Here is a 132,846-nt window from a genome sequence, read left to right as displayed (position 1 = left end):
AGGAAGTGGTGTAGGACATTGAGACAGGGCTGAGTGAATGGTCCTGTGAAAATATATAAACTCAGCAAAAAAAAGAAACGTCCCTTTTTCAGGACCCTGTTTTTCAAAGATAATTCGTAAAAATCCAAATAACTTTGCAGATCTTCGTTGTAAAGGATTTAAACACTGTTTCCCATGAATGAACCATAAACAATTAATGAACATGCACCTGTGGAATGGTCGTTAAGACACTACAGATGGTAGGCAATTAAGGTCACAGTTATGAAAACTTAGAACACTAAAGAGGCCTTTCTACTGACTCTGAAAAACACCAAACGAAAGTTCCCCAGGGTCTCTGCTCATCTGCGTGAATGTGCCTTAGGCATGCTGGAAGGAGGCATGAGGACTGCAGATGTGGCCAGGGCAATAAATTTCAATGTCCGTACTGTGAGACGCCTAAGACAGCGCTACATGGAGACAGGAAGGACAGCTGATCGTCCTCGCAGTGGCAGACCACGTGTAACAACACCTGCATAGGATCGGAACATCAGAACATCACACCTGCGGGACAGGTACAGGATGGGGACAACAACTGTCCAAGTTACACCAGGAACGCACAATCCCTCCATCAGTGCTCAGACTGTCCCAATAGGCTGAGAGAGACTGGACTGAGGGCTTGTAGGCCTGTTATAAGGCAGGTCCTCACCAGACATCACCGGCAACAACGTCACCTATAGGCACAAACCTACGGTTTTGTCTCGCCAGGGGTGATGGTCGAATGCTTCAAAGGAATGAGCGTTACACGAGGCCTGTAATCTGGAGCGGGATCGATTTGGAGGGGGAGGGTCCGTCATGGTCTGGGGCCGTGTGTCACAGCATCATCTGACTGAGCTTGTTGTCATTGCAGGCAATCTCAACGCTGTGCATTACAGGTAAGACATTCTCCTCCCTCCTCCCCTTCCTGCAGGCTCATCCTGACATGACCCTCCAGCATGCAATACCACCAGCCATACTGCTCGTTCTGTGTGTGATTTCTTGCAAGACAGGAAGGTCAGTGTTCTGCCATGGCTGGTGAAGAGTCCGAATCTCAATCCCATTGAGCACGTCTGGGACCGGTTGGATAAGAGGGTGAAGGCTAGGGCCATTCCCCCCAGAAATGTCTGGGAACTTGCAGGTGCCTTGGTGGAAGAGTGGGGTAACATCTCACAGCAAGAGGCAAATCTGGTGCAGTCCATGAGGGGATGCACTGCAGTACTTAATGCAGCTGGTGGCCACACCAGATACTGACTGTTACTTTTGATTTTGACCACCCCTCCCCCTTTTGTTCAGGGACACATTATATATTATATTTGTTTTCTTGAGTAAGGCAGCTCCAAAATGCAGTTGTTTCAGCCCAGCTCAGTGCTTTCTGTGGTGGTGGGGTAAGCCAGCAGACAATACGGAGCATTGCGCTGTGATTGGCTCAGTGTTCTGTCACTTATAGGGACATTAAATCACTGCCAAGTCTAAGGGTAGAGCTAGAAAATTCTAGCCCCTTGGGTGCTGCCATAGAGTTATATTAGAAGTGCCCATCCAAGAACGCTCAAGGTCATTGGCCACAGATAAAATTACGTCAAATCAAATCTCTTTTATATCTACAGTAGCTTTGATTGGATTGATCATGTCAACATCATACTTAGCTAGCAGTCATCATCATGAATCAAGTCGACAATCTACTGGCAAATCCTTTTAATCCTTGTCATATGAAGAGAAATAATAGATAAAACATATCGGTTCTCATCTGCCATTGGACGTAAACATTACACAAGTTGGAAATCTCAAAATTCAGCAATGAGTGGTTTGAAAGGAATCAGTGGCTAACTGCAAGCACTGCAAAGCAATCATTAGCCTGCTATTCAGTGGAGAGTGGCTGTGTGGTCCCAAGTCTAAGATTAAGGGACTATTATCCTAGTTTAAAATGATAAACATTCAACATTGGCCATATTGTCAATGAAGCATGATTTGTGCCTTGCTCAAAACAACTTAACTCGGAACTGCAAAATCTGACTTTAGTGAGTTCAACATAACTGTGGACTCGGGATAAATGAGCTACGGCTGGGAAAATACGCTTTGAACTTATCAAATCGGGAACTCGGACTTCTCTAGAGCTACAACCTGAAGATCACTGACGTCATCATGATTCAACCCCCCTCCCCTCCCAGTTGTCTTGAAAGCACCATAAATCCAGAGAATGTCAGACTTTGATGACAAAATTTGCCAAGCTTAGCACGGGGTGAGTCCAAAAATGTATTGTATGCTGCTGCATAAATGATGTAATATGCCAGGGAGATATATATACTGTAGCTAAGTAATACTAAGTGTATGTTGTGTGGTAAGATGTTAATAGCCCATGTGCCTCACCCTAATAATTTGGTCTATTTTCACCTATTAATTTCGCCTACTGTTCTGACTCGGTCGTGCACATGTTGTCTATAACCTGGTTTTAGAGAAATGTAGTCATTGAATATTGTAAGAGCTTTCATTGTCTGCCTATATGCCGCCTTTAGTTATCCTACAGTTCTGACTTGGTGTACAGGCAGAACACTGTAAGAACGACCCATGTTCTAAATTCTGTCTCTGTACAAAAGTGCAGAACAAATAGTATTATTGACTACGTCCATCCGAGCTCGCTTATTAATGTCTTAACCAACATTACGGATTGCCTCTTATCTGCTTGTCATCCCCTTATGCCATAGTTAGTACATCTCAATTGTCAGTAGAAACCACACGTTTAAGCAAGTCAGCCATATCAGCTATGTTTTTTTTTTAAAGGCTGAATTAACTTTCTCGTTGACACACAAGGCTCCGCTGATAGCCAGGTGTAGCAGTGGTAAAGTGTTGGGACTCTGCTGTTGGGACTCTGGTATTGGGACAGCTTTATGTAGGCCCTAACAGTTTGTGGGCACCGTTTGTCACCGATATAGTGCAGTTCATGTATTGTTTATTGTTGTGTATTGGCCTATTTTCAGTTTTTCACAACTCAGTTTTTCCTGACATTTAATCCTAGTAAATTAAACATGTAATCCTGTTGTAGGTATATTAAGATCACCACTTTATTTTAAGAATGTGAAATGTCAGCATAATAGTGGAGAGAATGATTTATGTAAGGTTTTATTTCTTTCATCACATTCCCAGTGGGTCAGAAGTTTACATACACTCAATTAGTATTTGGTAGCATTGCCTTTAAATTGTTTAACTTGGGTCAAATGTTTCAGGTAGCCTTCTACAAGATTCCCACAATAAGTTGGGTGAATTTTGGCCCATTCCTCCTGACAGAGCTGGTGTAACTGAGTCAGGTTTGTAGGCCTCACTCACGCTTTTTCAGTTCTGCCCACACATTCTCTATGGGATTGAGGTCAGAGATTTCTGATGGCCATTCCAATACCTTGACCTTGTTGTCCTTGTCAGGATTTGGCCAGGATTGTTCAGGTTTTGGTCACTAGATGCCCCCATTGTGCTTTTTTGACCCTTTTGTTTTCCCTTGTTCTAGTTATTAGTTGCACCTGTGCCTCATTTCCCTTGATTGTATTTAAACCCTTAGTGTTCCTCAGTTCTTTGCTCTGTGTTTGTATATTAGCACCCAGCCATGCTGTGAACTTTTGTTTCGCTAGTTGGATTTTCTTGAGGTACTCTGGTTTTGCTCTTGTTTATTTTTGATTATTCTTTTGAGGTTTGTTTTTTCCCAGCTGTTCTTACCACTTTGTGGATTTATATTTTTGCCTGAAGATCTTCTCCTTTTCTCTTTATTAAATACACCGTCTTAAGTACTGCTGTGTCTGCCTCATCTTCTGGGTTCTGCCGACTATTAGTGGCTCAGTTTACTAAGTGACTGTTTCTCACACAGGAGACCCGAGTTGGTAACCGGGTCCTGACAGTCCTTAAGCCATTTTGCCACAACTTTGGAAGTATGCTTGGGGTCATTGTCCATTTGGAAGACCCATTTGCGACCAAGCTTTAACTTCCTGACTGATGTCTTGTGATGTTGCTTCAATGTATCCATATAATTTTCCTCGCATCATAGGGCTTTTGGTTCCTCACATCTATTTTGTGAAGTGCACCAGTCCCTCCTGCAGCAAAGCACCCCCACAACAGGATGCTGGCACCCCCGTGATTCACGGTTGGGATGGTGTTCTTCGGCTTGCAAACCTCCCTATTTTTCTTCCAAACATAACGATGGCTTCATTTTATGGTAACGATTGCCCAGTCAATAGCCACGTCCAAGTGAATAGACATTGGTTGGAAATGATGAACCAACCCCTTTTCTCAAATAAAAGCCTTAGTTCCAAATACAGTGAGGAGTCACGTTTAAAAAGGGCTAATTCTAATTTCAACTGTACAGGCCAGAAAATGTGAGAGCTTGCACCACACGTAAAATGGTATGAAATCTAAACTATTGATCACTCAAAAAGAAGTGAGTCCTAGTAAGAACATTGACCGACGCAGAAAACCGTACATCTCACCTCCACAATGGGAAGAATCTACAAAGGACAATGGCAACCTCGACAGGGCAAACAGAGCCTCACACCACCAGCTCAACTATCGAAGCTAAGCTTCACGTAAATACAGTGCATTACCTTTCTCAGAACGAGTGATCGTTAGTGGCATATGTATTTATGTGAGAATAGCTTCCCATGCCCGATAGAGACCCATTCCTTAGTCTTGCTTCCTTCCAACCCCCCCTCTAAATCTATCGTGTTATAACCAAACTGTTTTTGTTTAGTCCACTAGGGACCATATTTATTGTATAATGTTATGCATTTTATATTCTATAATTGTTTAATTAGTTAGTAAAAAAATTATTGAGCCAATTGGTGTATGGGTGATTCATAGTAAAGACGTTCAGATGAGACTGATATTAGGTAAAGAATAATGAATGACTGATTGACTGCTATTGATATATAAAATATCTTCAGATCTTTAAGAGTGGATTTGGGAGATAGCCGCTCTATATAAACTAACTCTTCCGTGGTGCCCCAGGTTATTAACAAGTTAATTGTTGAATGGTTTCATTCAAATCACGTAATCAATCAAATGTTAGGCAAATCGATTTGACAAAATAGCTTGTCATCACATTAATGAAGTCAGAGACACGACACGATGTATGCTTGGAATCAGCATAAAAGGGCTATTGACAACAACTCATCAATGTTAGAAGTCATAAATGAGGCCCGGAAAAAGAAAGTGGAGGAAAACTGTACTTACATTAAAACAATTGCAGATCTCCTATTAACTGCCACTCAAAATATAGCGCAGAGGTCATCGAGAGTCTGTTGACCCTCCTAACAAGTTTTTGTAAAAAAAATTTTTTACAATCTTAGAAGAATTACAGTGCCTTGCGAAAGTATTCGGCCCCCTTGAACTTTGCGACCTTTTGCCACATTTAAGGGGGCTGAATAATTTTGCACGCCCAATTTTTCAGTTTTTGATTTGTTAAAAAAGTTTGAAATATCCAATAAATGTCGTTCCACTTCATGACTGTGTCCCACTTGTTGTTGATTCTTCACAAAAAAATGCAGTTTTATATCTTTATGTTTGAATCCTGAAATGTGGCAAAAGGTCGCAAAGTTCAAGGGGGCCGAATACTTTCGCAAGGCACTGTAGCAAAGCATGACCCTCTCATAGTGAAAAAGATGAATGAATGTGGTAATGCTAAGTAGACAAGCCACCAAATCAAGAAGGAAGTTCTTGAGGGGTCTAGCTAAGATGGTACAAAGTGAACTAATAAGAGAAGTAAAAGCAAGTGAAGTTTTTAGTGTAATTGAAACCAATGTCTTTAGTTGTGAGGTACTATTACAACAGAGTTTTTTTTTTACACTTTTCATTAATCCTTGAAAAATGTGGTCTGGACTACAGAAATAATCTGGTGGGGCAAGGCTGTGACGGTGCATCCGTCACGAGAGGAAATCATTCTGGTGTGTCTGCGCGGATTAAAAACAGTGCAAGATTTGCATTTTTATGTGCACTGTAATGCACATTGTTTGAATTCGGTTCTTGTCGATGCTGTAAAATCAGAGCCTGAGGCAGTTAACGTTTTTGCTCTCCTGCAGAAGCTTTATAACTTTGTATCTGGCTCGTACGTTCATCTCAAGTGGCTTGCAGTTCAGAAAGAGCTGTATCCACAGCAGCAGCCCAGGGAACTACGGAGACTTACGGATGTAAGGTGGGCCTGCAGATACATGGCATGCCGTAATCTGCCGTGATCTGAGGGACAGGCAGTTCTGAGAGTGCTACAGGATATCACACTTGAAAAGAGTGGTGATAGATCCGTGGAGGCATGGGGCCTTCTTTCTCAGATATATTTACATTTCATAAGGGCTTTTGGTTACCTTCTGTAAAGTGCTTGGTGATGCCAAATGTCTTTATGAAAATGTTCCATTCAAGCTCTCTTGACCTAGCAAGAGCTGTGGATCTAGTAGATGCCCTTACAGACACATTACCGGACTACAGAAGTGAGGGTTACTATGGAGAACTATATGGGAAGAGGTTGAAGAGATTGCAGAGCACTGGGAAATAAGAATACAAACAGTGTGTTAAAGACAGCATAAAACAAGCTTATGATTTCACGACTCATCGATGATGAACACTGTAGAACAGAAAGATAGTGACCAAAGTGATGGTGAGAGCTTCCAAAGAGCTATCTTTTATCAGGTGCTTGACAGTCTCACAGCTGTGCTGCAGAGGTGTTTTTCCAAAGAAGAATTGTGAGATAATGCATGGGGTCCAGTCTCTCAACCCAGAGAGGACAACATTCTTGAATGAGGAGCCTCTGTTTGCCTTTGCTCAGACCTTTGAGTCAGATTTAGACCAGGCGGCTTCTTGATAGGAGAGAGAAAAGTGGAAGGGACAGACCGTCTCCTCTCTACTTTGTTGTGTTTCTAGCACCTTTATAAAGAGGTCTTCCATGAGCTATTTCGACTTTGTAAGATTTCTGTTGCTACACCAGTCAGCAGTGCTTCTTGCGAGAGAAGCTTCTCAGCTTTAAAATGGATTAAAACCCGTCTTAGGACAACAATGTTTGACGACAGGTTAAGTCAGCTCAGAATTCACAGTGTTGAGTCAAGGAGGGCACGCTCCCTCAACATGGATGAGTTTGTGGAACATTTTGCCAGTTCTCAAGAGAACTATGCTGTTTTAAATCTACCTAAAAATAATTTGGCACTTATGAGCTTTCCCTCTGGTAATGATTAACACCTGTACTAGCTAGTACACAGACATCTTAAAATTATAAATCCAAAGGGTATCATGTCACACAGATTTAGTTTGGTCTTAAATAAAGGCCAATTCCAAAACTTTTCTTTGCTATTAGTTAACATAATACAAATGAGTATAAATATGATACTGTAAATTTGTAATATTGACGGGCGCCCAAATTATATCGATTTTTCAAGTCCATTTCTGCTTGATACCTGGTATGTCAAATTGCATTTTTTTGTTGTTGTAAATAAACTATACAATTTATCTTATTTCCTTGGTGCTTGAGCTTTATTTTCTGAAAGTATTTTGGGATGTTCAACACTTATAAACCCAGATTAAATATTTATAAAAACAGAGTGACCTAAGTCTCTCCCGTGTGTGTGTGTGTGTGTGTGTGTGTGTGTGTGTGTGTGTGTGTGTGTGTGTGTGTGTGTGTGTGTGTGTGTGTGTGTGTGTGTGTGTGTGTGTGTGTGTGTGTAAGAAATGGAGCTGCAGTTCCGAGGTAGAGACACTGACTATTCATAGTATGTTAAAGAACTCTACTGAAGTAACCCTTATGGACCTCACATTGAATTCTAGTGTAGTAACCCTTATGGACCTCACATTGAATTCTAGTGTAGTAACCCTAATGGACCTCACATTGAATTCTAGTGTAGTAACCCTTATGGACCTCACATTGAATTCTAGTGTAGTAACCCTTATGGACCTCACATTGAATTCTAGTGTAGTAACCCTAATGGACCTCACATTGAATTCTAGTGTAGTAACCCTTATGGACCTCACATTGAATTCTAGTGTAGTAACCCTTGTGGACCTCACATTGAATTCTAGTGAAGTAACCGTTATGGACCTCACATTGAATTCTAGTGTAGTAACCCTTATGGACCTCACATTGAATTCTAGTGTAGTAACCCTTGTGGACCTCACATTGAATTCTAGTGTAGTAACCCTTATGGACCTCACATTGAATTCTAGTGTAGTAACCCTTATGGACCTCACTATCTGTCACATTGAATTCTAGTGTAGTAACCCTTATGGACCTCACATTGAATTCTAGTGTAGTAACCCTTATGGACCTCACTATCTGTCACATTGAATTCTAGTGTAGTAACCCTTATGGACCTCACATTGAATTCTAGTGTAGTAACCCTTATGGACCTCACATTGAATTCTAGTGTAGTAACCCTTATGGACCTCACATTGAGTTGTAGTGTAGTAACCCTTATGGACCTCACATTACATTATAGTGTAGTAACCCTTATGGACCTCACATTGAATTCTAGTGTAGTAACCCTTATGGACCTCACTATCTGTCACATTGAATTCTAGTGTAGTAACCCTTATGGACCTCACATTGAATTCTAGTGTAGTAACCCTAATGGACCTCACATTGAATTCTAGTGTAGTAACCCTTATGGACCTCACATTGAATTCTAGTGTAGTAACCCTTATGGACCTCACATTGAATTATAGTGTAGGAACCCTAATGGACCTCACATTGAATTCTAGTGTAGTAACCCTTATGGACCTCACATTGAATTCTAGTGTAGGAACCCTAATGGACCTCACATTGAATTCTAGTGTAGCCCTAATGGACCTCACATTGAATTCTAGTGTAGTAACCCTTATGGACCTCACATTGAATTCTAGTGTAGTAACCCTTATGGACCTCACATTGAATTCTAGTGTAGTAACCCTTATGGACCTCACATTGAATTATAGTGTAGTAACCCTTATGGGCCTCACTATCTGGCGCATTGAAGAACTCCGGGTTCAGTGAATTATCACTTCTACCTCTAATCAGCAATCATAGGATTAATTCATGCTCCTTAGATGCCAGGTTAGGGTTACACACACATTTTCTATCATGGTCTATGGAGCCCCTGAAGTAGCCCTGGCCACCCCATGTAGAAAACTAGTTCCACCACTGCTTCCTAGGTTCCGGCCTTTCTAGGGAGTTTTTCCTAGCCACCGTGCTTCTACACCTGCATTGCTTACTGTTTGTTTTTTTTGGCTGGGTTTCTGTACAGCACTTTGTGACATCAGCTGATGTAAAAAGGGTTTTTATAAATACATTTGATTTGACTGAGATACCAACATAAAAAAATGGTAGGTGCGTGGGGTCAGAAAACCAATCAGTGTCGGGTGTGACCACCATTTAGCCAGCAGCATACCACCCTGAAGCTAAGCAGGGTTGGTCCTGGTCAGTTCCTGGATGGGAGACCTGCTGCTGGGAGTGGTGTTGGAGGGCCAGTAGGAGGCACTCTTTCCTCTGGTCTCGAAAATATACCAATACCCAAGGGTAGTGATTGGGGACACTACCCTGGGTAGGGTGCCGTCTTTCGGATGGGATGTTAAACGGGTGTCCAGACTCCCTGAGGTCTTTAACGATCCCATGGCACTTATTGTAAGAGTAGGGGTGTTAACCCTGGTGTCCTGGCTAAATTCCCAATCTGGCCCTCAAACCATCATGGTCACCTAATAATCCCCAGTTGCTTGGCTCATTCATCCCCTGTAACTATTCCCCAGGTTGTTGCTGTAAATGAGAATGTGTTCTCAGTCAAGTTACCCTGGTGTCCTGGCTAAATTCCCAATCTGGCCCCTCAAACCATCATGGTCACCTAATAATCTGGCTGTAAATAAAATAAATGTTATACATTTTGCCTCATGCAGCGCGACTTCTCCGTTGCATAAAGTTGATCAGGCTGTTAACTGTGGACTGTTGTCCCACTCCTTTTCAATGGTTGTGTGAAGTTGCTGGACTTTGGGGGAAACTGGAACACCATGTCGTACACGTTGATTCAGAATACTCAAAACATGCTCAATGGGTGACATGTCTGGTGAGTATGCAGGCCATGGAAGAACTGGGACATGTTCAGCTTCCAGGAATTGTGAACAGATCCTTGCAACATGGGGCCGTTCATTATCATGCTGAAACATGAGGTGATGGCGGCGGATGAATGGCACGACAATGGACCTCAGGATCACATCACAGTATCTCTGTGTACTCAAATTTCCAACTATAAAATGCAATTGTGTTCGTTGTTCGTAGCTTATGCCTGCCCATACCCTCGCCCCACCACGCGGCACTCTGTTCACAACGTTGACATCAGCAAACCCGCTCACCCACACAAAGCCATACACGCTGTCTGCCATCAGGCCGGTACAGTTAAAACCCGGGATTCATCCGTGAAGAGCACACTTCTCCAGCGTGCCAGTGGCCATCTAAGGTGAGTATTTACCCACTGAGGTCAGTTACGACACCGAACTGCAGTCTGGTCAAGACCCTGGTCAGGACGACAAGCATGTAGGTAACTGAGGGATACAATATTGAAAGAATGATGTGCTTCTACACAGGAAGTTGCAGACACTTGTAGAATCTATGCTAAAGCGCATTGAAGCTTTTCTGGCAGCTCAATTAAGATCCAATCAAATTGTATTGGTCACATGCGCCAAATACAACAGGTGTAGACCTCACAGTGAAATGCTTACTTACAAACACTTAACCAACAATACAGTTTAACAAAAAAATTATGGTAAAAATAAGAAATCAAAGTTAAACAAGTAATTAAAGAGCAGTAAAAATAACAATAGCGAGACTATATACAAGTGGTGTACTGGTACAGAGTCAATGTGCGGGGACACCGGTTATTTGAGTTAATATGTACATGTAGGTAGAGTTATTAAAGTGACTATGATGATAACAACAGAGAGTAGCAGCGGTGTAAAAATGGGGGGGAGGGCAATGCAAATAGTCTTGGTAGCCATTTGATTTGGTGTTCAGGAGTCTTATGGCTTGGGGGTAAACGCTGTTTAAGAAGCCTCTTGGACCTAGACTTGGCGTTCCGGTACCGCTTGCCTTGCGGTAGCAAAGAGAACAGTCTATGAGTAGGGTGGATTGAGTCTTGATAATTTTTAGGGCCTTCCTCTGACACCGCCTGGTATAGAGGTTCTGGATGGCAGGAAGCTGGGCCCCAGTGATGTACTGGGTCGTACGCACTACCCTCTGTAGTGCCTTGCAGTCAGAGGCCGAGCAGTTGCCATACCAGGCAGTGATACAACCATGCTCTCGATGGTGCAGCTGTAGAACCTTTTGAGGATCTGAGGACCCATGCCAAATCTTTTCAGTCTCCTGAGGGGGAATAGGCTTTGTCGTGCCCTCTTCACAACTGTCTTGGTGTTTTTGGACCATTATAGTTTGTTGGTGATGTGGACAGCTCTCAACCTGCTCCACTGCAGCCCCGTCGATGAGAATGGGGGCGTGCTCGGTCCTCCTTTTCCTGTAGTCCACAATCAGCTCCTTTGTCTTGATCACATTGAGGGAGAGGTTGTTGTCCTGGCACCACACGGCCAGGTCTCTGACCTTCTCCCTAAGACACTTTCACTTGGTGTTTCCTTTATTTTGGCTGTTACCTGTAGCAGCAGGCTACACAGAGAATGGAACAGCTGTATAGGGGAAACCGCTTGAGTCGCGCAAAAGGGAATATAACATTGCAGATAAAGTTTTGAATGAGACAATTAGTGTGTACAACATCTAAAGGTCTGCATCACTATACTGAGAGCTTTGGTGTTTGTCCGATGGGCATTATGATCTGGTTGCATGCAGCTGTGCACTGTTTATGATTTCTTGGGTTCTGCCAGCTGTGGCCATGTGGTCAGGATTAACCCCAAGGTAAACAATTACTGTACCCTTCATTCTGTGATGTCAGAGATTAAACCCAAGGTAAAACAGCTACTGTATGGTACCCTTCATTCTGTGATGTATAATTTTTCCTCATCATCTCACCCCCAATGAGGGCCTGATTTTACAAATTACAATACTGATTTACACTATATAGGTGGGTGATTTTAACACTAAAATAACCATGTTTCCCCTCTAATCAGGGACTGATATGGGACGATTCCCCTAATCCATTTTCTAAATGAAAAGTAGGGACTTTTTAGGGGACAGGTGGGTGATTCCCCTCTAATCAGGGACTGTCCTGGGACAAACTCTAACTCTGGACCTCACACCAGGTGGATCCACTCTAATCGGGACTGATTTTGACCTTGGGTGATTCCCCTCAATCAGGGCCTGATTTAGACCTGGGACACCAGGTGGGTGATTCCCCTCTAATCAGGGACTGATTTAGACCTGGGACACCAGGTGGGTGATTCCCCTCTAATCAGGGACTGATTTTGACCTGGGACACCAGGTGGGTGATTCCCCTCTAATCAGGGACTGATTTTGACCTGGGACACCAGGTGGGTGATTCCCCTCTAATTAGGGACTGATTTAGACCTGGGACACTAGGTGGGTGATTCCCCTCTAATCAGGGACTGATTTAGACCTGGGACACCAGGTGGGTGATTCCCCTCTAATCAGGGACTGATTTAGACCTGGGATATCAGGTGGGTGATTCCCCTCTAATCAGGGACTGATTTTGACCTGGGACACCAGGTGGGTGATTCCCCTCTAATTAGGGACTGATTTAGACCTGGGATACCCCCTCTAGGGACTGATTTAGACCTGTGATTCCCCTCTAATCAGGGACTGATTTAGACCTGGGACACCAGGTGGGTGCAATGAATTATCAGGTAAAACAGAAAACCAGCAGTCTCCGGGCCTCGTAGGGTTGAATTCCCCTGCTGTAGGGTAGGGCTCTCCAAACCTGTTCCTGGAGAGCTACCCTGCATGTTTTCACTCAACCCCAGTTGTAACTAACCTGATTCAGCTTATCAACCAGCTAATTATTAAAATCAGGTGTAGTAGAGTGTTGGAGTGAAGAGCTACCATCCTGTAGGTTTCAAAGAACAGGGTTGGAACCCAGCTGGTTGAGGGGTTAGTTAGGGATGTCCCAAACCAGGATTCCACAAATGACGGCCTGAGCACTAACTTTTGGTGAATCACTACCACATACATGTAATCTCTCTTTGCATAATCCTAGCTCCCTTTCCTCCTCTCCTTAGCTTTCCTAGAACCATTTCCTCATATCCTTGTGTAACAGTATAACCTTAGACCGTCCCTCTCCCATACCCGGGCGCGAACCAGGGACCCTCCTCACACATCAACAACAGTCACCCACAAAGCATCGTTTACCCATCGCTCCACAAAAGCTGCAGCTCTTGCAGAGCAAGGGGAACCACTACTTCAAGGTCTCAGAGCAAGTGAGTCACCGATTTAAACACTATTTAGCGTGCACCACCGCTAACTAGCTAGCCGTTTCACATCCGTTACACTTGGCCTTCCTAGCTCGTGTTCTTATCTTAATTTCTAGCCTCCTTTCTTTTATCCCTTCCCCCCCATCCTACCCTTTGCTCCAAGCTCTAATTTTTTCTAACACCCTTTCCTTTCCTCCTATTCTAGTTTCCTTTCCTTCTTCACTTCCCTAACTGTATTTTCTCTTCTCCTTCCCTTTCCTAGATCTCAATTCAAGATTGACTTAAAAGGAAAAAATTATATTAAAAAAATAGTGTTGATGCAGAGATTGAAGTCAATCATAGGAACGTGGGCGTATGGATAATATAATATTCAGAAATACATATATATCACACAAAATCACTAGATGCAAAGGTTTGTTTGAAACAGAATCAATATTTGACAGCGTCTTCTATGAGCACTTCCGGTTAAAAACAAATCAGTGAGATCAGTCTCCCGATTGGTCGAATTTAAAAATGAGACCGGGACAGTTTCGGACGACAACAGAAGACGGAATTTCGTTGCGAAACAAGAAAAAGATCTGTCACGTAAGTAGACATTAAAAACCCTAATATCATTTTTTCCCCTAATGATTAGAATATATTTGGGTAAGTTAGTGGTTTGCATGTCTCATCATTATGTAAAAAAAAAAAAAGTTAACACAGCTACCTCGTTAAGTTAACTGTGTTGCCGTGGCAATAGTGGTTTAGCCAACGTTAACTAGCTGTCAGTGTAGTTACCAATTTGTTTCGTTCAAGCCGACAAAACATGTTCTACTCCGCCTGTTTTAGTGCTGTGATCTGCTTACGGTTTATTAATGTCGAAGGTGATTTGTTAGCTAGCGAGTTGCTAATGTGCGTTGGTAACTAACTAACTATAGCCAGTGTTTTTGCTCAACACCCTGTTTCTTTGTCCCCACCACATTATATGACACCAGGATGATAGAATCAGGTTGTCACAGCACATTGGAAAACGCAGAGGAGAGAGAAATTAACGTCGACGACCTGAGGAAAGACCTTTTATCAGAGTTTCACTCACAGGAGTCGTGCCTAGGAGAGAACGAGCACTTGCAGGTGTACCTCCGCATTCGACCGTTCGCATCAATTGAAAGAGAAAATGGCGAATCGCAGGTAATTTGAACACACTGTTCTGGCTTGAAATAGTTTTTTCACAAGAAGCACACACATCAGGTAACAAGAGCCTTTGATAATAACTGTTGACCAAAAGTTTTTTTTAAATTGACCATTGACTTGTTGACCTTTGCTGTACAAATTCAAGGACTGCGTTTCCATTGAGCCCCAGACAAGGTGCTCCTCAAGGCTCCAAGGACTTCCCTCTCAGCAAGGCTTAGTGACAAATCAGTCCCTCAGACAGCTCAACGGTTCCAGTTCTCACAGGTCATTCAGCAGGGCCTGTCAGTGCCATCCAGGGACTATATATATATATATATATATATATTTTATATTTATTTATTTATTATTGCCTGCCAACTAAACCTGACACATTTACAGTAATGTTGATTTTAATGTGTACTGTCCCTGTATAAAACACATTTTAACAAAGTAGAACAAAAACACACAAGAAAATAAATAAATAACCACAATCCTTATAAGGAACAGAAGATGGATCTATCAAACAACACTGTTAATTTATTTTGGTCCTCAGGTGTTGGGGCCAGAAACCTCTCAGAGGGAGATGTTTGATGGCACAGTGAGAAGTCTGGTCAAGGATGTTTTGGAAGGTGGAAATTCTCTGGTTTTCACATATGGAGTCACAAATGCCGGAAAGACATTCACATTTCTAGGTTAGATTTTTCTTTTCTTGCCTTGCAGCTGTTTGTCCTAACATCCTACTTGTACACAAGGACTGGCCTGAGTTCGCTGTTGCACAGATTCACTGTTTGAATGACACTGAAACTCAGTCCTTTTTAAAGTCAAATCATATGTTGACCCTTCAACCCCTGCTCTTTATGGCCAACTCCCAAAAATACACACTAAGACGACATGATTCACACATTAACAAATCTTCAACACCTGTTGTTTTTTAGGTCCAGAGACCAACGCAGGGATCCTCCCCAGGTCTTTGAATGTCATCTTCAACAGCATTGAGGGCCATGTTTACAACCAGATGACCATCAAGCCACAGCGATGCAGAGAGTTCATCAGGCTCACTAAAGACCAGCAGAGTGAAGAGGCCACTAACAAGAGAAATCTCTTCAGGCTCCTCAAGGAGGTACAGGGTTGATTTATTAACCCAAATTCATTTTTTAAGCCATTGCATTACTTAACAAGTTTTTCTTTGTTTTATAATTTATATTATATCATTGCTCTTCCCCCAAAGAGTGATAACCCGACAAGCTCCACCAGCCAGACAAGCTCCACCAGCCAGACAAGCAAGACAACCCTGCAAGGCAAGGAGATTCATCATTTATGTGGTGTTACATCACCATGCATGTTCATGTTTTGCATTTATACATGATTGTCACGTTGCGCGCTCTCTCTCTCTGGTAGTTTGGTGCATCGTTTGTCATCACAATAGACCTCTATCCCAACAAGAGGGTTTGTAAACAGGCTAACCGCGCCACTTGTTTCTCTGACAGGGTCCGCACTAAGTGACATTGAGAGGACTGTGACTGAAGACGCTTTCAGTCTGGTTGTTGACGCACACATCAAGTTCTCAGTCTGGGTGTCCTTCTGTGAAATCTACAACGAGAATATTCACGACTTGCTGGAGCCCGTACCGATCGGGGCCCTGAAGAGATCCACGCTGCGGCTATCACAGGATGTCAAAGGCAACTCCTTTGTAAAAGGTAACAGATGCTTTGGAGTGTAAAACACATATATATAAATATATTGCTGTATAACATGTTCTTTATATATCTGTCCCGGGAATCGGACCCACAATCCTGTTGGAGAAGCACCATGCTCTACCAACTGAGCTGCAAAGGACCAAATGTTCCTGCGTGTAATTTCAGATCTGAAGTGGATACAAGTGAACAATGCGGAGGAAGCCTACAAGGTGATGAAGCTAGGGAAGAAGAACCAGAGCTTTGCCAGCACGAAGCTCAACCTCCTCTCGAGCAGGAGGTATGATCATTTAAAGCACGTCCATTTCCTTTTATCAATTAGTAATTTGAGTGTTTCTTTGAGCTGTTAGTCACTTGCGTGAGCCAAGAAGAACCAGAGCTTTGCCAGCACAAAGCTCAACCTCCTCTCGAGCAGGAGGTATGATCATTTAAAGCACGTCCATTTCCTTTTATCAATTAGTAATTTGAGTGTTTCTTTGAGCCGTTAGTCACTTGCGTGAGCCAAGTTCACACAGTAGAGTAGATTGACCGCTGAGCTCTTGTAAAAAAAAAATAATCTGTTCCGTTCCTATGCTCAGCCACAGCATATTTTCTGTTCGTATCCTGCGGATTGAAGATGCTCGGATTCCTCGCGTTAACTCTGTCAGCGAGTAAGTGAAATGCACATTTCATTCATTCATTTTAAAAAAAAAAAAAATTTTGCACACAATAAATATCTTTTTAAATGAGTCCCGTGCAGTACTTGTGGGTGTCTAAAGGCAAGGCTGTTTTTGTCTTTCTGTTCAGGCTGTCCCTGTGTGACCTGGCTGGGTCAGAGCGGTGTGCTAAAACGCAGAATAAAGGGGAGCGTTTGAAAGAGGCCGGCAACATCAACACTTCGCTGATGACTCTGGGCAAGTGCATCAACGCCTTACGTCAAAGCCAGCAATCCAAGTGAGCCTTGTCTGCATTTTGACATGTGTAAAAGAGTCTACAAAACATTAGGAACGCCTTCCTAATATGGGGGGGGGGTATACGTAATCTTTTAGCTGAATCTTCAACTCATTTCTCAGTGCTCTGAGAAGTGTGTTTTTGTTGTACATCGTCCCTGTCCAAACGTAATAAATACAATTTATTTTCTGACCGGCCCCTTGTTGCTAGGCTACCACAGCACATCCCTTTCAGGGAGAGCAAGCTCACCCACTACCTGCAGGGCTTCTTCTGTGGGCGGGGCAAAGCCTGCATGGTCGTCAACGTCAACCAGTGTGCTTCCATGTACGACGAGACGCTCAGCGTGCTCAAGTTCTCCGCCGTGGCTCAGAAGGTGGTGGTGCTGACCACCAAGACCGTCCCCCATCTCGCCGCCAAGACGTCGGCCCGGGAACTGTCCATGATCGTCGACCACGCAGACAGGAAGAACCTGTTGGGTCGGCGGAGAAGGAGCTCCCTGGTTGGCTGGGAGACCAGTCTGGAGGATGTGCAGGAGGACGTTGGTGACATGGAAGAGGAGAGCAAGGCAGAGGACAGCGTGATTGAGGAGACCATGCAAGGAGTGGACGATGACAAGTTTCTCATCGATAGAGATGCTTATGAGGTAAGGCTCTCCCCCCTAGCTACGAGAGCTGGGTGTTGCCAGTGGTGTCATTACACCAGGCCTCTCGACACCATATTGAGGGATCTCATTACACCAGGCCTCATTACACCATATTGAGGGGCCTCATTACACCAGGCCTCTCGACACCATATTGAGGGATCTCATTACACCAGGCCTCTCGACACCATATTGAGGGATCTCTTACCCCAGGCCTCTCGACACCATATTGAGGGATCTCATTACCCCAGGCACCATTACCCCAGGCCTCACTACACCATATTGAGGGATCTCATTACACCAGGCCTCATTACGCCATATTGAGGGATCTCATTACACCAGGCCTCATTACACCATATTGAGGGATCTCATTACCCCAGGCACCATTACCCCAGGCCTCACTACACCATATTGAGGGATCTCATTACCCCAGGCACCATTACCCCAGGCCTCATTACACCATATTGAGGGATCTCATTACGCCAGACCGAGGGGCCTCATTACGCTATACCTCATAACACCATACTGAGAGACCTCACCGTAACATATTATCACCATACTGAGGTGCCATTACAATATGTATTGCGATTTGGTACTGTTGTTTTCTTGCGTTCTGAACATATTGCTCACCACACGTCTGCTGCAGAGGGACAAGAGTCACGATAACTAGTTTTGATCCGTTGTGGAAATAAGTGCTGAAAACAAATTGGCTCCCTATTTTTAAAAGGTGGAGAACAAGCTATGAAGGAAAAAATATTTTTTGTGCAGGGACAGCCAACTAGCGCAAAAATGTTTTAAATATTTTATTTCACCTTTATTTAACCAGGTAGGCTAGTTGAGAACAAGTTCTCATTTGCAACTGCGACCTGGCCAAGATAAAGCATAGCAGTGTGAACAGACAACACAGAGTTACACATGGAGTAAACAATTAACAAGTCAATAACACAGTAGAAGAAAAAGGGGAGTCTATATACATTGTGTGCAAAAGGCATGAGGAGGTAGGCGAATAATTACAATATTGCAGATTAACACTGGAGTGATAAATGATCAGATGGTCATGTACAGGTAGAGATATTGGTGTGCAAAAGAGCAGAAAAGTAAATAAATAAAAACAGTATGGGGATGAGGTAGGTGAAAATGGGTGGGCTATTTACCAGTAGACTATGTAATAGCGAGATTGTCAAAAAGACCCCAATATATTGTCAAAAATAATATCCGGCTATGTAACCAGATTGATTTGTTCCCCCATCACTACTAACCTCTGTTTCGTAGTCGCCTACATTACCAGGCCGTGATTTGGTTGTTCTGAAATTCGAGGAAGATTCAGGCCTGCTAATAGTCTCGTAAAGAGACCAGAGTTTTGCCTGATCAGGTCACATTGTCAAAACTCTGGTCCCTTTTTATGAATGTAAAGTTCACCCAGAACTAAAGTCTTGTGTAATTTGGTCAGATGCTTTATTTAAAAAAAAAAATATGTGTGTGTGAAGTAAGTATTTTAATGTCTTGTTAACCCTTTCAGAGCCAACTCCTCCAGATGAAGGAGCTCCGGGAACAGCTCCAGAAAGAGCGGTCTGAAAACCTGGCTCTGGAATCCCGGATCCGTGACGAGATCACAAAGGAGTTCTCGGAGCTCTTCTCTGAAATGCAGACCGACTACAAGTGAGCTCTTCGCTGCCTGTTTTGTTTTAAGTAATATTTTTTGTAGGGCTGCTTTTTTAAAATAGTAATAGATTGGATTTATATATTGCTTTTCTATCAAAGGAGGTACTCAAAGCTTTACATTAGTAAGGGGGATTTAAAGGTAAATGTTTTTAAATGCATAAAACTGAACAAGCTGTAGCTATAATAACTTGATTTCTTTGTCTTTTTGAAGGGAACGTCTGGCCAAAGAGAAGGAGATTGTCGAGGAGAGAGCGGAGAGGCGTCTAGAGATCCTGAAGAATCTAGTGAACAAGAACACCAGTCAAGAGGAGCTGGAAAGAACCGATGAAGAACTGGACAGAGCAGAACGAGCCACGGTAATACGGCCAAACTAGACACGTTGGCCGTCAAACAGTGTCAACCTCCATCATATATAGCCTTGTCACTGACTTTGCTAATAACTACTCTATTGAGGAATCACGTACTGACTATGACATGTGCTCTCACCTAGCTATCGTAAGATGAATGTACTGTAAGTCCCTCTGGATAAGAGCTTCTGCTGAATTACTAAACATGTGTATTGTCTCGTGTAGAAGGACAGCTCGTCGTTGGGAGGCATGTTTGACTCCATGTGCAGCGACCTGGCAGGCATAAAGATGGCGGCCGAGACGGCCAAGAAATGTCTGGTGGTCGCCCACCCAAGTAGCGACACCGTCTCCAACCTCTCAGAGCAGCTGCCTGTCAAAACCAATGGTAACCAACTGGCCGGTTGTTTCATTTTAGCACGACACAATGGAATCCATTAAACAAAGACTTGATGATGATGATTTTTGAATGGGGTGTGTAATGTTAAAAACCAAGATGTTACACCCTTTTGGGTCCTCGGGACCAGGATTATTAAACACTGGTGCACTCTATCACATTCACCTTTCAGTAGAACTCAGCAATTACCTGTTAATCAGCAGTTTTCACTAGCCATCAATGACGGAGGCAGACCGGTTAACCTCATTTTACATTTTTTTTCAGTGTCTGTGATGGAACATGCTAGGTTTCCTTCTAGTTGATTAGTCCGTTGTCTTCCGTTGATTTTCAGAACTGGAAAATTATTGCAGACGAGCACCGCAATCAAACGAACAGCTTGACGAGGTACTGTCAAATGCATTTTTTATTTTGGATGGGGTATTTCACAGCAATGTGACTTATTTTGGTTCTTCCTAGTCAATCGTGGACAGACTACGTATACCACATGATGCTGCAGTTCAGGTCTGTGTTAACTGAGAGTTGTACCGACAAACCTTCTTCTTTTTGTGTGTTTTCTCTTGTAGACTCTGGAGTCTCAGGAGCTGAAGTTCTTCGACCTCGTGGAGTTGTGTCATGAGAAGGACGAGATGATCTCCTCGCTTCAGAACACCGTGGACCAGCAGGTCAAAGACACTATCGAGGATGTAAGTTCATTTTAAATGACAAGCTATCAGCCTGTTTCATAGTCCAGTGATTCTCAAGTCTTTTTTTGGGGGGGGGGGACCCCTTTTGTGATCGAAAATTCATCAGGGACCACCCTCATCACATCAAATGTTATTGGTCACATGCACGTGGTTATCTGATGTTATTGGTCACATGCACGTGGTTATCTGATGTTATTGGTCACATGCACGTGGTTAGCTGATGTTATTGGTCACATGCACGTGGTTAGCTGATGTTATTGGTCACATGCACGTGGTTAGCTGATGTTATTGGTCACATGCACGTGGTTAGCTGATGTTATTGGTCACATGCACGTGGTTAGCTGATGTTATTGGTCACATGCACGTGGTTAGCTGATGTTATTGGTCACATGCACGTGGTTAGCTGATGTTATTGGTCACATGCACGTGGTTAGCTGATGTTATTGGTCACATGCACGTGGTTAGCTGATGTTATTGGTCACATGCACGTGGTTAGCTGATGTTATTGGTCACATGCACGTGGTTAGCTGATGTTATTGCGAGTGTAGGGAAATTCTTGTGCTTCTAGTTCTGACAGTGCAGTAATATCTAACAATTCCACCACAACTACCTAAAACACACATCTAGGTAAAGGAATGGAATAAGAATATATAAATATATCGATGAGCAATGTAGAGCGAGATGCAATAGATGGTATGTAATGTACAGTTGAAGTTGAAAGTTTACATACATCTTAGCCAAATACATTTAAACTCGGTTTTTCACAATTCCTGACTTTTAATCCTAGTAACAATTCCTGTTTTAGGTCACTTAGATCACCACTTTGAAATGTCAAAATAATAGTAGAGAATTTATTTATTTCAGCTTTTATTTCTTTCATCACATTCCCTGTGGCTCAGAAGTTTACATACACTCAATTAGCATTGCCTTTAAATTTTTTAACTTGGGTCAAATGTTTTGGGTAGCCTTCAACAAGCTTTCCACAATAAGTTGGGTGAATTTTGGCCCATTCCTCCGAACAGAGCTGGTGTAACTGAGTCAGGTTTGTAGGCCTCCTTGCTCGCACACAATCTTTCAGTTCTGCCCATACATTTTCTATGGGATTGAGGTCAGGGCTTTATGATGGCCACTCCAATACCTTGACTTTGTTGTCCTTAAGCCATTTTGCCACAACTTTGGAAGTATGCTTGGGGTCATTGTCCATTTGGAAGACCCATTTACGACCAAGCTTTAACTTCTTGACTGATGTCTTGAGATGTTGCTTTAATATATCCACATAATTTTCCTGCCTCATGATGCCATCTATTTTGTTGAAGTGCACCAGTCTCTCCTGCAGCAAAGCACCCCCACAACATGATGCTTCCACCCCCGTGCTTCACGGTTGGGATGGTGTTCTTCGGCTTGCAAGCCTCCCCCTTTTTCTCCAAACAAAACGATGGTCATTATGGCCAAACAGTCCTATTTACCTCATCAGACCAGAGTACATTTGTCCAAAATGTACGATCTTTGTCCCCATGTGCAGTTGCAAACCGTAGTCCGGCTTTTTAATGGCGGTTTTGGAGCAGTGGCTTTTTCCTTGCTGAGCGGCCTTTCAGGTTATGTCGATATAGGACTCGTTTTACTGTGGATACAGATACCTTTGTACCTGTTTCCTCCAGCATCTTCACAAGGTCCTTTGCTGTTGTTCTGGGATTGATTTGCACTTTTCGCACAAAAGTCCGTTCATCTCTAGGAGACAGAACACGTCTCCTTCCTGAGCGGTATGACGGCTGCGTGGTCCCATGGTGTTTATACTTGCGAACTATTGTTTGTACAGATGAACGTGGAACCTTCAGGTGTTTAGAAATTGGAAATTACCAGACTTCTGGAAGGTCTACAATGTTTTTCTGGGGTCTTGACAGATTTCTTTTGATTTTCCCCATGAGGTCAAGCAAAGAGGCACTGAGTTTGAAGGTAGGCCTTGAAATACATCCACAGGTACACCTCCAATTAACGCAGGCTAATTGACATTATTTATCAGAAGCTTCTGAAGCCATGACATTTTATGGAATTTTCCAAGCTGGTTAATGGTACAGTCATCTTAGTGTATGTAAACTTCTGACCTACTGGAATTGTGATACAGTGAAATAATCTTTCTGTAAACATTTGTTGGAAAAATGACGTGTCATGCACAGAGTAGATGTCCTAACTGACTTGCCAAAACTATAGTTTGGTAATAAGACATTTGTGGAGTGGTTGAAAAACGAGTGTTAATGACTCCAACCTAAGTGTATGTAAACTTCCCGCTTCAACTGTACATATGAGATGAGTAATGCAAGCTATGTAAATATTGAAGTGACTAACGATCCATTTATTGAAGTGGCCAATGATTTCAAGTTGGTATGTAGGCAGCAGCCTCTTTGTGTTCGTGATGAACATAATTGCATATGAGTTCTGCTATGACTTTTTGCAGTGCATCATGGCTGGACGAACCAAGTCTGACCTTGGGAAGCAACATTTTAAAAGCCCATGTCTTGGCATCTGAGAAATATTGCAATACGACACATTTTGTCACGGGGCACGGAGTTCTAAAAATGTACTGTGGATATCCCTGTGAGCTGCCCAGGCCTGTGTCACTCAGGGTTAAGAATATACATTGTAAATTAATAATATTGTATTATAACCTCTTAACCTGTTCCACGGATGTGTTGTCTAAAACTGTGTTTAATCTCTTAGTAGTAGTCATTAACGATGTATTGTATTTTGAAATCTGACCACCTGCGGTACCTAGCCGACCCCACTATGAGTACCCCTGGCACACTCTGTATTTGACAATACCTCTCCCATTCTTTTTAAATAGCTCACTGGTGCCAATTTACCATCCAAATGTCACCTTTTTTTTTTAAATAAATGCTCATATCCAGAACGTGACCCATTTTTTAATTTTTTTTTATTCCAGCTTGAGTTGGCCATGTTAGATGTTTTAACACTGTTGTTGGGGGTTTCCTTGTCAGAAGACTACATTCGACAGCATCAAGGACGAGCTCTGGCGTCTGAAGAGCAGCTGCACTTGCTCCGGAGGGGAGAAGCGCAGCTCTCGCACAGAGAGCCGCAAACGGCTGGTGGACCTACAGCCGGACCTGGAGGAACAGCCCCCTCGCAAGAAAGGTATGGGTTCGGCTCCGAGCACTGCCGGGATGTCCCTCCCACCGTTTGTTGGGGGGGGGGGTGTAATGCCGGAGGTCGCAAAAACATCCGCTCTAAAAGGCGACTGTCTGCGCTCAAGAAATACTGCTGCCTCAGACTTCCTTATGTATAAATGCTTCTATTCGCCGTGGTTGTCGTTTTCTGTACTCAGACATTAAATAACGATAATAATAACAACTGTGGAAGGTATTATTGAGGTGTCACATTAGAGACACCATGTTCTGAGAAATTATCTTCACTAAGATGGGCTTAGAAATGTTTATTTTTCCTTATCAATTGCTGACCAAAATTGCAATGTGTCCAGTTGTTTGCTGTTTAGCAAACCTCTAGCCCTAATCCCATTCCACTGGCTGAAGCTTAAGGACAGAACACCAGATTCATTCAGTTATATACTGTTAAGCATTCCATTAACCTAAACTAACTTCCCACCATACAGCCGACGATTCTATTATAATATACTTTGTTTGCAATGCCTTTTTTAAATATTTTTTTTTAGAAATGACTCATCAGATGTCCTGTTCTTTGTTAGGATTCCATGGGGAGGGTAGTGGAGAGGAAGAGGAGAAGATGGACAGCTTGCGCTGGGAGCAGGAAGTGAAATCCTCAGGAGTGGCGCGACTAGTAGAGACTCTGCCGCTTGATCAGGTAGCACACGGAGAGGGTGACTGGAAAGTGCAGGAGAAGAATATCTCCTGTATGGAGGAACATGAGCTGAAAGCTGAGCTGGAGGCGCAGACGCGTGCTCGCGAGGAGGCCCTGTCCGCGGTGGTGGAGGAGGCGGAGGCGTGGAGGGAGAATGCCAGGCTGCTCCAGGAACAGGGAGACTTGCAGCGGGAGATGAGCATACTCCGAGGGGAATCCCAGGATCTAACTGGGAAGCTGCAGGCCATGGAGAGGGAGGTCAATCTGCAGACAGCCAGAGCAGAAAAAGCTGCAGAGGACCGACAGGCCACGCATGACCACGAGCTCAGAGAGAGAACTGCCCTCATTGACTCCCTGAAACAGGAAGTGGCACGCCTAGGACAGGAAGTCGTGGCCTCTCAAGCTGCGTCGGGAGTACAAAGGGACAGCAGGCTTCTCAGAGACAAGATGGCGGAACTGAAGAGGGAATGTTCAGAGGCCCTGGAGGAGAGGCTCCTGCTGAAAGAGAAACTGGCCCAACAGCAGATCTCAGAACAGGAGTTGGGGGAGCTGAAAGAGAAACTGGCCCAACAGCAGATCATAGAACAGGAGCTTAAAGAGAAACTGGCCCAACAGCAGATCATAGAACAGGAGCTGAAAGAGAAACTGGCCCAACAGCAGAAAGAGAAACTGGCCCAACAGCAGATCTCAGAACAGGAGTTGGGGGAGCTGAAAGAGAAACTGGCCCAACAGCAGATCTCAGAACAGGAGTTGGGGGAACTGAAAGAGAAACTGGCCCAACAGCAGATCTCAGAACAGGAGTTGGGGGAACTGAAAGAGAAACTGGCCCAACAGCAGATCTCAGAACAGGAGTTGGGGGAGCTGAAAGAGAAACTGGCCCAACAGCAGAAAGAGAAACTGGCCCAACAGCAGATCTCAGAACAGGAGTTGGGGGAGCTGAAAGAGAAACTGGCCCAACAGCAGAAAGAGAAACTGGCCCAACAGCAGATCTCAGACCAGGAGTTGGGGGAGCTGAAAGAGAAACTGGCCCAACAGCAGATCTCAGAACAGGAGTTGGGGGAGCTGAAAGAGAAACTGGCCCAACAGCAGATCTCAGACCAGGAGTTGGGGGAACTGAAAGAGAAACTGGCCCAACAGCAGATCTCAGAACAGGAGTTGGGGGAACTGAAAGAGAAACTGGCCCAACAGCAGATCTCAGAACAGGAGTTGGGGGAACTGAAAGAGAAACTGGCCCAACAGCAGATCTCAGAACAGGAGTTGGGGGAGCTGAAAGAGAAACTGGCCCAACAGCAGATCATAGAACAGGAGCTGAAAGAGAAACTGGCCCAACAGGAACTGACCTTGGAGCAGCTTAAGGTGGAAATGGAGGCTAAAGAAGAGGCCCACATTGACAGCAAAAACTCTGTAGCTGAGGGGCTGAGGAAACTAAACTCTGATCTGGAGGTTGAGGTTGCGACCTTGAAGGGAAAGATGGCCTATCTGGAGGAAGAGGAGCGCACCCGCCAAACCGAGAGGGAGGTGGCTGTAACCGTGTCCCAAACGGAGAGAGTGACAGAGTTGGAGAAGATACTGTTCGACAAGGAGGCGGAGGTGTCGGGCCTGCAGAGGAGCCTGAGGGAGGCACAGGAGAGGTTGGAGGATGAGGAGACCGCTGCGGTGCAGGAGGCTCGTAGGAGGGAGGTGGAGAGGAGGAGGGAGCTGCTGGCTGTGGCTGAAGAGGCCATCGCTCAGAAGGACGCTGAGCTGAAGAAGAGAGCCCAGGACATCACCAGGTTAGTGGGCTGGCTGGCATCATTCACTCTGACTAGTGGGGAGGCCTACGGGCCAATCCCAAATCATCCTCTAAACCCTATGCACGTGTGGAGATCTGAGAGGATATGATTGGTGTAGGCTAGGTGGAACTGTCACAGTACCGCCAATCAGAGGGCAAGGTGCAGCTATTCCAAGATTGATTACACGTGTCTTCTCAGATCTCTACAAGTGTACAGGGCACCGGGTTTAGGGGTTGTTTTGATTTCTTTATTTTCCCTGCTCATCCCGACTGCTAAACCTCTCTCTCTAATATAGCGGTGTTTTTAAATTAATCTCATGTGTTTGTGACCACAGATTGAAGGAGACCATTAAACTTGACTCGGACAAAGTGAAGAGTTTGAGCCTGGACCTTGAGAGGAAAGACGAAGACGTTTCTGATCTCAAAGAGAAGCTGTCCGACTCTAAAAAACAGATACAGCAAGTTCAAAAGGAGGTAAAGGCTGTAAAGAGTTATATTTACATTGTGGCGGCAGCGTAGCCTAGTGGCTAGAGCGTAGAGGCGGCAGCGTGGCCTAGTGGCTAGAGCGTGGAGGCGGCAGCGTGGCCTAGTGGCTAGAGCGTGGAGGCGGCGGCGTGGCCTAGTGGCTAGAGCGTGGAGGCGGCGGCGTAGCCTAGTGGCTAGAGCGTGGAGGCGGCAGCGTAGCCCAGTGGCCAGAGCGTGGAGGCGGCAGCGTAGCCCAGTGGCCAGAGCGTGGGGGCGGCAGCGTAGCCCAGTGGCCAGAGCGTGGGGGCGGCAGCGTAGCCCAGTGGCCAGAGCGTGGGGGCGGCAGCGTGGCCCAGTGGCCAGAGCGTGGGGGCGGCAGCGTGGCCCAGTGGCCAGAGCGTGGGGGCGGCAGCGTAGCCCAGTGGCCAGAGCGTGGGGGCGGCAGCGTAGCCCAGTGGCCAGAGCGTGGGGGCGGCAGCGTAGCCCAGTGGCCAGAGCGTGGGGGCGGCAGCGTAGCCCAGTGGCCAGAGCGTGGGGGCGGCAGCGTAGCCCAGTGGCTAGAGCGTGGGGGCGGCAGCGTAGCCCAGTGGCTAGAGCATTGGACTAGTAACCGAAAGGTTGCAAGTTCAAACCCCTGAGCTGACAAGGTACAAAATCTGTCGTTCTGCCCCTGAACAGGCAGTTAACCCACTGTTCCTTGGCCGTCATTGAAAATAAGAATTTGTTCTTAACTGACTTGCCTAGTTAAATAAAGATAAAATAAATAAAAAACGAGTGAGCAATATACAGTATATACACACACAAGTATGTGGACACCTGCTCGTCAAACATCTCATTCCAAAATCACGGCCATTCAATATGGAGTTGCCCCCCCCCCCCCTCCTTGCTGCTATAACAGCCTCCACTCTTTTGGGAAGGCTTTCCATTAGATGTTGGAACATTGCTGCTATAACAGCCTCCACTCTTTTGGGAAGGCTTTCCATTAGATGTTGGAACATTGCTGCTATAACAGCCTCCACTCTTTTGGGAAGGCTTTCCACTAGATGTTGGAACATTGCTGCTATAACAGCCTCCACTCTTCTGGGAAGGCTTTCCACTAGATGTTGGAACATTGCTGCTATAACAGCCTCCACTCTTTTGGGAAGGCTTTCCACTAGATGTTGGAACATTGCTGCAGGGACTCGCGTCCTTTCAGCCACAAGCATTCATGAGGTCAGGCACTGATGTTGGGCGGTTAGACCTGGCTTGCAGTCGGGTCTAGATCAGGGTTGAGATCAGGGCTCTGCAGGCCAGTCAAGTTATTCCACATCGAACTTGACAAACTATTTCTGTATGGACCTTGCTTTGTGTTTGGGGGCATTGTCTTGATGAACCAGGAAAGAGCCTTCCCCAAACTGCTGCCACGTAGTTGGAGGCACAGAATCATCTAGAATGTCATGGCATGTTGTAGCGTTAAGATTTCCCTTTTATTGGAACTAAATGGGCCTGAACTTTGAAAAAACAGCCCCAGACCATCATTCCTCATCCACCAAACTTTACAGTTGGCACTATGCATTCGGGCAGGTACTGTTCTCCTGGTTACCTCCAAACCCAGATTTGTCCATCAGACTGCCAGATGGTGAAGCGTGATTCATCACTCCAGAGAATGCCTTTCCACTGCTCCAGAGTCCAATGGTGGTGAGCTTTATACCACTTCAGCCAACGCTTGGCATTGCGCATGGTGATCTTAGGCTTGTGTGCCGCTGCTAGGCCATGGAAACCCATTTCATGAAGCTCCCGACGAACGGTTCTTGTGCTGACGTTGCTTCTAGAAGTAGTTTGAAACTCGGTAGTGAGGTTTGCAACCGAGGGCAGACTTTTTTTTTTAACGTTTTACGCGCCTCAGCACTCTGTGTTCCCGTTTCTGTGAGCTTGTGTGGCCTACCACTTCTTGACTGAGCCGTTGTTGCTCCTAGACGTTGTCACTTCATAATAACAGCACTTTAAAAAAAAGTTCTTAGGTTCTAATTCTGAGTAACACTCAACAGACATTATGAAAGCTTAACCATGTTTAATTCTGCCCAGAGTGTCAATACAGCTACATTAGACAAGGACATTTTCACACTTATTTTTAACCAAGGACATTTTCACACTGATATTTAACCAATTACATTTTCACACTGATATTTAACCCTTCCTCATAGTCCCTCCTTCACATCTGTACAAACATCATTCCTTATTGCTAGGCAGGACACTAAGTGATACGGGCCATGAACTTTTATTTCTCCCTTTAGATGACCTGACCTAACCCCCCCCCTCCATCACTAATCCATGGCTCTCTCCCCTAATCAATGTCTGCCACATTTAATCAATCCACTGCACTCAACTCATTCCAAGTTTAATTGCACACACTTATATACCTTCCTCCTATAACCATTCTGGTGTAGACCCTCTAAACCTCGGCCCCCTCCCTCAGTGACATGAAGAAGTACATTGCTTTTTCTCAGAACCCAACACAGTTGACCGGGGGCAGCTCGAGCAGGGCAGAAATTTGACAAACTGACTTGTTGGCAAGGTGGCATCCTATGACGGTGCTGTGTTGAAAGTCACTGAGCTCTTCAGTAAGGCCATTCTACTGCCAATGTTTGTCTATGGAGATTGCATGGTTGTGTGCTTGATTTTTTTTAAATTATTTTTTTATACACTTGTCAGCAATGAGTGTGGCTGAAATGGCAAAAATCCACTCATTTGAACGGGTGTCCACATACTTTTGTAATGTAGTTGGTGAATAATTCTACACACAGTCACTATTTTAATAACATATTAAACACTAGTAATACAATGTGAATAACGCATTAAACACTTAATAAGGTATTGAAGACTTGATAACGTGTGTGCCCATTTTGTTATCCCTACCCAAGATCATCTTGGAGAAATCTCTCAAACTGAAACTGCTGGACTTGGAGAAAGTGAGGAAACAGCAGCAGGCAGAATTGGCCAACAAAGACCGGACCATACAACAACTGAAATCTGTATGTTGTGTACTCTCTGGGTTATTTTCATTCTAACAAAGAGAAATATATATTTTTATATATATGCCCTTGTTGTTGACCAGCTCTTCCTCTATCCAGGAACGTTCTGCTGACTCGAAGTCTGAGGAGAACCTAAAGCTGTATCAGAACGCCTGCAAAGGTACCCATTGCTCCGTACTGTTCTACCCTGTGTGTCTGTCTTCCATACATCAGTCTGTGTTTCTGTGTTCTGTCTTCCTCTACTACTTAGTAAAACAGTGGATTAATCACACTATAGACACTTTAGAACACACTGTTCTAAAAAATGTATTCCGTTTAGCAGCAAATATCAACATATGAGACTCGCGCATACTGGGGACGCGGCGCCACTCGCGCATACTGGGGACGCGGCGCCACTCGCGCATACTGGGGACGCGGCGCCACTCGCGCATACTGGGGACGCGGCGCCACTCGCGCATACTGGGGACAGGGCGCCACTCGCGCATACTGGGGACGCGGCGCCGCTCGCGCATACTGGGGACGCGGCGCCACTCGCGCATACTGGGGACGCGGCGCCACTCGCGCATACTGGGGATAGGGCGCCACTCGCGCATACTGGGACGCGGCGCCACTATACTGGGGACAGGGCGCCACTCGCGCATACTGGGGACAGGGCGCCACTCGCGCATACTGGGGACAGGGCGCCACTCGCGCATACTGGGGACGGGCGCCGCTCGCGCATACTGGGGACGCGGCGCCACTCGCGCATACTGGGGATAGGGCGCCACTCGCGCATACTGGGGACGCGGCGCCACTCGCGCATACTGGGGACAGGGCGCCACTCGCGCATACTGGGGACAGGGCGCCACTCGCGCATACTGGGGACAGGGCGCCACTCGCGCATACTGGGGACAGGGCGCCACTCGCGGGGACGCGGCGCCACTCGCGCATACTGGGGACAGGGCGCCACTCGCGCATACTGGGGACAGGGCGCCACTCGCGCATACTGGGGACAGGGCGCCACTCGCGCATACTGGGGACGCGGCGCCACTCGCGCATACTGGGGACGCGGCGCCACTCGCGCATACTGGGGACGCGGCGCCACTCGCGCATACTGGGGACAGGGCGCCACTCGCGCATACTGGGGACAGGGCGCCACTCGCGCATACTGGGGACGCGGCGCCACTCGCGCATACTGGGGACAGGGCGCCACTCGCGCATACTGGGGACAGGGCGCCACTCGCGCATACTGGGGACAGGGCGCCACTCGCGCATACTGGGGACGTACTGGGGACAGGGCGCCACTTGGGGACAGGGCGCCACTGCGCATACTGGGGACGCGGCGCCACTCGCGCATACTGGGGACAGGGCGCCACTAAAAGGGCGCCACTGTACTGGGGACAGGGCGCCACTCGCGCATACTGGGGACGCGGCGCCGCTCGCGCATACTGGGGACAGGGCGCCACTCGCGCATACTGGGGACAGGGCGCCACTCGCGCATACTGGGGACAGGGCGCCACTCGCGCATACTGGGGACGCGGCGCGCTCGCGCATACTGGGGACAGGGCGCCACTTACTGGGGACAGGGCGCCACTCGCGCATACTGAGGACGCGGCGCCACTCGCGCATACTGGGGACGCGGCGCCACTCGCGCATACTGGGGACGCGGCGCCACTCGCGCATACTGGGGACGTGGCATTTAATGCAGTGTGTCGTCGTCCCCCCGGACAAACTCGCCTGATTCATCTCATTGAGGGCTTGATGATGATTAGTTGACAAATTGAATCAGGTGTGTCTATCCGGGGTTAGAATAAAATGTGTACTGTTTGGGAGTACTGGAGTTGGGAAACACTGATTTATTGTGCAGTTGCGTGTTTTCCTGTCGTTTGTTTTTGGTACAGACGTTCCCCTTTTCTGATTATTAGACACACATGGATCTGAAAAGGTGCTCTTCCTCCATTAGCATCCGTTAGCATCCAGAGAATTATATCCGTTAGCATCCAGAGAATTATATTACTGTAGATGATGTCAAAATGAGTTTGACATCCTGGCATTTTTAAAGCATTACTTTCTAAGTTTCAAAATTGCACATACTAGAGAACGTTCTATTTCCACATAACCAAAATGGCCATTCTTTAGAATGCAAGTACAAGTATTGGAACACGGTCATAGTGTTGACAACACACGGTAGTTCAGGTATTGTGACACAGCCGTAGTGTTTTGACAGTACATACGGTAGTCTATTCCCATATGCTCTTCTCTGTGTGTCTCTGTCTTGTATTCATGGGGTTCGTTGTGCTTCCTCAGACCTTCAGGCTAAGGAGCGATTGATTGAGGACATGCGTCTGGCTCTGACTGAGCAGGAGGACACCCAGACCCAACAGGAGCAGGTGCTGGAGGCCAAACTGGAAGAGATTGACGCCCTCACAGAAGGTGGGATTATCAAATCACTATTTAAAGTGCATTTAAACACGTGTCAATACACTTAACAAAACAAATATATATATTAAAAATGAATAATGACAATCTAATATTTAAATATAGCTGAAAACACAAGCAGCAATGAACGGGGTTCACAGGATGACAAAGGAAACAAGATCAGTCTTTATGTGTTATCAATGAAAGCATTGCCATATTAATAACAAATGTAATGAGTAAATACAAAATCTGGAGTGTATCTGAAGTTCATGAGGAGAAACTGATTGTAGCTGATTTTGAGAACTAATGATACATTGTGCAAAGAATAAGTTGTTAGACATTTCCTGTGTTCAGTGTAGTTTATTTTAGGGATGTCCGTGATAGCAATGACGTGTTTTCAAATTGATAGGCCACTGGAGTGGATTTACAGTGGTTTAAAATGGACACTTAAAATCTGATTTTTATTTATCAGTAACTCAGCCATCTTTTGACCAATCCCTTAGCATTTCTCTGAACCATGGGCCAACATTCCAAATTTGGTGTCTGAAGATTTGAAGTATTTTTAGCATATTAGCTAATATGCATCTACTTGTATTGTGTGCCAATCTTTGAATGCATCAGTTATTTTCGCAAACTCTTTCGGGAGTATTGTTAGGAGTGAATTTAACTTCTTCTTTTTTTTTTTTTTTTGTCCATGAGAAGATTTTTTTTTTAAATGTATTTTTTTGCAGTAGAGTTGCATAGTCAAATGTAAATAGTTTCCTAAAGATATCAATGGCAAACTTAACACTGAACAGTTTCATAGGCCATTGTTGAGTGGTACAAAGGATTTAAATGGACACGTAAAATCAAATTTCCTGATATATATATATATATATATTTTTTTTTTTGTATCAGTAACTCGGCCATCTCTTAACCAATCCCTTAGTTTGAGAAAAGCTAAGTTAAGAGACGTACAATGAGCCTACATACCGAGATGTCCAAGGTGGAGGAAAACAACCTATCCTGATGGACCTTATGGGCCCTTGAGACACATTTGTTCAGTGTGAGGAAAGACGTTAACATACAAAGTTTCAAGTCGCTAGGTCAAATGGTGGCGGAGATATAAGCATTTAATAAGTGAGACCCCTTATAACATCGTCACCTATACTGGCCAATCAGTGCCATTATTTTGACCTCCTGACCTCTTTGTTTGTTTACAGGTTGGCTGTGAACCCCTAAAAAAATACGTATTTTTCCATTTCAGATTTCTTTTATATTTGGTGACAGACAGTACTCAAGTGTTTGTTGTTGTCATTTTCAGAGGTGGAGAAAGTGAAAGGGCTGTTACGCTACCAGGACAATAGAAAAGACACTGCGGCCCTGAGAGACGGCCAATCGGACGAAGCCGAATTAGCCAAACAGGAAGCCGTTCAGGCTCAAGTGACCTTGAAGGTGGGCGTCTACATATTTAGTTGATAATGCACGTTCTGTCCCGTCTTTTGTTTTAGATTGGATTAATCGTAATGTTTTGTACGTGTTTTTCCTCCAAGTAATCATATGAGTTAGCGCTGGGATTGTAAAAACTAAAAAATGGACCGTGACGACTGAACATACCTGTTATCGAGGACGTCTTTACTGATCTCGATAATTACGATAAATAGTCGACAGCCTTCGAAATGTGATGTTTGACGTGAAATAAGTCTGCTAGTGTGGCTGGGTGGTAACGGGACAAATGCTAAAACGTTCAAACTAGAAGTAGGAGTTTTTAAGGGTCATGTAAAAAGTAATTGAGCGGCACGTTGTTAGAAATGAATCATTATTGCGTATTTGTGTGTGTGTGTGTGTGTGTGTGTGTTTCTAGCTGTGCACTGAGAAGCACCAGGCTGACAGGAGGAAGTGGCTCGAGGAGAAGATGGTTCTGATCCGGCAGGCCAAGGAGGCCGAGGACAAGAGGAACCAGGAGATGAGGAAGTTCGCAGACGGCCGTGAGCGACACGCCAAACAGCAAACCCAAGTGGTAATAGAACTTCCTGTAGAAATGACCCCTTAGAACCTCACCTCTGGGGACGACCCCCCCGCCTTCCCGTGGATTTGAACTATTCCACAACATTTACACCTGATTTCAACTTGTCAGCTAATCATCGAGCACTTAAATAGGTGAATCAAGTGGGCTTCAACAAAATGGTGAAACGTCTAGGGGTCCCCGAGGAGAGGTTTTAAAACCACTACCCTTGAGTTCAGTCGTTTGTTAACGGCGCCTGCTAAGAAACCCCTCTGTCTGCCTGTCTGTCTGTCTGTCTGACCCTGTAGGAAGATCTCGTGGCCCAGCTCGGTGAGAAGGAGCAGGACCTAGTGAAGTGGAGGAAAGAGAGGGACTCCCTGGTGACCGCTCTGGAAGTCCAGCTAACCAAACTCCTCTCCAACATCGCAGACAAGGATGAACAGATAGCCAGTCTCCGCGGCAACGCCACCTCTCAGCCAGCAGGGGTCAGTTCAAGCACACGCATGATGGGACTGTTAGGTTGGTTGGGGCTGTCGGAGAATGTTCTCATTTGGGATGGTACATATTAGCACTATTAAGGTTGAATGCAGGGTTGTTGGTCATTTTCCATTTTAACTTTGCATACAGAAGAAGTGATTTGGAGTTTAGAAAACCCTTTTTATTTATTTTTTAAATAGTTGGCACTGATTTTTATGCACATTGAGTGTGGAAAAAGCTCTCTACAAAGGTATTGTTACTGTAGGTTAATTTATTATCTATCATTTTGAAATGGAATTGTTTCAAACTCTGGATGGGGCACAGTTCACATTCCATTACGTTTTGTGGTACCTTAACAGCACGAAAATGAACACAACTTTGTACCACGAGGCTGAATGGGAGTTAATTGGTCCATTATATCCTAATGGGTGGTTGTGTTGGTGGTGTTTGTCCTTCCTCAGAGGCACCATGGCCAGGTGGAGGTAGAGGAGCTGCAGAGCATTCTGTCTGAGAGAGACGCTGAGATCCTGAAGCTGAAGGAACAACTGAAAGCTGTAGCCAAAGCAAGTGGCAACGTCTCATCCGCGCCTCCCACTAAGCCCAGAGAGACCGCCACTCTGGTGAGAGAGCCGTCTCCTTTATGACAAATACAAGTGTATGGGTCACGTGTACAGGATTCAGGGTGTAAAATGCTTTACTTGCGAGCTCTCTACAGTACACATTGAATAAAGTTATATTTATGCTAATCTCCCATCTATATTTTGTAAGTTGGTCTTGTTGATACAAAGGATCTCTCTGTCTCTCTCTGTCTCTGTCTGTCTCTCTCTGTCTCTCTCTGTCTCACTCACACTCACAGACTAAAGCAGAGGAGTGCCCTCCCAAAGTCAGTGAGAGAACTCTCCACGACGACAACAGTGAACTAGTACATGGAGTGAAGACTGAGAAGAGGACCAGTCAGGTAAACGGTTGTCTCTCTAGACATGAGGGTTTCCTCCCCACAGTGTTTCCCTCAACACGTCTGTCTGTACGTAACAGAAGGTCAGTTTGGCATAGAGGGCGGATTAGAGGAAGTACGTTATCGCCTTATCTGGCCTGTTGCCCACCCCACCCCACCCCAGAATGGTAGTTATCAAGATGAAGAGATCACTGAAGAGTGCATTTCTCAAGTTTAGTCTAGCTTGCATCAACTATCTTCACTAAAAACCAGTGCGACGGTTTAGCCTGCAAAAATTTTCTTTTTTTTTTTCTCTCGACTCGCTATGTTTTGTCATGTCTGCCTTGTGATTGGTTGGGAGTAGCTGCAGTTGTCTTGGGTCAGGTTTCCGGAGGTAATCGTGGACATCAGACAGAGCAGACAGCCAGAGATGGTGCTGAGGTGAAGGTTAACGAATGGACACAAGGTTATGTGAGCTATTGAATCAATCCAATATGGTAGGCCAGGAGACACTCCGAGTAAAAGCTTTTCAGTTCTAAAACATATTCTCTAAAGATATTGGCCTCATTCTGGTCCACGCTCATTTTCTGAAGTGTGTTTTCTTCTATTTTTCATGTGTCAATTTTAAACACTTCTGGACGAAGAGCTGTTTCGGAGCCAAATTAACCTCTCTTTTAGGTGAACGGAGCCAAATGATGATGCTCACCAAAAAGCCTTGGCGAGTCCATGGCTAGTTCCACAGCTACGGTAGTCATGGGAGAGTGCAGTGATTTTTAAGAACCATCTTCACTCCGATGGAGAAAAATGTACACTGCTCAAAAAAATAAAGGGAACACTAAAATAACACATCCTAGATCTGAATGAATGAAATATTCTTATTAAATACTTTTTTCTTTGCATAGTTGTGCTGACAACAAAATCACACAAATGATCAGTGGAAATCAAATTTATCAACCCATGGAGGTCTGGATTTGGAGTCACACTCAAAATTAAAGTGGAAAACCACACTACAGGCTGATCCAACTTTGATGTAGTGTCCTTAAAACAAGTCAAAATGAGGCTCAGTAGTGTGTGTGGCCTCCACGTGCCTGTATGACCTCCCTACAACGCCTGGGCATGCTCATGATGAGGTGGCGGATGGTCTCCAGAGGGATCTCCTCCCAGACCTGGACTAAAGCATCCGCCAACTCCTGGACAGTCTGTGGTGCAACGTGGCGTTGGTGGATGGAGCGAGACATGACTTTCCAGATGTGCTCAATTGGATTCAGGTCTGGGGAACGGGTGGGCCAGTCCATAGCATCAATGCCTTCACCTTGCAGGAACTGCTGACACGCTCCAGCCACATGATGTCTAGCATTGTCTTGCATTAGGAGGAACCCAGGGCCAACCGCAACAGCATATGGTCTCACAAGGAGTCTGAGGATCTCATCTCGGCGTCTCCAGACTGTCACGTCTGTCACTTGTGCTCAGTGTGAACCTGCTTTCATCTGTGAAGAGCACAGGGCGCCAGTGGCGAATTTGCCAATCTTGGTGTTCTCTGGCAAATGCCAAACGTCCTGCACGGTGTTGGGCTGTAAGCACAACCCCCACCTGTGGACGTCGGGCCCTCATACCACCCTCATGGAGTCTGTTTCTGTCTGTTTCTGACTGTTTGAGCAGACACATGCACATTTGTGGCCTGCTGGAGGTAATTTTGCAGGGCTCTGGCAGTGCTCCTCCTGCTCCTCCTTGCACAAAGGCGGAGGTAGCGGTCCTGCTGCTAGGTTGTTGCCCTCGTACGGCCTCCTCCACATCTCCTGATGTACTGGCCTGTCTCCTGGTAGCGCCTCCATGCTCTGGACACTATGCTGACAGACAGAGCAAACCTTCTTGCCACAGCTCGCATTGATGTGCCATCCTGGATGAGCTGCACTACCTGAGCCACTTGTGTGGGTTGTAGACTCCGTCTCATGCTACCACTAGAGTGAAAGCACCGCCAGCATTCAAAAGTGACCAAAACATCAGCCAGGAAGTATAGGAACTGAGAAGTGGTCTGTGGTTACCACCTGCAGAACCACTCCTTTATTGGGGGGGTCTTGCTAATTGCCTATAATTTCCACCTGTTGTCTATTTCATTTGCACAACAGCATGTGAAATGTATTGTCAATCAGTGTTGCTTCCTAAGTGGACAGTTTGATTTCACAGAAGTGTGATTGACTTGGAGTTACATTGTGTTGTTTAAGTGTTCCCTTTATGTTTTTGAGCAGTGTATTTAAAAAAAAATAGTTCCATGATTTTGTAGTAGAGATGGCTTCTGGCAACGAGTGTCGCTTTAGAATCTGTCAGAACATCATGCTGAAGGATAACCCAACTGACTAGTAGGTTAACCCAACTGACTAGTAGGTTAACCCAACTGACTAGTAGGTTAACCCAACTGACTAGTAGGTTAACCCAACTGACTAGTAGGATAACCCAACTGACTAGTAGGATAACCCAACTGACTAGTAGGTTAACCCAACTGACTAGTTAACCCAACTGACTTAACCCAACTGACTAGTAGGATAACCCAACTGACTAGTAGGTTAACCCAACTGACTAGTAGGTTAACCCAACTGACTAGTAGGTTAACCCAACTGACTAGTAGGTTAACCCAACTGACTAGACGCTCCTGAAGGTTAAAGTAATCCTTCTCACCCCCCCCCCCCCTTAAATGATTTAGATGCATTATTGTAAAGTGGCTGTTCCACTGGATGTCAGAAGGTGAATTCACCAATTTGTAAGTCGCTCTGGATAAGAGCGTCTGCTAAATGACTAAAATGTTAAATGTAAGGTTAACCCAACTGACTAGACGCTCCTGAAGGATAACCCAACTGACTAGACGGTTAACCCAACTGACCTAGGTGCTCCTGAATGTTAACCAACCCTCACTGCCATAGTGTGTACCCTTGTCTTTAGGGGTCTGGGGGCTACCCGTCGGTGCTCGACTCCTCAGAGATCATAACGGAGGGAGGCAGGACCAGCCGCTTCCCCAGGCCTGAGCTCGAGATCTCCTTCAGCCCGCTGCAGCCCAACAGGATGGCCCTGAAACGCCAGGGAGAGGACGTGATCAACGTCAAAATCACCCGCAAGAGGAAGAGCTCTGAGATTGACAAGGTAGACCGTGTTAAAGGGATAGTTTCCCCCCCCCCTCCCCCAAATTACCGAATGACACTTTTTAGTTTCCTTTACCCAGTAAGAGCTGTTTGGATTTGAGCATGCTATTGCTCCCATGACTTGAATGGGATTTGTGCCACAAATGCTAAAACGTTAGCGTTTGCAAACCGTGCCAGTGTAACTAAACCAAAACATGGGTTGCTGCCACACCTTGTCCATACACTGCTTCCAGGGTATGCAAACCAATGTCATTTAGGTGAACTGTCCCGTGTTTTTAAAACTTTCAGCGAGGGATTGGATGTTCAGTCCGGGGTACAACTGTGTGGTCCTCCTGCCACAGCACGCCTGTAGCTTGGTGGGGCACTCCACTGAGATGCAGACCCTGTCTATCTTAACATTCAGGTGGTGGGCGTGTCTCTCTCCTGTCAGTCATCTTAAAAACATGCCCCCGGAACTTATGGCGACGAAGTTAATTTTATTTATTTTTAAACCTCCCCCTTTTGGGCTGGATGTGTCAATGTGTAGTTCATATATGCATATGAACCGTTTTATGAAGTGTTTTTAATAATTAGGTCCTACTTAAGAGAAAGTCCAACATATATTAATAGGTTATTGCCCTTGTCTTACGTTATGCGTTGAAAATGGAAAAAGCGTGTGTTTCCATGACGTAGGAGTGAGTGAAGGCTGTGGGGCAGTGACGTAGGAGCGAGTGAAGGCTGTGGGGCAGTATGGGTCTCTACTGCAGTGACGTAGGAGTGGGTGAAGGCTGTGGGGCAGTGCCGTAGGAGTGAGTGAAGGCTCCTCAATAAAAGGGAAATCTTAACGCTGCAACATGCCATGACATTCTAGATGATTCTGTGCCTCCAACTACGTGGCAGCAGTTTGGGGAAGGCTCTTTCCTGGTTCATCAAGACAATGCCCCCAAACACAAAGCAAGGTCCATACAGAAATAGTTTGTCTGTTCGGGGAATAACTTGACTGGCCTGCAGAGCCCTGATCTCAAACCTGATCTAGACCCGACTGCAAGCCAGGTCTAACCGCCCAACATCAGTGCCTGACCTCATGAATGCTTGTGGCTGAAAGGATGGGTCTCTGCAGCAATGTTCCAACATCTAGTGGAAAGCCTTCCCAGAAGAGTGGAGGCTGTTATAGCAGCAATGTTCCAACATCTAGTGGAAAGCCTTCCCAGAAGAGTGGAGGCTGTTATGCAGCAAAGTCTCTAACTCCAGTTGAATGGCCGTGGTTTTGGAATGAGATGTGAGTGAGCAGGTGTCCACATGTTGTGTGTGTATATACTGTATATTGCTCACTCGTTTTTTATTTATTTTGACTTTAGGCAGTGACGTAGGAGTGAGTGAAGGCTATGTGGCAGTGACGTAGGAGTGAGTGAAGGCTGTGGGGCAGTATTGCCTCCATATAGGAGGAGTATTTCTGGGGTTTAAACCTCTGCAGTTAGAGACTCCAGTAATTCACTAATGACTTCCCTGCTGACTGTCCCAGTTGAATGATAGAGAGGGGAGGAGAGTGAGACTCGGGGTGAATGTCAATTGTATTTCCTTGATTCCTCACATCCTTACCTCCCTCTCAAAATGCATTGGGGGAGGAACCTCCTATCTTCTACTCCAATGTGCTTTGAGAATGAAAGTGGGAGAGGCTGTGGGAGAGATTCAACAGAGGACTTGGTCTATCTCCTCAGTCCACCCTGGACAGGACACTATTCTATCTCCTCAGTACACCCTCTGGACAGGACACTAGTCTATCTCCTGTTTCTGTAGTGAGACAGCTTGATGTACCAGGACACCCTGTGGGGCAGGACACTAGTCTAGCTCCTCAGTACACCCTCTGGATAGGACACTAGTCTATCTCCTCAGTACACCCCTGGACAGGACACTAGTCTAGCTCCTCAGTACACCCTCTGGATAGGACACTATTCTATCTCCTCAGTACACCCTCTGGACAGGACACTAGTCTATCTCCTGTTTCTGTAGTGAGACAGCTTGATGTACCAGGACACCCTCTGGACAGGACACTAGTCTAGCTCCTCAGTACACCCTCTGGATAGGACACTAGTCTATCTCCTCAGTACACCCCCTGGACAGGACACTAGTCTATCCCCTCAGTCCACCCCCTGGATAGGACACCAGTCTATCTCCTCAGTACACCCCCTGGATAGGACACTAGTCTAGCTCCTCAGTACACCCCCTGGACAGGACACTAGTCTATCTCCTGTTTCTGTAGTGAGACAGCTTGATGTACCAGGACACCCTCTGGACAGGACACTAGTCTAGCTCCTCAGTACACCCTCTGGATAGACACTAGTCTAGCTCCTCAGTACACCCTCTGGACAGGACACTAGTCTATCCCCTCAGTCCACCCCCTGGACAGGACACTAGCATCCCCTCAGTCCACCCCCTGGATAGGACACCTCCTATCTCCTCTACTCCCCTGGACATGTCTAGCTCCTCAGTACACCCCTGGATAGGACACTAGTCTAGCTCCTCAGTACACCCCCTGGACAGGACACTAGTCTATCTCCTCAGTACACCCCCTGGATAGGACTAGTCTAGCTCCTCAGTACACCCCATAGGACACTAGTCTAGCTCCTCAGTACACCCCCTGGATAGGACACCAGTCTAGCTCCTCAGTACACCCCCTGGACAGGACACTAGTCTATCTCCTCAGTACACCCCATAGGACACTAGTCTAGCTCCTCAGTACACCCCTGGACAGGACACTAGTCTAGCTCCTCAGTACACCCCTTAGGACACTAGTCTAGCTCCTCAGTACACCCCCTGGACAGGACACTACTATCTCCTCAGTACACCCCCTGGATAGGACTAGTCTAGCTCCTCAGTACACCCCTGGATAGGACACTAGTCTATCTCCTCAGTACACCCCTGGATAGGACACCAGTCTAGCTCCTCAGTACACCCCCTGGACAGGACACTAGTCTATCTCCTCAGTACACCCCCTGGATAGGACACTAGTCTAGCTCCTCAGTACACCCCCTGGATAGGACACCAGTCTAGCTCCTCAGTACACCCCCTGGACAGGACACTAGTCTAGCTCCTCAGTACACCCCCTGGATAGGACACCAGTCTAGCTCCTCAGTACACCCCCTGGACAGGACACTAGTCTAGCTCCTCAGTCCACCCCCTGGACAGGACACTAGTCTATCTCCTCAGTACACCCCCTGGACAGGACACCAGTCTAGCTCCTCAGTCCACCCCCTGGACAGGACACTAGTCTATCTCCTCAGTACACCCCCTGGACAGGACACCAGTCTAGCTCCTCAGTCCACCCCCTGGACAGGACACTAGTCTATCACCTCAGTACACCCCCTGGACAGGACACTATTCTATCACCTCAGTACACCCCCTGGACAGGACACTAGTCTATCTCCTCAGTACACCCCCTGGACAGGACACTATTCTATCACCTCAGTACACCCCCTGGACAGGACACTATTCTATCACCTCAGTACACCCCCTGGATAGGACACTAGTCTAGCTCCTCAGTACACCCCCTGGATAGGACACTAGTCTATCTCCTCAGTACACCCCCTGGACAGGACACTAGTCTATCTCCTCAGTACACCCCCTGGACAGGACACTAGTCTATTGCAGGGTCTTACCTCCAATCTATCTCCTTAATGCTGAGTGCCAAGCAGTCCCATTTTTTTCCTAGTCCTATTTTCTGTTATTCAGCCCCTCTGTTATGACTCATTCACCTTTTTTTGGGGAAACAAAAACAAGAGTCTTCCTTGTGTCTTATCACATTTGACTCCCCATTGCTGGGAATAAAATCACAGCATGTTGTTTGTTGAGGAGGGCGGGCGCACAGAGAAACCTGACCAGTGAGAGTCCAGACCCGGGTAACTGCCAAAATAAAGGAAACACCAACATGGCGCTTTTAATAGGCCGTTGGTCGACCACGAGCCGCCAGAACAACTTCGGTGTTCCTTATCAGATGGTCTGGAACTCTGTTGGAGGGATGTGAGAGATTCCATCATTTGGTGTTTTGATGGCGGTGGTGGAAAACACTGTCCTCAGTTGGGTTGAGATCTGGTGACCTGGAGACCCCTCCCTTTTCTTTTTTTTTTTTATCACTGAGATCTCTGCTAGCCATGGTAGCCAAAATAATGTACAAAATAATGTGCATTTTGAAACATGACCCTAAGCATGATGGATGGGATGTTTAATTGTTTTAGTAAACTCCAGAACCTGTGTGGAAGCACCTGCTTTCAATATACTTTTGTATTTAGTGTTTCCTTTTTATTGTTGACGGTTACCTGTGTCTTTAACAACATTCTCTATTTAGTCAGACACTTTTTATTGTTGACGGTTACCTGTGTCTTTAACAACATTCTCTACTTAGTCAGACACTTTTTATTGACCTAACAGTTTGTTTTTCTTCTCTCTGTCAGACGTTTTTTTTCTTCTCTCTGACAATGTTTTTCTACGGTTCACAACAAACACACGTCAACAGGGTAATGGGTTTTAGTATTAAGGATGAATGGATCTGAAGCACACGAGCCTTCGGTGTAGACGACTCGGGTTATTCTGATTCCTGGTGGAAGTCTTGGTTGTTTTCTGACTAAACACGTCTCTGTCTAAATGTTGTTGTTCATCCTCCCTGCCAACTGTTTCTCAGTTACTTCAGAAGAGGTTTCTTATTGTTTCCCGCCACTTCTAACACGTCTTCTCTTTTCTCTAAAGAAGAAAGGTTGGCACAGTAGGGCTAAACAGAGAGCGACACGTGAGCTCTCATCTCAGGTATTCAACCCAGTCAGACCCGTGTCTGTACTCATCAGTCCCATCGTACCATTTCAGACATCTTGGGGGTTCCATTTCTACCCTTCTTCATTACATGTTTTGTGATCATGCATGTTACTCCATCCATCGCCATTCTTCTCCATGTTTGTTGTTTGTTTTACTTTGTTCAGGAATGTTTTGGTTGGCGTAAATGGCAAAACTATGTAAGTTCTCTGAGAGACGATATGGAAGGAATGGTTGTGATTTTGAAATGACAAGTGTTTTCAGCGCTGGGTATTTCCTGCTTTTGTGGTAATTTCTATAAATAATATGTACCCTATCGAGTTCTTGATGACTTGTAACTTATAAAATGCAGAAACACAAACTCCAGAGATTGTGGATAGTTTGAAACAAACTCAATGATTTTAATATCTTTTATGTAAAAGAAACCTAAATCAAATTTAGCACCCGTTTATAGCAGATGTTATCGCTGGTGACGCGAAATGCTTGTACTTCTAGCTCCATCAGTGCAGTAATATATCTAACCATACACACAATCTAAAATAAAGGAATGGAATTTAAGAATATATACATAAATATATGGACGAGCAATGTCCAAGTGGCATAGACGAAGATGCAGTAGAGTGCCTATACATATGAGATGATTAATGCCAAATATGTAAACATTTTTTTAAATTAAAGTGGCCAGTAATTTCAAGTCTGTCAATGCTGATACAATGTTGGACAGTTGTTACCAATTAACTTATTGAAGATACTTTTATTTTGGAATACACATTTAGTTAGGGTTAGTTTTTTTTTTAGATTTGGTTAACTTTTGCCATGAGTTTCCGAACATTTCAAGGCATTTCAATTTAACAAGGCATTTGTTAATCTACATCAATAATTGGAATCCTACTAACTTATTTCATCTGCTATTGCATGAGACTCTTGAAATGTTTGGCATTTCTTAATTGTATTTATTCAATTGATCTTTTGAAATGTATACATTCATGAAATTAAATGAATATGTCCTATCTAATCCCGATCATTAGAAGGGGGAAACTCCCAAGGCTGTTGTTGCCTACATGTTCGATTGAATTTGACTTTGTTTTTGGCTCATACTTATGTAGCGTAATGTAGCTTTAAAAAACCCACAGCATATGCATTTAAAATTTCTCTCCCTGGTCTGTCTCATCTCTCTCCCTCTCCCGACATGTGCTGGTGTTTCTCAGGATGAGGTGAACAACGAGAACCGAAGGACCACCAGAACCCGGATGCATTCTAAACTGGCTGTACATCAAGAGGAGGTGAGGGAGACACTTTTATTATTTTTTGACTGCCAACCCCCCCAAAAAAAACTTGTTTTAAACACGGCCTATGTGGCATCTCTAAAGATGCATTGGCATGGTGCTTGCAACGCCAAGATTGTTAGTTCGGGCTCCCGTGGGTCAACCATACATCACATTTGGTGTTTTGTTAGGATCCCCGCTGGCTGTTGGTGTATCTTGGTGTGTTGTTAGGATCCCTGCTGGCTGTTGGTGTATCTTGGTGTTTTGTTAGGATCCCCGCTGGCTGTTGGTGTATCTTGGTGTTTTTGTTAGGATCCCCGCTGGCTGTTGGTGTATCTTGGTGTTTTTGTTAGGATCCCCGCTGGCTGTTGGTGTATCTTGGTGTTTTTGTTAGGATCCCCGCTGGCTGTTGGTGTATCTTGGTGTGTTGTTAGGATCCCCGCTGGCTGTTGGTGTATCTTGGTGTTTTGTTAGGATCCCCGCTGGCTGTTGGTGTATCTTGGTGTTTTGTTAGGATCCCCGTTCAGCTACTCTTCCTGGGGTCCACATGAAACATGACATAATACAGAGCATGAATAGACAAGAACAGCTCAAGGACAGAGCATTTTTTATTTTATTTTCTTCAGGCACACGGAGCCTACACATCGATACATGCACACAAACTATCGAGGTCGAACAGGGGGAGAGGCGTTGTGCCGTGAGGTGTGGCTTCATCTGGTTTTCGAAACCAGGTTTGTTGTTTATTTGAGCGATATGAGATGGAAGGAAGTTCCATGCAGTAAGGGCTCTATATAATACTGTACGCTTTGTGGAATTTGTCCTGGATTTGGGGACTGAAAATACCCCGTGTGTGTGTCTGTGTGGTGTGTAGTTGTTCCTCCTTTTTTAAAAGTTGTGTGCTTACACCGCGGGACTCAGGTACCCAGCGTCACGGCTTCATTACTCCAGACCACCACAAGGGGGAGTTAGAGCGCTCATTATGCATTTGGGTCCCAGGGTTTTTATTTGACCAATCGTATCGAGTGGTTCCAGTGACTAATTTGACGGGGCCAACCGTCCCTGTTAACTTCAGCAAAGATGGCTGACAAAACTTTACGGGGAAACCGATGTAATAATATAACGTCATAACGAGTCAAGCAAAAACATGTATAATTGAGAGGAATATGTTAGTTAATAATGTAGAGACAAATTGATTGTACATATATATTTTTTTTGTGTGTCATAAAGTACATTTTACGAAAATCTCCTATTTAGCAAGGCTTTTTTTTCAGCCACATCCAATACCAGGTTTATCAAACTCACTCATTATCCACTTCAACAGTGTTTACCTCTGCTGCTCCTGGGACATCAGTGATTTACACATTGTAACTACGCAATAGGCTAGAAACATAATTTAAGTAAAGGCTGATTTTGAAATTCATAGATATATATAGAGAATAAAGAGAACAGTTCATCCTGCCAGCACGCCCACAAGAGAGCCACTCAGGCAGAGAATGACGTGTGGAGAGGAGCGAGATGAGAATAACAATCCAGGCTATTTGCTCTGAGACCGGCATAATAATGGAATGAGCAGGTTTCAAACCCTCAATATTCTAGCCCGAGGTCTAGCATGCTTATCGACTGTGTCCAAATGTATTAATTGGGGTTGGGGACGATTCTGTGGCTAAAAACATTTTTAGCAATTGGAAGTTGGGCTAGAATTCCAACAAATCATTTTCAGGACTACTGTGTCTAGAAAAAGCAGCAATAGATTTCTAAGAAGATGGTATTCTAAATAGATGGTATTCTAAATAGATGGTATTTCTAAATAGATGGTATTTCTAAGTAGATGGTATTTCTAAGTAGATGGTATTTCTAAGTAGATGGTATTTCTAAGTAGATGGTATTCTAAATAGATGGTATTTCTAAGTAGATGGTATTCTCCACAATGTATGGATGAAGCTCTTAATTTGGCGTTGGGGAAAACCCGAGATGAACAGCCAGCCACGAAAAGATATCAGCCAGGCTCTCTTACTCCCTCTATCAAATGGTAGCATGAAGGCAGAGGATGCGCACTATGCAACAAGATGATGAAGTGTGAACATTTCTGCCACCCACATACAGGAAAACGCTTCCAAATAAATGACATTATTACGTGTTCCAACACCCATGTTATCTACATGATTAAAATGTCCATGCGGGCTCTGCTATGTAGGTAAACACCTCTCGTTCTCTCAAACAGAGAATCAGTGAACGTAAAAGTTCAATCAGGAGAAACGACAGGGATGATCCAGTCGCTGTACATTTTAATGACCTGAAGCAGGACATATCCACCTTTTTAGATGTTGTGGCGTAGAGAAAGTTAAGAAATCAGACAGGGGAGGTGATATCAATAATACTCTGAGTTAAAGGGAATGTTTTGGGAATTTTCACCCTCCAGACATTATTTCCTAAAGTACTTAATGATGAAATGCCGATGTATGTTATGTTGTAAATTTGAACATGAATTATGCCCCAATTTCAGATTACTCACAAAAGCTCTGACGAAGGCCTTGAGGCCGATACGTAAAGCTCATTAAAGATCAGTGATACGATCAAGAGAAATGTGCGGACTCCTCCTTCGTTTTCCTCCTCTTATCCGGCTGTTGCCGTGCACCTGCAAAAAAAGAGCTCAGATGTGTGCGTGCCTTTTTTGAATTTACAAACAACGAGGGCTTAATTGGAGTCCGTCTTCAGAGCCTAGGCCTATATAAAATAACTGAACTGGCTGTGGTAGGCGATGAGGCTTAACAGCCTAATAGAAGGATTTGTTTTTATTAGGCCTACTTACAATTGCACCTGATCAAAAATGTAGCATCTTACATAAAACATTAATTTCCTGAAAAATAGTCTGCACTTTCGAACTAAAACAATGTAACTAAAAAAATAATGTGTGTGTTAATTAGGCAAGAATTAGACAATTAGGGTGTAGAAATGTTATGCTCTTAGGGTAACCTTTTTATTTAACTAGTCAAATCGGTTAAGAATAAATTCTTATTTAGGAGAGCCTACTCCCTCCTCATAAATAGCCCAGTACTGTACTGGCGACCGTCATTTCCCGTCCCAGTCAAAAGTTTGGACACCTACTCATTCCAGGATTTCTGTATTTTTACAATTTTCCACATTGTAGAAATAATAGTGAAGACATCACAACTATGAAATAACACACATGGAATCAGTTAAGAAAAAAATCATATTTACAAGGACAGCGTACTCCTTCCTCTCCAACGGGGATTTGAAACCCGGTCTCCTGCGTGCCCCGCATTCTGTATTACAGATGGCCTGCTCTCCCTTCTGTAAGGAATTAGGCACTTTCACATGTTTACTACAGTATGTATTGTAGACTGCACAGAAATATCTGATTTACAGAAATATTGGAACAAAGTTGTCAAATGAAGACAAACAATTTAGAATCCTCCAATCCTGTAGCCTACTGTCACGTTGTACAGCGCCATATTTTCCATTCCATCCGTTTTTCTCTGAATAGAAACACCATAATATTAAGCCCATATACTGTGTTATTACAAAAAAAGGTTTTAATGGTAATGCCAATACAGAATACTATCAAATGCTTCTCAAAGATGCCCTCTGGTGGTCGAACTAGAAATAACTTGCAGTAACAGAAAAAATGGCTGACAGTTAGATAACGTGCCACAGAATGCTGCAGCAGCACGCAGGGTGTACCGCAGTATGGCGCAACTTTTAAAGGAGCCACCACTAAGTTGACTATGCAAACAATTTGGGATTTTCAACACATTCATGTTTCTTGTATAAAAAAAAAGTGATGTTGTCAATCTCTCCTCAACTCTTAGCCAAGAGACTGGCAGCATAGTATTTATATCAGACCTCTGATTACAATGAAGAGCAAAACGTGCCGTTCTGTTCTCGCAGTCGGCGTTTCCATTTCATCCCAAAGGTGTTCGTTGAGGTCAGGTCTCTGTGCAGGCCAGTCAAGTTTTTCCTCACCGATCTCGACAAACCGTTTCTGTATGGACCTCGCTTTGTGCACGGGGGGCGTTGTCATGCTGAAACAGGAAAGAGCCTTCCCCAAACTGTTTTCTACTTCCACAAAGTTGGAAGTATAGAATCGTCTTGAATGTCATTGCATGGGGCGGCAGGGTAGCCTAGTGGTTAGAGCGTTGGACTAGTAACCGAAAGGTTGCAAGTTCGAATCCCCGAACTGACAAGGTACAAATCTGTCATTCTGCCCCTGAACAGGCAGTTAACCCACTGTTCCCAGGCCGTCATTGAAAATAAGAATTTGTTCTTAACTGACTTGTCTAGTAAAATAAAGGTAAAAAAAAAAAATGCTGTAGTGTTAAGATTTCTCTTCAATGAAACCTCGCCGGAACCATGAATAACAGCCCCGGACCGTTATTCCTCCTCCACCAAACTTTACAGTTGGCACTATGCTTTGGGTCAGGTAGCATTCTCCTGGCATCCGCCAAACCAAGATTTGTCTGTTGGACTGCCAGATGGTGCAGTGGGATTCATCACACCAGAGAACGTGTTTCCAGAGTCCAATGGTGGCGAGCTTTACACGACTCCAGCCGACGCTTGGCATTGCGCATGGTGATCTTAGGCTTGTGTGCGGCTGCTCGACCATGGACAACAATTTCATGAAACTCCCGACGATCAGTTCTTGTGCTGACTTTGCTTCCTGAGGCAGTTTGGAACTCGGTAATGAATGTTGCAGCTGATTTTTACGTGAGTCCGCACTCGTCTGTCCCGTTCTGTGAACGTGTGTGGCCTACCACTTCGCGGCTGAGCCGTTGTTGCTCCTAGGCCTTTGACCAACCGACTCATTTGTCTTATGTAGCAAAATTTGAATTTTTTTTTATTTTACATTGGATAGTAGACTCAGAGCTACAACATGGTATATCATATACTACAGTTGAGGAACAATGGGAAAGTAATTCTGCTTTTCAAAGTAGATAATTATCTTGTAACCTCACTTTTGAGAAAAGGGCCTTTGAATGTTTTGGTATCTACTGAAGAGCTCTCCTGTCTACACCCATACAGCATTGTTCCCACCCACTTAAGCTTTAGCCCCACCCATCTCTTGTGCGGTCATGTGCTAAACAGTGAGTTGTGTAGTATAGTTTAAGACTAAAAGTAGTAGTAGCCTACATTAAGGACATTTTTTTTTTCAAGAAAACAAAGTGTCCAGATAAAAATATGTTCTACATTTTAGATGACTCTTACCCAGACACACTTGTCTAAATTGATGGGTCATGTGAAATAAGTTTTCCGCTTCACAATAACAGCACTTGCAATTGACCGGGGAAGCTCGAGCAGGGCAGACATTTTACAAACTGGTTTGTTTTAAAGGTGACATCCTATGACGGTGCCACGTTGAATGTCACTGAGCTCTTCATTACGGGCCATTCTCCTGCCAGTGTTTGTCTATGGAGATTGCATGGCTGTGTGCTCGAATTCAGCAACGGTTGTTTTGAAGGAGTGTACACATACTTATTATTATTATTATAAACTGTCTGGTTTGAGCCCTGCATGCTGATTGGCTGAAAGCCATGGTGTATACCACGGATATGACAAAACCATTTTATTTTTACTGCTCTAATTACGTTGGTAACCAGTTTTTTTTTTTTTTTACAATAAGGCACCTCTGGTTTGTTTATATGGCCAGTATACCGCGGCTAAGGGCTGCGTCAGCGTTGTGTCGTGCCTAAGAACAGTCCTTAGCCGCGGTATATTGGCCATTATACCACACCACCCTCGGGCCTTATTACTTCATTATATTCATGGTTTCGTAGACCTCTCCGGCGAGGGGCAGTAAAGACCCGGACTCCCAGTCCAGCCTCCGGAGCAGGAAAGAAGGAACGATGCAGAAGATCGGCGACTTCCTCCAGAGGTCCCCAACGTTTTTCGGGAGCAAGGGTAAGAGTTGACACTAACGGAAGCACAGAATGTGCTGGATCCTCAATAGCTAGATTACATCATCAGACCAAAGAGCCAGAAACACAGAAACCACACTGGAGCCAAAGTACCATTTGTACCACAGTCTCTCTATCTGTCCGTCCGCAGTCTCTATCTGTCTGTCTGTCCGCAGTCTCTATCTGTCTGTCCGTCCCATCAGTCTCTATCTGTCTGTCCATCCGCAGTCTCTATCTGTCTGTCCGTCCACAGTCTCTATCTGTCTGTCCATCCACAGTCTCTGTCTGTCCATCCACAGTCTCTATCTGTCTGTCCGTCCGCAGTCTCTATCTGTCTTTCCGTCCGCAGTCTCTGTCTGTCTGTCCGTCCGCAGTCTCTGTCTGTCTGTCCGTCCGCAGTCTCTGTCTGTCTGTCCGTCCGCAGTCTCTGTCTGTCTGTCCGTCCGCAGTCTCTGTCTGTCTGTCCGTCCGCAGTCTCTGTCTGTCTGTCCGTCCGCAGTCTCTGTCTGTCTGTCCGTCCGCAGTCTCTGTCTGTCCGTCCGCAGTCTGTCTGTCTGTCCGTCCGCAGTCTCTGTCTGTCTGTCCGTCCGCAGTCTCTGTCTGTCTGTCCGTCCGCAGTCTCTGTCTGTCTGTCCGTCCGCAGTCTCTGTCTGTCTGTCCGTCCGCAGTCTCTGTCTGTCTGTCCGTCCGCAGTCTCTCTCTGTCTGTCCGTCCGCAGCAGTCTCTCTCTGTCTGTCCGTCCGCAGTCTCTGTCTGTCTGTCCGTCCGCAGTCTCTGTCTGTCTGTCCGTCCGCAGTCTCTGTCTGTCTGTCCGTCCGCAGTCTCTGTCTGTCTGTCCGTCCGCAGTCTCTGTCTGTCTGTCCGTCCGCAGTCTCTGTCTGTCTGTCCGTCCGCAGTCTCTGTCTGTCTGTCCGTCCGCAGTCTCTGTCTGTCCGTCCGCAGTCTCTGTCTGTCTGTCCGTCCGCAGTCTCTGTCTGTCTGTCCGTCCGCAGTGTCCGTCTGTCTGTCCGTCCGCAGTGTCCGTCTGTCTGTCCGTCCGCAGTCTCCGTCTGTCTGTCCGTCCGCAGTCTCCGTCTGTCTGTCCGTCCGCAGTCTCCGTCTGTCTGTCCGTCCGCGCAGTCTCCGTCTGTCTGTCCGTCCGCAGCAGTCTCCGTCTGTCTGTCCGTCCGCAGTCTCCGTCCTGTCTGTCCGTCCGCAGTCTCCGTCTGTCTGTCCGTCCGCAGTCTCCGTCTGTCTGTCCGTCCGCAGTCTCCGTCTGTCTGTCCGTCCGCAGTCTCCGTCTGTCTGTCCGTCCGCAGTCTCCGTCTGTCTGTCCGTCCGCAGTCTCCGTCTGTCTGTCCGTCCGCAGTCTCTGTCTGTCTGTCCGTCCGCAGTCTGTCTGTCTCTGTCTGTCTGTCCGTCCGCAGTCTCTGTCTGTCTGTCCGTCCGCAGTCTCTGTCTGTCTGTCCGTCCGCAGTCTCTGTCTGTCTGTCCGTCCCGCAGTCTCTGTCTGTCTGTCCGTCCGCAGTGTCCGTCTGTCTGTCCGTCCGCAGTCTCCGTCTGTCTGTCCGTCCGCAGTCTCCGTCTGTCTGTCCGTCCGCAGTCTCCGTCTGTCTGTCCGTCCGCAGTCTCCGTCTGTCTGTCCGTCCGCAGTCTCCGTCTGTCTGTCCGTCCGCAGTCTCCGTCTGTCTGTCCGTCCGCAGTCTCCGTCTGTCTGTCCGTCCGCAGTCTCTGTCTGTCTGTCCGTCCGCAGTCTCTGTCTGTCTGTCCGTCCGCAGTCTCTGTCTGTCTGTCCGTCCTGCAGTGTCCGTCTGTCTGTCCGTCCGCAGTCTCCGTCTGTCTGTCCGTCCGCAGTCTCCGTCTGTCTGTCCGTCCGCAGTCTCCGTCTGTCTGTCCGTCCGCAGTCTCCGTCTGTCTGTCCGTCCGCCCAGTCTCCGTCTGTCTGTCCGTCCGCAGTCTCTATCTGTCTGTCCGTCCGCAGTCTCTATCTGTCTGTCCGTCCGCAGTCTCTGTCTGTCTGTCCGTCCGCAGTCTCTGTCTGTCCGTCCGCACTCTGTCTGTCTGTCTGTCTGTCCGTCCGCAGTCTCTCTCTCTCTGTCCGTCCGCAGTCTCTATCTGTCTGTCCGTCCGCAGTCTCTATCTGTCTGTCCGTCCGCAGTCTCTATCTGTCTGTCCGTCCGCAGTCTCTATCTGTCTGTCCGCAGTCTGTCTGTCTGTCCGTCCGCAGTCTGTCTGTCTGTCTGTCCGTCCGTCCGCAGTCTGTCTGTCTGTCCGTCCGCAGTCTGTCTGTCTGTCCGTCCGCAGTCTGTCTGTCTGTCCGTCCGCAGTCTGTCTGTCTGTCCGTCCGCAGTCTGTCTGTCTGTCCGTCCGCAGTCTCTATCTGTCTGTCCGTCCGCAGTCTCTATCTGTCTGTCCGTCCGCAGTCTCTATCTGTCTGTCCGCAGTCTGTCTGTCTGTCCGTCCGCAGTCTGTCTGTCTGTCCGTCCGCAGTCTGTCTGTCTGTCCGTCCGCAGTCTCTATCTGTCTGTCCGTCCGCAGTCTCTGTCTGTCTGTCCGTCCGCACTCTGTCTGTCTGTCTGTCCGTCCGCAGTCTCTCTCTATCTGTCCGTCCGCAGTCTCTATCTGTCTGTCCGTCCGCAGTCTCTATCTGTCTGTCCGTCCGCAGTCTCTATCTGTCTGTCCGTCCGCAGTCTCTATCTGTCTGTCCGTCCGCAGTCTCTATCTGTCTGTCCGCAGTCTGTCTGTCTGTCCGTCCGCAGTCTCTGTCTGTCTGTCCATCCGCAGTCTGTCTGTCTGTCTGTCCGTCCGCAGTCTGTCTGTCTGTCTGTCCGTCCGCAGTCTGTCTGTCTGTCTGTCCGTCCGCAGTCTGTCTGTCTGTCCGTCCGCAGTCTGTCTGTCCGTCCGCAGTCTGTCTGTCCGTCCGCAGTCTGTCTGTCTGTCCGTCCGCAGTCTCTGTCTGTCCGTCCGCAGTCTCTGTCTGTCTGTCTGTCCGTCCGCAGTCTCTGTCCGCAGTCTCTGTCTGTCTGTCTGTCCGTCCGCAGTCTCTGTCTGTCCGTCCGCAGTCTGTCTGTCTGGCCTCGCCTGGCCCCAGAGCTCTTTGTGCTTTTACCTACTCCATAGTCCTTGTCAAGCATGGCAATCCCATAATAAGCTTGCAATAGAAGGGAAACAGACTGGAATCCCAGGCGTATTGTTTTTGGCCCACAGTAATGGCTTTCTCTGGCTTGACCCTTTTCGTGGCCTATGCTGCTCAGCTTTTTTAAAAAGCCCTTACGTCCCTCTTTCTCTTTGCAGCTAAAAAGATAATGGGATTGGTGAGTGGGAAATCCCCAGAGACGGAGGAGGGCGGGGCCCCCTCCATGAACGTCAGGCCCAAGAAGTCCAAGAGGAAGCTTTACAGACCAGAGACCTCCTCTCCCGTGGACTTCCCCTCCCACCCGGTGAGAACCCACCTCCAGCTGCCATCCGTATGATTGGGCTTGGGCGACATGGCCACAACATAATAGCACAATGTTTATCATTTTAATATAATATAAAAAAAAAAAAATCTGAATACTATACTTTTTTTTTTTACACAAATGTTTTATCGGTAGTGCAGGACGTTAGGATGGCTACAAATGTATTCTAAGTGGTTTTAATAGGCTTTATCTATTCTGCTTGTTTATACTCAACCAAAACTTGACAGAGAAGTAGTCCAATTTGTTTAACTTTTCATTTATGTACCACTGGATCAACAAATCGTTGTCGAAGGTATTGTAATAAATCCCCAGCTGGATGTGTATCCATCCATACGATATGTGGCTGCTCCAAACCTGGGCCAACACTGATTTATTGGGACAGTAGGGCTTCCTGTTTTAGAGTTATTCACCACCCAGGTTGCTTGATCAAAGTATTTCATTTTGGTTATGTTTTATCCCAGTGTAGCAGGTGTGTGACCACATAGGAAGGTACCGACAACCCAATCAGTTCAGGTCTGATGCTGGGCAGCCTTGCTCTATGGGTAATGATTCCCATTTATAATGTGGGTGTCATGCAAGACATACGTGTTGATTATTTAAAAAATAACTTCAGTTGTAAATAATGTAATGAAACAGGCAGGGAGCAGGTCTCGACCTTCTAGTCCGAAGTCCAGCGCGCTATCGACTGTGCCGTAAAAGCTCGTGCGGGACGCCCGAAAATGATGCACAATTTTTGTACAACGTCGTCCGTTTCGTATGAAATGTTAATCGATCGTTCATTCACTGCTCAAGAATGTAGTGAAGAACGGGTCAATTCAAGAGGGTCAACGTCGAAACCTAGTTTTTAAAATGTGCCCTGTGTCATTATGAGTCGCATTCAATTAATCATTTCGATTGTTCTCTGCAATATTACAACTTTAACACACTTTTGTAGTTGACCGTGTTGATGAAATAAGAACGTTAATTTGTAGTTTAGACTGCGCTGCTCTTGGCGGTCTCTCTTCCTTATTTCGGCGTTATGAGGTGGGTAACATTATTAGGGGGCATTTCTGCGCTTTGGACCAATCAAAATCAGCTTGATTACCCTCGTCCATGTTCATCTCCAGATCCGTGGCTTTTTGTTTCTCTATCCCCGGTCAATCGATGTTGATGGGCCGTTACCATGGCGATTCACAATGGAAAATAGGAACCACTTTCTGACCATGATGACGTTCTCGTCTCTTTAATCATGCTAAATTCTGAGTAAATCGTCTTAACTTTTGAAATATGTGTGTGTGTGTGTGTACTGCTCAAAAAAATAAAGGGAACACTTAAACAACACAATGTAACTCCTAGTCAATCACACTTCTGTGAAATCAAACTGTCCACTTAGGAAGCAACACTGATTGACAATAAATTTCACATGCTGTTGTGCAAATGGAATAGACAACAGGTGGAAATTATAGGCATTTAGCAAGACCCCCCCCAAAAAAGGAGTGGTTCTGCAGGTGGGGACCACAGACCACTTCTCAGTTCCTATGCTTCCTGGCTGATGTTTTGGTCACTTTTGAATGCTGGTGGTGCTTTCACTCTAGTGGTAGCATGAGACTGAGTCTACAACCCACACAAGTGGCTCAGGTAGTGCAGCTCATCCAGGATGGCACATCAATGCGAGCTGTGGCAAGAGGTTTGCTGTGTCTGTCACAAGAAGGTTTGCTGTGTCTGTCAGCGTAGTGTCCAGAGCATGGAGGCGCTACCAGGAGACAGGCCAGTACATCAGGAGACGTGGAGGAGGCCGTAGGAGGGCAGCAACCCAGCAGCAGGACCGCTACCTCCACCTTTATGCAAGGAGGAGCAGGAGGAGCACTGCCAGAGCCCTGCAAAATGACTTCCAGCAGGCCACAAATGTGCATGTGTCTGCTCAAACGGTCAGAAACAGACTCTATGAGGGCCCGACGTCCACAGGTGGGGGTTGTGCTTACAGCCCAACACCGTGCAGGATGTTTGGCATTTGCCAGAGAACACCAAGATTGGCAAATTGGCAAATGCTCTTCACAGATGAAAGCAGGTTCACACTGAGCACATGTGACAGACGTGACAGAGTCTGGAGACGCCGTGGAACACGTTCTGCTGCCTGCAACATCCTCCAGCATGACTGTTTTAGCAGTGGGTCAGTCATGGTGTGGGGTGACATTTCTTTGATTAGGACCTGCGCTTCCTGTGTGAGGGCGCACAGTCCTCCATGTGCTCGCCAGAGGTAGCCTGACTGCCATTAGGTACTGATGATGAGATCCTCAGTCCTCTTGTGAGACCATATGCTGGTGCGGTTGGCCCTAGGTTCCTCCTAATGCTAGACTTCATGTGGCTGGAGCGTGTCAGCAGTTCCTGCAAGAGGAAGGCATTGATGCTATGGACTGGCCCGCCCGTTCCCAGACCTGAATCCAATTGAGCACATCTGGGACATCATGTCTCGCTCCATCCACCAACGCCACGTTGCACCACAGACTGTCCAGGAGTTGGCGGATGCTTTAGTCCAGGTCTGGGAGGAGATCCCTCAGGAGACCATCCGCCACCTCATCAGGAGCATGCCCAGGCATTGTAGGGAGGTCATACAGGCACGTGGAGGCCACACACACTACTGAGCCTCATTTTGACTTGTTTTAAGGACATTACATCAAAGTTGGATCAGCCTGTAGTGTGGTTTTCCACTTTAATTTTGAGTGGGTGGACTCCAAATCCAGACCACCATGGGTTGATAAATTTGATTTCCATTGATCATTTTTGTGATTTTTGTTGTAACCCTAACCCTAACCCATTCAACTATGTAAAGAAAAAAGTATTTAATAAGAATATTTCATTCATTCAGATCTAGGATGTGTTATTTTAGTGTTCCCTTTATTTTTTTGAGCTGTGTGTGTGTGTGTGTGTGTGTCATTCTCAACTTTTGGCCACGACTGTGTATATAGATAAATAGATAGATGTGTGTTTTGGATTATTGTTTTTCTGATGCATTTCTCTATTGAATGAACATATTGTCATAACCTTATTGAATTACATAATTTTTATCGTTATATATTACATCCTTTAAAATACCACACACACACACACACACACACACACACACACTGTAATTGTTATGTCAGATATGTGTAAGTGCTTAAGATGCCGTTCATTCTCCTGAACTGTTGACCTCTTGTCTCAGATCATCAGTGGAAGTCCAGACGAGAGAGAGGGGGACCATCTCATCATCAAGAGAAAACTCCGGACGAGGACGGCTAAATGAGTTCTCTGTTCCACAGCGAGGATGTCATCCATGCTGCTCTTGTGGTAACAGGGAAACGAAATCATCGATTTTGTTGGTGTAATGAAGGATATGAGTTAAAAAAACAGCTTAATATCGGTTAGGTAGTTATCCAGTTTTTGTTTTCATATAGCCTTCATTTATCACTTTAATTTATATTTTATTTTATTTCTATATATTTTATGTTGCACATAGTGGGATTATTTCTTTCATTTGTGTGATTTAACACTATCATTTATGGACCCGGTATGTTTTATTCTCAGTCCAGAACATTTTGGTAATGTACTCCTCTGAAGATGTACACGTCAACGATATGTCAAAATAAACACCAGATGGTTTTTGTTGTTGTGCATAATGAATGTCTTACTGAGGACAACCACTACGGATTCCTATTTTGTTGGTGAACGTGTTGATTAATATTAATGCCATGGTGTAACACAGAGCCCCTGTTTCCATCTGCGTCCTGTCTGGGCTCAGACAGAACATCATTACCAACTGCTTTTTAGGTTTCACGCTGTAAACATTTTAATTACTCAATTTAATCTAAATACACTAAATGTTTATCCCAGAATCTACCATTTTTGATTTAACCGAACCCGTTGACTGCTATTTATATATATATATAATAATACTGTACTGCTAACATATCCACTGTGACTTAATAAAAAAAACACTACTATTCCTCCAAATTATTCCAATGTCTTGAGGATAACTTCAGTAACAAACGATATTCTAACCACGTCATCAAGTATTGTCACCATCTGTATTTATACTCTGAAATCACCACAGCAGTCACTGCATTGCCTTTTCACTTACTCCTAGAATATGAGGGGGGGGGGGGGGGCTTGTGACACCCAGAGCTCTGTTCTGGAACGGACATCACCTTTTATGGCCGTTTAACAAGCAGGGACTAGGTGTTCTTATGCTTTTTACTTTCTCTGCAAACATTTTTTTTGTGTGTGTGTGTGTGTGTGTGGAAGTGATATAAGGAGGCTGACAATCATGGTCTTCACTGTGTTTTTTTTTTTAATGATGAAGAATTCTGGGTTTGTCAGTTGGCATCGGCTCAGAACTAGAGGATATAGTCCTCAGTCAGCAAGTGATGTACTACAGCACAGGCGACTACTATCTTAACCGGCAGATTTTCTGAGTGCTTCGTGACCCAGGAGAGGAGGACAGGGGTGTAAAGGGATCGTTCACCCAAATTTACATTTTGGCATCCTGGTACCCACTTAAAGATAAATCCAAAGGCCTCATTAAAGATAAGACGACAAGCAATGGCGACGTACAGCACTGTAAAGATAAGACCGACAAGCTACACCACTGTAGAGGTAAAGATGACAGGCAGGCAGGCTACAGGGCTGTGGAGGTAAAGATGACAGGCAGGCAGGCTACAGGGCTGTGGAGGTAAAGACGACAGGCAGGCAGGCTACAGGGCTGTAGAGGTAAAGACGACAGGCAGGCAGGCTACAGGGCTGTAGAGGTAAAGGCTACGACAGGCAGGCAGGCTACAGGGCTGTAGAGGTAAAGACGACAGGCAGGCAGGCTACAGGGCTGTAGAGGTAAAGACGACAGGCAGGCAGGCTACAGGGCTGTAGAGGTAAAGACGACAGGCAGGCAGGCTACAGGGCTGTAGAGGTAAAGACGACAGGCAGGCAGGCTACAGGGCTGTAGAGGTAAAGACGGCAGGCTACAGGGCTGTAGAGGTAAAGACGGCAGGCTACAGGGCTGTAGAGGTAAAGACGACAGGCAGGCAGGCTGTAGAGGTAAAGACAGGGGCTGTGTAGAGGTAAAGACGACAGGCAGGCAGGCTACAGGGCTGTAGAGGTAAAGACGACAGGCAGGCAGGCTACAGGGCTGTTGGGGTTAAAGACGACAGTGGAGACGCAGCTTCTGCTGATAGTACAAAAGATAATCGGGGCAAAGAGCGAGGAAGTCCACAATTCGCCAAAAGAAAGATGCCCAGGGTCCCTGCTCATCTGCATGAACGTGCCTTAGCCATGCTGAAAGGAGGCATGAGGACTGCAGATGTGGCCAGGGCAATAAATTGCAATGTCTGTACTGTGAGACGCCTAAGACAGCGCTACAGGGAGACAGGACAGATGGCTGATGGTTCTCGCAGTGGCAGATCACCTGCACAGGATCGGTACATCCGAACATCACACCTGCGGGACAGGTACAGGATGGCATCAACAATTGCTCGAGTTACACCAGGAACGAACAATCCCTCCATCAGTGCTCAGACTGTCCGCAATAGGCTGAGATAGGCTGGATTGAGGGCTTGTAGGCCTGTTGTAAGGCAGGTCCTCACCAGACAACACCGGCAACAACGTCGCCTATGGGCACAAACCCACCGTCGCTGGACCAGACAGGACTGGCAAAAAGTGCTCTTCACTGACGAGTCGCGGTTTTGTCTCACCAGGGGTTATGATCGGATTCCCGTTTATCGTCGATGGAGTGAGTGTTACACCGAGGCCTGTACTCTGGAGCGGGATTGATTTGGAGGTGGAGGGTCCGTCATGGTGTTGGGCGGTGTGTCACAGCATCATCGGACTGAGCTTGTTGTCATTGCAGGCAATCTCAACGCTGTGCGTTACAGGGAAGACATCCTCCTCCCTCCTCCCCTTCCTGCAGGCTCATCCTGACATGACCCTCCAACATGACAATGGCACCAGCCATACTGCTCGTTCTGTGCGTGATTTCCTGCAAGACAGGACTGTCAGTATTCTGCCATGGCCAGCGAAAATGCCGGATCTCAATCCCATTGAGCACTTCTGGGACCTGTTGGATCGAACCGGTAAATCTGGTGCAGTCCATGAGGAGGAGATGCACTGCAGTACTTAATGCAGCTGGTGGCCACACCAGATACTGACTGTTACTTTAGATTTTGACCCCCTCCTCCCTTTGTTCAGGGACACATTATTCCATTTCTGTTAGTCACATGTCTGTGGAACTTGTTCAGTTTGTCTGTGGTTGAATCTTATGTTCATACAAATATTTACATGTTAAGTTTGCTGAAAATAAACGCAGTTGTCAGTGAGAGGACATTTTCTTTTTTTTTTGCTAAGTATCTATGTTATGTTACATTTGGTATTAAGGCAAAAACTAAAGTAGGATGGGTAGGTGTATAATGTCTGGCAATGTGTTCGAATCTCATCACGGACATCTTCCTTATTTTCGCAACTTTGCGACTACTTGGCATGTTAGCTAACCCCCTTTAAACCCCTGTAGGCTGGGTTTCTGTACAGCACTTTGAGATATCAGCTGATGTACGAAGGGCTATATAAATACATTTGATTTAATCTAATTCCTAACTTTAACCCCGAGCTGGGCATTGTGTCAAGAAGCAGTGCGGCTTGACGGGGTTGTATTTCGGAGGACGCGCGGCTCTCAACCTTCGCCTCTCCCGAGTCCGTACGGGAGCTGCAGCGATGGGACAAGACTGTAGCTACCAAATGGATACCACGAAATTTTGGAGATTTGGTATAACAGTTACAAAAAAAAAAGGTGAAATATCACACTAATTTCAGATTCACAGATTTCCATTTACTATGTTACGTCTACCCCTGAGTCCAGGTTGGTTGAATCAGATTGAGTGCCTTCATGGTTCAAAGCCCCTGCAGGAAGGTGACATTCAGGCACATTAAGCAGGAAAAAGAGATGTCAGATTCGCTTTTCTCCTCCACTTGTTTCAGAGGAAACCACAGCTGTTTGTTCCCATCTTTTCAGAAACATGCCTTTACCCCTTTTACACCCCAAAAAAAAAACGTATTTCTCTTCATTTTTGTGAACAAATTTGTTTACATCCCTGTTAGTGAGCATTTAACCTTTGCCAAGATAATCCATCCACCTGACAGGGGTGGCAAATCAAGAAGCTGATTAAACAGCATGGTCTTTCCACGGGTGCACCTTGTGCTGGAGACAAAAGGCCACTAAAATGTGCAGCTTAATCACACAACACAATGTCACAGATGTCTGAAGTTTTGAGGAAGCGAGCAATTGGCATGGTGACTGCAGGAATGTCCACCATAGCTGTTCCCAGAGAACTTAATGTTCATTTCTCTACCATAAGCCGCCGCTTTCATTTTAGATAATCTGGCAGTACGTCCAACCGACCTCACAACCGCAGATCATGTGTATGGCGTCATGTGGGCGAGCGGTTTGCTGATGTCAACGTTGTGAACAGAGTGCCCTGTGGTGGCGGTGGGGTTATGGTATGGGCAGGTACAAACTACGGACAACAAACACAATTGCATTTTATTGATGGCAATTTTAATGGACCAAAATGCTGTGACCAGATCCTGACACCCATTGTTTTAAATATCTGTATTCCCAGTTAAGGGAAATCCATAGATTAAGGCTGAATGACTGTATTTCAATTGACTGATTTCCTCATATGAACTGTAACTCTGTAAAATCAAAGAAATTGTTGCATGTTGCGTTTTTATATGCCCAGCTAGCTCATAACGTTCTGAGAACCATACTGTGTGTTTCTTAGAGCTTGGTGAGCGCGTGGTTGTCCTAATGGTTATTTTGCATACAACCTTCCCACAACCTTCTGGGAATGGTTTAGGATAGTTGCTTGGTTTGGGAACAGTCTCAGCACATTTAAGGTATTGGTATTTTAAATACTTTAACAGAACGTTTCCTAAATGTTCAAACATGGTTACATTTCATTTACATTTTGGTAATGCTCTATTAATGTTGTCCAACTGGTTTGGCATGGGCAACGTTCTCAAATAGTTCAGAGAACGTTTTTCTGTGGGAATTTCAGTACTTCAGCATAACGTTTCCTACAGGTTTTCTCATGGTTCTATTTATAGTCATGTGTTGATGCCATGCTGTGTTGACTTAGGTCTCTCTCTATGTAGTGTTGTGGTGTCTCTTGTCGTGGTGTGTTTTATCCTATATTTTTATTTTTTAAATCCCAGCCCCCGTACCTGCAGGAGGCCTTTTGCCTTTTGGGAGGCCGTCATTGTAAATTTGTACAAATTTGTTCTTAACTGATTTACCTAGTTAAGTTATGGTTAAATTAAAAATAAATTAAAAACATTGTTTTGAGAACGTTAAGAAAACGTTCTAATAAAAACCACAAGTAAACTTTAACATTCAGAGAACATCTACAGAATGTTATTTAAAAACATTCTCAGCACGCCAACAAAACTCTTCTCTATCTTGTTTGGTGTCTTCGGTTGTCTTGGCAGAGCCACTAATTGGTTAATTAATGAATTACACACCTGATCTTAATGAGTGTTTGTTTACTTTGAAATGGGGTCTGTTTGAATAGACTAAAATCAACAGTTTTGTATGAGTTTTAAAAAAACCTGGCAATGCTAGTTCCATCCTGGTGGTGCAGTGGACTCCATTCCAGGGATAGAGAACAGAAGATCATAGGTTTGAATCTCACTGACGCTGTGCCACAATAAAAGACAAATGTGAGAAATGTTCTCAGAACCTCCCTGAAACCAAAAAAAATGAACTTTCCCAGAACAGTCAATATTTTCTCTTCCGTTCTCAGAACCTTTAAAAAAAACATTCGGTTTTACTGGTCAGGAAAGTTATGTCTTCGTTCCCAGAACCAATGGGAAACCAAAAACTTACGTTCCCACAACTTCGAAGGAACCAAATGTGCTAGCTGGGTGTAGATCAGCAGTGTAGCTGTAGGCCAAGGTTAGCAGGGAGCTACGCAACTCAAATGAGTACAGCTGCGGGCTAATTTCACTGTCTCGTGAAAAAAGAAAGAGACCAAGCCAATTCTCCGAGGAGAACCATGCATTTGTCTACCAGCTGGCCACAACTGGGCTTCAGTTCTACCACCACAACGAGGCAATTACTATTTTACTGTTATAAACACAATGATGCAATTACTGTTTTACTGTTTTTAAAGGGGATTTAAACCAACATGGCAGCAAACCAACAAAAACACTTTTCCTCCAGCCCAATGAAAAGACATGTTAATGACTCTGTGTTTGTGTGACAGCTAAACTCAATGCTGTTTCTCAGGCCGACTGAGACCCGTTTTAGGGTGTGGGATTTTAAAAAAAGAAAATAATTTATTTGGGTCAAAAACTAGATGTACAATATATTCCCAGAGGATCGCACTTAAAGTATTAATTCATTAAAACTCTTGTTTCCAAAGTGGTCCTCAATCAATGGTAAAAAAACAAACATTTAGCGATCAAAAGACAAGACAAAATTACAAAACAACCACGTTATAATTCATATTGACATACTAGAAAAACTATACAGCTGATGAATCTGTTGAATAATAATACACAGATACAACCCAGCAAGCAGATAACATTCTGAGAACCATTTAGTTTCTTCGAGCTTGGTGAGAGTGTGGTTGTCCTATGGTTATTATGTATACAACCTTCCGACAACGTTATGAGGACTTTGTTTCTTTGGTGGGAATTTCAGTACTTACGCATTACATTTCCTACAGCTTTCGTCATTGTTCTCCTTCAAGTAATGTTCTCAAATTGTTCCTGAGAACGTTAACAATTTCAGTACTTCAACATAAAGTTTGCTACAGGTTTACTCATGGTTCTATTTAAAGTCATGTTCAGAGAACGTTAAGAAAACTTTCCATTAAAACCACAGAAAACATTTGTAATGTTTGAAGGATGTTCTAAGAATGTTCTATAAAAACATGTACGTTCCGTTCTCAGCGCCAACAGAACTTTTTTCTTCTTAAGTGTGTTCAGGTGGGTTGGCCACACCCACTAATTGGCCACACCCGATTTTAATGAGCGCTTGTTTCCTTTGAAATAGGGTCTGTTTGAATTAACAGCTTTGTATGAGTTTTTAAAAAACATGTCATGCTAGCTCCATCCTGGTGTGTAGTGGACTAATTCCATGGACAGAGAACAGAAGATCATCGATTCAAATCTCACGGACTTTGTGACAAATTAAAAAATGTGTTCGCACGATTTAATGCGTATCTGATTTGGAGATCAAATCAATTGAATTAAGCTAGCAGTGTTATTAAAAGTCTTAATTAAATAACAATTTGACATGTTTCAATATCTTCAAATAACCTATAATATCTATTATCAGAATGTGAATAAAACCACCAAGGATTGCATTCAAAGAACCAATAGTAAAACATTCTCAAGTCCTGAGAGTCCTTTAACCGAAGGCACTTTTGATTTCCAGCAAAATGCTTAAAAAAATTCATCTTAAAAACATCTTAAAAGAAAGGCATTTAAAAATGCCTTCCTCACCATCTTAAATAAGCATGCACCATTCAATAAATTTAGAACCAGGAACCAACACCTGTGGCGTTCTGCAATAGCATCGAACAGCCCCTGTGATATGCAACTTTTAAGGGAAGTTAGAAACCAATATACACAAGCAGTTAGAAAAGCCAAGGCTAGCTTTTTCAAGCAGAAATTTGCTTCCTGCAACACTGTAAAGTCCATGGAGAATAAGAGCACCTCCTCCCAGCTGCTCACTGCACTGAGGATAGGAAACTCTGTCACCACTGATAATTCCACTATAATTGAGAATTTCAATAAGCATTTTTCCACGGCTGGCCATGCTTTCCACCTGGCTACCCCTACCCCGGTCAACAGCACTGCACCCCCCACAGCAACTCGCACAAGCCTTCACCATGTCTCCTTCTCCCAAATCAAGTCAGCTGATGTTCTGAAAGAGCTGCAAAATATGGACCCCTACAAATCAGCTGGGCTAGACAATCTGGACCCTTTCTTTCTAAAATTATCTGCAGAAATGATTGCCAACATTATTACTAGCCTGTTCAACCTCTCTTTCGTGTCATCTGAGATTCCCAAAGATTGGAAAGCATCTGCGGTCATCCCCCTCTTCAAAGGGGGGGACACTCTTGACCCAAACTGCTACAGACCTAAATCTATCCTACCCTGCCTTTCTACGGTCTTCGAAAGATAAGTTAACAAACAGATTACCGACCATTTTGAATCCCACCGTACCTTCTCCGCTATGCAATCTGGTTTCAGATCTGGTCATGGGTGCACCTCAGCCACGCTCAAGGTCCTAAACAATATCTTAACCGCCATCGATAAGAAACATTACTGTGCAGCCATATTCATTGATCTGGCCAAGGCTTTCGACTCTGTCAATCACCACATCCTCATCGGCAGACTCAACAGCCTTGGTTTCTCAAATGATTGCCTTGCCTGGTTCACCAACTACTTCTCTGATAGAGTTCAGTGTGTCAAATCGGAGGGTCTGTTGTCTGGTCCTCTGGCAGTCTCTATGGGGGTGCCACAGGGTTCAATTCTCAGGCCGACTCTCTTCTCTGTATACATCAATGATGTTGCTCTTGCTGCTGGTGATTCTCTGATCCACCTCCATGCAGATGACACCATTCTGTATACTTCTGGCCTTTCTTTGGACACTGTGTTAACTAACCTCCAGATGAGTTTCAATGCCATACAACTCTCCTTCCGTGGCCTCCAACTGCTATTAAATACAAGTAAAACTAAATTCATGCTCTTCAACCGATCGCTGCCTGCACCTGCCCGCCCGTTCAGCATCACTACTCTGGACGGTTCTGACTTAGAATATGTGGACAACTACAAATACCTAGGTGTCTGGTTAGACTGTAAACTCTCCTTCCAGACTCACATCAAACATCTCCAATCCAAAGTTAAATCTAGAATCGGCTTCCTATTTCGCAACAAAGCATCCTTCACTCATGCTGCCAAACATACCCTCGTAAAACTGACCATCCTAACAATCCTCGACTTCGGCGATGTCATTTACAAAATAGCCTCCAATACCCTACTCAATAAATTGATGCAGTCTATCACAGTGCCATCCGTTTTTGTCACCAAAGCCCCATATACTACCCATCACTGCGACCTGTACGCTCTCGTTGGCAGGCCCTCGCTTCATACTCGTCTCCAAACCCACTGGCTCCAGGTCATCTACAAGACCCTGCTAGGTAAAGTCCCCCCTTATCTCAGCTCGCTGGTCACCATAGCAGCACCCACTCGCAGCACGCGCTCCAGTAGGTATATCTTACTGGTCACCCCCAAAGCCAATTCCTCCTTTGGCCGCCACTCCTTCCAGTTCTCTGCTGCCAATGACTGGAAGAACTACAAAAATCTCTGAAACTGGAAACACTTATCTCCCTCACTAGCTTTAAGCACCAGCTGTCAGAGCAGCTCACAGATTACTGCACCTGTACATAGCCCATCTATAAATAGCCCAAACAACTACCTCTTCCCCTACTGAATGTAGTTATTTATTTATTTTGCTCCTTTGCACTCCAATATTTCTACTTTACACATTCTTCCATTGCAAATCTACCATTCCAGTGTTTTACTTGCTATATTGTATTTACTTTGCCACCATGGCCTTTTTTTTGCCTTTACCTCCCTTATCTCACCTCATTTGCTCGCATTTTATATAGACTTATTTTTCTACTGTATTATTGACTGTATGTTTGATTTACTCCATGTGTAACTCTGTGTTGTTGTATGTGTCGCACTGCTTTACTTTATCTTTGCCAGGTCGCAGTTGTAAATGAGAACTTGTTCTCAACTAGCCTACCTGGTTAAATAAAGGTGAAATAGAAACAATTAATAAAATTTAAAAAATGGGAAGCCAAAAAAACATACTTTCCACAACTTCCTAGGAACCAAATGTGTTAGCTGGGAATACACTCAGCAGTCTGGGTTGTAAATGTGACTTATTGGGGATAACACTGCAGGGAGGAACATTCACAATGTGGCTTATCAGTGTCCCCAGGTCGCCTGTGTTGATCGTCTTACAATTCCTCTCTGTTGGAAAACTGAATACCATAGTTCCACTGGCACTTGAATAAATGTGCCTACATTTTCCTGACACACGTCATAGGGAGGTACAGAGAAGATAAACCTTTGAGTTAAGGTACAATGGGGAATTTGAACAATGGCTCAATTTAATGAAGACCTACTGTATATCAGATAAGTTGCTATTTCCTCGATAATGGAGGCTGCTTTTTGAGCCTTTGTGATTTACATTTTTTATGAGGAGCTGACGCCATGATTTCAGCTTATCTTCCTTGGGTCCAACAGAGAACTAAAAATGACATTACACACAATTACAATTTATCTTTTGTAATGGATTACATTTAACAAATAGACAGTCGATCAATGGCAAAAGAGTGTGAAGTAATGGAAAGTTAGCCTGAGAGTTGTCTCTTCAGCTATCAGTCACTTGTTACTCTTAATCCACATTGTTGACACCAGACTCATAACTCTTCCCTTACTGAACTCCCACTATTGCGGTTGTAGTTTGCACATTGGGAATAAGAATCATTAGTGTCAACAATTGGTAGAAAATATAAAACTAATAGCTTGATGAGTTGTTTTTGTTGATCCAGCTTTGCTAACTTTTTGGCACTCGGAATGAGGTAAATTGCGCAAAGGGATTTTTTTGTTTGTTATTGCTGAACCTCCCCTTCATTTGCCATGCTCTACAGAGCATGAATGAGGATAAATATTCGATACAGACCAGTAAAAGGCTATTTATGGCCCTTTATATTGTATTTTCTTAAGGTCAAACAATAAAAAGCTCATATGGAATTCTAGTTCTAAGGGGGAAGGGCTTCAGGAGCAGACAGGAAGAGAGGCGGGGTTGGACTGCTCCATGGAAACCAAGCAACCATGGCAACAGAAGTTTGCTCGAAAGGCACTGCGATATTACAAACTTCAATTAAACTCGGTTCACTTTTGAAGTGTGATGGTTTTTACTACGCTATTGCCTCAGCTCCCTTAGCAAAGGCAACAAATCCACCCAAACCAACCCTCAAAGCAGGCTTTGATCAACAACGGCAAGGACAAACTACTACATGTTTGAAAGACAAAATGAAGACACCTTGAATACTGTGTACTGTATGTTTCATTTAATGAATATAATAGTGGCTCTTTGAGTGCTGACAAGGACAGGTCCATAATTCTAAAAGGTGTTTTTCAGGTGTTTAAATCATTATCTTCCAGACAGCGACAGCATTCATCATGCTGTGAAGACTGGAAATGTAATTCTGCACAAGAATCCATAAAATATCACTTTATTGCTAAATTATTTCAAAGAAATAACCTTATTATAAATCATCTTGGAACATTGTGCTATTGCAGTCACATCCCCCCTTCTGACATCTTGGAGAGAAAATAGCCTATTATTGTGCAACACTTCAACACTTAGCAAACCCACCAACAATTAGCAACCCCACTTAGCAATCCAATAACAATTAGCAAACCCACCAACACTTAGCAATCCAATAACAATTAGCAAACCCACCAACACTTAGCAATCCAATAACAATTAGCAAACCCACCAACACTTAGCAATCCAATAACAATTAGCAAACCCACCAACACTTAGCAATCCAATAACAATTAGCAAACCCACCAACACTTAGCAATCCAATAACAATTAGCAAACCTACCAACACTTAGCAAACCAATAACAATTAGCAAACCCACCAACACTTAGCAAACCAATAACAATTAGCAAACCCACCAACACTTAGCAATCCAATAACAATTAGCAAACCCACCAACACTTAGCAAACCAATAACAATTAGCAAACCCACCAACACTTAGCAATCCAACAACAATTAGCAAACCCACCAACACTTAGCAAACCCACTTAGCAAATACACCGACACTTAGTAAACCCACCACACTTAGCAAACTCACTTAGCAAATCCAACAACATTTGGCAAATCAACTTAGCAAATCAACTTAGCAAATCCACCAACTCTTTGCACACCCACTTAGCAAACCCACCAACACTTAGCAAACCCACCAACATGCAAAAGTAACAAAAATAAGAATCAACAAAGGGTTGTATTGGGTACATATAAAATATAAATGAAATAATTATCTATTTTTATTTTATTTCTTCAGTTTGATCAGCTTATATTCATAGCTATCAGTTTTTACCTAAGCATACACAAATCAATGTAGTCTCAGGGCAATTTGTATTATTCTGTACAAAAATCTGTGACACTCCATTTAGTTTGAGATGTTATGTTACTTTAGGTTACATTACGAATGGAATAGCGGTCGTACAATATAAAATTAATTAGAGGACCTATAGTATCATACGTCTTACCCAATCGTACAATAGCATACGAATTGGAAGATGTAATTCATCATATGTCTTGGAGGATGTATAGTATTGCATGTCTTTATTTGAGACCAGGTTGCTTGTTGCGCTGTAACAACAAAGGATAATTACTGGGAGAATTGATGAACAAATGATAAAGGTCAGGAGAAATAAAATGCCAAAAGTTAGGTGAATTTATGTAGCAGCAATGTTATAGCAGCAATGTTCCAACATCTAGTGGAAAGCCTTCCCAGAAGAGTGGAGGCTGTTATGGCAGCAATGTTCCAACATCTAGTGGAAAGCCTTCCCAGAAGAGTGGAGGCTGTTATGGCAGCAAAAGGGGAGGGACCAGCTCCATATTAAAGTCCATGATTTTGGAATGAGATGTTTGGACGATCAGTTATCCACATACTTTTGGTCATGTAGTGTACCTCGTGTTTGACCATCCTCAAAAGGTGCCACACATTTAAACAGAATTTGATATCCTCAATTGCCATCAGCTTTTGATATATGGAGATTGGATTTTGGAAGTAGATTTGAACTTATCTCGATGTGGTTTAGGAGTGCTGAGATCAGCTTCTTCTCCTCCACTATTCATGCAAGCCAAGTGGAGAGAGGAGGGAGGGAGTCAATTGATGGAAAAATCTAACAGCTCAATAAAGCTGTCAGTAGTGGAACTAAATGTACACATTGTCATGGTGTCCACGTTCCCCCATTTACATTTACATTACATTTAAGTCATTTAGCAGACGCTCTTATCCAGAGCGACTTACAAATTGGTGAATTCACCTTCTGACATCCAGTGGAACAGCCACTTTACAATAGTGCATCTAAATCATTTAAGGGGGGGTGTGAGAAATATTACTTTATCCTATCCTAGGTATTCCTTGAAGAGGTGGGGTTTCAGGTGTCTCCGGAAGGTGGTGATTGACTCCGCTGTCCTGGCGTCGTGCCCCCAGACAGATAGAGAAAGGGAGCTGGGGATCACATTTGAATGTCCCAGACAGATAGAGAAAGGGAGCTGGGGAACACATTTGAATGTCCCAGACAGATAGAGAAAGGGAGCTGCGGAACACATTTGAATGTCCCAGACAGATAGAGAAAGGGAGCTGGGGATCACATTTGAATGTCCCAGACAGAGAGAGAAAGGGAGCAGGGGAACACATTTGAATGTCCCAGACAGATAGAGAAAGGGAGCTGGGGAACACATTTGAATGTCCCAGACAGAGAGAGAAAGGGAGCTGGGGAACACATTTGAATGTCCCAGACAGAGATAGAAAGGGAGCTGGGGAACACATTTGAATGTCCCAGACAGAGAGAGAAAGGGAGCTGGGGAACACATTTGAATGTCCCAGACAGAGAGAGGGAAAGGTCCCAGACAGCTGGGGAACACATTTGAATGTCCCAGACAGAGAGAGAAAGGGAGCTGCGGAACACATTTGAATGTCCCAGACAGAGAGAGAAAGGGAGCAGGGGAACACATTTGAATGTCCCAGACAGAGAGAGAAAGGGAGCAGGGGAACACATTTGAATGTCCCAGACAGAGAGAGAAAGAGAAACACATTTGGATGTCCCAGACAGAGGGAACACATTTGAATGTCCCAGACAGAGAGAGAAAGGGAGCAGGGGAACACATTTGAATGTCCCAGACAGAGAGAGAAAGGGAGCAGGGGAACACATTTGAATGTCCCAGACAGAGAGAGAAAGGGAGCTACGGAACACATTTGAATGTCCCAGACAGAGAGAGAAAGGGAGCTACGGAACACATTTGAATGTCCCAGACAGAGAGAGAAAGGGAGCTGGGGAACACATTTGAATGTCCCAGACAGAGAGAGAAAGGGAGCTGCGGAACACATTTGAATGTCCCAGACAGAGAGAGAAAGGGAGCAGGGGAACACATTTGAATGTCCCAGACAGAGAGAGAAAGGGAGCTGCGGAACACATTTGAATGTCCCAGACAGAAACTTCACATTTGAATGTCCCAGACAGAGAGAGAAAGGGAGCTCATGTTTGAATGTCCCAGACAGAAGATAAGGGAGCAGGGGAACACATTTGAATTAAATGAAAACATTTTGTCCCAGACAGAGAGAGAAAGGGAGCAGGGAACACATTTGAATGTCTGACAGTTAGTCATCCCCAGAGGTGCTAAACACATTTGGATGTTTTTTTAACACATTTGGATGTTCCAGACAGAGATGGAGTTGAATGTCCCAGACAAAGAGAAAGATCACATTTGAATGTCCCAGACAGAGATAGAAAGGGAGCAGGGGAACACATTTGAATGTCCCAGACAGAGAGAGAAAGGGAGCTACGGAACACATTTGGATGTCCCAGACAGAGATAGTCCTTTGGATGTCCCAGACATCACATTTGAATGTCCCAGACATGGTCCTCTACACCAAAAAGGCAACAGTACAGGTAGGGAGATCAGGCAATAGATAACAGGGAATCCGATAGGCTAAAGTACTGGGGCGGCAGGGTAGCCTAGTGGTTAGACAGAGAGAGAAAGGAGCTGTTGGACTAGGATGTCCCAGACAGAGAGAAGCTGTGGAACACATTTGGATGCTTTAAGTTTAAACTGACAATGTACAAATCATCACCTTCATGTTTCCATGATACCCCAATTAAATGAAAACAGGCAGTTAACCCACTGTTCATTTCATGGCACTCAGTGGAGTTGAAAATAAGAATTTGTTTTTAACTGACTTTCCTGGTTAAATAAAGGTTAAAAAAAAGTACAGGGAGAGAAAAGGTGTCGTTAGTTTTTGCCTGCCTCACTATCATACACAGGGGTATTAATGTGGAGACAATCACAAAGACTGGTGAGACAGATCAGGGTGTGACATCAGTATTCAGACCCTTTACTCGGTACTTTGTTGAAGCACCTTTGGTAGCGATTACAGCCTCTAGTCTTCTTGGGTATGACGCTACAAGCGTGGCACACCTGTATTTGGGGAGTTTCTCCCATTCTTCTCTGCAGATCCTCTGTCAGGTTGAATGGGGAGCGTCGCTGTACAGCTATTTTCAGAGATTTTCGATCAGGTTCAAGTCCAGGCTCTGGCTGGGACACTCAAGGATATTCCACTCCTGCATTGTCTTGGCAGTGTGCTTAGGGCTATTTTCCTATTGGAAGGTAAATATTTGCCCCAGTCTGAGGTCCTGAGTGCTCTGGAGCAGGTTTTCATCAAGGATCTCTCTGTACTTTGCTCCGTTCATCTTTCCTTCAATCCTGACTAGTCTCCCAGTCCCTGCCACTGAAAAACATCCCCACAGCATTGATGCTGCCACCATCATGCTTCACTGTAGGGATCGTGTAAGGTTTCCTACAGACGTGACGCTTGGAATTCAGTTTAAAGAGTTCAATCTTGGTTTTGGAATCTTGGAATCTTGTTTCTCATGGTCTCAGTCTTTAGAAGCCTTTTGGCAAACTCCAAGTGGGCTGTCATGTGCCTTTTACTGAGGAGTGGCGTCCGTCTGGCCACTCTACCATAAAAGCCTGATTGATGGAGTGCTGGAAGGTTCTCCCATCTCCACAGAGAAACTCTGGAGCTCTGTCAAAGTGACCATTGGGTTCTTGGTCACCTCCCTGACCCAGGCCCTTCTCCCCTTGCTCAGTTTGGCCGGGCGGCCAGCTCTAGGAAGGGTCTTGGTGGTTCTAAACTTCTTCCATTTGAGTTTGATGGAGGCCACTGTGTTCTTGGGGACCTTCGATGCGGCAGACATTTTTTGGTACCCTTCCCTTCTCCAGATCTATGCCTTGACAGAATCCTGTCTCAGAGCTCTACAGAGAATTCCTTTGATCTCATGGCTTGGTTTTTGCTCTGACATGCACTGTCAACTGTGGGACCTTTATATAGACAGGTGTGTGTCTTTCCAAATCATGTCCAATCCATTGAATATACCACAGGTGTGTGCCTTTCCATAATTATATTAAAACAAACCTGTCTGGGGACCATTCCAAATGTTCTGGACACGTCATTGAGTATATTTAACTGGTAGAGAGGATGTGTTATGAATAGGAAATAACCCAGAGGACCTCGTGTCACGTTCTGACCTTAGTCCCTTTATTATGTCTTTGTGTTAGTTTGGTCAGGGGTCGTGAGTTGGGATGGGTAGTCTATGTTCTTTTTTTTCCTATGTTTGTATTTCTGTGTTTGACCTGGTTCTCAATCAGAGGCAGCTGTCGATCGTCGTCTCTGATTGAGAAACATACCTAGGTAACCTGTTTCGCCCTGTGTTTTTTGGGACATTGTATTTTTGGTGTCATTTTTGGTGCACTCCTCCCTTTTGGAGCTGTCTGCTCCTGATTCTTACCTCACACACCCTCGTGACACCTCTAGTGATAATATATCTAAATCTCTAAATCTACGTGGTAGTTACCCCAGCCCTGGGTTTGTCACATTCTGTCGCAGTAATTAATAAAAATAAATGTGTGTTTTTACCATTGGTCCAGTGACCAATCAGGGCAGACACTTGGACATCTGGCCACTCAACAGGAGTGTGTGTGTGTGTGTGTGTGTGTGTGTGTGTGTGTGTGTGTGTGTGTGTGTGTGTGTGTGTGTGTGTGTGTGTGTGTGTGTGTGCGTGTGTGTGTGTTGGTGTGTGTGTGTGCATCAGCATGCCTGCGTGTGTTTGGCGCTGCCGGGGATAGCCTGGATTGGTTCGGGTGTTACATGATGCATAAGAAATGTGTTTAATTGTGGAATACAAGTGTAGAACACTACGCACCAGAAGATTCATACAGCTCAGGGCATGTTAAGTATAACTGTGTCCTTAAGGTGGCGGATCACACAAGTCTTTCAGAATAACATGCTAATGAGTTGAGAGAACACAAGAAAACTGGAGACTTTTCCTCAAAGAAAATTGAGGAAAGATTCAAACAGGAAATACCTTCTTTTATATACATTCACCCTAACTGTGGTGAGGTTTCCCCAAGGGTATGAGCGTTTTTGGACAGACAATTTATAATAGATTTATAATTTATAATCGGTCTCGTAGATCGATGCGTTGCACACTTTTTGCTTATAATAAATCCCTCACGCATAAACTTGAATGTATTGTAATGTTTTTAAAACTGTATAACTGCCTTACGTTTGCTGGACCCCAGGAAGAGTAGCTGCTACCTTGGCAGGAACTAATGGGGATCCATAATAAACCACAGGAAGAGTAGCTGCTGCCTTGACAGGAACTAATGGGGATCCATAATAAACCCCAGGAAGAGTAGCTGCTGCCTTGGCAAGGAACTAATGGGGATCCATAATAAACCCCAGGAATGGTAGCTGCTGCCTTGGCAGGAACTAATGGGGATCCATAATAAACCCCAGGAATGGTAGCTGCTGCCTTGGCAGGAACTAATGGGGATCCATAATAAACCCCAGGAAGAGTAGCTGCTGCCTTGGCAAGGAACTAATGGGGATCCATAATAAACCCCAGGAAGAGTAGCTGCTGCCTTGGCAAGGAACTAATGGGGATCCATAATAAACCCCAGGAAGAGTAGCTGCTGCCTTGGCAGGAACTAATGGGGATCCATAATAAACCCCAGGAAGAGTAGCTGCTGCCTTGGCAGGAACTAATGGGGATCCATAATAAACCCCAGGAAGAGTAGCTGCTGCCTTGGCAGGAACTAATGGGGATCCATAATAAACCACAGGAAGAGTAGCTGCTGCCTTGGCAAGGAACTAATGGGGATCCATAATAAACCCCAGGAAGAGTAGCTGCTGCCTTGGCAGGAACTAATGGGGATCCATAATAAACCCCAGGAAGAGTAGCTGCTGCCTTGGCAGGAACTAATGGGGATCCATAATAAACCACAGGAAGAGTAGCTGCTGCCTTGGCAAGGAACTAATGGGGATCCATAATAAACCCCAGGAAGAGTAGCTGCTGCCTTGGCAGGAACTAATGGGGATCCATAATAAACCCCAGGAAGAGTAGCTGCTGCCTTGGCAGGAACTAATGGGGATCCATAATAAACCCCAGGGAGAGTAACTGCTGCCTTGGCAGGAACTAATGGGGATCCATAATAAACCCCAGGGAGAGTAGCTGCTGCCTTGGCAAGGAACTAATGGGGATCCATAATAAACCCCAGGAAGAGTAGCTGCTGCCTTGGCAGGAACTAATGGGGATCCATAATAAACCCCAGGAAGAGTAGCTGCTGCCTTGGCAGGAACTAATGGGGAACCATAATAAATCGTAGGAAGAGTAGCTGCTGTCTTGGCAGGAACTAATGGGGAACCATAATAAATCGTAGGAAGAGTAGCTGCTGCCTTGGCGGGAACTAATGGGGATCCATAATAAACCCCAGGAAGAGTAGCTGCTGCCTTGGCAGGAACTAATGGGGATCCATAATAAACCCCAGGAATGGTAGCTGCTGCCTTGGCAGGAACTAATGGGGATCCATAATAAACCACAGGAAGAGTAGCTGCTGCCTTGGCAGGAACTAATGGGGATCCATAATAAACCCCAGGAAGAGTAGCTGCTGCCTTGGCAGGAACTAATGGGGATCCATAATAAACCCCAGGAAGAGTAGCTGCTGCCTTGGCAGGAACTAATGGGGATCCATAATAAACCCCAGGAAGAGTAGCTGCTGCCTTGGCGGGAACTAATGGGGATCCATAATAAACCCCAGGAAGAGTAGCTGCTGCCTTGGCAGGAACTAATGGGGATCCATAATAAACACCAGGAAGAGTAGCTGCTGCCTTGGCAGGAACTAATGGGGATCCATAATAAACCCCAGGAAGAGTAGCTGCTGCCTTGGCAGGAACTAATGGGGATCCATAATAAACACCAGGAAGAGTAGCTGCTGCCTTGACAGGAACTAATGGGGATCCATAATAAACCACAGGAAGAGTAGCTGCTGCCTTGGCAGGAACTAATGGGGATCCATAATAAACCCCAGGAAGAGTAGCTGCTGCCTTGGCGGGAACTAATGGGGATCCATAATAAACCACAGGAAGAGTAGCTGCTGCAGGAACTAATGGGGATCCATAATAAACCCCAGGAAGAGTAGCTGCTGCCTTGGCGGGAACTACTGGGGATCCATAATAAACCGATCTCTCCTGCTGCGCTGCGATGTCAGGATTCCAGGCGTATGAGGGGGTTGAGACAGGAGTTGATGGACTGTCACGTTCTGACCTTTATTTCCTTTTTGTTGTCATTATTTAGTATGGTCAGGGCGTGAGATAGGGGTGGGCAGTCTATGTTTGTTTTTCTATGATTTTGGGATTTCTATTTTTCGGCCGAGTATGGTTCTCAATCAGAGGCAGGTGTCATTAGTTGTCTCTGATTGAGAATCATACTTAGGTAGCCTGGGTTTCACTGTTTGTTTGTGGGTGATTGTCTATGTTAGTTGCTTGTGTCAGCACAGTTCTCATTATAGCGTCACGGTCGTTATTTGTTTATTGTTTTTGTACAGTTTACTTCGTGTTTTTCGTCATCTATTAAATGATGCATTCACACCACGCTGCGCTTTGGTCCGCTTCTTACCACGATCGTGACATGGACAGTCAGAAGAGCAAATGAAATGGTATGAGGGACATCCCAGCTTCAAGTGGTGTCAGATTTCACATCCTGCTTCACACAGGCAGAAGAGACACAATCAGCCATTTTGATCTATTGATCCACAGATCGATTTTTACAAGTAAAAAGGTTAAAATGACCACGCAGGTCCCCAAAACAAGGAAACTTTACATCTAAGAATGAACAGATGAATAAACATTATGCCTGTTTTATTAACCTTAGGGTTCTATTCAATCTTTATTGCAGAAGTTCAGCTGTACAACGTGATTGAAATGTAAAAGCACTGTTCCCGTGTTAGAGGAGAATGCGCTGCGGCAAATGTCAACTCAACCTGTGTCATTTACTTTTCAGAGCAGATACGGATGAGAATCGATGCATCAGTTCAGTAATATCTCTCAAATATCTCTTAACGAATTCATTTGCAAAGTCTTTGAGAAGAAACAGCAAAAAAAAAAAGATTATTCAAAAATGATCTTGAAAGCCCTTTCATATGTAAATTACCCCCCCCCCCCTCCCAAACAAAAATACAAATAAATGATCTACTGGAAAAGGTGAACGTGTAAAACAACAGCATCATATCTGCTAGTTTGATGACTTGATCATGTAAAAGGGTCATGTGACAGAGCTCAAAAACACCAAAACATTTGGATTTGTTTTCCTTTAAGTTTTATTTTACCAGGCAGGTCAATTACGGAAAAATAAACATCTTATTTACAATGATGGCCTGGCAAGAATAAATAAAAAGGCCTACATTTAATAGGACAATAAATGAATAGGCCTAAGTTTAATAGGACAATAAATGAATAGGCCTAAGTTTAATAGGACAATAAATGAATAGGCCTAAGTTTAATAGGACAATAAATGAATAGGTCTACATTTAAATAGGACAATAAATGAATAGGCCTAAGTTTAATAGGACAATAAATGAATAGGCCTAATCATCACTGAGCCACCATTTTCTTTCAGGCCCCATGTCTATGATCTGTACTGAGAGAAGGGCTCTTAGAGTAGGTCTATTTCTTTCACGTAAGGCCTTTTCAGGGAATTGCTTTAACAAAAGCCTCCATTTTATCTGCTAAGTGCACTACCACGTTGACTGAATACTGAATTCTGTGAGTGGTCAAGTCCAGAAATATGAACGTAGAGATGAATCATACCCACTGCAACATCAATGCACTTGCCTCCTCATTATATTTTCATTGTAGCTTAAAGATACAGGATATAATGGCCCATAGCTTTCTACACTAAAACAAATCCAATATATTTTTTTCACGGTTGGATAATTCTACGTTGTTTCCCTTAGAGACATGGCCATCATAAACGTTGCTAAGTGGGTGACTTTGGGTACATGTTGGATTTAGACAGGAAATAGATTGTCACCCTAATCCCTTTTTTTCTCCCTCTCCTTCAGCTGTCTTGGTTTTGACTCACAATAAGACATTAAGAGGACTTTGCGACGTGTGACTCAGTGTTGTTCGGTGCGTAGGATTGCCTCACACCCCTCGGTGTTCATGTCCTTCACTGGGCATTGCTTCACGTGTGATAGAACATATGACTGAGCCAATACTCTGCATTTTCACTTTGCTTCACTAAACAATTACGAGCCATCACACAACAAAGGTTTTGCCACACTGAGCAAATTAACTGAGAGAATACTGACAATATAGTAAGGAAAATTAAAAAACAAAACAAATTGTGACTTAACTGTAAACATATGGAAAAACTATTCATAATGCCATCTAAATTAAACAATGTTATTGCCATTTTTATAAAAACCGAGAAAGGTTCACAGAATACCCGCAGATTCTATTTACACGTTGAGTCTTTATGACATCACAATCAAAATCATGCAATTCCGTTAAATCCTTAATGATGTCACTCTCATAAAAAAAACAACAAATGAAATAATGATTTGTCAATCACATTTATATATGTACGTGACGTCATTCAACAAACATACATTCAACGTAAATAAACAGACATTGGGAAGAAGAAGAAAAATAATAATATTTGATGCAATTGAAAGGGCATACTCACAGGAAGTCAAATGCCACGTGTAGGTTGTATTGTCCATTGGGCACGTCCAACATGTCACAATGAAACATTTGCATTTAAGAGTCTGCAATTACACATAACCATGGAACAACGTCAACAGACCATGGTTGATTTTTGACAAAGTCACAACATTGTTGCCCGTGACGTACAGAACACGTTCAGACGAGTTTTTGTTTACATTTACTTTGTTTACAAACATTGGAGTAAAACAAGTTTATATTTTGGTTCTGATGGGGTACTACAGTTGAACTAAGCTCATTAGGCATGTATAAGTTATATTCTTCAAGAATCAAATGGGTATATACAAAGTTGGAAGCACAGAATTGTCTAGAATGTCATTGTTTGCTGTAGCGTTAGGATTTCCCTTCACTGGAACTAAGGGGCTTGGCCCGAACCATGAAAAACAGCCCCAGATCATTATTCCTCCTCCACCAAACTTTACAGTTGGCACTATGTATTGGGGCAGGGAGCGTTCTCCTGGCATCCGCCAAACCCAGATTTGTCCATCAGACTGCCAGGTGGTGAAGCGTGATTCATCACTCCAGAGAACGTGTTTCCACTGCTCCAGAGTCCAATGGTGGTGAGCTTTATACCGCTTCAGCCAACGCTTGGCATTGCGCATGGTGATCTTAGGCTTGTGTGCCGCTGCTAGGCCATGGAAACCCACGAACGGTTCTTGTGCTGATTACGTTGCTTCCAGAGGCAGTTTGGAACTCTGTAGTGAGGGTTGCAACTGAGGGCAGACGATATTTACGTGCTACGTGCCTCAGCACTGTTCCCGTTCTGTGAGCTCGTGTGGCCTACCACTTCGCGGCTGAGCCGTTGTTGCTCCTAGACATTTCCACTTCACAATAACAGCACTTACAGTTGACGGGCAGCTCTTGCAGGACGAACTGGCTTGTTGGAAAGGTGGCATCTTATGACGGTGCCACATTGAAAGCCACTGAGCTTTTCAGTAAGGCCATTTTAATGACAATGTTTGTCTATGGACATTGCTTGGCTTGGGCTAGATTTTATACACCTGTCAGAAACGGGTGTGGCTGAAATAGCCTAATTTTAAGGGGTGTCCACATACTTTTGTTAATATAGTCAACAACAACAAAATGGATGGATCAGCTGTAGATTGCCCCTTCAAGAAACAGCTAACCATCATGGCTTGTTCTGAGGCATCGTGCTTGTGCAAATGTAGCCATGTGATGTTGTTCCCCTAGATTATGCACCAAATTACCAGATTATGCAACAAGGACCAATTCAAATAGGCCAGGTCAAGAGGGGATGTTAATAATTTGATAATAATAATAATAATTAAGTGTATTGTTTAAATTTAATTACAGCTGCATAGCTAATGTTTTTCTTTGGTGTACAAACACTTTTTCATATCAATATTGTACATACATGTGATTGTAAAAGTTGTGTATATTTTGGTTTGGTCCATCGCGGGTTATCTGTATTTCCGTAACCCCTTATTGCTCTCTTTTGTCTGACCTTCGGCATAGCAAGGTATGTTGTCCTTGGCTCCGAAATTGTTCAATATAAAACCGTGGTAATGTTACACAATGCACTGTTATGCTACCATAAGTTTGTTACAATGTGGATAATATAAAGATTTATGTTAACAAGTATCACAAAGCTCGCTAACTAGGGTATCTATTGTAACTTGTGAGTACTTGGGACAGTGTTTGAGTGAGTGTCCATGTGCTGGCGCAGGTGCCTGAGAGCTAGGACCGCGCCAAGGGTTAACATAATGTGTGTTGTCTCTTCGTGTGCAGGTATGTCTTTATGTTGTCTGAATGATGTACTGTATCATTTTGCTTGTATTGTATGGTATGTATGCTGTGTGCTGTGTGCTGTGTGCTGTGTGCTGTGTGCTGTGTGCTGTGTGCTGTGTGCTGTGTGCTGTGTGCTGTGTGCTGTGTGCTGTGTGCTGTGTGCTGTGTGCTGTGTGCTGTATGCTGTGTGCTGTATGCTGTTGTGCATTGAATGTGTGCAGAACCTGTTATTTCATTTTGCCTGACCTTCGGCTAGCAAGGTGCCTGAGATCCGTAACTGTGCCAAGGGTTAACATAATGTGTGTTGTCTCTTCGTGTGCAGGGCAAATAAAAATAATTCGACTAGCACACCTCCAGTTATGGCAGCGTCCTAATTAAAAGTACACAACGCAGAACGAACCACGCTACACAACCACAGGACAACTGAGAAATGCCCAGGGTAAAAGCACCGTAACGTCACGGACACAAAGCCAATGGACTCAACATTCAGATGGAAGTATAGATCCTTAGTTGTTTCATAAATCAGACCTGACCAATAAGGTCTAGACTGTGTCTGGACGTGCATGATCTTAAGTAGAGGACCAGGCAGGCAGATAACATTGACCTATTGTCATTGAGAGAACGTGGTCGACTCTAGTGCTCAGTGTGGCAGCTCCCACAACAACACTACAGTAACACCATTTAGATAACAGAGTCGGTCTTATCCAACCGTTTGAGGGCTTGTTGCATCCCGACGGCGGACAGCTTGCGGTTGATGTTGCGATAACGACAGCGCAGCAGGTTGCTGTAGGTGGTCCTCAGGTCCCTGTTGAAGAAGGCGTAGATGAAAGGGTTGAGGAGGGAGTTGGCGTAGCCCAGCCACAACAGGGTCCTCTCCACCCACAAGGGCACACAGCTAGGGCAGTCCGCCCTGCAGATGAAAGGTCTGGCCGTGGACAGTAAGAAGAAAGGCATCCAGCAGACACTGAAGGCCCCGACCACGATCCCCAGGGTGGCTGCTGCCTTCTGCTCCCGCTTGAAGATGGACATGTTCCTCCGGTTGCTCCTCATGAGCCGGGAGAATCGCGTGCACCCCTCCACCTCCCTGTGGAGCCTCAGAGCGGCCGACACACAGTCCACGCTGTCCTCTTCCTCCTCCTGTTCCTCCATGGCTTCCTCCTCTCCCCCCCGCGCCTCCTCCTCCCCGACCCGCGGGAAGCCCGTGATGGTGTGCTTGGCGGCGCTGAGCTTGGCGGCGCGGTAGATGCGGTAGTACATAATGAGCATGACAGATACGGGGATGTAGAACGCCACTGAGGTGGAGTAGATGGTGTAACCAAAGTCCTGGCTGATCAGACACACCTTGTTGTCGTTTACGTTCTGGGCCCAGCCGAAGAGGGGGGGCAAGGTGATGGAGGCGGACAGGAGCCACACGGACACCACCATCTTGGCCATGCAACAGCCATTCTGTCTCACAGGGTAGGTCAGAGGCTTGGTTATGCCCAGGTACCTCAAAACGGACAACAAAATAAGCATATAATTAATTAGCTGTAAACAACAAATGAACTGTTTATACATACAGATACACATTACTGCAAATACATTGGGTGAACAGCAAGGAACTTCCAAAGGAAGACAAACACTGGGGAGTAACTCACGCCAAAATAACTATAGCAATTATAATAAGACCCGTATAACAATCTTATTATAATGTAGCCTGTTACTAGGGCTACGCTATAATTTGTTTTAAAAGGAGATTGGATTTCCCGAACTGCTGCAGTAGTTTGTGTGTCGGGGGGCTAGGGTCAGTCTGTTATATCTGGAGTACTTCTCCTGTCCTATCCGGTGTCCTGTGTGAATTCAAGTATACTCTCTCTAATTCTCTCTTTCTCTCTCTCGGAGGACCTGAGCCCTAGGACCATGCCTCAGGACTACCTGGCATGATGACTCCTTGCTCTCCCCAGTCCACCTGGTCGTGGTGCTGCTCCAGTTTCCACTGTTCTGCCTGCGGCTATGGAACCCTGACCTGTTCACCGGACGTGCTACCTGTCCCAGACCTGCTGTTTTCAACTCTCTAGAGACAGCAGGAGCGGTAGAGATACTCTTAATGATCGGCTATGAAAAGCCAACTGACATTTACTCCTGAGGCTATATAAATAAATTTGATTTGAATTTGATTTGATACACCAATTGGTGCCCACATGGGCTTATAAAACACGATTTCATCAAGTACGTGTGCAAAAAACACTAAACAAAAATGTAAGACTCAATTTAACAATTAAATGCATAATTAATCGTCATATTAAAACGGCTTTCACCTTGTCACACTACACAAACAATACGTTTCCTTCTATGCAGGTAATAGGCATTGGAATGACACTTACCTGTCTATGCTAATTACGCACAACGTCATTATGGATGCAGTGCAACACATCACGTCCATGGCAATAAAAACATTGCAGAAGACTTGGCCAAAAACCCATTGCCCCCCAATAAGGTCCGTTATACTGACAAACGGCATAACTGCCAGCGCGATTGAAAGGTCGGCAACAGCCAGAGACACTATCAGATAGTTGGACGGCTGCCGCAACTTTTTCACGAAGCACACCGAAATCACCACCAGCAAGTTCCCGCAGATAGTAAACAGCGTGAGCATGGTGAGAATCCCTCCAATAAATACCTTCTCCACCCTGTCGTAGTTCAGAATTTGCTCCCCACACCGAGTCCCATTCTCCATCAGCAGAGATGAAGACTGCGAAGTGGCGGATACTGCCTCCGCCGCCTCTTGCGCAATCTTCAGCAAGTGTGCAACGAGCGCCTCCGAAATCATATTTGTTGCACCGGGCTCTTTCGCTTTCTCCATCACATAAGATTTCATGTTGCTGTTGTTGAAAGTTCCATCTGCATCCACGAACATGCTGGTTGGTTTTTATCCATGAACTTGCAACCCCGTAAAATGACATAGCCTACAGGCCTACGCACAGATGTGCATGTGTGATGTAAATGACTAATCTGCATCCTACGCGCAGAGCGCACATTCATAGTATTAGGAAACACGCAAATTGCTCTATTCTAAGAACATTATTCATTACGCAAGCATGTATCAAAAACTACCTTAAAATGTTTCTCTGTGAACATCTCTGGTCACCACGGAGAAATAACAGCTCCTGCGGCCGTGTCAGTGCAATTATACGCTAACTGATTGACAAGTGACGTCAGGAACACCTAGAACGTTGGAGTCGTTCTAAATGTCTCGCTGATTTATTCAAGACATTAAATAAGCATGACATTATCTGAATAGCCAACCAATCCAATGCGGCCGTGGACAATAACGGATGAGGGGGGGCCGTATCAACGTACCTTTATTGGCAACTAAATCAGGTGTAGTAGAGTAGGCCTACTAATTGTAATGCTACAATATGGCCACAACAGCATCATTTTTTTAAAGACATATATATATTGTCGTAACCCTTTTTGGAACAGTAGCTAGCATAGTGTGCAGAGCTGTCATCAAGGCAAAGGGTGGCTACTATAAAATATATTTTAATTGGATTTGAACATTTTTTTGTGTTGGTTACTACATGATTCCATATGTGTTATTTCAAGGTTTTGATGTCTTCACTATTATTCTACAATGTAGAAAACATTAAAAAATAAAGACAAATCCTGGAATGAGAAGGTGTGTCCAAACTTTTGACTGGTACAGTACATTGTTGTAACCCTTATTGGAGCAGTAGCGAGCCGGTGTGCCTAGGGGCTAGCAGAACAGGGTTTGAGACCTGCATATAATTGCTACACTAGTGTCAGAAGTGGGATGGAGCCTTTGATGGCCATGGTGTGTACATGTGAGGAACCTGTTGTAGAGAGGGTGGGGACAGCTCACCTGAAAGGAAGCGGTGAATGTAGCGACTTTAACTCAACACCTAGCGACCTTGTCAAGAGGTTCGGACCTCTTGGGGTAGCGGTTAAGATGTTGGCTCGACAGTTGCTCGACCCAGGTTTGAGTCCCAGTCAGGGCTGCCCCCCCCCCCCCTCTCCTGAATTCATTACAACAGATAAATAGTTAGGTATATGTAATGGCGGTGGCAGTAGCCTCAAGGTTACCAGCTTCAATATCCTGTATAATACCTACTGCTGTTGTGCACTTGACCCCTACGTGTGTGTGTGTGTGTGTGTGTGTGTGTGTGTGTGTGTGTGTGTGTGTGTGTGTGTGTGAGCTTGGGTACTGGAACAGAAAAATACATTATCTGTGCAAATGTACCAATACATGAAGTACAGTAATCTGATTGACACCTGCTCCCGGGATCACAGTATGTCATGGAGCTGTCCCTGTATTAAAGGGTGTTTATCTGGCCTGTCCCTGTATTAAAGGGTGTTTATCTGACCTGTCCTGTATTAAAGTAGGTTTATCTGGCCTGTCCCTGTATTAAAGTAGGTTTATCTGGCCTGTCCCTGTATTAAAGGGTGTTTATCTGGCCTGTCCCTGTATTAAAGTAGGTTTATCTGACCTGTCCTGTATTAAAGGGTGTTTATCTGACCTGTATTAAAGGGTGTTTATCTGACCTGTCCCTGTACTAAAGGGTGTTTATCTGACCTGTATTAAAGGGTGTTTATCTGACCTGTCCCTGTATTAAGGGGTGTTTATCTGACCTGTCCCTGTATTAAAGGGTGTTTATCTGACCTGTCCTGTATTAAAGGGTGTTTATCTGACCTGTCCTGTATTAAAGGGTGTTTATCTGACCTGTCCCTGTATTAAAGGGTGTTTATCTGACCTGTATTAAGGGGTGTTTATCTGACCTGTCCCTGTATTAAGGGGTGTTTATCTGACCTGTCCTGTATTAAAGGGTGTTTATCTGACCTGTCCTGTATTAAAGGGTGTTTATCTGACCTGTCCCTGTATTAAGGGGTGTTTATCTGACCTGTCCTGTATTAAAGGGTGTTTATCTGACCTGTCCTGTATTAAAGTAGGTTTATCTGGCCTGTCCCTGTATTAAAGGGTGTTTATCTGGCCTGTCCCTGTATTAAAGTAGGTTTATCTGACCTGTCCTGTATTAAAGGGTGTTTATCTGACCTGTATTAAAGGGTGTTTATCTGACCTGTCCCTGTATTAAAGGGTGTTTATCTGACCTGTATTAAAGGGTGTTTATCTGACCTGTCCCTGTATTAAAGGGTGTTTATCTGACCTGTCCCTGTATTAAAGGGTGTTTATCTGACCTGTATTAAAGGGTGTTTATCTGACCTGTCCCTGTATTAAGGGGTGTTTATCTGACCTGTCCTGTATTAAAGGGTGTTTATCTGACCTGTCCTGTATTAAAGGGTGTTTATCTGACCTGTCCCTGTATTAAGGGGTGTTTATCTGACCTGTCCTGTATTAAAGGGTGTTTATCTGACCTGTCCTGTATTAAAGTAGGTTTATCTGGCCTGTCCCTGTATTAAAGTAGGTTTATCTGGCCTGTCCCTGTATTAAAGGGTGTTTATCTGGCCTGTCCCTGTATTAAAGTAGGTTTATCTGACCTGTATTAAAGGGTGTTTATCTGACCTGTCCCTGTACTAAAGGGTGTTTATCTGACCTGTATTAAAGGGTGTTTATCTGACCTGTCCCTGTACTAAAGGGTGTTTATCTGACCTGTATTAAAGGGTGTTTATCTGACCTGTCCCTGTATTAAGGGGTGTTTATCTGACCTGTCCTGTATTAAAGGGTGTTTATCTGACCTGTCCTGTATTAAAGGGTGTTTATCTGACCTGTCCCTGTATTAAGGGGTGTTTATCTGACCTGTCCTGTATTAAAGGGTGTTTATCTGACCTGTCCTGTATTAAAGTAGGTTTATCTGGCCTGTCCCTGTATTAAAGTAGGTTTATCTGGCCTGTCCCTGTATTAAAGGGTGTTTATCTGGCCTGTCCCTGTATTAAAGTAGGTTTATCTGACCTGTATTAAAGGGTGTTTATCTGACCTGTCCCTGTACTAAAGGGTGTTTATCTGACCTGTATTAAAGGGTGTTTATCTGACCTGTCCCTGTACTAAAGGGTGTTTATCTGACCTGTATTAAAGGGTGTTTATCTGACCTGTCCCTGTATTAAGGGGTGTTTATCTGACCTGTCCCTGTATTAAAGGGTGTTTATCTGACCTGTCCTGTATTAAAGGGTGTTTATCTGACCTGTCCCTGTATTAAAGGGTGTTTATCTGACCTGTCCTGTATTAAAGGGTGTTTATCTGACCTGTCCCTGTATTAAAGGGTGTTTATCTGACCTGTCCCTGTATTAAAGGGTGTTTATCTGACCTGTCCTGTATTAAAGGGTGTTTATCTGGCCTGTCCCTGTATTAAAGGGTGTTTATCTGACCTGTCCTGTATTAAAGGGTGTTTATCTGACCTGTCCCTGTATTAAAGGGTGTTTATCTGACCTGTCCTGTATTAAAGGGTGTTTATCTGACCTGTCCCTGTATTAAAAGGGTGTTTATCTGACCTGTCCCTGTATTAAAGGGTGTTTATCTGACCTGTCCTGTATTAAAGGGTGTTTATCAGACCTGTCCCTGTATTAAAGGGTGTTTATCTGACCTGTCCCTGTATTAAAGGGTGTTTATCTGACCTGTCCTGTATTAAAGGGTGTTTATCTGACCTGTCCCTGTATTAAAGGGTGTTTATCTGACCTGTCCCTGTATTAAAGGGTGTTTATCTGACCTGTCCTGTATTAAAGGGTGTTTATCTGGCCTGTCCCTGTATTCAAGGGTGTTTATCTGACCTGTCCCTGTATTAAAGGGTGTTTATCTGACCTGTCCCTGTATTAAAGGGTGTTTATCTGACCTGTCCTGTATTAAAGGGTGTTTATCTGGCCTGTCCCTTTATTAAAGGGTGTTTATCTGACCTGTCCCTGTATTAAAGGGTGTTTATCTGACCTGTCCTGTATTAAAGGGTGTTTATCTGACCTGTCCCTGTATTAAAGGGTGTTTATCTGGCCTGTCCCTGTATTAAAGGGTGTTTATCTGACCTGTCCTGTATTAAAGGTTGTTTATCTGACCTGTCCCTGTATTAAAGGGTGTTTATCTGACCTGTCCCTGTATTAAAGGGTGTTTATCTGACCTGTCCCTGTATTAAAGGGTGTTTATCTGACCTGTCCTGTATTAAAGGTTGTTTATCTGACCTGTCCCTGTATTAAAGGGTGTTTATCTGACCTGACCCTGTATTAAAGGGTGTTTATCTGACCTGTCCTGTATTAAAGGGTGTTTATCTGACCTGTCCCTGTATTAAAGGGTGTTTATCTGACCTGTCCCTGTATTAAAGGGTGTTTATCTGACCTGTCCTGTATTAAAGGTTGTTTATCTGACCTGTCCCTGTATTAAAGGGTGTTTATCTGACCTGACCCTGTATTAAAGGGTGTTTATCTGACCTGTCCTGTATTAAAGGGTGTTTATCTGACCTGTCCCTGTATTAAAGGGTGTTTATCTGACCTGTCCCTGTATTAAAGGGTGTTTATCTGACCTGTCCTGTATTAAAGGGTGTTTATCTGACCTGTATTAAAGGGTGTTTATCTGACCTGTCCTGTATTAAAGGGTGTTTATCTGTCCTGTATTAAAGGGTGTTTATCTGGCCTGTCCCTGTATTAAAGGGTGTTTATCTGACCTGTCCCGTATTAAAGGGTGTTTATCTGGCCTGTCCCTGTATTAAAGGGTGTTTATCTGACCTGTCCTGTATTAAAGTGGGTTTAAATCCACCCTGAAGCCACCGTTCTAGTCTTGATCATCAATAGAATCCTGATTTTCCGGCATCAAAACTATCCTAATCATTACCTTTTGAGTTTTGAAAAATGAAAAAAAAAAAAAACGTAATTCAAGCCTGATTGAAAGGTCAGATTACCAAATCCCTATCCAGGTGGTCAGAATCTTATTTTTTTCAGTTTTGTAAACCCAAATTCTAACATTTAAGCCTATCTGACTTGCCCAAATCTGATCAGATCATTTCAATTCGGGCCAATTTCTCACAATACCGAAGATCAGGGAAACATGTAGAGGCTTTATTTTGAGTCATTTTTCAAATGTGTTCTTTGAGAAGAACACAACTATGAATCAAGGAGTTTATCATCAGATATCGGCAATGAGACTATGGACTATTGAGCAAAATACTATTTGTACAGTATTTTACAATAGCGCCACCATGTGGCCTTATAGGATTAACTGACCAACTGTAGTCTTTAGCCTTTAAGTCTTTTGGAGAGATTAGACCTTCTCAAGTGAACCAAAATCATCTTCAATGTTAATACACTGTAAATCACTCCTGCCGTGTTGGCTGGGACTGCAGAGCATCTCCCCCCCCCCCCCAAAAGAAGATGACAAGTAACACTATATCTGCCGTTAACTGTTACATTGGACCTCTTCACATTGCTGCTGGTGTTACGTAGGACCTTGATATGGGAAGTTTCACCAGCTTGAACAGTAGACTGAACAAAAGAGCTGTTGACACATGGCAAGTTTTGAAGGGAGAAAATATCCCCACATAACATAATAATGCATAATTGTAATGTTATTCTCATGTGAGCAATTGGAATGCTATTTTGTTCTGTAGAATATTATAGTTTTACAATTAAAAATGTAACATTTTCTTTTAATTATACACTGAACAAAAATATGAAAACGCAACATGTAAAATGCTGGTCCCATGTTCCATGAGCTGAAATAAAAGATCACCGAAATTGTCTAGACGCTCAAAAATACTATTTATCACAAATGTTGTGCACACGTTTGTTTACATCCCTGTTAGTGAGCCTTTTATCCTTCGTCAACATAATCCATCCACCTGACAGGTGTGGCATATCAAAAAGCGTACACAGGTGCACCTTGTGCTGGGGACAATAAAAGGTCACTCTAAAATGTGCAGTTTTGTCACACGATACAATGCCGTAGATGCCTTATGTTTTGAGGGAGCGTGCAATTGGCTCGCTGACTGTTGGAATGTTCACCAGAGCTGTTGCCAGAGAATTTAAAGTTAATTTCTCTACCATAAGCCGCCTCCAACGTTGTTTTAGAGAATTTGGCAGTACGTCCAACCGGCCTCACAACCGCTAACCACAGTGTAACCATGCCAGCTCAGGACCTCCACATCCAGCTTCTACACCTGCAGTATGGTCTGAGACCAACCACCCAGACAGCTGATGAAACTGTGGGGTTTGCACAAATGAATAATTTCTGCACAAACTGTCAGAAACCATCTCAGGGAAGCTCATCTGCTTGCTCGTCATCCTCACCAGGGTCTTAACATGAAGGCACAGCCATTAAAGATGAGTGGAACAACATTCCAGAGGCCACAGTCAACAGCCTGATCAACTCTATGTGAAGGAGATGTGTCGCACTGCATGAGGCAAATGGTGGCCACACCAGATACTGACTGGTTTTCTGATCCACGCCCCTACCATTTTTATTTAGGGTACTGTATCTGTGACCAACAGATGGGCAGCAGGTAGCCTAGTGGTTAGAGCGTTGGACTAGTAATAAATAGTTGCAAAATCGAATCCCCAAGCCGACAAGGTAAAAATCTGTTGTTCTGCCCCTGAACAAGGCAGTTAACCCACTGTTCCCAGGCTGTCATTGAAAATAAGAATTTGTTCTTAACTGACTTGCCTAGTTAAATAAAAGCTAATTAAAAATATATGTATTCCCAATCATGTTAAATTCATAGATTAGGGCCTAATGAATTTATTAAAATTAACTGATCTCCTTGTATGAATTGTAACTCAGTAAAATCTTAGAAATGGTTGCGCTTATATTTTTGTTCAGTGTTGTTTGCAGGCCAAACTCTTCAGACGTTCTCATGAGAAGACCAATTTTTTGGGATGTCTCTCCTGTTCTGACAAACACAGCTGTAGCTCAGCCACTTTCCACCACAGAGAAGCAGCCCAGGTAAAAAAAAAAAAAAACGTATATCTCTAGCTTAAACAAAGATTTTGATGGGGATTTATTCATTATGTTACGCACGGGTGCGTCTATAGACTCTGAAGGATTAACGAGTTTAAATTACGAGAGTACACGGTCCTGGTGAGGACTTTCCATGAATGACGCTGGTATAGTTGTCCTGGTATAGTTGTCCTGGTATAGTTGTCCTGGTATAGTTGTCCTGGTATAGTTGTCCTGGTATAGTTGTCCTGGTATAGTTGTCCTGGTATAGTTGTCCTGGTATAGTTGTTCAGTGATGTTACCTGGTATAGTTGTCCTGGTATAGTTGTCCTGGTATAGTTGTCCTGGTATAGTTGTCCTGGTATAGTTGTCCTGGTATAGTTGTCCTGGTATAGTTGTTCAGTGATGTTCCCTGAATGTCGGTGGTATGTTGTGTCCTAGAAGCTGGCATGGGAAAATAAAGATAAATATATTGTATTATTATCTCTGTAACATTCTTTGTTAAAAGAGGAACAGCAATACATGCTATTCCTTCAACCCCTCAAATAGATCATGAAAAGCGAGGCGCTTCTTTTCTTCTTTTTTAAACGACAAAAAGCCTTAATATAGAAATGCTCAGAGTACACTGGCAAACAGTCTTTATGAAACGGTCATGTGTTGCATTCTATTGGTGATGAGACACTTTGTAATATAGCCTCTTTCTTTTCTTTCTGTCGTTCTGTGAGTTTGTTCAGACGCTGCTGGTTATGAGGTTAAATTAAACACCAAACACAACATCATCTACTTGTTTCCAAAAAAATCAAGAACATGCCTCTGACAGTCGTTTACGTTCTCAAGGCAGGGGCGGGCAACTCCAGTCCTCCAGTGGCCTGCTTTGGGGTCACACTTTTTGTTCTTTCTACAACCCGAGCAAACACAGCCGATGTGTCAAATTGCATTCTAAACTGAAGGTCATGATTAGGTGATTATTGGAGTCCGGTGTGTTAATAAACTGGGGCTGACACCAATCACAGGCCCTGGAGGAATGGAATTGCCCCGCCCATGTTCTAATGTCTCTCTTTCTACTTCCTGTTTCTGTCCACTAGATGGTATTAATGCTCCAGGCAGATAACCCTCAGTTTAGTTTCTATAGACAGTAGTCAAAACTACATTTACCAAGTGAAAGCCAACTAACTCTACACCACGTGTAATTATTCACTGTATAGAATAATTTACTGTAAAACCACAGAATATTTTTCTTAAAATCACAATGCAAAGAAAATGTAAATATTAATTACAGGAAATGTCCTGAAAAATGCATGTTTAAAAATGACCTATTAAAGTACTGTGAAATGACATATATATGTATTTTACAGTGTACTGTTCCTCATACGTGCTTAATTGAGTCTTATGTTGTGATGCAAATAGCACCAAAAAAAACAGTAGATACTGGTGATCATTTCTACAAAGATCGCAGACATGAACAAGACGAGAATAACATCTCTAATAGGGTGAAACCGACAGATTAAAACAGATTTACATTTCAATAGGAACAAAATAATATCCTTTTAAGCACTTGTTAGATGGGGCAGACAGCAATCAGACTATCACATTTTTTGTTGTATGTTTTTGATCCCTTATTGTACCAGGTAAATTGACTGAGGCCTCGATTATAGGCATTGAGGCTTTTATGACAAATGTTCAAACATTCGCAAAGATCCCATTCACGTTAAAATGTTGTAGGCCACGTCGCCTCAATCGGAAATTGCCTTTAAAAAGATGTCATTTCTAAACATAGCCCTGCTGTAGTGACCGGTGGGGGCAGGGGAGCTCACCCGGGTCGCTGGCGTAGAATACAAACACCACGCGCATCGCGCCAACAGGGTAGACCACTTGGTGGGGGATTGTAAACGCGCCTCATATAGCGAGGATCGCGACACTGCCCCGTCCGGAACGGGTAGGTACCAGTGGGGACTGCTGAGGGGAGGACGGCTCATATTAATGGCTGGAACGGAGCGAATGGAATGGCATCAAGCACATGGAAACCATAGAAACCATGTGTTTGATACCACTTCACTTATTCTGCTCCAGCCATTACCACGAGCCCATCCTCCCCAATTAAGGTGCCACCAACCTCCTGTGGTAGGTATGTTCCGTGCATCAACTACTCAGCCCCCTCACACGTCCGTGCCGCCATCCCACTTCTGACACCAGTGTAGTGAACCGGCGGGGCAGGGAACGAAGCAAACCTGGGCCGCTGGCGTGAAATGCAAACACCCTTCGAGTCACACCAATAAGGTGAACCGCCTTGATTGGAATTGTGACATGGCTCGTTTAGCGAGGATCGCTACAAAACCTGGGTCGCTGGCGTGAAAGGCAAACAGCCTTTAATTGAAATAAATAAACAACTGACTGAAATACAAAAAAATTAACGCTCATTTAAAAAAATCCATAATTTAAACTACACAGTAATTAAGCAGTCTCACAATCTAGGGTATAGAGAACTTTTGGACTGGAACAGCTTCACGCATGAACCCGAGGAGCCTTCATCTATTATGTATGTAACAGTATAACTTTAGACCGTCCCCCGACCCGGGCGCGAACCAGGGACCCTCTGCACACATCAACAACAGTCACCCACGAAGCATCGTTACCCATCGCTCCACAAAAGCAACGGCCCTTGCAGAGCAAGGTGAACTACTACTTCAAGGTCTCAGAGCGCGCACCACCTACTAAGCCAGTCGTTTCACATCCGTTACATGTACACACGTGGATGAACACCAGGTAGGACTGCAAAGCTATTACACAACTTGGAATATGTCAATGTACTGTCTGTGTTTACAGTAGGCCTTCAGCAGAACAATCAACTACAACCAGGACTAATTATAAATAGATATTCTGAAAATCCTACCAACCTAACACCAGACCAGTGTGCCCAGACCATTACTGACAAATGATGAACAACCACTGTTGGTATAGTTTCAGTGCCAGAACAAAACAAGGTAATATCGGCCACACCCAAAGATACACGCTGACAGTTTCCTCGTGATGTAGTCTACAAAATATCGACCCTTCAACTTTGACCCACTGAGTGATACACAGGTGAAAACAAAAGCTTCATAATCACCTCTGAAAAGCTAGGATGGGGAAGAACAACATGACATAGCAGAGAAGTAAACAGCTTTTCCATCTGCATCCGTTTCAACACATAGGAAAATGTTCATCACAGCCTGGCTGGTCATGCCCTCTGCTTGGCGGCGTGTGTGTTATAAATCACCTCAACATGACGGCCACTGACGACAACTGCAGCACATACCTAGAAATATGGCACAGCCATGGCTGAACGTTAGCCTACATCCAGAGAGAAGTAACTTTACATAATCTAACAATTATTTTATCCATAGCCTAAGGTTACGCTATAACACGACCGTTCTGGTTATTGGATTTATAAACCTGAACGCTTGTTTGTATTTTCTGTATAGAACGGGATCGTTGGGACGTCCCTACCCCTCATTGCAGTCGACATGGTTAAGGTTATGCGTTAAGGCTATGTGTTAAGGTAACGCGTTAAGGCTATGCGTTAAGGTAATGCGTTAAGGCTATGTGTTAAGGTAACGCGTTAAGGCTATGCGTTAAGGTAATGCGTTAAGGCTATGCGTTAAGGTAACGTGTTAAGGTAATGGTAGGGACGGCCCAAGGATCGCAAATAGCAGTGACCATAGCCTGTGTCCCCCGGAGAGGGCACACGGGTTCGGGAGCCATTACTTGTGACGTAACTAGCTCGTTACCGGCTGTTTTAACTCGGACTGCGGTAGCGGCGGGGTGTAAAATTCGGAAGTAAATGACCGACAGTGACCTCCTGGCCAAAACGTGTTGAGGCGGATAGGTCTTTACACTTTTTTGTCAACTAAATAAAAGGCGCACATTATTGGTACTAAGAGCGAAGAAATATTTTATACTCGAGCAATTTCGTTTAAAAAAATAATTAAGGAGGGTGCGCAGGGTTGTATATTATCGTACGAGCTAGATAGAGACAGCAGCTCTTTGTCTCGTTTCGGTTAGTTTAGATAATTTAGTCTGATATCTGAAGTAGCTTGACAACTGCGACAATGGATAAAGCAAAATCAATTATCGGAAAAAAAGGGTCCGGATCTTGTCATGCCAACGGACTTCAGAGGGAGTTTCATTCCCAGGCTAACATCGGCGGCTGTAACGCATACAAATCAAGTGGAAACTGTAGTGGTGACAGTAGCAATATTGAACACTTCCATCACCTGCAGCCCGATCAGGTCGAAGCCAATGGGTCATCTCCTGCGAAAAGATGCCGGTTACGAAGAAGAGTGGAGTCGATGAAGAGAAACAGACCACGTAAGTGACACTGACAATTGTGTTTGCAGGTGGAATTTTTGCATTTAGTAATTTCTGTGTTTACTCATCAAAATTACACAATTTATGTTAGGCAGCTACATGGAGCGTTTTCAAACCCCTCAACCGTAGCATGTATTTAACTATTCCACAGCTATCACACCCAGTGGTTTAAAGTCCTTTATTAAAAATATTTTAATATTCTACTTCAGTAGTTTTTGGTGGTATCTTTACTTGACTATTTATATTTGAGTGTTGGAGTGTGACCCTAGCTATCCATTAAATACATTTAAAAACAACTAGAAAATTGTTTGCTTAATATAAGGAATTGTAAATTATTTTTTCCTTTGATACTCAAGTATATTTAAAACCAAATTCTTTTAAACTTTTACTCAAGTAATATTTTACTGGGTGACTTTTACTTTAGTCATTTACTATTAAGGTCTCTTGACTTTGATTCAAGTATGACACATGGGTATTTTTCCCACCACAGATCACACACGATTTTAGTCTGTCAACTAATCATCGAGCACTTGATTACCGGCAGGTTAATCAGGTGAGCTAGTTTAGGGTTACAACAAAATTGTGATAGGCCTACGCCTGGGGGGGTGGGGCTGCTGCTGCTGCATTTAGAAGTTGCATTTAAAGAAGTTGCATTTAAAGAAGTTGCATTTAAAGAAGTTGCATTTAAAGAAGTTGCATAGCCAGCTGTGCATGGTACTGAACATCTTGTATAATCATTATAGGGGCCAGGTTGGTGTCCCAGTGAGGATAGCCTTGGTGTTCTGGTTGATGCTCGTGTGTTGTAGACATTGTGTCAATTCTTCTGTCTGTATATGTTTTGTCTATTGCCTGGCACCACCATTTCAGAGTCAACATTCAGCTATGTGTAAAAGGGCTGTAAGTACTTTAGACTGTTCGTTAGCCATCCTATCAAACTAATTTGCTCCTAATATTAACACTGATGTGCTCGATATGATCTATTGTTAGACCAGCCACGCTGGGGTGTGAGACCCGGCCACGCTGGGGTGTGAGACCCGGCCACGCTGGGGTGTGAGACCCGGCCACGCTGGGGTGTGAGACCCGGCCACGCTGGGGTGTGAGACCCGGCCACGCTGGGGTGTGAGACCCGGCCACGCTGGGGTGTGAGACCCGGCCACGCTGGGGGCCACGCTGGGGTGTGAGACCCGGCCAGGTCATTTTGTCATTCAATAGAAAACAAGTGACTGCTTGTTGTTTTGACAATAGTTGTCCGGTGGTTTTGCCGTCTTCTCAGTCAGAAGGTGAAATCAATAACAAGGCTTGGTGTACTTCGGCCAATCATCGGCCGCCCCCATCTCTGCAAGGCTGGGTGCAAGAGCCAGGGCACCCCCCCCCCCCCCTCAATGTACAACATTCCCTTATCCCTGGTTTCTGTTAGAAGTTTAAAACATGGGAGACGAAGTCACGATGCAAGAAAGTGTTTTGTTTGCTGTGACAATAGAAACTGGGGAAACAAAGGATTGTAAAACCACTGATCTTAACTTTGCATGCCTGCATTCTTTCGGGTATTCATGAGTGTGTTTGCGTTCACCAGAGCACACCACTATGAAACCCAGAAACGTTAAGAAGCCAGGTCAGTTGGTTTGCTATTGTTTCTATGACGGTGGAATTTGAGCCACTCGGAACTCGGAACAAACAGTATGATAGGAACAAGGTTCAGTGTTTTTATTTTATTTGTCAAGAGTAGATTACAAATGTTGTCACAAGTAGGGCTATTCTGCACTGCCATTATTTAACACCCTCGGGGACGTGGAGAAACGTTCTCTCCAGTATTGTTGAGTTTCTTTCTGGTACAGACCTTCTGGCAAGTTCAACGGTCCCATTGGTTAAGCCTGCTAGTCGGCATTCCTCAGCTCTAATTGTGTTAAGACTGGAGAAAGCAAATAGTGTTCTCTGTTATGCCCTAGTTGTCGCGCATGTCCTACTCTGGGTTTTAGAGGTACCTCTATGAGATTTCAGTCAAGTGGACGCTTTCACCGACAACAGCATTGTATCTCTTGGTCCTATCGACTATGTTCAGAGCCTAATGTTGGTCCTATCGACTATGTTCAGAGCCTAATGTTGGTCCTATCGACTATGTTCAGAAGCCAATATTGTTGGATAATAATTAATCTGTTGTCCAACTGTAAATGTTGATCTTTGGTGCCAATTTGATAGGTCTGACACTGAGGTTGTTTTTCACATGCTAATGTAACAATGCATACTTCAAGTTTACTGAAGCCATTTACCATGAACGATATGATTTAAACCACTAACTTTGTCTAATGCCATGCAGAATGTAGTCTCACAAATGGCATGCATACCAACCGAGCCTACAGGTGAACATATCAGTAACACACACATCAGGACCAAAATGGTGTGATTTAATATCAGCATCAATATAGAGAGAGATTTCAAATTAGACCTAATTTTAATCTGAAGTGGTGTACTGTATTACACAAGAATATATTGCACATTCAACTTGGCAACACCCTCAACATTCTTTCTGAGCTGTCATTTGGAGGACCTCGTCTCTTAACATGTACCATTGATTATTATAGCTATAGGTTATCTACCCAGGGGGGGATTGCATGAAGTACAAGTACACAGTTCCTATTTGCCTACACCTCAGCTGGTCATGATATGCTGACAGGCAAAACATTTTGTGACTATATCAACAATGGAGTAATAAAACAAACACCACAATGTATTGTTTTAAGTGGAAATTTCTCTTAAATATGCTGTACGTTTTTTGTATCAATTAATTGTAGCACCAGATCAGTTTGACAGCCACCAAGCCACTGCAGAACATTTCAATTTAGGCGCGTTTAAGAGAGACGTTGAGTAGGCAAACCAATAGCCTATCAGGGCTCTCTAACCCTGTTCCTGGAGAGATACACTCCTGTAGGTTTTAACAGTTAAAAAAACCTGAAAACCTCCAGGAACAGGGTTGGGTCTCTCTCCAGGAACAGGGTCCAGGACCAGGGGGTTGGAGTTAAAAACCTACCTATCAGGAAGGGTTGGATAAAAACCTCTCTCAGGACCAGGGTTGGAGTTAAAACCTACAGGAGGGTCTCTCTCCAGGACCAGGGTTGGAGATAAAAACCTACAGGACAGTATCTCTCCAGGACCAGGGTTGGAGATAAAAACCTAACTCTCCAGGAACAGGAGGACAGTATCTCTCCAGGAACAGGGTTGGAGATAAAAACCTCAGGACAGTATCTCCAGGACCAGGGTTGGAGATAAAAACCTACAGGACAGTATCTCTCCAGGAACAGGGTTGGAGATAAAACACCTACAGGACAGTATCTCTCCAGGAACAGGGTTGGAGATAAAAACCTACAGGACAGTATCTCTCCAGGACCAGGGTTGGAGATAAAAACCTACAGGACAGTATCTCTCCAGGACCAGGGTTGGAGATAAAAACCTACAGGACAGTATCTCTCCAGGACCAGGGTTGGAGATAAAAAGGGTTGGAGATAAAAACCTACAGGACAGTATCTCTCCAGGACCAGGGTTGGAGATGATAACCTACAGGACAGTATCTCTCCAGGACCAGGGTTGGAGATGATAACCTACAGGACAGTATCTCTCCAGGACCAGGGTTGGAGATAAAAAGGACCTCTCCACAGGACAGTATCTCTCCAGGACCAGGGTTGGAGATAAAAACCTACAGGACAGTATCTCTCCAGGAACAGGGTTAGGAGATAACCTGGACTATCTCTCCAGGACCAGGGTTGGAGATAAAAACCTTATCTACAGAGCATCTGGGAGATAAAAACCTACAGTGGACCAGGGTTGGAGAGTTGACGCTGATCTTGGGTCAGTTTTGGACAGTATCTCTCCAGGACCAGGGTTGGAGATAAAAACAATTTTCACCACTAATGGTTAGGATTGGGGAAGCTGAAACTTCACCCAGGAGCGTCTGACATAGTCAGTGAAGTGAGGAAAGGAACGGGTGGATTTAAAAGTGTGGTGATCTTTTGTTTTCACCGAACGGCTCTCTTTAAGAAAGACTCCAGACTGGACTTCTGATTCCATCAGTCGAGTTCTTCCACTATAGTTACAGTTCACCGATGAGATGATTAGCAAGTTTTGTGGACACTGACACTGGTTTCACTTGTAGGTGTCAGTCACAGGAGTTTGGTGTCTCCTTTAATTGGGGAGGAAGGTCATGTCTGGAGCGTAATAGGTGGAATGGTATCTAACACATGGTTTGATGCCATTTTCTCCGTTCTAGACATTATTATGAGCCATTCTCTCCTCAACAGCCTCCAAATTGGTGTAACGTCAATTCAATAAAAAAAAAAAAAAATATATATATATATATATATATATATATACACTGTCGTTCAAAGGTTTGGGGTCAATTAGAAATGTCCTTGAAGGCCAGCCTCCCGGAGTAGCCTCTTCACTGTTGACGTTGTGACTGGTGTTGTGTGGGTACTATTTAATGAAGCTGCCAGTTGAGGACTTGAGAGAGGCGTCTGTTTCTCAAACTAGTGTAGCCAGTTTGTGCTGTTCTGTGAAGGAAGTAGGACACAGTGTTGTATGAGATCTTCAGTTTCTTGGTAATTTCTCACATGAAGTAGCCTTCATTTCTCAGAACAAGAATAGATGAGTTTCAGAAGAAAGTGCTTTGTTTTTAGCCATTTTGAGCCTCCAATCAAAGCCACAAATTCTGATGCTCCAGATACTCAACTAGTCTAAAGATGGACAGTTTTATTGCTTCTTTAATTAGGACAACAGTTTTCAGCTGTGCTAACATCATTGAAAATGTCTTGTTAACAAACCTATAGTTTTGGCAAGTTGGTTAGGACATCTACTTTGTGCAAATACTAATTGAGTGTATTTAAACTTCTGACCCACTGGGAATGTGATGAAAGAAATAAAAGCTGAAATCATTCTCTCTACTATTATTCTGACTTTTCACATTCTTAAAATAGTGGTGATCCTAACTGACCTAAAACAGGGAATATTTACTAGGATTAAATGTCAGGAATTGTGAAAAACTGAGTTTAAATGTATTTGGCTATGTAAACTTCCGACTTACACTGTAGAAATTTCATAAAAAATCTGCCTTTTCCAGCTACAATTGTTAATATTGTAAATTACTATGGCTACACTATTTTTGATCAATTTTATTTTAACAAAAATTGCTTTTCTTTAAAAAACAAGGACATTTCGATGTGACCCCAAAGTTTTGAACATCAGTGTATATTTAACCAGGAAAAGCCCATTGAGACAGTCTTTAAAAAAAAAAATATATATTTTTTTTAAGGAAGAGAGACTTGGCCAAAAAGGCAGCAGCAATCAATACCACATTTAAAACATAACATTACCACCCAAAGAAGGGTGGGTCCTTGTCTCTTGCATTGTAATAGAAATCAAGAGGAGATGTGCAGTATGGTAAACTTCACCAGGGTTGGGCTCCATTTCAACTCAGAAAGTACATTCCAATTCCACATTCCCACATTCCAATTCATTCCAATTCCACATGTCTCATTGAAAAGCATTGAAGGCAATTTGGAATTGGAATGTACTTCTTGAATTGAAATGGTAATTGACCCCAACCCTGGGCTACAGTGTTTACCAGCCACTAATCCTGTAGCATTGATGGGGCAAAGAGAAAGAAACCTATGGGAGTAGAAGAAGAGAACATTTTCAAAACCTCCTGACCGCAAACTGATATTCAGATTGTAGGTACACGGCATACAGGATGTGAACGAGAACCACATATCGGAATTAGAAGACATTCTGAATAAAGATCACTTACAGATAGATTAATATGTTACCTCTACTGTGACCTTTACATTTGTATTTTATTTGACATTCTTACCATACCTCCCCTCTCCACACACAGACACCTTCTCAACCCCCTTGTGGTTGCAGAGAGCCATGGCAGGGGGAGCGGGAGGGGGAGGAAAACGGACACCTTTCACCCACATGTCCTGGTCTGTCTGTTCGTTGCCCCGTCATCTGGACACACCCACACAGTTGGACAGGGCAGGTGCCTCTGGTGGGGTGACTGTCATGTGCCCCTAGCCTTGCTCCCTGATAAAGAATGATTCCACTACCAGAGAAGCAGGTTTGCCTATCACCTAGTAATTATTCAACCTAAGAAAAGGTTGGAACAGCAGACCTTGGTCTTGTTTAATCAGTTGGAAGTGAGGATTATCTTTAATCTTGTTTTTGTTTTATAGTCTTTGCTTTACAGTGTGCTTTTATTTATTTTTTATACATATTTTTTGAAGGCTCTTTAAATATGATTTCAAAAAACATTTTTTTATTATAATTATTACTTCCCTGCATGTTTTTGTGGATTCCTATCAGATATGGTTTAAGGACAATTCCATATTAACGGAATTATGCTTCGACAAAAAAACCCATTTGATTTCAAAGTTTAACAAACCATACAAGTCTATGCACAAGGACTACCTTCAACAATTTTCACTGAAAAATGTACAAAAAAACTAATTTAGTAGAAGAACTGTGCCGATGCAAACTTTGGTAACGGACTAATAGTCAAATCTCCCTTTAGGTTTTTAATCAAATATATTTATAAAGCCCTTCTTAGATCAGCTGATATCTCAAAGGGCTGTACAGAAACCCAGCCTAAAACCCCAAACAGCAAGCAATGCAGGTGTGACTCTGTTTAAAAAAATCTCCTCCCAATTAAGAGTAAAAGATGTCTGCAGAAAGAATTGGTTGTCAGCTTGTGACATGGCACCTTGAGTTTTGAAAACAAAATCTCTTTTGGTTTTTGAAGTACAGTAAGTGAAATTGATTTACTCAGTAATTGAATTACATCATGGGTCTCTGACTTGTACTTCACAGAAATGGATAAATATGGCTATGATTGTTATTCTCCACATGTTCCTTAGGTTGTAATTATTCGCCAACCTCATGCCTTTTGCACACAATGCATATAGACTCTATTTTTTCTTTTACTGTGTTATCGACTTGTTAATTGTTTACTCCATGTGTAACTCTGTGTTGTCTGTTCACACTGCTATGCTTTATCTTGGCCAGGTCACAGTTGCAAATGAGAACTTGTTCTCAACTAGCCTACCCGGTTAAATAAAGGTGAAATAAATAAAAGGTTTGGATATCGCAGTGGCGTGCAGCGCAGCGCTAGGGCTGGGAGATATAGTAGTATCAAAAATACTAGGCCTTATTTTTAACCAAATGGTGCAATTGCGATTTATATCAAAACATTTGGATGAACTTTTTGGAATCGTGGAAATAGAATGTTTATTATAATTCTATAAAATAATAGTGGGCAGTTTGACATAACAATGAATGCAAATGCCACGGAGGAGTTATTGTGACAGGGTAGGAACCAAAGTGAAGGTTCAGTGTTTCCTAGGGGACCCTATAGTCTTTGGCTACATGAAATCTTCATTCATATAGCCAACATATTCCATATTTGATTTAAAAGATACTGTTACACGAACAACATGCTGATTTTAAGCCTCCTCTAGTACTGGCATCGTGTTGTATTAGGTAGCTCAGTACTTTTATTAGCTGCGATTAGCATTAGTGGCTAACACGATTTAGCTTAACTTGCTAAGAAAATACAAACTAGCTGTTTGCAGATGTAAGAAACACAAACAAATATTGTAATTATAGAACGCTTGTGGATTGATATTAAGATGAAATTGGTAACGTTGTTGCATGTGCTGCGTTGACCATGCAGACTGAACGAAAGTGTCTCGTGGTCGAGCAACAACACATGCGTCCTTGACTGACAGGGGGCGGGACTAGGTCTGTGTGGAAAGGGGCGTGGCGAGAGAGCGGAGAGGGATGACTCAAGTAGCGGAGTAAACTATAAAAATGGATGTTACACACAGCGCTACACAATTTTAACAAACCAAACATTAAAATAACGTTATAGAAGGTAAAGTAAAAACCCAATACCGGTGTATATAGTAAAATATGGTATACCGCCCTATGCAGTATTGTAGAGTTTTGTGCAGTACCGTAGCGTACAGTGCAATATACTGCACTATACCCTCTACTGTGCTCCATTCACTGTACCGCGCTCTACTGACTGTACTGTGCTATTCAAACATACACTCCCGGTCAAAAGTTTGGACACACCTACTCATTCCAGGATTTGTCTTTTTATTTTTACTGTTTTCTACATAAGACATCAAAAGTATGAAATAACACATGGAATCATGTAGTCACCAAAAAAGTGTTAAATGAATCAAAATATATTTTATACTTTGAGATTATTGAAAGTAGCCACCCTTTTTGCCTTGATGACAGCTTTGCAATCTCTCTGCATTGTCTCAACCAGCTTCATGAGGCAGACTCTGACTCTTGTCAGGCAGTCTCTCCTAATTCCCAGCTATGACATTTCCCCCCATTATAATATCAGAGCACTGCTAAATGAACACACTGCAGACAAGGAGATGGACGACATGTTCATGGAATAGTGTCGGGCAGGCTCTGGAATGGACATGAATAACCTTAGACCGTCCCCTCGCCCCGACCCGGGAGCGAACCAGGGACCCTCTGCACACATCAACAACAGTCACCCACGAAGCATCGTTACCCATCGCCCCACAAAAGCAGAGCAAGGGGAACCACTACTTTGAGGTCTCAGAGCAAGTGACATATTGAAACGCTATTTCACATCCGTTACACATGCAGAGGTAGTAGTAGTAGTTCCCTGACTTATTTTGTCCAAGAATTTCTGCTTCTGTAACTAGACAGACAATAAAGTAGCGCACCGCCCAAGCTTGAACGTAAGTGCAACGTGCTTAAGAACACACAATAACTAGAAAGACCAGCGAAGAGGCCTCGTTCTAAGGTGCATCTCAATTAATCGTTCTCCCTAAAAATATAAGTGAGACTCAGGCCTGGAATTTCATGATTTTTGGGGGCAAGGCCATTTGCCCTTCCCAAAGATACCTAATCTGCCAGGGCATCAAGGCCATTAACCAAAATAGCCAATTAAATTGATTGGATAACCGAATAACAGTTGTTCTTCTGTTAAGAAAAACACAAGTGTGTGTGTTACAGCCTTATTCTAAAATTGATTCAATTCATTCCCCCCCCATCAATCTACACACAACCCCTACTGACAAAGCGAAAACATTATATTTTGCAAATGTATTATAAATAAATACTTACTGATCACACACCCTTTACTCAGGAAGCACCTTTGGCAGCATCAAGTCTTCTTGGGTATGACGCTTCTTGGGTATGACGCTTCTTGGGTATGACGCTTCTTGGGTATGACGCTTCTTGGGTATGACGCTTCTTGGGTATGACGCTTCTTGGGTATGACGCTAAAAGCTTGGCAGCTTGGGAGTTTTTCCCCATTCTTCTCTGCAGATCCTCTCAAGCTCTGTCAGGTTGGATGGGGAGCATCTATTTTCAGGTCTCTCGAGAGATGTTCGATAGGGTTCAAGTCCGGGTTCTGGCTGGGCCACTCAAGGACATTCAGAGACTTGTCCACAAAGCCACGCCTGCGTTGTCTTGGCTGTGTGCTTAGGGTCGTTGTCCTGTTGGAACGAATACGATTTTTCTGTTTTTATTTTTTTTAATACATTTGCAAACATTTCTACAAACCAGTTTTTGCTTTGTCATTATGGGGTATTGTGATGTCCATTATGGGGTATTGTGATGTCCATTATGGGGTATTGTGATGTCCATTATGGGGTATTGTGTGTAGATTGACAAGGAAAATGTTTTATTTATTCCAATTTAGAATAACGTTTCAACGTAACAAAAATGTGGAAAACGTCAATGGGTCTGAATACATTCCGAAGGCACTGTAGGCTTTAACGCCAGTCATGTTTTGACAAATATATAAAGTACGATAATTATTCATATCTAAAGGCTTGATTCTGTCGGGCATACTTGAGGCACTGTTCATTCTGATAGCAATGCAACATCACCCACCTTGCAATCTGAGCAGAGGCAGTCAACATTTTAAAATACACCAAATTACCAAAAGTATGTGGACACCTGATCGTCCAACATCTCATTCCAAACTCATGGACATTAATATGGAGTTGGTCCCCGTTTGCTGCTATAACAGTCTCCTCTCTTCTGGGAAGGCTTTCCACTAGATGTTGGAACATTGCTGCTATAACAGCCTCCACTCTTCTGGGAAGGCTTTCCACTAGATGTTGGAACATTGCTGCGGGGACTCGCTTCCATTCAGCCACAAGAGCATTAGTGAGGTCAGGGCACTGATGTTGGGCGGTTAGGCCTGGCTCGCAGTCTGTGTTCCAATTCATCCCAAAGGTGTTCGATGGGGTTAAGGTCAGGGCTCTGTGCAGGCCAGTCAAGTTCATTCACATTTGAAGTTGCACGCGACAGCCCTTGCTGGGCAGAAATTTGACGAACTGACTTGTTGGAAAGGTGGCATCCTATGATGGTGCTGCGTTGAAAGCAGTGGTGGAAATCCCGGCAGGCCAAACCCTCCCCTTAACCCGGACGACGCTGAAACATTTGCGATTATAGCGTTGCTACGCTTAGAATGTGAAGAAATAGCCCAATACTTTATCAACATTTTAAGCTAAACGTTCTGATCGGTTGCATCATTTGCTTTTTAAGTGTTTGTTTTTTTATATACAGTGGTTGTATTAATTTGGGATGTATCGCTTCCCACAACTGTCCCAGACTATGTTTGGAATATTCCGTTCTTGTCACAGAAGGAGGGTCAATCTGACCAATAGAATACAACTTTTTTAGATTCACAGGCTAGTGCTTTTGCTGTTCCTTACATCTGCTCATCTGATTGGCTCACGAAAAGTAAATGAATTCGATATAAGGAGGTGCATGGTTGCATTCCCAATGTCGGTCTTCACTTGTGGAATACTTTGGAGCTGCGATACCCGTGAGAAGGACCTGTTCACGTGACAGGCATTGGCTAATAAGAATTGAGATATCTGAGCAAGCCATGTGAGCTGGGAGAAGGGAATTATAACGATTATACTCAGCCCAAGGGCACAACAGACACTGGTTGCATAAGGCATGGAATTCTGTTTTAGGGGGCATTAAGAATACTATTGCTGTCTGAATTACAACCTTGTTTTCCAACTGCATGAATGGTGCGGCAGGGTAGCCTAGTGGTTAGAGTGGAGGGGCGGCAGGGTAGCCTAGTGGTTAGAGTGGAGGGGCGGCGGGGTAGCCTAGTGGTTAGAGTGGAGGGGCGGCGGGTAGCCTAGTGGTTAGAGTGGGGGCGGCGGGTAGCCTAGTGGAGGAGGGGTTAGAGTGGAGGGGCGGGTAGCCTAGTGGTTAGGGGTTAGAGTGGAGGGGCGGCGGGTAGCCTAGTGGTTAGAGTGGAGGGAGGCGGCGGGTAGCCTAGTGGTTAGAGTGGAGGGGCGGCGGGTAGCCTAGTGGTGGTTAGAGTGGAGGGGCGCGGGTAGCCTAGTGGTTAGAGTGGAGGGGCCGGCGGGTAGCCTAGTGGTTAGAGTGGAGGGGCGGCGGGTAGCCTAGTGGTTAGAGTGGAGGGGCGGCGGGTGCCTAGTGGTTAGAGTGGAGGGGCGGCGGGTAGCCTAGTGGTTAGAGTGGAGGGGCGGCGGGTAGCCTAGTGGTTAGAGCGTTGGACTAGTAACTGAAAGGTTGCTGGATCGAATCCCAGAGCTGACAAGGTAAAAAAAAATCAGTTCTGCCCCTGAACAAGGCAGTTAACCCACTTCCCTGGTAGACCATCACTGTAAATAAGAATTTGTTCTGACTTGCCTAGTTAAATAAAGGTTACATTTAAAAAATGTAATTGAACAATTAAATGCATGCAAGTGAGGCTTTGTTCTTTTCTGATGACAGGGAAACAACAGCGAAATAACAGGCAAACGACACAGTAACCATGCGATAATAACACCTTCAATGCTAACTTATTTCTTGCTATGCCTTGACAGCCTTCCCCTGGTTTGGGATGGACATTGGCGGTACTCTGGTGAAGCTGGTCTACTTCGAGCCTAAGGACATCACGGCGGAGGAGGAACAGGAAGAGGTGGAAAACCTGAAGAGCATCCGCCGCTACTTGACCTCCAACACGGCGTACGGGAAGACGGGCGTCAGAGACGTCCACCTGGAACTGAAAAACCTGACCATGTGTGGCCGGACGGGCAACCTGCACTTCATCCGCTTCCCCACGCAGGCCATGCACCGCTTCATCCAGATGGGCAGCGACAAGAACTTCTCCAGCCTCCACACCACGCTCTGCGCCACTGGTGGAGGGGCCTACAAGTTCGAGAACGACTTCAGAACGGTGAGTGAGAGAATTAGACAACGGGTGACCTGACAAACTTGCAGCCTAATTTCTACCAGCATGTCACATACGAAGCTCTCCTCGCCCTCCATTTGGCAAATTTGACCATAAGAGTCTGTAATACCTACTTGTTTCAAGCAGACCACCATAGTCCCTGTGCCCAAGAAAGCGAAGGTAACCTGTCTAAATGACTACCGTCCGTCTGTAGTCTGGGACTAAACACCTCCCTCTGCAACTGGGTCCTGGACTTCCTGATGGGCCACCCCCAGGTGGTAAGGGTAGGCAACACATCTATCACCCTAATCTTCAACACTGGGGCCCCTCAGGGGTGCATCCTTAGTCCCCTCCTGTACTCCCTGTTCACCCACGACTGCGTGGCCAAACACGACTCCATCACCATTATTAAGTTTGCTGACGACATAACGGTGGTAGGCCTGATCACCGACAACGATGAGACAGGATATAGGGAGGAGGTCAGAGACCTGGCAGTATGGTGCCAGGACAACAACCTCTTCCACAACGTGATCAAGACAAAGAAGCTGATCGTGGACTACAGGAAAAGGAGGGGTGAACATGCCCCCATTCTCATCGATGGGGCTGCAGTGTGGCATGTCAAGAGCTTCAAGATCCTTGGTGTCCACATCCCGAACAAACTATCATGGTCCAAACACACCAAGACAGTCGTGAAGAGGGCACGACAAAAACGATTCACCCTCAGGAGACCGAAAAGATTTGGCATGGGTCCTCAGATCCTCAAAACGTTCTACAGCTGCACCATCGAGAGCATCCTGACCGGTTGCATCACCGCCTGACATGGCAACTGCTCTGCCTCCGACCGTAAGGCCTACAGAGGGTAATGTGTCACTGGGGCCAAGCCCCCTGACATCAGGACCTCTATACTAGCCGGTGTCAGAGGAAGGCCCAAAAACTGTCCAAGACTCGAGTCACCTAAGCCATAGACTGTTCTCTCTGCTCCGCATGGCAAGCAGTACCAGAGTGCCGAGTCTAGGTCCAAAAGGCTCCTGAACAGCTTCTCCCCCCCCCAAGCATTAAGACTGCTGAACAATTAATAAAATGGCCACCCAGACTATTTGCATTGAACTACCCCCCCCCCCCCCTTTGTTTTGCTGCTACTTGCTGTTTATTATCTATGCATGGTCACTTTACCCCTAACTACATGTACAAATTACTTTGACTAACCTGCACCCCCGCACATTGACTCGGTACCAGTACCCCCTGTATATAGCCTCATTGACTCGGTAGCCTCCCCTGTATTGTTGCAATTCATTGAAAAAAAAATTATTCAGTAAATATTTTCTTAACTCTATCTTTAAACTGCATTGTTGGTTAAGGGCTTGTAAGTCAGCATTTCACGGTAAGGTCTACTACACCTGTTGTATTCGGCACATGTGAATAATAGTTTGATTTGATTCCAGTCAAGGAAGGGTGTTCTGTGTTTGATAAGACATTGTTTTAAAAATTTTGTCTGGACTTGAGGCCGATGCTTTACTGTACCAGTGCTGCGAAGACGAGCTGTGCTGTCAGGCACTTGGTTGTGGTGCTGACCGCCTGGGCCTCTATGTTGTCTGGCCGCAGACCTGATTTGTTTACGTAGTCAGGGTTGAGGGAGCAGGTGACTGAGGTTTTGCATCATGCTTTGGTTTTCCTCACACCACCTCTCTCTCTCTCCTCCTCCCCCTACAGATGGCTGATTTAGAGCTGTTGAAGCTGGATGAGCTTGACTGTCTGATTCATGGCCTGCTCTATGTGGACTCCGTGAGGTTCAACGGCCACCCCGAGTGCTTCTACTTTGAGAACCCGTCAGACACCCAGAACAGTGTGAAGACACCGTGCAGTCTGGACGACCCGTTCCCTATGCTGCTGGTCAACATTGGATCTGGGGTTAGCATCCTGGCTGTATACTCCAAAGACGACTACAAACGGGTCACCGGCACAAGGTACAGGGCACAGGGATGAACTTTAAGTTTTTTTTGTGTTTTTTTTTTAAAGCCTTGCAAGGTCTGTATTTTTATGATTTCTGGTAGTGTTTAAAATCTGAAATGTTTCAGGACAGTGCTGTTCTGTAACTTGGCTGTGGTTAAGTCAGGGTTAAAGTGACAGGGCTTTGGGTCAGCTTACAGTTCCACTGTGACCTGTTCTGCCTAACTCCACAAGCACCCCCCGTCTCAGGCTGAGAGGGGACTCCTTTTTAGGCCACTGTTGTGTGTTCATTCAGAACCACTTTCCAGAACCCCGGCACGAGGGACGAAGCCGTAACTTGAAGCATGCATGCGTGTAACTACAAAATTCCACTCATTTACGATTTGATGTCATTGCCCATTTGATGTGTTCCTGTGCCTGATGCCTTCTCTGTGTCCTCCTCTCAGTCTTGGTGGGGGACGTTCCTGGGCCTGATGCCTTCTCTGTGTGTCCTCCTATGGCTCAGTCTTGGTGAGGGATATTCCTGGGCCTGATGCCTTCTCTGTGTCCAGTGAAGGAGGGATCCTCCTCTCAGTCTTGGTACTGGATATACCATGATAATCCTGGGCCTGTGCTGCCTGCTGACTATACTGTGTTATAGACATTTGATTATACTGGATATGGATGATTATACTGGATAAACCATGATAAGCATAGTGGACATGATGATTATACTGGTGAGGGATTATACTGGATATACGATGAGGAGACTATGATGATTATACAGCCTCCAAGATGATTATACTGCTGTGATTATACTCCAGGTGATTAGGATATACCATGGATCATACTGGATATACAGATGATTATACTGGATATACCATGATATTATACTGGATATACCATGATGATTATATGGATATACCATGATGACTATACTGGATATACCATGATAATTATACTGGATATACCATGATAATTATACTGGATATACCATGATGATTATACTGGATATACCATGATGATTATACTGGATATACCATGATGATTATACTGGATATACCATGATGATTATACTGGATATACCATGATGATTATACTGGATATACCATGATGATTATACTGGATATACCATGATGATTATACTGGATATACCATGATGATTATACTGGATATACCATGATGATTATACTGGATATACCATGATGATTATACTGGATATACCATGATGATTATACTGGATATATATATATATATATATATATATCTACCATGATAATAGATACACCTAACAAAAATATATAAATGCAACATGCAACAATTTCAAATATTGAAGGATTTCTTTTAAATGCCAAGTCTGTCATCAAGGCAGAGGGTGGCTACTTTTGAAGAATCTCAAATATACAGATCAAAATAAGTTTAACACTGTTTTTGTTTTGGTTACTACAATTCCATATGTGTTATTTCATAGTTTCAATGTCTTTACCACCATTTATACAATGTAGAAAATAGTAAAAAGAAAGACAACCCCTGGAACGAGTGTCAACTTTTGACTGGTACTGTAAGCGTGTACAGTTGAAGTCTGAAGTTTACATCCACTTAGGTTGGAGTCATTAACACTCGTTTTTCAACCACTCCACAAATGTCTTGTTAACAAACTATAGTTTTGGCAAGTCGGTTAGGACATCTAATTTTTCCAACAATTGTTTACAGACAGATTATTTCACGTATAATTCAATGTATCACAATTCCAGTGGGTCAGAAGTTTACATACACTAACTTGACTGTGCCTTTAAACAGCTTGGAAAATTCCAGAATTATGTCATGGCTTTAGAAGCTTCTGATAACCTAATTGACATCATTTGAGTCAATTGGAGGTGTACCTGTGGATGTATTTCAAGGCCTACCTTCAAACTCAGTGCCTCTTTGCCTGACATCATGGGAAAATCTAATGAAATCAGACCTCAGAAAAAAATGTAGACCTCCACAAGTCTGGTTCATCCTTGGGAGCAATTTCCAAATGCCTGACGGTACCACGTTAATCTATACAAACAATAGTGTGCAAGTATAAACACCATGGGACCACGCAGCCGTCATACCGCTCAGGAAGGAGACTCATTCTGTCTCCTAGAGATGAATGTACTTTGGTGTGAAAAGTGCAAATCAATCCCAGAACAACAGAAAAGGACCTTGTGAAGATGCTGGAGGAAACAGGTACAAAAGTATCTATATCCACAGTAAAACGAGTCCTATATCGACATAATCTGAAAGGCCGCTCAACAAGGAAGAAGCCACTGCTCCAAAACCGCCATAAACAAGCCAGACTACGGTTTGCAACTGCACATGGGGACAAAGATTGTACTTTTTGGAGAAATGTCCTCTGGTCTGATGAAACAAAAATAGAACTGTTTGGCCATATTGACCATCGTTATGTTTGGAGGAACTGGTGCACTTCACAAAATAGATGGCAGCATGAGGAAAGAAAATTATGTGGATATATTGATGCAACATCTCAAGACAGGAAGTTAAAGCTTGGTCACAAATGGGTCTTCCAAATGGACAATGACCCCAAGCATACTTCCAAAGTTGTGGCAAAATGGCTTAAGGACTACAAGGTCAAGGTATTGGAGTGGCCATCACAAAGCCATGACCTCAATCCCATAGAGAATTTGTTGGCAGAACTGAAAAAGTGTATGCGAGCAAGGAGGCCTAGAAGCCTGACTCAGTTACACCAGCTCTGCCAGGAGGAATTGGCCAAAATTCACCCAACTTATTGTGGGACGCTTGTGGAAGGCTACCCAAAATGTTTGACCCAAGTTAAACAATTTAAAGGCAATGCTACCAAATACTAATTGAGTGTATGTAAACTTCTGACCCACTGGGAATGTGATGAAAGAAATAAAAGCTGAAATCATTCTCTCTACTATTATTCTGACATTTCACATTCTTAAAATAAAGCGGTGATCCTAACTGACCTAAAACAGGGAATTTTTACTAGGATTAAATGTCAAGAATTGTGAAAAACTGAGTTAAATGTATTTGGCCAAGATGTATGTAAACTTCCGACTTCAACTCTGTGTGTGTGTGTGTGTGTGTGTAATTGTTACGGTAGTTAATGAACTGTAGAAGCACATAAGCTATATAAGCTACTGCTACACAGTACATGGTGCAATGTAGGTTAAGTAACAGTGTCTTTGTCCCAGAAGGGAGCTATATCACTGGCTTTGATTTGATGTTCAATTCCCTATTAATTCTAAACCAAACTCTTAATGGTATCGTTTTTAAATTTTAAAGAATAATTTGTTCATTCCTAATAGAAGTTCTTCTGATTCTTATGTCATGCTTTCGTTATTTTAACACAGCTTTGGCCACATGATGAGTAAACGTAAACGAGACTCCATCAGCAAAGAGGACCTGGCCCGGGCTATGCTGGTCACCATCACTAATAACATCGGTTCCATTGCACGCATGTGTGCCGTCAACGAGGTCATCGCACAAACATTCTCCCTGCAGTTTGCGTTACATTAATATTCATTCACTTAGTTCATGTTTTCAGGAGAAGTAGTTGTCTAAAGGGCTTATTTGCATTTACATTTTTTTTTTTTTTTTTTAAACATCCGAGTCATTTTAGTCAGTTATCCAGAGTGACTTTGTGTTCAACTTAAAGGTAGTGCAACCGGTGTGAAATGGCTAGCTAGTTAGCGGTGGTGTGCAAGTAGCGTTTTAAATCGATGACGTCATTCACTCCGAGACCTTGGAAGTAGTTGTTTCCCTTTGCTCTGTAAGAGCTGCTGGTTTTGTGGAGCGATAGATAACGATGCTTCATGGGAGGCAGTTGATGACGTGTTCAGGTGGTCCCTGGTTCAAGCCCAGGGTTTTGGGGGGGGGGACAAGGAGAGGAACGGAAAGCAGTACTGTTACAGTAGCTAGGTGAGACAACCACATTTAAGTCTTTTTGGGGTGGTTTTCTGTATGCTTTCAGCTTCTTTAGTGTTTCCATGGTGATCAAGCAGCATTGTACAGGGCTTTCAAAGCGCACTGAACTTCAGCATCTGGCCCGTAGACCTTTTTCCAAAAGCGTGAACTACAGTATAAAACATTGCTGCTTGGCAATAGAGTAATTCTAGTGTCCGTGATCTCTCTCTAATAGTGATAGCTCTGACAAAAGGATGAGGCCCGACACATAAGCTTGAATAAAATAAGTGATACGAGCAAAGAGTCGTGTGCAGGTTTCTCTTTTATTTCACGTTCCCACACACCTGCTGCAAGATCACTCAGATGTGGGGCTGCTTTAAAAATAAAACATAAATGAGTGTCAGTGATTGTACAGACAGTACAGATACTGTACCAGCTGACTTCCTTCTCTGCTCTGGCCTTGTACGTTGATAACAGGGGAAGTACAGCAGACTCCTGTCTTTTAGCTCCACTTTGTGGTTATAATGAGTACTTATTAGGATCCCCATTGGCTGTTGGTATTTTATTAGGATCCCCATTGGATTTTATTAGGATCCCCATTGGTATTTCCCCGGCTATTTTATTAGGATCCCCATTAGCATTTTATTAGGATCCCCATTGGCTGTTGGTTTTTTTATTAGGATCCCCATTGGCTGTTGGTATTTTATTAGGATCCCCATTGGCATTGGCTGTTGGTATTTTATTAGGATCCCCATTGGCTGTTGGTATTTTATTTCCCCATTGGCTGTTGGTATTTTATTAGGATCCCCATTGGCTGTTGGTATTTTATTAGGATCCCCATTGGCCCCATTGGCTTTGGTATTTTATTAGGTATTTTGGCTGTTGGTATTTTATTAGGATCCCCATTGGCTGTTGGTATTTTATTAGGATCCCCATTGGCAGCAGCTACTCTTCCTGGGGTCCACATGAAACATGACATAATACAGAACATTAATAGACAACATTGGCTGTTTTAAAAGCTCAAGGACAGCACTACATAAATACATTAAAAAAAAAACAATGTTTCTAGAGTTCTGTTATGAACTGTATATTGACCGTCTCTGCATGTTTTGGATACATTTAAATTGATGCCAGTACTATGACATTTTCACTTTCAGAAAATCGAGAGAGTTGTGTTTGTTGGGAACTTCTTACGGATCAACACCGTGTCTACTAAGCTGCTGGCCTACGCCGTGGACTTCTGGTCCAAGGGACAACTGAAGGCCCTGTTCCTAGAACACGAGGTACAACGCTTCATTTGAGTTGGAAGATTTTAGATTCTGTCAGACTGGATGTAAACAAAGTTGTCAACTCTACCCCAAAGCTCCCAGAGTTCATCATTTTGAGTGTTATTAATAATACTATATTTTCCACCTTGTATGTTTTCTGTAGGGATATTTTGGCGCGGTTGGGGCATTCCTGGAGCTGCTGAGGTCGTCTGAGGAGCCATGATGATATGCCAATATCATCCCTCAAGAAGCTGCCGAGAAGCCGCCACAGGAAACTGGAAAAAAAGCCATTTAATAATTTAACTCTAAATATGTTTGAACTATTTTTCTCTAAAAAATACCCTCAAATAGAGGTTTTAATAATAAAAGCTAATTTAATGTCTCATGTCATGAACCCTGTGTGGCAGGTAAGTGCTAAGGGTCACAGAGACTGTGTTAGTTTCTTGGTACTGTGTGTAAATATCTAGTCTCGTAGTTCTAGAGTGCACTAAAGCCAAAACCTGCTGAGTCTGCAGTCTTCGATATAGAGGAAAGGGAGTTTCTCTCAACATGTGAATATTGTGCCTTGTCTGCTGCTGTTCTGTCCATCTTTGTGAAAAAGGCCGGGGGGGGGGGGTGTATTTGTATCAAATGAAGGGACCAAAGAGGCTGATTCATCATAATTGACTGGCCCTTTTAATTCAGCATGTCACAACGAGGGTCCACTCTCCTGTTGCTTGTGGCACATTCATCATAGCTTCATTAACGCGTCATGGTTAACAGACATGGGGTGTTATAAACCCAAGGTTCACCAGCCTCCTCAAACTCTCTAGTCTCTGTTAGTGATGAAGTGCTGTTGGTACGTCTGTCAGGTTAAGATATATGTTATGAATATTGATACTCTGGTTATTTTGAGATGCTGCACTACGAGTCCAGTACAAGTATCCACTTCTGTTCGTTTCACACTTGCCTATCTTCTCCAAACCCCGGACCATGACGACACCCCTCTACAACCAGTGGTGATGTAGAATCGTCTAGTGTTTTGAATTGCCTAGTAAGGACTTTTGTGGTGTTTTATCTAACGTAGTTGTAAGAAAGCTACATAACTACTGGCAGCAGTTGGTCTACATAGTGATTTTTTTTATTTTTTTTTAAGTATTGTATTTATGTCGGTGTGGGAGTTCCTCAGCCAGTGCGAAGGGTTCATTTACCTGCAGTTTGGACAGGACATCTCTATTTTGGCCCCCAAAGCAATTCCCATAGCTGCTATCAATCTTCTTGTTTTATACATCAGTTAAAGCTATTCAATGTGAATGTGCTTGTAGCTAGAATATTGAAGGACCACCACACTAGACATGATTTACCTGTTGGCTAAAACGGCAGCAATAACTGGGCAGCAAGTAGTCAAAGAAACATCCCATTTATTGCGTCCATCATAATGACCTCCTCTGTTAGAATCCAATGTCTCAGCCTTTGCTATTATGACATCACAGAATGTTCTGTTCTTTTTTTTTTCCTTCCTCTCACTGTTGGTTAATGGCCTCCACCTATCAGGTGGCACCGTTGTCAAACTGGGTAGCAGTTTACTTACTGGCTACTCTGTGCCACCCACTTCTCACCTCAAACTTGTTTTGTTGCCTTTTTGTTTTTAGTAGAACTATGATTCTGTGCCCTACGGTCTCTTTGTTTTCTTCTTCATGTAAAAGTGTTTATGATTCAGTGTGGTTCTTTGAAGGCTTCAGTTAGACCTATGTGAAGTCACGAGTCTCACTGCAACATGGAGTTTAGTCGGGTTAGTAGATGGTATCATTCAACTGCATGGGATTCTGATTTGATTTCATAAAGATCTTATTTTTTATTTTTTTTGAGGGGGGATGATTTTTCAAATGTTCATTTTGTGGTTTTCTGTATCGTTTTTTGGCTTATTACAAGCATCCCCTGTTCACATTTGCATGCATGCTCTTGTGAAAGTGACAATAGGCCTTGGTACTAGTCTGGATCAATGGTTAAATTTGGGATTACCATTTCAATATTTATAACCCCCCCCCTAATAGCAGATTTGTATATTTATATTTAACCCCAATAGCAGGTCCCAATTTACATTCTATTTATTGAAGTGTAATAACTACTGGTATGTTGAAACACCTCAAGCGTCCTAGAACAACGTCCTGTAAAAGTTGCGTCAGCCACTGACGTCCTTGTGCTGGGAGGTAACATTACGTGAAGACGTTTCTCTGTACTTTACAAAACTCAAATTTCCTGCCAAGTTAAATTGAATGAAGTTAAAATAAAGTTGTTTGTTTTTCTTTTTTTTGCATCAATGTATTAGACACTGCTGAAGAACAACCTTACAAGTCTGGTATTGAAGCATTGTGAATACATGCCTGCCGTTCAAGTCCGTTTTTAGTGTGTTAGCCTGGCTCAATGTGGAGCTCGTCTTCCTCTAGTATTTACATAGTGCACGTATCTCGTGAATTGGAGCCATCAAATCTGCATTATGTAAGAGCTCTGTACAGGGAATATTACTTGCCATTTGCCTCATGCATCTGCTTTACGACCATGAAAAAGCTCTGAGTGATTTGGAGTTAAAGCAAAATCATTAGTGGTATCTATTGACCCTCGTTAGTGAACAGGAGAAGCTTTAGTGGTATCCCCTGACCCTTAGTGAACAGGAGAATCCCCTTAGTGAACAGGAGAAGCTTTAGTGGTATCCCCTGACCCTCGTTAGTGAACAGGAGAAGCTTTAGTGGTATCCCCTGACCCTCGTTAGTGAACAGGAGAAGCTTTAGTGGTATCCCCCCTGACCCTCGTTAGTGAACAGGAGAAGCTTTAGTGGTATCCCCTGACCCTGACCCTCGTTAGTGAACAGGAGAAGCTTTAGTGGTATCCCCTGACCCTCGTTAGTGAACAGGAGAAGCTTTAGTGGTATCCCCTGACCCTGACCCTCGTTAGTGAACAGGAGAAGCTTTAGTGGTATCCCTTGACCCCCCTCCCTCGTTAGTGAACAGGAGAAGCTTTAGTGGTATCCCCTGACCCTTATTAGTGAACAGGAGAAGCTTTAGTGGTATCCCCTGACCCTCGTTAGTGAACAGGAGAAGCTTTAGTGGTATCCCCCTGACCCCCCTTATTAGTGAACAGGAACAGAGAAGCTTTAGTGGTATCCCCCCTGACCCTTATTAGTGAACAGGAGAATCCCTTGACCCTTTAGTGGTATCCCCTGACCCTCGTTAGTGAACAGGAGAAGCTTTAGTGGTATCCCCTGACCCTCGTTAGTGAACAGGAGAAGCTTTAGTGGTATCCCCTGACCCTCGTTAGTGTTAGTGAACAGGAGAAGCTTTAGTGGTATCCCCCCTGACCCTTATTAGTGAACAGGAGAAGCTTTAGTGGTATCCCTTTAGTGGTATCCCCTGACCCGTTAGTGAACAGGAGAAGCTTTAGTGGTATCCCCTGACCCTGTTAGTGAACAGGAGAAGCTTTAGTGGTATCCCCTGACCCTCGTTAGTGAACAGGAGAAGCTTTAGTGGTATCCCCTGACCCTCGTTAGTGAACAGGAGAAGCTTTAGTGGTATCCCCTGACCTTTAGTGGTATCTCATTAGTGAACAGGAGAAGCTTTAGTGGTATCCCCTGACCCCCCTCCCTCGTTAGTGTTAGTGAACAGGAGTTTAATCCCTGACCCTCGTAAATATCATAGAACCTGCTAGTAACAGGAGCTTCTGTATTAATCTATTTTATGTTCTAGGAGAAGCAATGCTGCAAATTATGCCCCTCGTTAGTGAACAGGAGAAGCTTTAGTGGTATCCCTGACCCTCGTTAAACAGGAGAAGCTAACTCCAAAACAAGGTGAACAGGAGAAGATTTGGTTGTTCAAAAGCTTTTGTTTTGTGATCTTCAGAATAATGCAAACAGGTTTGTCCCTTTTGATCTGAGAATCCTTTTTTTTAGTATTTTTATTTTTTTGTTCTTGATTGAATTTCTTCTGCTGATATTTAAAGGACACCATCTATAGTCCAGGAGAAGCTTTATAGGTTATGGATCCCCTTTTGGTATCCCTATCACAGGAGAAGCTTTAGATCCCTGACCCTCGTAGGATGGACCTTTTGAACAGGAGAAGCTATCACGACCCTGTTAGTGAACAGGATGGACCTTTTGGTATCCCCTGACCCTCGTTAGTGAACTGATCTGATAGTGAACAGGACCTTTTGGTATCACGCTGATCTGAACAGGATGGACCTTTTGGTATCCCGCTGATCTGATAGGATGGACAGGAGAAGCTTTTGGTATCCCCTGACCCTGATCTGATCCCTGACCCTCGTTGTGAACAGGAGAAGCTTTAGTGGTATCCCCTGACCCTCGTTATCACCCTCGTTAGTGAACAGGAGAAGCTTTAGATCTGATAGGGTATCTATTGACCCTCGTTAGTTTTATGGTATCACGCTGATCTGATAGGATGGACCAGGAGAAGCTTTTGGTATCACGCTGATCTGAACAGGAGAAGCTAGGATGGACCCTTTTTATCACGAACTGATCCCCTGATACCCTCGTTAGTGAACAGGAGAAGCTTTAGTGGTATCTATGATGGAACAGGAGAAGCTTTAGTGGTATCTATTGACCCTTTTTGAACAGGAGAAGCACGCTGATCTATTGACCCTCGTTAGAACAGGAGAAGCTTTAGTGGTATCCCCTTGACCCTCGTTAGTGAACAGGAGAAGCTTTATAGGATGGACCCTTTTAGTGAACAGGAGAAGCGCTGACCCTCTTAGTGAACAGGAGAAGCTTTAGTGATGGACCCTTTTTGGTATCAGGAGAAGCTTTAGTGGTATCCCCTGATCTGATAGGATGGACCCTTTTTTATCACGCTGATCTGATAGGATGGACCTTTTATCACGCTGATCTGATAGGATGGACCCTTTTATCACGCTGATCTGATAGGATGGACCCTTTTTATCACGCTGATCTGATAGGATGGACCCTTTTTATCACGCTGATCTGATAGGATGGACCCTTTTTATCACGCTGATCTGATAGGATGGACCCTTTTTATCACGCTGATCTGATAGGATGGACCTTTTTATCACGCTGATCTGATAGGATGGACCCTTTTTATCACGCTGATCTGATAGGATGGACCCTTTTTATCACGCTGATCTGATAGGATGGACCCTTTTTATCACGCTGATCTGATAGGATGGACCCTTTTTATCACGCTGATCTGATAGGATGGACCTTTTTATCACGCTGATCTGATAGGATGGACCTTTTTATCACGCTGATCTGATAGGATGGACCTTTTTATCACGCTGATCTGATAGGATGGACCTTTTTATTATGTTGATCTGAATGTACTGTACCTGTAAATATATCCGCCAGAAATCTTTCTGCTAATGCAATGTCTACCCTCTTTACTGTGTGTAAGGCTACGTTCACACAGGTTGTTCAATTCTGATCTCTTGCCCAATCAGATCAGATCTTTTGCCAATATTGGGGCCAAAAGATCGAAATTGGGCTTCCTGTGTAAATGCAACTTAAGAAAAATTACAAGAAAAGGAACTCTGGAAATATGCTGTCACAATGTGTGTGTTCTGGAATGTCAGTTATTTTCTGAAAGGAATAAATTTGTGAAGCTATTAAGATGTGATTATTGATGCTGTCCGGGGGGGGGGTATTGGTAATTATTTAACTAGGCAAGACGGTTAAGAACAAATTCTTATTTACAGTGAAGGTCTACCCTGTCCAAATCCTAACCTGGAGGGAGAGGGGGAGGTTGGTGATGCTGATGCTGTCAGGTTTGGTGATGCTGTCTTGATGCTGTCAGGGAGAGGGGGATTGGTGATGCTGTCAGGGAGAGGGGGATTGGTGATGCTGTCAGGGAGATGCTGGGGCTGTCAGGTTGGTGATTCTTGGTAAGGTTTGTAGTGATAATAGGAGATGTGAGTGTTGACCATTGCCATAGTAATCTGAATATATCTGCATCTGAGTATTAAAAAATAGTTTTTTCCTTCTGTTTTTCGGTCTTTGGTATATCTCGTGTCACATTTATATACAAATACAGTAGTTGACATTCTGGTTAAGCTGAGTTGGCCAGATAAATCAATGCCATAACAGAAAATGATTATACACTGTACGAAACATTAGGAACACCTCCCTTTGCCCTCAGGACTGCCTCAGTTGATCAGAGACATGGACGATATGGTGTTGAAAGTGTTCCACAGGGATGCTGGCCCATGTTGACTCCAATGTTTCCCACAGTTGTCAAGTTGGCTGGATGTCCTTTGGGTTTGTGGACCATTCTTGATGCACACTGGAAACTGAGTGTGAAGAACCTTGCAGCCTTGCAGTTCTTGACACACTCAAACTGGTGCGCCTCGCACCTACTACCATACCCTGTTCAAAAGGCACAAATATTTAGTGTAGCCCATTCATGACCATAACAGTACTTGTTTATGGATGACGGACAGAACACCGAGGTGACCATGCTCCGAACACCTGTGTATAACAGAGGAAGGTCACTTCTTTAAAATACTGTTGGTTGTAACTGTTTAAATCGGGTTAAAACGGTGTACAGTAAGTGTTTCATTTCGTATTTGTGAAATAATTTTGATGTGAAAGTAGAAGACTTTATATTTCCAAAACCGTATTGCAAAGCGAGGATTATTAAAGTTTTCTAATTAAACAGTAGTTGACACGGTCCCGGCTGCGGGCGATACTTACGGCTGAGAATCCTAGGGAGTGTCTCATTGGACTCTCCGGATCAGGGTTTCCCTGGCGCATCAACTCATCAAGCTTTGATTATTTGAATCAGCTGTGTCGTGCACTGAGGTAAAGACGGTTGGATATTCGACAGATATTCGCCTGTAGTTTTCCTTACGTCCACCAAAGGCAGTTAGGGACCATCAACATAGTGACAAATCAAATTGTTCTCATTTCAATAGCTCTTTAACTGTTACTCCTAAAACTTTAAACTGGTTCTAGCTAACCCGTTGGCATAGACACACTTTTTATTTTTGTCGATTTACATCTCGCACTATTTTAAATTATTTATTACAAATTTTGAATTTCAATAGCTCCTTGGTCATGTGACCTACTGACTTCAAACAAGGTTCATAATGTCCACTGACTGCCCGTCTATATTGCACACCCTTTAGTTTGTCCATTTTCATCTCACACGTTTCTCGTTCATCCATTCATTGCGCGTCACTAATTAGATGAGGCATTTGGCTACCTCAAGAGACTCTTCATTATGTCCAGCCGTTTACCCCAGCTTCATCCAATTAACTCACTTTGACGTGAGGGGGTCACAGCCACCCCAAAGGTGGTATGAGTGCGACCACAAAGGGTAGCATACTACGGTCAGACATCATCAAATTGACATCCATTAGAGTCACGCCAGGTGGTATCATCAGAGGCTTTTCGGTCTTCCAAACGGGACATCAGTTTCTGCTACTAAACTTCTGCGGACTTTAACTGGGTTTTTACATCGACATCAAGTGCCAGCGCAATACTTATAGGCTTGAGGACCAAATAACCCTCGTGGTATCTAGAGGCATCGTCGACCGGGTGTTCGGAAGAAGCAACAGAAAATAATCATCCCCTTTCAATCATTTGCTTGCCCAGTCAGCCCCCCGGGACAGAACCATAGGAACCACCTTTACCAGCGCTTCATTACTATTCCTCACTGTGACACGGGAGGGGGGGGGTCAGTCACACGTCACTGTGACACGAGGGGGTGTCACAGTCACACACACGAGGGGGGGGGTCACAGTCACACGAGGGGGGGGTCACAGTCACACGAGGGGAGGGGGAGTCACACGAGGGGGAGGGAGGGGGAGGGGGTCACAGTCACACGGGGAGGGGCACAGTCACACGAGGGGGAGGGGGGTCACAGTCACATGACATGAGGGGAGGGGGAGGTCACAGTCACATGAGTGGGAGGGGGGTCACAGTCACACGTCACATGGGGGAGGGGGGTCACAGTCACATGACACACATGAGGGGAGGGGGGTCACAGTCACACGAGCGGGAGGGGGTTCACAGTCACATGAGGGGGAGGGGGTCACAGTCACATGAGTCACAGTCACATGAGGGGGAGGGGGGACACAGTCACATGAGGGGGGGGGGTCACAGTCACATGAGGGGGGTCACAGTCACATGGGGGAGGGGGGTCACAGTCACATGAGTGGGAGGGGGAGTCACACGGGGAGGGGGAGGGGGTCACTGTGACACGTCACATGGGGGGTCACAGTCACACGAGGGGGAGGGGGAGTCACACGGGAGGGGGACACGGGGGTGTCACAGTCACACGAGGGGAGGGGTTCACAGTCACATGAGGGGGGGGGGTTCACAGTCACATGAGGGGGAGGGGGGTCACAGTCACATGAGGGGGGGGGGTCATAGTCACACGAGGTGGATTTGAGTGTGACTGCAGCAGGTGGGTACGCTCCTTTTTGAATTTCATCAAGTTGACATTCAGTGATCCGTGCCCAGTGGGAACCTAGACTTCTTCCCTCCGTTTTATGGTTCCGCAGCAAAGCAATGGGCGTGAATGGTACTACCCACATCAGATGGAGGCCTCCCTCCCCAGACAAGCTTTAGCTCTCCCCACTTCATAGGGCATGAGCAAGATCCATGCAATTCCCTATCACTTCGGGGCCAATGGCTTTAGTCTCTGCCTCATGTCTAGTGAGCGTAGAGGAGACCTCCCCACCTTCAATGTGTAGGGCTGGCGAGCACCGTAGCTAGGGAGATCCGCGAGAAGGGCCCTGTGCACGTCCAGAGTTGCCGCCGCCAACCGCCGGACCCAACCCCCCCACCAGTCTGCCTTTGGCCCAACCACGGACACCACCACGACGAATCACCGCACACAGCCGCCTTGCGAGATCACGGACGAGAGACCTCCCTTCCCTTACCTACATTATAACATGCCAGAGGCTTTCTGCTGTGGATACGGGTAGGACCCGGCGTGAGATTTACACCCTCTTCCCCTGGATTTTCAAGGACCAGGGAGATCTCACCGGACAATGCCGAAACCGTTACACTTTCCAGGGCTTGGGCCCCTCTCTCGGGGCGAACACTTTCCTGGGCTTGGGCCCCTCTCTCGGGGCGAACCCATTCCAGGGCTTGGACCCCTCTCGGGGCGAACCCATTCCAGGGCTTGGGCCCCTCTCTCGGGGCGAACCCATTCCAGGGCGCCCTGTCCTTCACAAAGAAATGAGAACTCTCGCCGGGGCTCCCGCCAGCTTCTCCAGGATCGGTTGCGTTTACCGCACTGCATGCCTCGTGGCGCCCGTCTCCGCCAGTCCGTGGACATTCTGAAAGTAGTTTGAGGTCAATAGGTCACATGACCAAGGAGCTATTGAAATTTGAAATTGAGAAAAATTCATGTAAAAATGTGTGAGGTGAAAATGGACAAACTAAAGGGTGTGAAATATATTAGGGGAGTCGGTGGACATTCTGAACCTTGTGTGAAGTCAGTAGGTCACATGACCAACGATTGAAATCTGAATGTAAAAAAAAGTTTGTACTTTGTTTATGCTCCCTAACTAATTCAACTCAGAATACAAAATGCTGCTCACATTTCCACTTTTATTAGCTTTGGAAAGTGAATTAATTTCCAAATCATGAAAATAAGACCTGTGCAATGTTTTGTGCAATTTTTCCAACATCATGACACTTATTTGGAGTCTGTGGCTCAGGTGGTTTGAAAGTTGAGGTTTTAAAGTGTGAATATCCAACTTGAAACTTGTGTAGTGCTAGGGTTAAAACCAAAACGAGCACCCTGGGTGAGCCTCAAGACCGGGTTTGGGTAACTCTGCTCCAGAGCAACAGTGAACCTTTCTCTCATGAAGACTTCACTCCATTGTCTAGATTTCCTTCTGGGCACAAGAGGGCACCGTTTTCCCGGAGATAAATTATAATTCTCAATCGTGCATTTTACCTCGACGTTTGGCCCTCGAGACATTCTGTAGGACCGTCGGTATGGTGCGTTCATATATTTAGACACGTCACAACACGACACATGTTGGATGGCTTTTCCGAACAACTAAAAAGCAGTACAAACTGACATACATACAGAGGTGAATATGGCGGACGTTTCTGAGAGGACGCTGCAAGTTGCAATCGCTATTTCATTCGCAGTCGGTTTCCTTTCTGGATGGCAGGCCAACCGAGCGCGGAGGAAGTTCCTGGATTGGAGAAAGAAACGACTGCAGGATAAACTCTCAGAAACACAGAAGAAACTGGACTTGGCATGAAAGTGAAGTAGGGTGTGTAAGTAATTGACCTATGCGTTGATTGCGTGTAGCTACATTGTATCAAACATGTTGTAACAGACATGTTAGATAAGTGGAAACGTTGCATTAGGCCTAGCCTACATTCAGTGTACAAATGTCACAAATTCTGATTTTTACCTAGGTTTGTTGAAAGGGTTGCAGCCTGACATTTTAGCCTCGCAATCCATGGAGTCGTTTTAACTTGTTATTATTTTCACAAGGGGGAAATAATCCTATAATAAGTGGTTGAGTTGATTTCTTTGGTAGCCTAGCCCTAGTTTACAGTTGGTCATAATTACCGCATGATGTAATAATGATTGTTCTTCTGTTTTCAGGTCGTCACCAAAATCAATGTTCAGCTGTCAGATCATGGACTTCCAATACAATGATTGGGATCGTTGTCACAACCAGCAGAACTGAAGCAAGATACAATGACAAGTTTCTGAACATGTTTTGTGATTTGGTGACCGTGTTTTGCTGGGTGACAGTGTTTTGCTTCCAGACTACTGCCGTTTTTACGTTTTAATAAAAGTATGTGTTTTCTTACATCCTGTATTTTGAAGATGCCTATGGTAGTTCACTGTCTTTTATATAGTGTAACAAATTCATTGCGCTGATTTTTCCCAATCCCAAATCGACTGTACGCACAGGTGGAGATGTGAGAGGATTTGTTACCTAAATCATACCCTTTAAATATCCACAATTGGGCGTTTGTGTATAGGGCTCAGTTTGGGATGGGGGCAGTATCAACCATCACTCTTATGAGCACCTATGTGAATTTAAATAAAATATATATATATACATTTATGGAAGAGAGATTTTATTGTACAAACAAAATCAGCATAGCGGACTAAAATCCACTCCATTGTTCAGAAGTTTCTGAGTTGAGGAACTTCACCGTGGAGTGGAGTTCAGTCTGCTACAATGATTTATAAGAATGCATGTGGATTATGTTAGCAATGTTCTCCAATATAACTAGGGGACTTTTATTTTGAAGGAGGAAGTCTTTGATCAAGGAACCTATTTTACCCGGAAGTGATTCTGAGGGGTGTCATAAGTATACTGAACAAAAATATAAATCAATTTGTAAGTCGCTCTGGATAAGAGCGTCTGCTAAATGACTTAAATGTAAATGTAATGTAAATGCAACGATTTTACTGAGTTAAAGTTCATATAAGAAAATCATTCAATTAAAATAAATTAATTAGGCCCTATTTTGTGGATTTCACATGACTGGGCATAAGCGCAGCGATGGGGGGAACCAGGCCAACCAGCCAATCAGAATTCGTTTTTTCCCCCACAAAATGATTTTATTATAGGTAGAAATACTCCTGTGTCATCAGCTGTCCATTTGGCTGGTTTCAGACGATCCCGCAGGTGTCGATGCCGATTACAGTGGTCCTGGGCTGGTGTGGTTACATGTGATCTGCGGTTGTGAGGCCGGTTGGACGTACTGCCAAAATCTCAAAAACTAATTTGGAGGTGGCTTATGGTAGAGAAATGAACATTACATTCTCTGGTAACAGCTCTGGTGGACATTCCTGCAGTCAGCATGCCAATTTCACACTCCCAAAACTTTTGTTGCGTGACAAAACTGTACATTTTAGAGTGGCCTTTTGTCTCCAGGACAAGGTGCACCTATGTAAAGACCATGCTGTTGAATCAGCTTCTTGATATGCCTCACCTGTCAGGTGGATGGATTATCTTGGCAAAGGAGAAATGCTCACTAACAGGGATGTAAGCAAATTTGTGCACATCATTTGAGATAAATAAGCTTTTTGTGTGTATGGAAAATTGAGGATATTTTATTTCAGTTCAAGAATCATAGGACCAACACTTTACATGCTGCGTTTATATTTTTGTTCAGTGTAGTTAGATGCTAGCTGTGTGTTGTGGGTCCCAGCTCATGTTGGGGTAGGAGGATATGGTAACTCTGTGGAGGTAGATGTGGTGGGGGGGATGGGATGTAGCAGTATCATAGCTAGGTGTAACGGATGTGAAACGGCTAGCTTAGTTAGCGGTGCGCGCTAAATAGCGTTTCAATCGGTGACGTCACTTGCTCTGAGACCTTGAAGTACTTGCTCTGCAAGGGCTGCTGCTTTTGTGGAGCGATGGGTAACGATGCTTCGAGGGTGACTGTTGTTGATGTGTGCAGAGGGTATGGGTATGGGTGAGGGGACGGTCTAAAGTTATACTGTTACATAGGTGTTGACCCAGGAGTGGCAACGTGAGTGGGGGAGAGAGGAGCGGGAAGGCATTTTTCTTCGCCACATGGTCAATCCGACATCTGCATTGGCCGTGCAGCATTGACGGTGATACGACGGCTGCAGAAGTCAGGGCATTCATACTTATTGCACTTAGTAGAGCTGTTGTGAAGGAAGATGTAAAGGAAGTGAGTTTGTGTTTAAACATGACCTCCCGCTCCCCCACCTATCATCAACCAATCATGTCAATGTGGCGCTTTACGGAGCCCTCTGCATTGTTAAACAATTTGGGAGGCGCATGGCGATGTGGTATGGAGCTTGAGTTGGCCTCTGCATGCATCCGGAGGCTACGCAATTGCAACATACGAAGCATCTGACCACATTTGTCAGATCGAGCATAAATTGGCTTTGAAGCCTGGCCTGTTATATTGCAGGCGTTATGTTGAGGATAGGAGGACATTGGGTGTAAACACATTTTCGCTTGTAATAATTTTGAGCTCAAATGACAGGCATATCCCAGCTCCCTGCAACTATGAGTGTAGAAGCCAATTCAAAGCCAAGGTATGCCTGATCTGTACATGTGATCGGAGACTCAGTATGATAATGTGACCTAATTGTGGAGCCTCTGGAGGCATGCGCCTCCCAAATTTGGTAATAATATGGAGGGCGCCGTATAGCTCCGCATTGACATTATCAGTTGATGGCAGGTGGGGGCGGGAGGTCCTGCATAAACACAAACTCACTTCCTTGACAATGTCGATCACCACAACTCTGCGCTGCTCAGCGAAGCCCAAGACGTGTGGATGGCCTGGTTTCTGCAGAGGCCATATCACCTAAACGCTGCAGGGCCAATGCAGACCTTCGGATTGACCATGTAATGCCTTTTAGGCTATAAAATATTTCAATGTGTAATTCGCACTCCGACCTGAGAAAGGCAGCAAACCAGCGTCTAGTCTGCCGGAACGCACAAGAAAAATAAGTGCGTTTACATTTTCAAACATCTTAAAGTATGTGCCATTTACTACGCATTATTTAAGACATACAGATAGTTAGCGACGCTTGTTCAACAGGACTGCCAGCATTCGTTCCAAGTTACAAGCCATGAGTTCAAACGTTTCCTTGTCAAAAGGTAAATATGCCATGTTAACTATCCAAAAATATCACTTCTATTAGCTAGTTACGTACATACGTTGCAACGAAAACGGTTGTTATTTAGCTAAATATTTCCAAATAATGCGGACTATTTTTATGACATTGGCTAATGTAATATGTAATGATTTTTTTTGGCGATGGACATAACGTTTGCATGCCTGTCATTTCGTAAAACTGCGACCTTGTATTATTGCCTACTATTAACCTGCCATGTCAGATGGCTGTAAGAGTTTGTTAGGCCGAGAAGAGTATTTTTGTACAAGGTTATACCGTATATCATTGGCATGTTTTAGCTCGAGCCTTATAGGCCCCATTCATTCCATACAATTCAATTCCTGTGTCAACATTTTAAAGCCACAAATGTGACGACTGCAAGAGATGGATTATTTACAAAGGCAATGCAATACCTTTTAGGCTAAATATTCTGTCCTTCCACTTTATAACCCAGCAGAGCTAGTAGCCTTAGTTCCCGAGGCCCAGTGCTATTATATTACACACGTCTTTGGATGTAGTAGGGGTCTTCTGTATGGGGGGAGTTTTGTTTAAGAGCCCCGACACTCAGCCTGGGTTTATAGACTAGACGTAAGATATTTAACGTATCCGAGACACTCAATGAGTATATGTTGTGTTTAGTATGGTGACATAAAATACTCTTCTCGACATAACAGATGATGAGTTAGGGCGAAAACGAAAGTAGGGTTGGTGTAAAACGCGAATATCTGGCAACCCAAAGGTTCCCGAGTTCAAATGTCATCATGACCAAACTTTAGCATTTGAGCTAATTAGCAACTTTTCAACTACTTAGCATGTTAGCTAACCCTTCCCCTAACCATGTTAGCTAACCCTTCCCCTAACCATGTTAGCTAACCTTTCTCCTAACCATGTTAGCTTACCTTTCTCCTAACCATGTTAGCTAACGTTTCCCCTAACCATAACCATGTTAGCTAACCTTTCCCCCAACCATGTTAGCTAACCCTTCCCGAACCATGTTAGCTAACCCTTCCCCTAACCATGTTAGCTAACCCTTCCCCTAACCATGTTAGCTAACCCTTCCCCTAACCATGTTAGCTAACCCTTCCCCTAACCATGTTAGCTAACCAACCATGTTAGCTAACCCTTCCCTAACCATGTTAGCTAACCCTTCCCTAACCATGTTAGCTAACCCTTCCCCTAACCATGTTAGCTAACCCCCCTAACCATGTTAGCTAACCCTTCCCTAACCATGTTAGCTAACCCTTCCCTTAACCATGTTAGCTAACCCTTCCCCTAACCATGTTAGCTAACCTTTCTCCTAACCATGTTAGCTAACCCTTCCCCTAACCATGTTAGCTAACCCTTCCCCTAACCATGTTAGCTAACCCTTCCCCTAACCATGTTAGCTAACCCTTCCCCTAACCATGTTAGCTAACCCTTCCCTTAACCATGTTAGCTAACCCTTCCCCTAACCATGTTAGCTAACCTTTCTCCTAACCATAACCATGTTAGCTAACCCTTCCCCTAACCATGTTAGCTAACCTTTCTCCTAACCATGTTAGCTAACCCTTCCCCTAACCATGTTAGCTAACCCTTCCCTTAACCATGTTAGCTAACCCTTCCCCTAACCATGTTAGCTAACCCTTCCCCTAACCATGTTAGCTAACCTTTCTCCTAACCATAACCATGTTAGCTAACCTTTCTCCTAACCATAACCATGTTAGCTAACCCTTCCCCTAACCATGTTAGCTAACCTTTCTCCTAACCATAACCATGTTAGCTAACCCTCCCCCTAACCATGTTAGCTAACCCTTCCCCTAACCATAACCATTTTAGCTAACCCTTCCCCTAACCATAACCATGTTAGCTAACCCTTCCCCTAAACTAATTCCTAAACTTAACCCTTAGCCAAGATAACGCTAGGCTCCGTTAGTCCATTATTGGGCTAATGCATCTGTAAAGTAAAAAAAAACATAACTTAAACATGTACTGCTCTTCCTACCATAAAACAACAAATGGTTTATGCTTTCTAAATACTGTGCAAGTGTGTGTGTTGGAACAGTCGGGAAATACATTTCTGCCTGAACTGTAGTTGTCTTAAGTTTTGTAGGGTTTTAACATACTGCTTTAACACTGAATGGTAAGCTATTTCAATAGTGTTGGTGATATTTTGTTTGTTGTATTGCAGTTGGAGGCATAGCTGAAGTAGATACTGGATCAGTCTGTGTTTCTGTTTTACAGCGGAGTTGGCGGCAGCCATCGGTGTGACTGCAGGAGCTACAGCTGCGGGCATCCTCCTCTTCCAGTACCTCTCCAAGGGGTCAGGGGTCAAGCCCAAGGTCAACTTGGACCTGCAGAAAGACAACCCCAAAGTGGTGCACGCTTTCGACATCGAGGACCTCGGGGATAAGGCGGTGTACTGCAGGTGTTGGAGATCTAAGAAGGTAGGCTCGCTGTCAATTTTATGCTCTTTGATTTAGTTTCTAGTTTCACAACTTCTCGCTATACGTTGGAGCCATGTCTTAACCACAAGAAAATTCATAGACATGTGACATGGTACGAGGTGGTTGTGAGGAGAGCTTCTTTTTGTTTGTAGCATATGCCTTTAACAAACGGTAGGCTAGTAAAGGGGCTATGTTATTACTCGCATTTTGACCGGAACAAGTCAAGCAATTGAAAGATTTGTTCGGTGTATTCTAACAATGTTTCTCGCCCTTAGTTTCCCTACTGTGATGGTGCTCATGCTAAACACAACCAGGAGACGGGGGATAACGTCGGTCCTCTCATCATAAAAAGAAAGGAGGCCTGAATCCAGTCACTCAATCATCCTGTCCATGTTATTATTCCATGATTGCTGCTGACATACTGATGCACACAAGTGCTCTTCGCTACAGAAAGGATGACAGTGGTTGACAGTACACTTGGTAGTTGCTCTGAAATATGGTGACCAAATCCAGTTTCGGCTATATTTATTTTATTTATTGATTGAAGCCACCCTTATCACAGGACCAAGCAGTTATCATTTTTTTGTTGTTGTGGAAAATGACTTTGTAATCATACCTAGAATAATGGTCGATATTTCACTGGGATTACCAAGGAAACAGGGGTGTGGACGTACTGTAGAGCAAAGTGCCACGCTGGTTGTATCTATTTAATTGAGCTGTGGTGTCTGTGCTGTTTAGAATGTTTGTTTTTGATCAATGTTTGCCTTTCTTTTATACTGTAGACATCATCAGAGCGACAGCGTAGCCTAGTGGTTGGAACGTTGGACTAGTAACCAAATGGTTGCAAGATCGAATCCCCGAGCTGACAAGGTACAAATCTGTCATTCTGCCCCTGAACAAGGAAGTTAACCCACTGTCCCTAGGCCGTCATTGTAAATAAGAATTTGTTCTTAACTGATTTGCCTAGTTAAATAAAAAATAATACAAAATAAATAAATCAACTTATCTGTCCCATTATAATACCATAGAGATCGCAATGTATCCATCCCATTATGGCACCTGTGAGTGTATGGGCAGTGCCATTGAGAAAATCTCCATTTTGAAGTCCATTTTCTTCTTCTGCTACTTCTATGAGTTGGTAAACAAACTGAAAGGGTTCACACTGCCCCCTAGAGGGTGTTGTCTGAACAGGTATGAAGCCAAGGCTGGTGATTTAAAGCCACCTGGAGTTATGGAATGTTTGCGCACAAATATAATTCATTGGCTGATCCCGCCTGATGACCTGGATGGAATTATGTGAGACTTCCTTAACCCATAGGAAGTCCCACCCAGTTGACTACTTAAAAATGGTGTAAGTCCTCAATGGCAATGTCCATGCTAAAACGGGCTTTTGGGGCAGTAGAGTCTTCTATCGTTCTCTATGGTTGAGTTTTTCCTGACCACGGGACTTGATCAGGGATATCTCTGTACCTTTTTTATTGCAGCTGTAACTAGGGGCCCAGAGTTTTTCCATGGTCAGGAAAAACACCCGGGCTACTGAAGCATCAAGAAAACGGATGAGGTGTGACTTATTTTTTGATTCAACTTGTGAAATCGATTGTAAAATGGTGTCACTTTTCAATGGATTTTAGGTTAAAGGTTCTACATCATTCATATCTGCAAATGAAGCCGTCGTAATGATGTACCATGTTGATTTTTAAGTCTGTGTTAACGGTGAAACAACAAGTGAAACTTGTGCCATCCATACTACATACCAATTGGATTCCTGGGTTGTGTTCAGTGGGAGAAAAAAAACCATGTGATGTTGTGAAACGAGGAGGTAGCTTATTAGAGAAACACTCCCAAGTTTAGTTTTTGTTTAAAAAAAGGTTTTGCTACGTTTTGCCCTACTTAACACAGCCCTGTAGCCTACTGAATGTTTTAGTGGCTGAAACTGAACTTTGTCAAGCAGCACTTCTGGTAACTAGCTTTAATAATTCACTGTTCTATGTAGTTGCAGTGTTTCCCCAAACTCTATCTTGGGGGACCCCAAGGGGTGCAGATTTTTTTTTTTGTCCTGGCACTACACAGTTTAATCAAATGAATCAGCTTATCAACAAGCTTTGACTATTTGAATCCGCTGTGTAGTGCTGGGCCAAAATGTGCAATCCTTGGGTTCCTCAGGACTGAGTTTGGGGATACGCTGACACTAGTGTGAGAATGTTAATGTCTACAGTCTGTGACCTTATCTACAATATGTGACTTTATTTTAATCATTTAATCATCCAATAAAAAAACTATACAAATGTTCTTCCTTCTGCCAATTAAATAATACAT

General features: G+C 44.2%; 5 protein-coding genes across 7 annotated transcripts; 4 read left to right on the top strand and 1 right to left on the bottom strand.

Annotated features, from left to right (window-relative positions):
• Positions 1 to 13,854: 13,854 nt before the first annotated feature.
• LOC135523360 (kinesin-like protein KIF20B) lies at positions 13,855 to 57,867 on the top strand. Its single transcript, XM_064949983.1, is given in 34 exon segments — positions 13,855 to 13,938; positions 14,328 to 14,520; positions 14,669 to 14,684; positions 14,687 to 14,787; positions 15,056 to 15,194; positions 15,438 to 15,622; positions 15,731 to 15,800; positions 15,990 to 16,199; positions 16,365 to 16,476; positions 16,775 to 16,846; positions 16,983 to 17,129; positions 17,337 to 17,769; positions 19,286 to 19,425; positions 19,640 to 19,784; positions 20,001 to 20,160; positions 20,501 to 20,553; positions 20,733 to 20,852; positions 23,846 to 23,999; positions 24,568 to 26,452; positions 26,787 to 26,925; positions 29,817 to 29,927; positions 30,027 to 30,087; positions 32,214 to 32,339; positions 33,628 to 33,758; positions 34,168 to 34,323; positions 34,617 to 34,793; positions 35,247 to 35,405; positions 35,642 to 35,743; positions 38,654 to 38,851; positions 43,570 to 43,626; positions 44,838 to 44,912; positions 50,687 to 50,810; positions 54,080 to 54,225; positions 57,425 to 57,867. Coding segments are annotated over 33 exon segments (6,177 nt in total). The 5' UTR covers positions 13,855 to 13,938; position 14,328; the 3' UTR covers positions 57,506 to 57,867.
• Positions 57,868 to 81,628: 23,761 nt separating this feature from the next.
• On the bottom strand, positions 81,629 to 83,843 carry LOC135525094 (5-hydroxytryptamine receptor 7-like). The gene is made up of 2 exons (XM_064952847.1): positions 83,311 to 83,843; positions 81,629 to 82,436 (listed from the first exon to the last, which is right to left on the bottom strand). The coding sequence occupies exons 1-2, from the start codon at positions 83,841 to 83,843 to the stop codon at positions 81,629 to 81,631; spliced, it is 1,341 nt and encodes a 446-aa protein (XP_064808919.1).
• Positions 83,844 to 94,386: 10,543 nt separating this feature from the next.
• LOC135523359 (pantothenate kinase 2, mitochondrial-like) lies at positions 94,387 to 116,528 on the top strand. Its single transcript, XM_064949982.1, has 6 exons — positions 94,387 to 95,153; positions 107,057 to 107,409; positions 109,114 to 109,367; positions 112,692 to 112,815; positions 114,402 to 114,527; positions 114,676 to 116,528. The coding sequence occupies exons 1-6, from the start codon at positions 94,895 to 94,897 to the stop codon at positions 114,733 to 114,735; spliced, it is 1,176 nt and encodes a 391-aa protein (XP_064806054.1). The 5' UTR covers positions 94,387 to 94,894; the 3' UTR covers positions 114,736 to 116,528.
• A 7,882-nt stretch (positions 116,529 to 124,410) lies between these two features.
• On the top strand, positions 124,411 to 125,564 carry LOC135523358 (mitoregulin-like). 2 transcript variants are annotated; one of them, XM_064949981.1, is made up of 2 exons: positions 124,411 to 124,751; positions 125,093 to 125,564. In XM_064949981.1, exon 1 carries the CDS (start codon positions 124,569 to 124,571, stop codon positions 124,737 to 124,739), a length of 171 nt encoding a protein of 56 aa, XP_064806053.1. In that variant the 5' UTR covers positions 124,411 to 124,568; the 3' UTR covers positions 124,740 to 124,751; positions 125,093 to 125,564. The 2 variants fall into 2 exon arrangements, with proteins under 2 accessions (XP_064806053.1, XP_064806052.1); XM_064949980.1 differs by having other exon boundaries at positions 124,411 to 124,755.
• Positions 125,565 to 127,783: 2,219 nt separating this feature from the next.
• Positions 127,784 to 132,819, top strand: LOC135523357 (CDGSH iron-sulfur domain-containing protein 1-like). Of its 2 annotated transcripts, XR_010452821.1 has the most exons (4): positions 127,784 to 128,090; positions 130,328 to 130,530; positions 130,806 to 131,400; positions 132,015 to 132,819. XR_010452821.1 is itself a non-coding variant. In XM_064949978.1 (3 exons), the coding sequence occupies exons 1-3, from the start codon at positions 128,063 to 128,065 to the stop codon at positions 130,893 to 130,895; spliced, it is 321 nt and encodes a 106-aa protein (XP_064806050.1). In that variant the 5' UTR covers positions 127,784 to 128,062; the 3' UTR covers positions 130,896 to 132,819. The 2 variants fall into 2 exon arrangements, 1 of the variants encoding a protein (XP_064806050.1); XM_064949978.1 differs by having other exon boundaries at positions 130,806 to 132,819.
• The last annotated feature ends 27 nt before the right edge of the window (positions 132,820 to 132,846 follow it).

This window comes from Oncorhynchus masou, chromosome 31 (genome assembly GCF_036934945.1).
Source record: "Oncorhynchus masou masou isolate Uvic2021 chromosome 31, UVic_Omas_1.1, whole genome shotgun sequence".
Taxonomy (NCBI): domain Eukaryota; kingdom Metazoa; phylum Chordata; class Actinopteri; order Salmoniformes; family Salmonidae; genus Oncorhynchus; species Oncorhynchus masou.
Note: the sequence above shows the minus strand (reverse complement) of the source record. Positions and strands in the feature narration are given on the sequence as shown.

Excerpts from the sequence above, each read along its gene's own strand:
- LOC135523357 (XM_064949978.1), top strand. The coding sequence starts at position 128,063 with ATGAGTTCAAACGTTTCCTTGTCAAAAG. Across the intron at positions 128,091-130,327 it reads AAACGTTTCCTTGTCAAAAG|CGGAGTTGGCGGCAGCCATC; the intron begins GTAAATATGCCA and ends TCTGTTTTACAG. Across the intron at positions 130,531-130,805 it reads GGTGTTGGAGATCTAAGAAG|TTTCCCTACTGTGATGGTGC; the intron begins GTAGGCTCGCTG and ends TCTCGCCCTTAG.
- LOC135523359 (XM_064949982.1), top strand. The coding sequence starts at position 94,895 with ATGGATAAAGCAAAATCAATTATCGGAAAAAAAGGGTCCGGATCTTGT. Across the intron at positions 112,816-114,401 it reads GCATGTGTGCCGTCAACGAG|AAAATCGAGAGAGTTGTGTT; the intron begins GTCATCGCACAA and ends TTTCACTTTCAG. Across the intron at positions 114,528-114,675 it reads CCCTGTTCCTAGAACACGAG|GGATATTTTGGCGCGGTTGG; the intron begins GTACAACGCTTC and ends TGTTTTCTGTAG.
- LOC135525094 (XM_064952847.1), bottom strand. The coding sequence starts at position 83,843 with ATGTTCGTGGATGCAGATGGAACTTTCAACAACAGCAACATGAAATCT. Across the intron at positions 82,437-83,310 it reads TGCGTAATTAGCATAGACAG|GTACCTGGGCATAACCAAGC; the intron begins GTAAGTGTCATT and ends GTCCGTTTTGAG.
- LOC135523358 (XM_064949981.1), top strand. The coding sequence starts at position 124,569 with ATGGCGGACGTTTCTGAGAGGACGCTGCAAGTTGCAATCGCTATTTCA.